At 37.6% G+C, this 144,179-nt stretch overlaps 2 protein-coding genes across 6 annotated transcripts; one reads left to right on the plus strand and one right to left on the minus strand.

The window, feature by feature from the left end:
• Positions 1–18,600: 18,600 nt before the first annotated feature.
• Positions 18,601–59,243, minus strand: FBXO8 (F-box protein 8). 2 transcript variants are annotated; one of them, XM_061132553.1, is made up of 6 exons: positions 59,004–59,243; positions 44,601–44,937; positions 42,889–43,015; positions 25,948–26,066; positions 23,686–23,882; positions 18,606–22,434 (listed from the first exon to the last, which is right to left on the minus strand). In XM_061132553.1, the coding sequence occupies exons 2-6, from the start codon at positions 44,927–44,929 to the stop codon at positions 22,247–22,249; spliced, it is 960 nt and encodes a 319-aa protein (XP_060988536.1). In that variant the 5' UTR covers positions 44,930–44,937; positions 59,004–59,243; the 3' UTR covers positions 18,606–22,246. The 2 variants fall into 2 exon arrangements, with proteins under 2 accessions (XP_060988537.1, XP_060988536.1); XM_061132554.1 differs by lacking the exon at positions 59,004–59,243 and having other exon boundaries at positions 18,601–22,434.
• Positions 59,244–59,424: 181 nt separating this feature from the next.
• Positions 59,425–79,923, plus strand: CEP44 (centrosomal protein 44). Of its 4 annotated transcripts, XM_061132549.1 has the most exons (13): positions 59,425–59,703; positions 60,893–61,001; positions 62,715–62,762; positions 67,457–67,595; positions 70,211–70,358; positions 71,516–71,662; positions 72,031–72,153; positions 74,116–74,277; positions 74,966–75,172; positions 75,626–75,701; positions 78,189–78,313; positions 78,566–78,603; positions 79,388–79,923. In XM_061132549.1, the coding sequence occupies exons 4-13, from the start codon at positions 67,507–67,509 to the stop codon at positions 79,428–79,430; spliced, it is 1,158 nt and encodes a 385-aa protein (XP_060988532.1). In that variant the 5' UTR covers positions 59,425–59,703; positions 60,893–61,001; positions 62,715–62,762; positions 67,457–67,506; the 3' UTR covers positions 79,431–79,923. The 4 variants fall into 4 exon arrangements, with proteins under 4 accessions (XP_060988532.1, XP_060988535.1, XP_060988534.1 ...); XM_061132552.1 differs by lacking the exon at positions 72,031–72,153; XM_061132551.1 differs by lacking the exon at positions 62,715–62,762.
• Positions 79,924–144,179: the final 64,256 nt, after the last annotated feature.

Consider the following 144,179-nt stretch of genomic DNA (forward strand, 5'->3'; position numbering starts at 1 on the left):
TTTATATATATACACCCCATGGCACCCCTCCAAGGTCCATGGGTCTCAGGACTGTGTGTGTGTTTGCGTGTACACTGTCTCTACTGCACGTTGCAAGGTCGAGACACAAGGAGCAGCTGCATCTTCTTTCTGCAGGTAAGAGCTCTCTCTTCCTCACAATCTACTGTCCATCACATTTAGAAGCCAAACCCACACCCAAACACCCTTTGAAAACTCTCAGTGCTACCTAGGATGCTGACAGAGATGCTTTGCTGATTTACCCAGTCCTTTGATGATGATTAAAATCAAGCCCTGATCCCCACTGCTGTTTGGTATTCAGCTCTGTCCAGGGAGGGAGCCCTGCTGGTCACTCATAATGCAGCCTCCCAGTCTTCATCTGTTTGTGAAGGACCTATGGAAGGCAGGATGCTAACAGGCCGACTCTTCCTTTTCTAAAGCCCTGTTGACACAAGTTGTTGTTTAGTTTCTAAGCCCTGTCTGACTCTTTTGCAACCCCAAGGACTGTAGCCCTCCAGGCTCCTCTGTCCATGGGATTTCCCAGGCAGGAATACTGGAGTGGGTTGTCGTTTCCTTCTCCAAGGGATCTTCCTGACCCAGGGATCAAACCCAAGTGTCCTGCGTTGGCAGACAGATTCTTTACTACAGGGCCATTAGGGAAGCCCATGTTTACACAAATTACTTCTTCCTTTTAATGAGCAACCAGGATTTCTTTTCTCTTTGTATCAACCACACACACACACACATTCAGTGCTGGAGAACCAGTGAACATTAGTGTTCTTATTTTATTCCTAATGAAGCAGGTTCAAATCAAACAGCAAAGTCTGAGAAAATAATCAAAAAGCTCATGGAAGGCTTTTTGCCTTTGTGTTTGTTCTAGTTTTCCTCCACTGATCATTTTCAACTCTCTTCTTCATCAAGGGCAATTAAGTAGGTGTCTTGCCCCCAGGGCAGGTGGTAGCCCCAGGTTCAGGCAAAAATCACTGAGACCCTGACAGCTACCGTGTCTTGGTACTCAATGGGTAACTTCCCCAGGGGAGGCTTTCAGTGGAGAAACAGAGACACTTGAGAGACCTTTCTGCAAAACCGGATATTACCTGGAAACCCAGCCAGTTCTGGCTGTTGTTGAGAAGATGCTCAGCCTTCCCCAGGCAACACTTCTGTCCCCAGAAAGGAGAGGGCAGTGAGATCCCAGGTAGGTAAAGTGAGAAAACGCCCTCTGTCCCTGAGAGATGTGACCTGCTCTTTGTCTTGAATTTGGCCTGGTGTCAATGAAGATCCATGGGGCCGAGATCCCATAAATGACACTAAGTATACTGAATTGTTGACTCCATGGCTTGAATCAAGACCAACACTAGTTTGAGAGGGGTTTGGAGAGCCCTTCACCCACCACCACACAGATGGAAACGGTGTGAGCCAGGCGAAAAGGATGGAGGGTGCTGCTATCTGCTTTGTATCGAAGCAGGTACCTGGTAGAAAGACGGGGGAAAGAAAGGCAGTGTAATTTGATTTATTATGTAATAGGATTGTACACAATAAAGAAACCTCTTAGGTGACAAGGAGAGAGGTCTCAACCAGATGGCTAGGACTGTACCTTATGCTTCTATTAAAAATCACATCCTCTGTGTGTCCAGCCCAAAGTGAGTCCTAATATAAAGCTGACACTCCCTGCTAGAGTAAAAGCTCTAGAAAAGGAATTTTGTTGTTGTTTTGATTTTTAATTGTGTGTCCCCATCACCAGGCATTCAGTACATATTTACTCACTGACAGATATAACTTTCCATGCCCTCCTCCCTCCCCATCCCCATGAAACAATGGGATTTATAAACCAAACCCAGTGAAAAGGGAGATGCTGGTAGAAAGAAATGCTTTCTAACCAGTTTGCAGAAGAACTGGCCACCCAGGAAGATAAGTTCTGACTCAACACCATCTTCACCTACTCTTTATGAATAAGGGAAGCAAAATCACACCTGTGTTGGGGACCTTGGAGTGGGGAGGAGCCTGAGCACTCCTAACGACCTTTCCTGAGATTCTTGGAGTAAAGAGATCCTCGGTACTGGGGATGATGGGTACAGATGAAAGATGGCATAAACATCAAACGCATAAATGCAAAACTGCAGAACTTGCAGACTGCTACGTAAAGGAAATGTATTCATTCAAAATACCGGTAACTGGAAAACGGGTTTTGGAAATGGCTCTAGGTTTTTGGGTTTTTTTAAGTGTTGATCTTGGAGCTTCTGGTTTAGACTCTTTCTCTGCTTCCTTCTTGTGGGTCCTTACGGAAAGAGGATGCTCCATGGCCGACACCAGCGTCCCCTTCGCTGCTCAGGGACCAGGTGATGCCAGGTTTGGTTCTGGCCCCCAACTCCCCTTGTCACAGCTCCCCTCCACCCCCCCACCCCCAGCTACTGACCGAGGCCTCGAGCAGCTGCCATACTGTGTATAAAAGAACCTCTCCCAGACATTGGTTTCCTCTGTTCTTGGAATGTTTTTGGTAGATTCCCCCCGTTTTCCGGGTCTCTTGGGAGTCTAAACACACATTTTCTTTACTTCAGACTAGATTACAAAGTGTTCACTACATTGCACGCACACTACCCCTCTCCCCCTCCCAGCCGTGCGCTCGTCCCTGCCAGCCCCGGGCGCGCGGGGACTCGAGGGCGTGAGCCCTGGCAGACCCAGCCTTTTGCAACTTCGAGTGCAGAATCTGATTCAGAGTCAGGACGATTCAAACTGCTATATGCCGCCGGAAGACTGAAGGGCCCCGTGCGGCCAAACGAGAGCTGCTGCAGACCCAGCGCAGCGGTCCCCGGAGCGACCAGGCTCCACATCGCCCCCCGCTTTCCAGACGCACGCGTTTCAGAAAGCTGTTCATTGAAATACATCCTTCAGACCTGTGGGGAGAGGAGCGGGTGGAGCAAAGCCCGCACGCGAAATAGGCTTCTGCTGGCCTTGGATCATTCGGCTTTGATACTGAGCTGCGGCTATGTGGGGTGGTTTCGGTCCCGGCTCTCACTGGCTCTAGATCCTGGAGCTAGTTACAGCCGTTCCACTGGTACGCGGGTGGGGCAATTCATTAGGCAAGAAGCGGATTAGTTGTTTATTATCTATAAACATTCCAACCACAACAACCAATCATAAAACCGTGGAAGGGCCTGTAAAGCAAGCCTTGGTGTGAGCGATGCGGGCTCAGTGACCGTTCCTGGAGATGAAGGGTCCTTGAGAGAGAGAAAGAAGGAGAGAGAGAGAGGGAAGCGGTTTGGGGTGGCGTGGAGTCAACAACAAAGCCATTTGTCGGAAAATCATTTACTAGATTTTTGAGAATAACGATTTTTTTTTAAAAAAAATGGAACAGGGTAGCAGAAAAATTAGGCAGCTTAAAGTCATCAGTGGGGTTGTTGATGCCAGCAATAAAAGCTATTGGTTAAATGGGAAGAACAATTTAGTCTTTGGTTCTTGGTGAAATACAAAGTGACCAATCATGAAAGGAACCTAACAATAATTTATGGAGGGAAAACATGTTTCAAACTGCCTTCTTTTTAGTGACAGAAATTAACTTTTGAGTATGGCTGAGACCCTTTTTAAAATTCTCCTTTGGGATAAAACATTTTCGAATAGGAGTTAGTATCAAACAATTAAATACCGTTTTAAAGTATGAAGTCTCGTTGTTGTTGTTTTTAACCAAATAGCTATTTTATTTCTTTAGGTATTTTCTTAGACAAGATTTAAATTCTCAGTGCTCATTTGATATTTTACTATATTAGAAAGCTATCCAACTTTTATACTGGTTTTCTAATAACTAATTCATGCGCATTGTTCTCAGTCTGATTCAGAACCTATTACTGAGAAACCAAGTTATTGGTAAATTTCTTATATATAGTTTAACAAATATATTGGTTTGGAAATTCATTAGAAATAGATTTTAGGAGATCTAGTGACATACACACATACCAGAGGTTTCCTATTTTTTAGATTTTTTTAAAGCTTTTAATTGAAGTATAACAACGCAAAAAGAGCCACAAATCATACACTAAACGCTCAATAAATTATTAAAAACAGTACATCTCCTGTAACTACCTAGATCAAGAAAAAACATTACCAACATCCAAGAAGTCCTCCTCATTTAAAAGTAAAATAGGTTTGCTTTTGATTTGGAGATAGGCTTTTTAAAATAGTTGCTCATCACATGCTCAGATTTCTTTTTAGTATCAGTATTGTGGATTTTTTTTTTTTTCAGGGGATTATCTTCTGGTAAATAAAAATAAAATGCTCTGAGTTTTCCTGTGTTGAAAGGGAATAAAAAGTCTCCAAATTCATTCCCCCCTTGGCAACCCACACCCCTTCCCAGCTTTCCCGAGTCCACACCGGGAGACATAACAAACAAACGATTACATGTTGAAAAACACAGCTGAAAACAGAAAGGTCACATTACCCCTGAGTCCTGGGGAACATTAATCTCGTGTTTGGAAAACAGTTGACAGTTGAAGGTTGGGGTTTCTCTCTCTTCTACAGTAGGACTAAAACGGGCGGGGAAGGGGGAGGGGAGGAGGAGAGGGGGAGAGAGTCATTTGAGAATAAAAGGGAAGAGATCATCTCTGTGGCCTCTTATAGAAATAAATGCTTTGGGGGACCACCAACTTCCAACCCAGATTTAAGTGAATGAGTGAATGCATGCATGATTGGGGGGAAAAAAAGAATGCCACCGGGAGAAAAAAGAGAATCCGAAATGGCTTGCCTTTACTCAAAGAGTGCAGAGGTGTGCGTGAGCTTTCCTAGAATAATTAATGTGAATAGTGAGCAATAGTAAGATAGCGTCAAGCCCAGAACGCCTAAGGGCAGAGTTTGCTGGACGAAAACCAGTCCCTTCTCTAATAGTTTATGGGAAGGTGAAAGCTGATTGCCTAACCACTCGCCTGGATCGGCATTTCCCCGAGCCTGCGCCTACCCCAGGTCCCCCACCCCTCCAGTTCTCTGACTGCTCGGAATTCCTCCTCCTGACTTGGATGAGTGCCCAGAATCCACTGCCGGGTGGGGGTGGGGGTGGGGGTCAAAGTGTCGGGGGAGGTGGATTGGGTGTCTAGCACCCTGATATCTAAGATCGCACGAGATTCTGAGTATCTGAACTTATGAGGTAGAATGAGGAAAGATCTGAAGTACGTTTCTGGGACGATAACTAGAAATATCAGGCCGAAAATTATACTGGTCCATTGCAAATTCAGCATATAGTGATTTCCCCTTTTTTAGCATCCTTACATCCTGACATCTCTAAAACAATGAACTTGAGAGGCAGGACGATGGAGGGGTCAGGCAGTGATAGCGAGAACCAAGGGACTTCGGGTCAAGCAGAAGTTTTCCAAGAGCTTTAAATGACCTTGAGAATGTCACTTTAACCTTAATGGACTCAGGGATCCCCGTGCACAAAATGCGATCTGATGATGATGCGCTCTCGACCTCTCTGACTGCAGGTCAGTAATCAGGCCCTGGCAAGAAGAGGCGATAGGTGGCTAGAACCATCTCCCTGGCTCCCTCTGCGCGTCCGAGAAAGTGCAAGCTCGCGTCTGAAGCCCAGGAGATCTGGGTGGGAAAATTAGCAGGCAATTCGCTCTGAGCCGGGACAGTTAATCTGCCTAGAGCCCGCGTGGCCAGGACGAGCGAGCTTTCTCTCTGCCTGCTCTGTCCGGCTGACAGTGATTTATGCGCCGGTGACACAAGCCGGCCGTGAACCTGGATGGTTGGACGGTTCTTGGGGGCTGCACGGAGTTAAAACAGGACCTCTCAGCGCGGCGCAACCTGCACGCCTCTCGCGGGTGCTCGTAGTTGCAGCGCGCGGATGCGGCAGATTTTCCCGCTCAGTTGGATTCAACGTCAACATTCTCGGTTAAGCGAAGGCATTTCCACTCCTGGGTGTGTGGCCCTCGAGCCCCGGGCTCCGGACCGAACTCGAGGTGCAGGTCTCGCGCCGACGGTGGGAACCACTCGTCCTAGAGTTCAAGCCAGCTGCCTTCGGGGGGAGGGGGGCGGGGTGGCCGCTTTGCCTCGGGAAAGAACTGTCCCTGGTCATTTATTTTAAGACGCGAACTCCTCCAGATCCGGAGCCCAGCCTCCCTGCGGCTATAGCCCGCGCGCCAGGCAAGCGGCCACACCGCGCTCTCTGTGAAGCAGCGAGACTGCATCAATCCGGTTGCAAATATGGTTGTTTGTTTGTTTGTTTGTTTTACAGCCGCCGGCCACGGCCGCACTTCCCTCGCGGTTCAAAGTCCACAGCAGCTGCCTTCCCCGAGGCTGGAGGCCGCCTCCCGGGACCGCAGAGCGAGCGCCTCCGCCCGGCAGGCCGCGGGCGGGGCCGCGGGACTCCTGAGGTGTTGGGGGAGGCTGGCTCGACTCTCCGCGGTTCCTTTGTCGACCCAGGGGTTCAAACATTCATTTTATAATCGTCCCCGAAGAACTACGCTCGACTAACGAAGACTGCCAAGAATTAAACTGAAGTCAGGCACCCACGTTTCGGGGAGATTTTTTTCCCTTGAGCTTGGGACACGGGGGCTGTGCCCCTTTACGATTCATTCACCCTCTTTCTTCCAGCTCTCAGTTCTGCTTGGTTACGAGGAGCGACGTGGACCCGGTGTGAAACCAGGCGGGCGGAAGGTGGGGGTCCTCTCCCCGGCTCAGGTGCGTCATCTCCAACCCACTGCCATCCCCAGCCCACCCCGCCCTGGATGCAGGGACGCGGGAGAAACAAGCATCTCTGGGCACCCGTGGGAAGAAGGTCAGGCCTTAATGCTCTGCAAGGGTGAGGTGTGGCGATCTCTAGGGAGTTGGGCCTTGCTTCCCTGCTGCTCCTCTCCTTCATATCTCCCACCTCCTCCCCGAGACACACACACCTGGAGGGAGGGGAAATGGACGGAGAGGAGGCTGGAGAGACGCTCCCACCCACCAGGAGATCAGACTCTTCTAAGGCCGCGCGATTTGCCCGGTTCTGGTGGAGGTCACAGAAGGTGCTAAGACCTGCTAAGATGATGCTAAGAAGATACTAAGATGAGAAGACACAGGAATGGTCCAACGCAACGAAGCTCAGAAGGAGACAACCCTCTCTCATTCATAAATATCACTGCAAATGTATTAGAGACCTCAAGTGATTTTTTATTCCGTTTGCAGTCTCCGCTGAAAAGGATCTGGTACTGTTTGTGCTAGTCAAGCGCCAGAACACTGTTAAAGTGAAAGGGAAAAGGGAACTAAGAATGTTTAAAAAGACACACGTAACATTTTAAGATAACCACATACAAAATGCTCACATAACTTTTATGAGGCCAGTTACAGTTAAGAAAATACATTTTCTAATTTAATAAAATTTAGTTCCTTTGGTTGTTTCAACAGACTTTCAAAATTGATGACATTTGATTATAAAACTTGACTTTGCAGAAAAATTAGTACCTTTGGCTTTTTAAACATACATAGGTATTTTGAAACAAAATGTTTTTAACTATCTGGCACAAACACAAAATATAAAACATATTTTAGGAATTATCATAATACCTCCTCCTCTATGAGATCAGAATTTGACCTATTTAAACCAAGAATAAATAGCTAACTCTTTGGTTTCAACAATTTTTTCTTCTTAGTTCCTAGATGTTGATTGAAAAGTAATAAGTGACTGTTTTTAACAAATCATTAAAAAGCAAGATTAAAAACTGTATAATCTTCATAGATTATAAAACATAATAAAACATAAACATACTAGAAAACAAAATTTACATAAATTTCACCTCTGTATGAAACTGTCATTTACAAATTTTATACTCTTATGAAACATAATTCACTTATGTATTTTGTAACAAAATGGGAGCCTCATTGTATTACTATTTTCCTTTATCTTTAAAAAACCCCTCTCCCCAATGAAAGATCTTTTTCTTTAAGCAGCAGATTATGTCAAAATATAAAATCTAAAGGAACTGGCTATTTTAAAGTTTTTTGACAACTTCGTAGATTATGTGTTGGTATTTTTTTCTCTTTCTCTCTAATTTCCATAATTTCCATATGTGAATATGTGTTTGTGTAACTTTCACTATCTTTCCCCATGTAAGTCATGTATATCAGGCAGGAAAAGTTAATTTTGAGACTTATATTTAATTTTAATAATGTTACACATTGTATGTATGAGGCAAGTAAACTAAATTTAGAATATTTTTTCACAATGATAGAGCAAGTGTAAGGAATAAGAGAGAAAACCTCTCAGCCTGTGAAAATCAATGACCTGTCTTCTCTTGATTAAAAAAAAAAGTACATTGAATTCTTTGGTTAGGCTCTGTATATATTAAAATATGTCCTCAATAGTTTTGATCTCCAGTATTAATGTTGAGATTATAGAGCTAACTTTATACCAATTAAAGAGAATTTCTGAGCAACATAAACATAAAAGGGAAAAGACATCTTCCCACATATCCACACCCCAAACTTCTATCCCCGATGCAGTAAGAATAATCTTTTTATTCCATTAAAATGGTCACTAACCTTATAATGATAAAAGAATGTTTCCATCTCTTACCTGAAAGGAGGCTTGTCAATATACCAGGAACTGAAATTGGGACTGTTCTGTGCTGTCTATTACAGTACAAGGCTCTGCGCTGTTTTGCCTCTTTGAAGGCTGAAGTAACAATGTATGACTCTTGCCTCCTGGGACCCTATGAAAATGAGATAGCTGGTTCCAATAAAAGCTATAGACCTTGACGCTGGGACAGAGTTGAGGAAAACCAATTATTTCACATACATGAAAAAATAATTAACATGTTATTCTAAACTTATTTTTCTTGAATGTTTTTGTATGTTCATATGAATGTTATCCTCATTCACACAAATATGAAAGAAATGATTTTACTGACACAAATACTACTTAAACCTTTTGTTTGCAGAGGGGCAAAAACCACCTTAGAAAGCAGTTGCTTAAAGCCTTTGAAATTTGAATATTATAATTTATAACTTATATCCTTATCATCTTAAAAAATGTTAGGCTTCTTCAAAGCTGGCACTTTAAAATTTTCTGTGGTTTGGTGGGCTAGGTATGTAGGCTTGCCTTTCCCATTAACTCTGTCAAAATGCTTGGCATTTAACATTTATTTGGATGTGTGTGCAAATCTGTTTAAGACTATGAACTCGGGAGAGTTTTCATTCTATGCAACATAAATGAGTTTTACATAATGAATATATACGTTTCAGCTGAAAAAAAAACAGGCTTTGTATCTCGACAATATATTATTAAAACGTGTTAGGATATTGTCAGCCTAAGATCAACCTAATATAAAAAAATTAAGAGACTAAGTTCTTTTAATGAAATACTAGCCTATGTTATATGTATACCTATTTTGCTGATTTTAAAATGGAAACTGATTCTCCTGAGAAAGAAATTTGAGGTGATTACCTAATGAATTATTTTTAGCCTAATGTTAAGGTACTGAAACACAGTCATATATTTTGCTTTTTAAAATATTTTCAAAAGAAAGTCTTAAAAATCAAAAAATGTTAGAGGAATATTCAACTTAAAAGCTATCATTCTGCTCTTTAAAATTACCAATCTTTATGCCAGGAGAAATATGTTTAAGAGTCATTAACACTGTAGGCACATTGAAGGAGAAGCACAGAATATTATTTTTAAAATAATATATATATATATATATATATATATATTCATACATGTGCATATGTACTCTTTTTAAAAAGAGGCCTAGAGAGGTTTCATAATTTTTGGCAATAGAAAAAAGGAATAGCAAGTATCACAGACTAAACGAGAAGAAAGCCAGTCATGATTTTTTAAGTAAAGGAGAAAGATTATCTTCCAGGGTAAATTTAGCTTTATTTGGAGCAGTTGAGGTGAAGAAGAGGTAGGTGCTCACTCTCTAAATTAAGTCAACTGGATAATCTTTCTACACAGAGCAATGAAGACACCTCTTATTCTAATGAGCTATGTAGACATTTCTCTAACCTGAGAATATAGAGCACCATTCATTTACTTTTAAAATAATTTAGAACTTTTATTTCAGTTAAGAAACATATTTTGCCAACATCATTATTGTAACTGTATTTTCAATGACATTCTCCATAATAATAATCTTTAAATGGAGAGTACCTCCAATGGTAAGTCATCCTCCATTAAACAGCTCTATAGTGATGGTCTACTAAGCGCCAGGCACTGTAGCAGGAGCATCATCAATGAACAAAACAAATAAAATTCCTCCTACGTGGACGCAGAGCAATTCTTTCCCACGTGTATGGAAATTAATCATTAGGGGCGGGGGGAAGACTGTAGTTTTCGGATTGTCCACTAGGTGGCAAAATGTGAAAAACTGACCGCCTGCTGGGGAGCCAAATTTGGTGCGAAGAATAGCGTATTTCTTTGAAAATCTCGTTCATATTTTGCTTAAACCGTCTCTTTTTGAGCACTACAGTTAACAGCTAATGGTCGGATTACATCTTGTGTTTAGTTTATAAAGCATTGCCAGCTGCTTTTCCTGGAGTCCTGTCTGCAAGAATCCCAAAATTATTTTAAGACGTCTTTGTACGTTCCTTACCTTACTTCTCCGTGCCCTCAGGTGTGTAGGGTATAGACATCTGTCTAGGGATATGAATATCTGGCTTTGCATAGGGCCTCACGAAGGCTTGGGCCCATTTTATTCAGATTTACATAGAGAGATTTAATCATTAGACTTCAATTTGCTAATTTGAGGAGATATTGTCCCAAAACACTAACATCCTAGAGTAACTTTCATGCTGTGGAGTAGCCAAACACATTTGCTAATATATACATTCGTACAATCATGCATATATTTTGTATTCAGAGGTCCCTTAAGTAAGATCTTATACTTACATCGAACAAAGTGAAAGTGAAAGTTTTGGTTGCTCAGTTCTGTCTGACTCTTTGACACCTCATTGACTGTAGTCCAGCACGTTCCTCTGTCCATGGAATTCTCCAGGCAAGAATTCTGGAGTGGGTAGCCATTCCCTTCTCCAGGGTATCTTCCCAACCCAGAAGTCAAACCCAGGTCTCCCACACTGCAGGCAGACTTTTACTGTCTGAGCCACCAGGGAAACACCAAAGAAACAAAATGACTTCATTTAATCAGATCTCTCTGGGACAGAAGGAAGATATTAGTCCCAAACAAAATTGGGATCTGCATTTGTTTTTAGATCTAGTAAAGACATTTTAAAAGAATCTTCCCGTCCCAGAAAAAAAAAAAAAAAGGTTTATACATGATGTAAGAACAGTTGTAGAGGGGTTTAAATGAAGAATTTGAGATTTTTCTTTACTTGTGTACTGTGTGAATCTTTGTTTCTAGAAGAGTGTTCTTTCAATCTAAAGATGAAATGTTACAGAGAAACATTTCTATATGGAAAGATGTTCTCGTCAACCAATTTGTGTGTTCTTTTCCTAAGGACAGAATTAGTAGAATGCTCAGGTTTTAGTAAATGTTGCTGAAAATTTTTCTCCTTGCATTTTCACTTTGGCTTTGGTAGTTCATTTATTTGAAAAGCATGGATCACAGTAGAGTTTATCAGTTTGGTCATAGGATTAGATAATAGCTGTGAGTAAGAAAGGAAGGATGATTTTATACAGAAACTGGAAATGTGAGTAAGTTTTCTTGCAGATGTGGCTGTTCTTGAGTTTGTGGAGTTCTAGGGTCACTGTTGTTTGATAGAAAGTGAAAATATGTATATGAAGAAGGCACTGATTTATACCTGCCCTGTTTTGCTGGGGGCCCCACAGTAAGCTGAATTGTAACAACTTCATTATTGATAATGAGGATAATTTCATGCAGAAATCATTTGTATAAAATCCATTTGCAGGGGCTTCCCTCAGGGTCCTGTGGTGGAGGAAGTTCCTCATGTGAGGTATGCCCCCCCCCCTCCTCAAAAAAAAGTCCATTTGTAACTCTCAGTGTAGCAAAGCTAAAGGTGTGGTGTGAGTAATCTATTCTTAACATGCTTCTAAGGGTAACAGGGTTTACCACTGAAGAAAAGTGAGTGAAAGTGAAAATTGCTCAGTTGTGTCTGACTCTTTGCAACGCCCTGGACTATGCAGTCCATGGAATTCCTCCAGGCCAGAATACTGGAATGGGTAGCCTTTTCCTTCTCTAACCCAGGGATCAAACCCAGGTCTCCTGCATTGCAGGCAGATTCTTTACCAGCTGAGCCAGAAGGGAAGCCCAGAAGAAAAGAAGGGATAATTAAAAGGGGCTCAAGTATATGAAGTGCTTCTTTCTGAAGCTGGCAGTGCATTGTAATCCATTCCCGCCAAGACCAAAACAAGAAAAAGTGAAATATAGGGAAACTGAGGACTTTATGTTAGAAAACCATCATCAGGGGTTCTTCCATCCATCCATCCATTCATTCACACATTCCTTAAATATTTACTGACTTTTTCTTATGGTTCAGTGACATTTTTAGGTGCTTGGAATAGAAGAGTGAGTAAAGCAGTGTCTTCCTGAGACTTCCCTGGTGGTTCAGAGATTAAGACTCTGCTGTTCCAATGCAGGGGGCACAGGTTCCAACTCTGGTCAGGGAACTAAGATCCACATCCTGCACAGCACAGCTAAATTAAAAAACAAAACAAAAGTGATTCCTTCCTGAAGCTTTCATTCTATGGTACATGGACCAGCCCATGTACCAAAGACTGTTTTTGCCTCACAGTCTTTGTATTTGCTGTTTTCTCTGCTCTGGCATGGGCTTCCAAGTGGCGCTTAAGAACCCACCTGCCGATGCAGGAGACATAAGAGACATGGGTTCGATCCCTGGGTTGAGGAAATTCCCTGGAGAAGGACATGGCAACTCACTTCAGTATTCTTGCCTGGAGAATCCCATGGACAGAGGGGCCTTCAGGCTACAGTTCATAGGGTCACAAAGAGTTGGACACTAGTGAAGTGACTTAGCATGCATGCATGGTGCTTTGGCAGACTCTTCTCCAGATCTACTCAGGGGTGGATGCAATATTAGACAGATATGGATATACAAATATGTCAGTGTATGCAGGGCTCACAAGTCTATGACCTGTAAGTTAAGTCACATTTATGTTCTCCATGTGTACTTGTGAAGAGAAATAACATAAGAGAAATGTTATCTGTAATTTTGATTTTATCATCATTGCCAATTAAATATCTCCATAATCTTTCCAGAGGTTTCTGAGACTCAGTTCCTTAGGATTTTGACCAAACTACAAAACAAGCTCCTCTCCAGGGATTCTAAATTACCAAATGTGTTTCCAACAAGCTGAAACATTATTTCCTTCTGGAGCTTGAGCTCTGTTGTGCTGCCTGGTGCAAATAAGCCTGGCTTAATAGCATGTTTGTTTGTTTGTTTGTTTTATCATGGATGCTGACTGAAAAATAATTTAGAGATGTTTCTGATTGGAAACAAATTTGGACCCATCAGTGTGTTACATTCAAAATGTGCCCCCTGCAAAGTGTTTAAACTTTTATTAACACGTTTATCACATTGTATTATAGTCACGGGTAGGGCGACCAAACTTCCTAGTTGAGGCATGTTGTCTTGAAGTACCATCTGGTTTAGCATTTTAGCACTCTCAGAAGTATCCTGGTGTGGACAATAAAGTCTATAGACCCCCAGGTTATGAGGCAGGTGCCTGGCTGGAGAGGCTGAGGAGCACTGGGGTGGTCCTCAGCCGTGGGTGGGTCTGATGGAGAAATTGGTTAAGTCTGGTGACCCAGGGATGTCTGGTCGATTTGCACACAGAGCAGGGCTTTGAGGGGAAAATGAAACTCTGGAGGCTAAAGGCAGAGTCAGTGGAGGAGAGTCAAGAGGGCCTCAGAGATTGTGCTAAGCCCTGTGAGGAGTTTGCCTTCCCATTTCTGCTAAGAATACACCATATTCTAAGACAAGGAGACTGCAGAGAAGAGCATCATTTTGGCTTTTTTAGAGCTTAGTTACACGTGGATCAGGAACAGCATCCTGGTGAAGGATATGAGGGCAATAAGACATAATCCAAAGATACTTTGAAACTTTGAACTGCAGCATGACATGAAGGCAACTCACCTCGAGTTTCCAAGGACTCAGGAATAGTCAGGTTGGGTATCTTGGGTGTGGGGATGGGAGCAGTAGATTTGCATGGGTCTTAATCAGCAGTGCAAGATTTTATTTGGTTAATTTTCATTTTTAGCTTTGAGTATTCCAACTATAGGGTCAATTGGAGTTTCTCCAATTATTTAAAAAAAAAAAAAAGCTATTTTATAAATAGAGCCCTTGGGCTTCTCTGGTGGTTCAGACTGTAAAGAATCTGCCTGCAATGTGGGAGACCTGGCCTCAATCCCTAGGTTGGAAATATCCCCTGGAAGAGGGCATGGCAACCCACTCAAGTATTCTTGTCTTGGAAATCCCATGGACAGAGGAGCCTGGTGGGCTACAGTCCATGGGATTGCAAAGAGTCAGACATGACTGAACAACTAAGCACATTCATATACTGGCAAAGACATGGATGGTCAAGAGGAAACACTTTTCTGAACAGATCAACCTCAGTTATTTGGTTTTTAAATTGGGTTGTGAAAGGTTCTTTCAAATGTAACAGGGTGCTTTTTTCCCTCTCTATCCAAGGCATGTTATTAAAATACTTTAAGATTTTTGGATATTTGAGAACACTCATCAATATCAACTTGCTCATTTAACCACCAAGTATAGTACAAAATGATCTTGACAACCTTAACACATGTATCTATTCTTTTTCTTCTATCTTATTTGTGCAGAGGACTCTCTCAAAATGTAATCTTAGCTTTTATCTCCAATCCTTGCATTAGATTACATTTCAAACTAACTGCTGAATTCCTTCGCATAATTGTCCTCTCTGCACTTAAGGAAATGGCAACCCACTCCAGTATTCTTGCCTGGGAAATCCCATGGAGAGAGGAGTCCATGGGGTTGCAAAGAGTCAGACATGACTGAGTGGCTAACATACACACACACAAAGAGAACTTATCCTCTCTCTCCTCAGTGCCTTACTTCCAACCCAAATAAACTTGTTGGTCACTTGGGTTTTCTCTGTTTATAGCAGCAACACCTTCTTCAGATCATGCAGAATCATTTTTAACTCCTTCATCTTTATGGCCAACGTTCAGTCTTGTACCAGGAGGGTTTACTTCTTTCAAATCTTTCTTCTATCATTTCCCTTCCAATAGCCATGCTAAAGTTCAGATTTGAACCAAATTTCACTGCCAGAATTCCAGAAGCATTTTCACTAGTTTTCTTATAAAACATTCTAGTGTGTTTTTGTTTAACATTTTATATTGGCTTTAAAAAGAGCTTCCTAAATCAGAGATCAGAAATGACATCTGTGTTCATGAATATATCCAATTGCCTACAAAAAGTCCCAACTGTCGCTTGTAGCATTATCTCTGTCCAATCTGTATTTTCCAGCCTTTTCTTCCACTAAATCACTGCTGAAAACTTGCCCTCCAATTCCAGCAAATTGTTCACTGTTTCATGACCTCAGACACTTGCATATTTCCAAGCTTTTGGTCAGGCTATTGCCCCATCCAGCAGTATACCTGCTGATATCACATTCCTTCCTTCATACTTGGCTGTGCATTCAGTCGCTCAGTCATGTCCAACTCTTGCGACCCCATAGACTGTAGCCTGCCAGGTTCCTCTGTCCCTGGGATTCTTCAGGCAAGAATACTAGAGTGGGTTGCCGTTTCCTTCTCCCGGGGATCTTCCCGACCCAGGAAACGAACCCCGGGTCTCCTGCACTGCAGGCAAATTTTTTACTGACTGAGCTATGAGGTAAGCCAGTACTAATAGCTCACTCTTCTCTTTAAAAAATCATAGGGCCTTTTCTCCCCCCATAAAATTGAGGTGGGAAAAAAAGACATAGTGTTTTTATTAACTAACTCCATAACAAACTTCTACTTTTCCCCCTATATTTTTAATTTTTTAAATTTTATTGTTGGACAATTATTACTGTATGATGTTGTTACTTTCTGCTGTAAAACAGCTTGAATCAGGTATAAGCATACATGTATCCCCTCCTTCTTGAGCCCCCCTCATACCCCCACCATCTCACCCCTCTTGGTCATCACAGAGTACCAAGCTGAGCTTCCTGTGCTATATAGCATGTCCCCACTAGCTATCTATTTTACATACAGTAGCGTGTATATTCAATCCTAATCTCCCAGTTTGTCTCACCCTGCCCTTCCCTCCCTGTGTCTACGTCTGTCCTCTGTGTCTGGGTCTCTGTTCCTACCCTGCAGATAGGTTCATCTGAACCCTTTCTCTAGAGCCCACATATATGCAATAACATATATTTATTTTTTCTTTTCCTGACTTACTTCACGCTGTGTGACAGACTCTAGGTTCATCCACATCACTACAAATGATCCAATTTGTTCCTTTTTATGGCCGAGTGATACTCCATCATATATGTGTACCACATCTTCTTTATCCATTTGTCTATTGATGGGCATTTATGTTGCTTCCATTGTCCTGGCTATGGTAAATGGTGCTGCTATGAATGCTGGGGTGCATGTGTTTTTCTGAATTAAGATTTTCTTAGGGTATATGCTCAGGAGTGCGATTTCTGGGTCATATGGTAGTTTTACTTTTTTAAGGTGGCTTTTTTTTTTTTTTTTTAAAAAGCTTTTTTAACACATCTTTCAAAGTTTTTTATGGTTAGTAATATACAAAATGTACTCGGGATCTGCCTCTCCTGATCCCTATAAATGGTCACATGAACCTCCAAAACTCACATAACATCTCCAGACCCCTGCAAAGTTGCAGTGGTAGATATAAAGTATTCTAGAATTGTATGTGATTATGGTTGTCTTCCTCCCAGCTAAGCCCTCGATGGCAGGGCGTAGATTTTTTTGTTTTCATTTTTGCTTTCTTTTGCAGCACGTGGTTAATTCCTTCCTTGCACAAAATGAGCCATCTTTAAATGCTTACTTAAATATTTAAATGAAAATTTCACTGTCACGTAAAATGTACTGCTGTAAACTCATGTCATATTATACATATTGGGGAGCTATAGTGATCCTGAATATATGAGAAATGAAATTCTCCTTGAATAGAAAAGCAAAAAAATGCATCAGAATAACTTTAGGAGAGCAAACCATGCCCAAGTGATTAGCTACAGTAAAGTTTTAAATAACTTGATGTAATAATCATGAGAGTATTAGAAACATTCTGAGTCAACAAAAAGAGAAACTGCTGAGAAGGGAAAATTATTGTTCCACTTAGCATAACATAAAGAGAAACAAGCAGCAAATACTGGTAATATCTGGTGGAAAGTGACTTTAGTTAGCAAAACTTATTTATGTATTAATATTTATGGGATGTCCCTGGTGGTCCAGTGGCTAAGATCCCATGCTCCCAAATAGTGGGCCTGGGTTCGATCCCTGGTCAGGGAACTAAGATCACACATACTGCTTTTTACTGTTCTCTTAGTAAGAGCAACAGCCTTGATCAACTGCTCAACGCATTTCCACTTCTCTGTGCCTTCCTCAGCTTTCCTACTGTGGGAATGAAGCTGACAGTCACTGGAAGCCTGGCTCTGGCTGAGAATTTTTTCCTTAGATTGTCTACAGGCACACAGTTCAGAAGAGATCACCATCTTGATATTGTGAATAGGAAAGCACTCTTTGCTAATTTTTTGCTTTGATAAAAATTGGCAAGTAGACATTATGTTATTTCTAAAGAAGAGAGTTCAACATTAGTATTGTTTCCTTATGTGGTTAATTAAGCAACAAAGCAAAAACACATATTGCATTTACCCCATAATAACTAGCCACATTCATCAACTTTGTTTTAGCTAGTCATATCACTGACTATTTAAAAATAAAAGTACACAAGTAAAAGAGGAGTGCACTATGTCAGATCATAAATTTATAGCTTATTTTAAAAACTTGATGTGAAAATTTGGTCATGCTAATGGTTAAAAACAGCATTTTCAAAAGTGAAAAATCATTTCACCTTTTTTTTTTAAAAAAAACTCCACCTTACTTCTTTAAGTTAAAAAAAAAAGAAAAACAAAAAGTGACCCAAGATCACAGGATTCCTTGTTTGTTGAATTTTTTAAATAATTTAGGGAAAAGGGATATATTAGTAAAGATTTTGTCTTTAAACAGTTTCCTTTGGAAAACATCAACACTTAAATATTTAAAAAGCGATTAACCACTTGCAAGAGACTGAAAACATCCCAGGTATGTGTGTTCCCAAAACATACATTTTCCAATTGAGACTTTTAAACTGTCAATGCCTGAGAGACAATGCCATTGATGTGTACCTGGCACTAGTTCTGCCAGTTAATTTTTTCCCCAGAGAGTGGTTTTGGGCGACAGAGTGGCGTCCTGGCTTCCCAGGTTGTTGCATTGACAAACTGCAGTGGGGTAAAGTCAAGAAGCCTGACAAAATCTCATTAATCATTTTAAATTAAATCCAACCCTCCTGTCCGACCAGGCCAAGAAGAAAGTCATTTTTTTTTTTTTAAACAAATGAAAATTTCCTCCGTAAAGATTTGGTATCTTTCTCTTGTTGGTCTTTAATTTGATGAGACAAAAATAAAACAAAACAATCCACTTTTCTAAGCTTGAAAGCAAAACATTTATCCAGATATGATTTAACAGATCAACCAAGTGTCTTTTAAAAATAAAACAAGTTTTGAATAAAAATGCATGGAAACATTATGAAGGGAAACTCTACTAGCCAAATTAGGAACACTCTATCATTTTCTGAATACTTTAAAGAATTTATTTTGTTCTGTCTAAAATACATGACCATTAAGAACATTTGAAAGAAGAAATTTTAAAAATTTCATTATCCATACTATTTTGGTATATTGTGTGCCAATCTGTTCTTTTCAGTCATAGGCTTTTGCTTTGTTTTACATAGTAATTGTAATGTGTGTGTTTATATGTAATTCAATATCCTTTTAAATATTTACCATAATTTACAACTGCTAACACATTATTAACATCATGGCATCATAGTTATGAGGATGTGTTCTTTTTTTTTTTTTGAGGATGTGTTCTGGTCTACTTGACCAGTCCTTAGTTTCTGGTGTCTAGTATAAACTTAAATATTTATTATTTGTTAGAACAGCCACAAGTTTGGGGCATTCCAATTGTTACTTTTCCTTTTGTATTAAAACAATGATGTGACAAAGACTGTACCTACTGCTCTTCCTCTATTTTGGATTATTTCCTTAGGATGCTTTCCTAAAGTAGACATATTCACTTACAATGCTTGAAAAGAAACCATAGCCAGTTCATTACATGATTAATAGTAATATTTAAGAAAATGTTCACTAGAACAGTATACTGGTTGGATCTGCATTATTTTAACTCTAATACATCCTGATTTGTAAAATGGGTACACCTGAAAAGTCTGGATGCATTTTTTTGAAATGCAAACAGTAAAGCCATCTTTCTGTATACTTAGATAGAAACTAAACCAGGGCTAGAATAATACACTTTTGGGTTTATTGAGAAACTGCTTCCAGGCCAAGGTCTATGTTAGGTATTGAGGGAGATCTAAGAATACAATTCCCACCTGCAAGAATTGAGAAAGCTGCCCTGGAGGCAAAAAGTATGAGGGGACTTTGAAGGGCAATTAACATCTCAACAGGTAAATAGTGAGGGATTACAAGCTTTCCAGAGAGAAAGTAGAACAGATGAGATTAGAGATTGTTAGCTTGGACAGAATAATGTTAGAAAAAAACCCTGTTGATGGAGGTAAATTTGGACGGCTCTGAAAGTTTTCAAGCATATTCTCCCTTTGCTTTTCTTAATATAGCTCGTACTGCATGTTAAAGTGTAAGTGGTGATGGTGTATAGGAGGGAGGCACGGGCAGCGCATAGTTGGTATGGTGTATTCTGGGCTTGAAACAGCAGAGCCCTTACTGGGAAGGAAAGTGTAGACAGGTCTGAGTTGCAGAGGACCATAAGTACTGTTACTGGTTTCAGCAGAGTTCAGATTACACACTGAACAAGGAGGTATTTGGCCAGAGACAATATAAAAGCCATTAGCACTACCATTATTTTCTAGTCTCAAAGAACTCAGCCCCAAGTGGAGAAGGTATACTCAAAAAAGGCCTAGGTGTAAATGGAAAAACAAATCTACTTGGGCTGCAGCACATGCAAAGCTCAGCATCCTTCTTGAATCCCTAGCTCTTGGGATTCCATTATTCCCTGGTCTTTCTACAGTTTTTACAAACCTTTGTTTTCGGACTTCATGCTTCACCTTGTATGCTGCTGCTGCTGCTGCTAAGTCGCGTCAGTCGTGTCCGACTCTGTGCGACCCCATAGATGGCAGCCCACCAGGCTACCCTGTCCCTGGGATTCTCCAGGCAAGAACACTGGAGTGGGTTGCCATTTCCTTCTCCAATGCATGAAAGTGAAAAGTGAAAGTGAAGTCGCTCAGTCGTGTCCGACTCTTAGCGACCCCATGGACTGGGGCCTACCAGGCTCCTCCGTCCATGGGATTTTCCAGGCAAGAGTACTGGGTAGCATACTCCAAATTCTAATTACCCTCAAACTTACATATCTAGTCTTATTCTTTAGCTTCAATGTTCTATTGATACTTTCAAATTCAAGACATCCCCAAATTAGAATCATTATCTTTTCCACTTCATTCCACTCGTTGCTTTTCCTACTAGTTACCTTTGATAATGGAATAAGCAGATCCTCATATTAGAAACTTATCTTCCAAATCACTAAATCCTATCAATTTTCAGTTGTGTGTTTTTAAAAACTTTTTCTTCCTCACTAAGTCCTTTACCACTTGCTTAGTTCAAGCCTTAGAACAGAATCTAACAGAATAGACAGACTAGCAGTAATCCTTGACATTAGTAAGACTACAGTTTGATAAAGAAGTTGGACATGTAGAAAATTAATTAACACCAGTGGTATATATTATATGATAGAGACAGTCTTTTATAGCTTTGACCAAGAAATTATATTTGAAGTGGATCTTAGATGATAGTAGGGGGACCTTAGATACAAAAAACGGTAAAGGATATCACAGAAAGAACAGCTTGTAAAAAGACAGATATGGGTTTGGTTTACATGGATGAGGCATTTATAAAGACATTTATTGGAATTATTTTGTCGTGGAATTCAAACTTACATACGTGTGAAACATAATTAGATATTTGCTTTGGAATCTTAGAAATTGTGTGTGTGTGTGTGCTCAGTCGTGCTCCTGTGATTCCATGGACTATAGCCCGCCAGGCTCCTCTGTCCATGGGATTTTCCAGGCAAGAATACTGGAGTGGGTTCCCATTTCCTTCCCTAGGAGATCTTCTTGACTCAGGGATCAAACCCAAGTCTCCTGCATTGGCAGGTTCTTAACCATTGTACTACCTGGGAAGACCCTAGAAATTGTTTGCTACCAGCCTAAAAGTCCCTTAGCACATGGAAGGCCTTGATAAATATTTACTGAATGAGCGAATAAAGACAGTTTCTATCATTCACAAGATTCCTTTCCCAGCTGATTCTGAGCTGAAATCATCACAATTAGAAGAATAGTAAGGTCTGACTAATTACTTTGGATATAAGTTCTAACAGCATTTTGTTCTTATGTGTGGAAACCTTAGATTTTAATGTGTTTTGCTACGGTTTAAAGGACTTCAGACTTAACTAAGGCAGAAATTTTAAAAATGAAGTCAGGTGATGAATTTATGTTGTAAAAATAAGTGCTTGTTTTGCATAGAGACAAATATACTCTTCAAAGACTGGAAAGAGAAGCTGGTATCGGTTTCTATCCAGGTTAGATGCAAGTTTTATGAAGACAGTCATACTTTCTTATCAAATAAATTTCAGAACTCAGTTTGAGAGAAAAAGGAAAGGCTTTAGTCAAAATCTTTACAATAAAATAATTATGATTATAAATTTTTAGTTAAATATGTACATATTACATGGTATTTTAAAAAAGAATGGAAATGAATAAAGTTTCAGGCAAAATCTAATGCACAAATATCCCATCTTTTTTAGAGTATAACGTCAGTTTAACATTCTTAAACAGCTGTGTCAGACAATGGCTCTGCTTTGTGCAAAACATGATAAGCAAAATTAAGAAAAATTCTGCAAAATTCTTTAGTTCCCCAAAGAAGTCACTAAAAAGAAAAGAGTAAAAGGAAAAAGGTTGTACACTCAAGCTTGATTGTATACAGAGGCTAGAATGACCAGCACTAATGTCACTCCCATATCTGCTAAATAGGTCCTTGGGTAGCTTTAGTTTGCAGTTAAAAGCTGAAGTCCCAGCAATTGTGCTTTTATGCAGCCACATGGCCAATAAGGTAGATGTTGTCATAAAGGTGCCCCACGAAATCTTCACTAATGTTTTGAGCAGCACGCCGGGTGTTTCGAATAAATTCTCTTTTTGACATTTTATTCTTCACATGAGGGCTAGTGAGGTCAATGGAAAGTAGAATCAAAGAGTAGCACAGTACATAGACAGCATCTGGAAGGAAAAAGAAACACCTCCAATTATTAGATGGTTATTAAACAGTGGTCCCAAAGGAAAAAGTGTTCATAATTCCAAAAGATTAGATTAAAATTAAAGAGAACTGCCTGGGCCTTTTCTAATTTGGTGATGAAAGCCTTGTGTCCTAGAAAACTTGTCTCCTGGGCCAACAGGGATGTCAATTATCCAAACACCAATTCATTGAGCATTTTCTTCAAATAATTTAGGAATTTTTAGTGAAAAGTCATTCTAAATTTAAAAATTTCAGAATTGGTTTTATTTTCCTCTTGCTTTCAAATGTGAAATTCCCATTCAACTACCCGTAAAACATATTTGTACTCTGTTTATCCTATTAAAACAAAGTAAGATATTTATTTACATATGCTTTTACAGAAACCTAATTTAATTTGGAAGCATTGTATATAACAAGAAAATGTATTAACTTGGTACTAGAAAATAAAATGTAAACACTTCATAAAATTATTCTTCTTCTAATTTAGATACGTATAAAAGGTTTAAAAAAATTCTATGGAATTTACGTATTAATCTCAAACGTGAATCTTTAGATTGCTAAACATGAGCCCATGCAGCAAAAAATTTTTCTTCTCTATATATTTTCAGGGCAATAGTTGATGCTTATTGTTATCCTCATGATACTTGCCACAACTACTTACTACTGCTACTATGGTGTTTATTTTTCAGAATCTTGAAAGTCTTTATAAAGACTGCCTTGCACAAGCATGTTCAACAAATTTCTTATGCTAGGAAAAGGTTTGGTAATCTCTGTAATAAGATATGAAAAACATGCAGAAATAAAGCTGCATCACATGAAAAAATACATAGGTGACTCAGGCTACATCATGCACATATATACATACACACAAACAGTGAAAACTAGTTATATAAAAAATACACATTAGTAGAAAAATTCTAGGTGTTACCTATGTAATATGTGTATTATGAAAAGCTTTAAAAATAATTTCTCAAGATTTTGATTAGACTAGTATAAAATTTCCAATGCTTAAGTAAGAATTAACATACCTAAGTATAACTTTCCTCCTAAAACAGTATATTTACTACATGTAAATAATAGCTTTGACAAACTAGTCACTGCTAGAAGCAATGAAACAAGTATTTGTAATTATGGGAAGCATTTTTCCCCAGAGTGAGGAAAATGTCTCATTTACTACTATTTTTACCCGGAGATGGGAATGGGAGAAGGAAGGAATTCACTATACATACTCTTACCAGGACTAAGGCCAAGTTCTCTCATTAAATCAGGGTTACAAGCACAGAATCTATGTGAGAACTTTGTTATAAGTGTTTCAAGATACTCCCCACGCTCTTCAGGGGCATGGATGTGACGAAAAAATTCTCTCAGTGCATTGGGCAAGAATTGATTTCTAAAGTTATGCAGCGTTACAAGGTCATCCAAGACATCTCTCCTAGTAGGAAAAAAAAAAAAAATACAGATTTAGTTAACTTTTCTCTATTTAAAAAAGATGGGAAAAATCATAGATTATTTACATTTTGGATGAAAATACTTTACTATTTATTACCAGTCTTATAAAGCATATATGTCTTAAAAGTTAAAAAAAAAAAAAAGTATGATTATCAAGTTAAACAATTAAAAAAAAATCTTTCATGAATAGAACAAAAAACAAGGTGAAACTAGAAATTTTAATTCTGAAATGAAAAAATGAATTTTTCATAATTAAAAATAGTAACTTCTTTTCAAGAATCTTCTTGGTTAAATCCATATGATCAACAAAATTCTTTACCTTTTTAATTCTGAAAATAAGGAGAATCTATACTTTCCATATCAATCCACATTGCCAGAGGTAACAACTGCTGATGTGAAGCTTTTTAAAGCGTCTATCTATACCCTATATTGTTCTAGAATCTGCTTTTGCTTATTTCATATAGTATAATATGAACAGCATTCTGTGTTTTTGCACATGGATCTAACTCATTCATTCTAATGGCTCCACAGTATCCCATCTTAAGGACATAATTCTAATGAAACACATTTAGGTTGTTTACAATTTGTGTACATATGTGCATATATACTTATTATCAATAGCATTCCAATAATAATGCTTTGGGGTTCCCTGGTGGCTCAAATGATAAAGAATCTGCCTGCAATGCAGGAGACCTGGGTTCAGTCCTTTGGTTGGGAAGATCCCCTGGAGGAGGGCATGGCAACCCACTCCAGTATTCTTGCCTGGAGAATCCCCACGGACAGAGGAGCCCGGCGGGCTACAGTCCATGGGGACGCAAAGAGTCAGACACGACTGACTAAGCACAGCACAGTGCGTTGTTACACTATGCTTCAATCCTTACTAAACTCAACAACGATTATATGATCATAATCTTAATTTCTACCAGCTGCTTACGGCAGGGACATGCAAACTACAGCTAGTGGGCCAAATACTACAGAGGCCCATGGGTGGTTGTTATAAATAAAGCTTTCTTAGAACACAGATTTTCTCATTTGTTAACTTATTGTCCATGTCTGCTTTGATGATACAATGGCATAGTTATAAGTAGCTGCAACAGAGATCATATGTCCTTCAAAGTCTAAAATATTTACAGAAAAATCAGATTTTTCACCAAAAAAACCTGCCAATTCATAGGTACCTAGCACTTCAGGACAAAAAGAGTTAATTATACCATCTTTATGTAAGAAATTTTTTTCAGTGACCAATATGCTGAACTGTGTACCCCTCAAGGCTAGGGATTATGTTTTAATCAATTGCATATTGCAAATTCTAGCAAAGTTCCTGGCATATAATAAATATAAATTGTTGGAAAATCCTGAGAAATTAAAAAAAAATGAGAATCACAATGAAAAGGCAAACCCATTTTTGAAACATTCCTTAGATTACTATGAGATCTATAATTTTTAAAATCATAGTTTATGGTGATATCACATCAAAATATTTCCACAATATTTTTATGTCCTTGATACCCAGAATTCAAGAGTACAAATGGATAACTATCAAGTCAGGACAGCATATCAGACACTATCTCTGGAAAGCACACTATTAAATCATACTTCTCAAATTTTCAAACTTTAGATGACACTTTTCATGTACTGTATCACAAATATATACATCTTATACTTCTAGGATTTGTGTTTATGAGTACAATTTGTCTACTTGATTTTTATATGGGCAATTTCAAAATTCAGAACTTTTAGCTACCAAACACTTCTTAGGGCTAGTTATTAAGGAAAAGAGGCTTCGACCTCAAAAATATTTGGTTTTGGTTAGCTATCACAAAGATGTTGGACTTCTTGGGCCTTTTTTTTTTTTTTTTTTTAATTTTACAACAGTAAACTCACACACAAGTTCAAGTTCACAAGAGTAATGATTTGCAAGGTACAGGAATCTTTTCCCTGTCTTCACTCAATTTTACAACTAGATGACTATAATTTTTAAAGTAAAACTTAACTAATTAAAAGCATTCCTCAACTCATTTCTCATGAAAAATTAATTTTTTTTTTACCTTTCATCAAGATAAATTCTCAGTTTTTTCCAATTTAGTGTCCTTGTACAGAAGATAAACTTTGCTATTTCCTTTGGTGAATCATCAAGGATGCCCTTGGACATAAAGTAGTTCACTCCCTAAGACAGAAAGACAAGTCTACATAAATAAAATCAGTCTTCATTTATAAATTTAACAATTAGGCAATAGCAAAACAATAGCTATAGAGTCTTTCCAGCATCAACAGACTGTTTATAGCTTTCACATGCAAAATACAAGCTAGAACTTGAACTGACACTATTATTTATGGTTGATAGTTTACATGCAATGAAAAGTAGGAAATTCAAAGTTAAGACTTCTAAAGTAAGTCTGATTCAATTTTCTGACTCATGTCAATTAAAAAAAGTATCCAGAAATATCACCTAAACTGGGTTATGGTTAGGGGTAATGAATAACTATTACATAGACTTTAAAAATAAGCCTTATAATGAAAACTTCAATTGCCTAATTGAAAACATGAAAGTGCAGATATACATTCTAACACACTTTTCAAGGAAACAGATTCTTGAGAAAAAAGGATTCTCCAAATCACAGACTAGCATTTTTTTGGGGGGGTGGCTGGAGAAGAATAATAATTAAGTTATTTAACTTAAAGTAAAATGGGAAGAATTATAGACTGGTTTATGGGCTGTATATAGTTTGGCTTTAAGTATTGCTATGTTCTATAAGAATTTGGCTCCAATACACACTGAGGCAAAACACAGTAAGACAAAACAATTTCAATGTTTTTCATAGGGTTTATCTTTGAATTTCCTTTTCTCTGCATGCAAAGTTTTCCAGAGAAGCATTATCTATAAGGTTGTGCCCTACTTTAGATTTAAACCAACAACAACAATACAGCAACAACAAAAAAATCAAACACTGAAACCAATGTTTTCTCATGTATATGAAGGTCACATTCAAATAAATGTCTTATGTGGATTTGAATGTGCACTTATTGAAATAAAAGGCAGGTGTGTTTATTTCAACTCACAGTTATCCAGATACATGCATTTCCATGAATGCTCATGTCTGGATAATAGCACAATGTGTGCAGTTAATTGGTAGAGAAAATGACATATTATATACACGTAACATACTGTTTTCACACACAAATTCCTTCAGCATTTCTTCCCTTTACAAACAATGACACAGTACTCAGAAACACTGCATATATTAGGAATTCTCAGAGTTGGAAGAATTTTTATAAAAACTCCCATAAAAATTTGCTATTACATTTTTAGAGCAATTTGGTACCATGAGGTTATGCTTTTGAAAGGTTATAATTATCTATAGAATGTAATTCAAAAAGATAAGATTTTTATACAAAATTAATTTTATGAGCCATCAAGATAATAGGATATTAGCAATGTTATCAAATTTTCATGAGAATTTTAAAAGTGTAAAAACAATCCTAAAGCATTGATTTTAAAAAGCACTGACTTTAAAAAGAACAAAATGTGAGAACATGTGACTCTGTCAACTCAGTGGGAAGCCATCTTTCAGACTGCACTATACCCGGATAGGAGGCTAGAGAACATAATATGGTCAAGATGGAAAGGAAAGCCAAGGACCTTGTTTGCAGTAAGGCTCTCAGCAATAGCCTGAGGGGGTAGGAACCAGGGAAATAGGAATGAGTTTTCCATCCTTCCCTCCATTCGTTTGAACAATCGAGAGTTGACTGTATATTTAATTGATCTACTTAGCAAGATTAAGTCAGGTTTTATTTCTTTTCCAAAATTCATCCATTTAAAAAGTGTAACAAAATATTAGAAGTATTTCCAGTGTTTAATTTTAATCCAAGTGATTCAAAGACAAAGGAATGTCAGTTAAATAGTTATGAACAGGTTCTTTATTCACGCTTACTTGTAAATCAGTATTTAAGAGATACAAAACTAATTCTAATTTACTTTCTAAAAGTTTACAAAATATAAAAAAACTAATGTGATCTATTAAATAGTATATAATTCTCTAATTATATGATATATGCCATTTTTAATATTGCTTGATGCTCCTCACTTATAAACAAACACTGGCATTTGCCTTATGCAAGCATCATAAAGTTGTTGGTCATTTCCTTTTTCTATGGACTACATGTTTGAAAATTTAACATATAATCTCGAGTTCTCCAAAATCAATTAAATGCAGAGGAGGAAGCAGACGGTTTTAAACACAATCCTGAAAACCAGCAACACAAACTTGAAATCAGCTAGCACTGTTGGTTCTGAGGATAGACGGCCTCAATTTCAAGCCTGGGATTCCTCTGGAAAGGAAGATTACTTCAGAAGGGCTATCAGAGTGAAGGGTTAAGAGATGACACAACAGAAAAAGGCACAGGACCAGATTACAATTGTCTTCAATAAGCAAGCTGGCAACCATCCAAAACTATCTTGTTTTGTAAGCAGTAAATACAAAAGAAACTACAGCATGAACTGTTGAATAACTATATATTTGTTTAATACATGTATAAGTATTGTTGATTTTTAAATAAAGTTTTAGAAGAATGTTACAGAAGAATCCCTAGACCATTTTGGAGGTGTTGTCTAGTCACTAAGTTGCGACCCCATGAGCTGCAGCACGCAGACTTCCCTATCCTTCACTATCTCCCAGAGTTTGCTCAGACTCATGTCTATTGAGTTGGTGGTTGCTATCCAATCATCTCATTCTCTGTTGCCCCCTTTTCCTCTTGCCCTCAATCTTTTCCAGCATTAGAATCTTTTCCAGTGAGTCAGCTCTTCGCATCAGGTGGCCAAAGAATTGGAGCTTCAGCTTCAGAATGGTGCTGAAATCACTCAAAAGGGTTGATTTCCTTTAGGATTGACTGGTTTGGTCTCCTTGCTGTCCAAAGGACGCCACCACCAAGCATCTTCTCCAGCACCACAGTTCAGAAGCATCAATTATTTGGTACTCAGCTGTCTTTATAGTCCAACTCTCACAACCGTACATGACTACTGCAAAAACCATTGCTTTGACTAGACGGACCTTTGCTGGCAAAGTAATGTCTCTGCTTTTTAATATGCTATCTAGGTTTGTCATAACAATTCTTCCAAGGAGCAAGAGTCTTTTAATTTTGTGGCTGTAGTCACCATCCGCAGTGATTTTGGAGCCCAAGAAAATGAAATCTGACATTGTTTCCACATTTTCATCTATTTGCCATGAAGTTATGGGACTGGATGCCATGATCTTCATTTTTTGAATGCTGAGTTCTAAGCCAGCTTTTTCACTCGTCTCTTTCACCTTCATCAAGAGGCTCTTTAGTTCCTCTTAGCTTTCTGCCATAAGAGTGGTGTCATCTGTGTATCTGAGGTTATTGATATTTCTCCCAGCACTCTTGATTCCAGCTTGTGCTTCATCCAGCCCGGCATTTAACAGGATGTACTCTGCATATAAGTTAAACAAGCAGGGTGACAATATACAGACTTGATGTTCTCCTTTCCCAATTTTGAACCAGTCTGTTGTTCCATGTCAGCAACCAATCTGTTGCTTCCTGAATACAGGTTTCTCAGATAGCAGGTAATGTGGAGAATTCCATGGACAGATGAATATGCTAGACCCTATAGCATTAATGATAGTTATTAATCAGGACTAGAACTCTCAGCAGTATAGATATGTGCTTCTGTGTGTGTGTGTCTTATAGGTAGCAAGGAAATCATGACCCAATACTAGTCTAAATTAACACAGTTTCCAGAAAAAGGAAGGGTGTAGCTCATTATCATCTACATGATATAGTAAAATAAGTGTCCCATTCTGGATGTTGCATTTTATGGGACATATTGACAAACTAGAACCATCTGAATAAAGGAAACCAGGGTCTGAGTGTGTTGTTGGAAGGTTAGACTTTATGTTATATAAGGCAGAACCAAGGGAGATAGAGATATTAGGTCTAAAGATGAAGCTATTTAGGAAAGAAGAAAAGATTAAGACATTGAGACATCTAAAGAGGTTAAGACTTGTGACATCTGTGTCAGAAAGAAAATAAACACTGTGTGGTTTGAGTGAAGACTTTAAACTGATGAAACTTAGAACTTCTTGCCCCCCAAAATGCATACTGCCAGGTTTTCAGTGATAGAAATTAACAAGTATCAGAGTTTGAGTCTAAGAATATATAAAAATAGTGACTTTCAAGGGGTCCCTTTTCACATAGTAATGGGAAAAGTAGAAAACTAAGGCATGAGCAAGGTGAGAAAGCTGAATACAAATCTACTACTTAGTGTATTAGTACGTGTGTGTGTGTGTGTGTGTGTGTGTGTGTGTGTGTGTGTGTGTGTGTGTTAGCCACTCAGTCATATCCAGCCCTTTGTGACCCCATGGATTACAGCGCATCAGGCTCCTCTGTCTATGCAATTCTCCAGATAAGAATACTGGAGTGGGTTACCATAGGAGAAAAAAATGGCAAAATTAATGGCAAAAAAGTAAGAGAACATAATTGGAGCTGCAAGTAGAGGAGAACGGGGGAAGGATCAAAAATACAGGTGGGGTCTAAGACACTTCCTCAGCCTGGAGGACAGGATGGCTGTACTGGTTCAGAGACAGATGTTTGGAGAAAGCGTTAAAAGACAAAAACAGAGTGCACGTTGGTTTTCTTTTTAGGGAAGATAAGCCATCCAGAAAGAGTTGGACAAGAGCAAACTCTTGGCTCCTCGAGCAAAATGATAAAGATTTCTATCAACAGTGGTGGAGGGTATAACAGGAAATCCATTAGGAATAAACAAAAGGAATGGTAAGCATCAATGAAAACCCAAGAGAAGTTAAGGTGAATTCATCTCATCTCATGTCAAAGCTTTAAATAGAATACATACTTTCAGTGATTCAAAGATTAAAAAAAAAAAATCAAGAAATTCTGTAAAGCATTCTCCATGGAGTATGTCACTAAAATTTATTATGCAAATGACAGCACCAAGACTTAATCTAATTAGAGTGGTAAGTTGTTTAGACATAAGATTTATTTAGGTGGCAAACACAAACAAGTCAAGAAAACATATACAAATAGCTAAAACCAATATTAAGAAGGAATTCGGAGTGAAGAATGACATGTTGAAGCTCAGTCCCCTACACAATGCATCTCCCCATTTTCTTATAAGAATGTCTCTTTCACACAGCAATTTCTATTTAAGATATACATCCTTTGTTTTTCTTCTATTGTACTAAACTCATGTTTTTGTCTCCTATTTTTAAAAATCAAATCATTATTACCCATAGTGTACTTCAAAGGCAAAAATCTACTATATCTATGTTCAGAACCAAAAAATATATATTTGGGGACAGTGAATTCTAGGAAACTAGACATGTAAAGTACTGACTTCTGCTGTGAATCTAAAACTGCTCTAAATGATAAAGTCTTAATATATATATATATTTTTAAGTGCTGAATACTAGTACTGAAAGTATTGGCAATTGGCTCAGACACTTGGCAGAAACACTGTGTAACAGTTGGTATCAATAGAAAAAAATCACTGATAAAACAAAACTGACATACTAGGGAGTATCTTTAATGTGTTTTCCTAAAGAACAACTTAGGAAAGAAATTTAGTGAAAAAAGTTGCTTTAACTAGTTTTGTTCAAACTTACTGTTGTATAAAACGTAAAAACCAAGTATTACAACTACTACTTTTCAGGTAATAAATCTGTCCTTTGAGCCTTACACAACAGAAAGCAAACTGGACTCTGCATTTAATTTCCTTTTTAAAAGGACATTTGAAAACTTTTAGAATAACAATCCTTAAATTTTAACAATAAATATTTATAAAATGAAATACTTCAATCTAGATTTCTAATTTTTGTTTCAATATGGAACTGATCTATTAATAGTCAAGTGTACATTTTAACCACAGGGGAATGAGCAATTGAAATGTAACATTTTCATACTAAAAAAAATAAAAATAAGATACTATATTGTAAAAGCTTTAATTTTAAAATTTTAATTATTTCTAAAAAAAAATTAGCACATCAGGGGTAGCCCTCCACAGGTCAGAGTATTCCCATTGTCTTATTTGAAAACAGCAGCAGCAGTGGGTAAGATGACAGCTCTGATACTGTTTCTCCTTTTTCTAGTGCTATCATAATTGCTAATAAATACGTAAAATGTATTAATATTAGCCAGCCCAGAATTTCTCATTCTTCCTATTTATTTAGAGAACATGGGCACTATAGTTAATGGAAAAAACACATCTAGAAATTCTTCTAGGGATATATACTCTGCAAATTAAAATATCAACACTTCATTTTTTAGCTGAAGTAAAATAAAGATTATATTACTTAAAGGGCAAGTTTTAAAACTAGGTATCCATGTTTTTATGCTGTCATTTCATTTCATTCTACCCACTAAGTTTAGCTATTCCATTCTCTTGTGTATAACACTGTCCTTCAGCATGTAACTTCAGAAATGTCACACAATACTTTTACTCATGGCAATTTTATTCATGGTAATTTAATTATGGTTAATCTAATCAATAGATTGAAAAGACTAAAGGAAAAGCTCTGACCAAATTTTTAAAGTTATCTAACTGGAATTGGTCAGAACCCCATATTCTGTTTGGAGGATGATGAAAAGTCATGAGTATGGAATACGGACTGAAGTCAGCTTATTCATGGACCTGTTTCAGTTGGCAAGGATTTCAGTCTCCAAAAACAATTTATGGAGGGATTTTGGTACATGAAAGTACACAATGCTGAGGAATTGCCAAGAACAGTCACACCTATGCCCTAAATTATTTGTAGCTATTAGAAAATGTCAACAGGAAACTCAGGAAAAGCAGGGATAGTTCAAAGAAAATAAAAAGAAAAATGGAAAATCACCTCTAATGGAGTCCAGGAAAAATGGAGGAGAGGTGGAGGACAGATCTTTCTGTTTCTTTTTCACAGGAGAGAAAGCAATGCCATCAGACAAAAATAACATGAACTTCATTGTCTAAGGTTTCAAATAACACTACAAAGTTCCTATTCATTGGTTCTAATAGCCTCAAACAGAAAGCAAGCTGTATCTGTGAGTTCTAAGACTCCCCAGGAGTCACATCCATCACTGGGACAGACCTCTGCATGAAGATGATGTTACTTCCAAAGTGATAAGTTACTCAGTTCACTTCAGTTCAGTTGCTCAGTCATGTCTGACTCTTTGCGACCCCATGAACTGCAGCATGCCAGGCCTCCCTGTCCATCACCAACTCCCGGAGTTTACGCAAACTGATGTCCGTTGATTTAGTGATGCCATCCAACCATCTCATTCTCTGTCGTCCCCATCTCCTCTGCCTTCAATCTTTTCCAGCATCAGGGTCTTTTCAAATGAGTCAGTTCTTTGCATCAGGTGGCCAAAGTATTGGAGTTTCAGCTTCAACATCAGTCCTTTCAACAAATATTCAGACTGATTTCCTTTAGGATGGACTGGCTGGATCTCCTTGCTGTCCAAGGGACTCTCAAGTCTTCTCCAACACACAGTTCAAAAGCATCAATTCTTTGGTCCTCAGCTTTCTTTATAGTCCAACTCTCACATCCATACATGACTACTGGAAAAACCACAGCCTTGACTAGACAGACTTTTGTTGGCAAAGGAATGTCTCTGCTTTTTAATATGCTGTCTAGGTTGGTCATAACTCTTCCTCCAAGGACTAAGTGTCTTTTAATTTCATGGCTGCAGTCACCATCTGCAGTGATTTTGGAGCCCAAAAAAATAAAGTCTGTCACTGTTTCCCCATTTATTTGCCACGAAGTGATGGGACCAGATGCCATGATCTTAGTTTTCTGAATGTTGAGCTTTAAGCCAACTTTTTCACTTTCACCTTTCACTTTGATCAAGAAGCTCTTTAGTTCTTCTTCGCTTTCTGCCATACGAGGAGTTAAATTACTACTAAAAGTTAAATATAGCAATCATTATTGTAATTATATTGACAAAATTGCTGGTAGGCTATGTAAGCTTCTAGAAAAAGTACTATCTCTAATCTGTCTGTAAATTAGAAAAAGATAGTATTAATCAAAATATGGAGATAAATCTCTATTAGGTTAAGGTATGGTTACTAACACTTCAAACTAATGACAAAGTGACACATTTAAGCACTAATGTTATGTCTAGAATTCCTGCTTTATAAAAATCACAAATATTTCACTTGCAATATGTGCATTTATAGAAATACACATACACACATACATATATAGCTATTTAAATGACAGACTTTGACAAATAAAACTTATAATTTTATATTATCTGGAATGTACATTTATAAATATATTTTAACAGCGCTGAAGCAATTTTCCAATAAAGAAGACTTTAAATATTTTCCTGACTGAGAACAAATGAATACTTTTAAAAGGACATTAAAATTAAAAAAAAAAGATTTTTCAAAAACCCAAATCTTATTAATAGAGAAGTTGGGGTTTAAATAGTAGTTTTGCTGCCATCACATGTGCATACTTTTTCATGTAACTGAAGTCTCTGTTCATCCTACCACTATTTCAGCCCAAACATGTTTAAATTTGAGCATAATGTTGTATGTACCTCGATTTATTGCTTAAAATTTCTTTTAAAAGATTAAACCAAGCCCTACCACTGAACCAAAAAGTTACTGGTTAATAACACTATTATTAAAATATGCAAAAACTGCTCATCACATGTCAGAAAACAAAATTAAAGGCAAAGTTTATCACTATCTAAAGCTAGAAGATGCTGGTGTTTCTGATACATACTTGATGAAGGACCATTACTCAGGTGTCAAATATTTATCTGCTACAATCCAAAAGTTCCAGGAGACAAAGAACCCCTAAGCCTAGAGCAGTACCTGCTGCTGACACTATGGTGTGTGCAGTTGTGCTTGTAGTATAAAATAAAGCTACAGTTTGGTGAGCACTAAGCATTTAACACATACTATTTCATTAAATCTTGAAACCACCATGATATACATACTATTATTATCCCCATTTTGGGTTGGGGAAATTGAAGCACAGAAGTAGGGCAAATAATTTGCCTGAGGTCAAAGTCATATACCTAGAAAGTGGAGAGATACTTAATAAGTATCTGTTGAATGAAAGCACAACTCTTTCTATATAAAGCTTCCAGGTGACTTTCAAGAGAAGCTGTAAACTTGTAAGGATTATATAATTCAAACAGGGGGGAGAAAAGATGACCGTAACATAAAAAAGAAAAAATAATGTATCTAAAACCTATGAGTTGGACAAGTACACCATAAATACCTCAAATTATAAACTCATAAAGGTTGAAATCACTATTCCAAAAATAAAAAGCGGCATGTCATTCTAATGATATATTTAACTGCTAATAAGTGGTTCAGAAAGATCTTAAGACTTTTATTATATAGATGGTATCTCTAAAAATCTTATAAAATGGAAAAACATTACATAATCTTATGGATAAATGTACACTACAACTAGCTGGTTGAAAATGCATAGTGTTTCTTTTATACTTCCACATTTCAAAGCTGCAATTAAATTGATAGATCGTGTGCAACTGATGAAATCCAATAATTGAGGAAACACTGTCTTTTCAATTTCTGATAAAGCAGTCATACTTGAATGACATCTACTGTGACACTGGTAGCAACAATTTCAAATTCAGGAAAGACATACAGGGAGACAACTACCTCCGATGGTAAAGCTGAGAATTTAAATCTAGCAAGTGATGTCAAGTTTCACTGAAACTGTGGTTACATCAGATAAAGAACACTGGAGAGGTGTCAAGGTGGTCAGAGAGGGTATAATAAGGAAATAAAAGACAAAGAGAATTTTCTTGGAAATGTACTTAGATATTAATACAGTACTGCAAAGTTTCTAGGAACATATATCTAAATTGGTAGCAAAATTCATACAAAGAAAAAATCTCCCTGATTTTTAGCATTTCCTATTTTAAAATATGTAGTATGACTGCTGTGGTGTCAAAAATATTATAATTAAAATATACTAATTTTATTCTTTCCTGCAGTTCTTAGTCCTCAGTACACTGTGCATTAATTTCAGTATGCTTTTACTCCAGTAACAAATGAGTATATCCTATAACACACAGAGGAAAACAAAAGCAAAGCCCATCAGGTGGTTTGGGTGATGAATAAATTATGGAATACTCTAGTCCTGAATCTTTTTCAATTAGATACAGACTAGAAAGGGGCCTGGGAAACTGATTTTCTCTGAAGTTTCTGAAAGGTTTATGCCAAGTCTACAAACATCCTTCTGTGGACTGATTCTAAACCACGTGAGGGAATGACTTGGGGATGAGGGAGGGTAAGGGAGGATGGTCAAAGATACAGTGTGGTCAGGGAAAAGTGTAAAATAAAGTTGATCTAGTAGACACCAGACAAAACCAACACATGATAGATCAGATTGAAACAGGCAGAAACATACATACATATGCACATACCGACACATACATCATGTTGCCCTTAAGAGAGTTAATGTTTAGTATGACTAAACGTTTAGTTATGTATGGCTAATTTTAGTTTAGTATGACCTGACTAGCTGTACCAGGTAGAAGGTTATTAACTTAACTAGACAGAGGTTAACTAATATTCAGTGTCTGAGAGGCAGAGTTTTTTTGTATTTTGACTCTAACGATGATCAAGGTAAAGGGATTTTGCTAATAAACGAGAGCATTTTAGGTCTTTTGAGTATATATGTTTTTTTTATAGAGGGGAAGGTATATTTGGTAAGGGAGTCCTCTCATTGTCAACAAGCTCTTTTTGCTCTAAATAAATTCTCATCAGCAAACTGGAGACAAAATTAATTTGCTAATGAGAACTAGCAATGTCTATTTTTTTGAAAAACTTGGTTCAGAATTACATGTCAAACTCCTAAGAGTTTGGGTAACAGCAGTGATGATGATTATGTAGCATTAGTATGTTTTAACTGCAAACAGCAGGAACCTCAATTCAAAAAATGTCCAGCGATTTATTGCCTTGTATAAGAAGTCCCAAATTACTAAGGCTCTAGGATTTTTAGGCTCACACATGGACCATGGACCCAATTGTTCCTTTCCAGTGTGTCTTTCTTGTTGTGTTAACAACCTACATGGCTGCAAGGTGGTCACAAGTGTTCCTATCACTACATCCCTGTACACCCATGTCCAGAGGTACACATGAGCACATAGAGCATACAGAACTCTTTCTTCCAATCTCACAGGTTGGCACTGGATTACATGGATGTCATGGAAGCCAAAGGGAATGAAAGCAACATGATTAGCTTGGGATAATCTATACTCAACTCCTGAGGAATGGAGCTGGGCTCTCAGCTGTTGAAGGTCTTTATCTAGTGAGGTGTCTATAAGTGACGGGATTTAAATCCTGCCCATATAGGACTACAAGGATTTAAAAAAAAAATAACTTGCACAATAGAATATAGTGGAATTGGAAGGAACACTAGACATCTCCTGAGTTCCACTTATATTCTTTTGTTTTTCCACACTGTGTAGCAGTAACTATTGCCTTCTAGATTAGGTTTAGTCACTTCAGCCACAGAATAATTATCTACGCTTGTACCTTTTTTCCCTCCCTTTAGGTCTATTTGCTCAGTGGCAGGAGGACCTAAAACAGCGAAAGGGTGGTCTCTGCAAGCAATTTGAATTGTTGTGCCTCTGGTGACAATACTCATGCCTTGACTATTAATGTCTCTAAACCAGCAGAGTCCCGGAACAAAGGAAGCGGAATCACACATTTTTTGAGTGGCTCACTAGTGAAAACAGTGCTGCAGACTCTTGGAAGCTTGCTCAAAGGCTCATTCACTCTTTCACTGCTTCCAACTCAGCCACAGTTGCTAAATCATGCTAAGTCTAAGCCAATCGCATAACCCTTTCTCTTAAGTTCTCCACTGGTCTAGAGGTGTTCCCATGATTCAGTTTGGGTCATAAGAAATGAAGCATACTGAAGCATACAGAAGCATACTGAAGGCTCCAGAAAAGAATTTTTTTCTCCTTAATCAGCATAAGGAATTTGAGGAGTTTGCTGCCAATCTTTGTGCTGAGGGTACTTTCATATAAGAATGTGATACCTTGAGTAGTGGTAGCCAGTCAACACATTGAGCTCCCACTGTATCACTGAAACAACTTTGGGATACCCATTTTGGGTGTCTTCTGAAGCAAATAAATTTATATGGCTTAAACCATTATTAGGTTCTTTGTTCTTTCAAGCCAAAAACACCTAGATGAACCATACAGGGCAAGTGGGTACTACAGGTACATCATAAAATGTGGAACTGAGTGGAGCAGCACAGTAAAGGGGAGTGAGGACCCAATCATTCCTAGACATATTTTAGTTTGTGACATTAGCTAAGAGCTTAGGCATTCTTGCTCTGTTATGAGGCACTGTTTAAAGTACACCCATTTGACTGTCAACCTGGCTCAGGTTCTACTATATGGCTTATGTTTACTCCTGAGAGACTGATCTAATTTCAGTGGAAAGATAAAGTCAAACTTCAAGGCCTGCAGAGCTGGGATAAAACCCCCAAAAGCGGTACAATTGCCAAACTAAAAAGTATCTGTTGTGGCCTGTCAATCTTCCCTGGGAATACCCCTGTTGCAGGAGATTTAATAGAGTTAGTGTAGAGAATGAGACACCAAGGATATGATGATGAATGATCTGTTCCAAGTTATTGACAAAAATACTTAATCAGTGTCTACAGGTAGTTATTTGAATACAATATTGCTATCAGGTTTGATGTCCTACCCTTATTTTCCACACTTAACATGTTTGACTACAATCAAAATATAGAACATGAATAAAGAAAGCTCTTGGTTGTCTAGACTCAACTTGGTTTTATTATTTGTTGGTTTTTTTTTTGTTTGTTTTTTGTTTTTTTGTAACTAATACTATCAGACCAAAGGAAAGAGAACAAAGAATTATAGATCCATAGACTTTAAATAGGAAAGGAGATTATAGGTAAAATAAACTTCTTATAGCTGTCAGTGAATAATAAGGTATTTCCACCATTTAATCCAGGTTTATTTAATTCATTTAGAAACACATACTCATTCACACAGGGTAAGACTACAGATAATCTATCCTAGCATACCTCAGAATCTGTTCCCCAGAATGTTACTTTATACCCTTCCACCCCACCTCGCCAAAAAGAGACTATGACAAATAAACTCACTTACAACACTTTCCTCTTAGATATTCACAATGGGCATCAGTATATTATAAAGGCTTTGAAAAGTTATTCTTTAAATAAGTCAACTAATTGTAACTTATCATGATCAAATTTATTAGACTTGGGAAATACTTTGACTATGTCCATTATTTTGTGGAATAATTACTCCAAAGAATACATTTGGGAAATGTGTATTTTCTGATGATATCAGAGTTTCAACCTCCAGGAAAAAAGTTACTGTTCATCATTGTTTCTATGGTATGAAGTCATGGCAATGAACATTTTGGTGCTGTATATTGGAACAAAAAACTAAGATTTTATATATGAGACAATGTAAAAATTGAGTATAAACACCCAAGTCCTTTTCTATAATGAAGAATTCCTCCAAATTTCCTGTTTGTATTTTAGCTGGTCCAACAACAAAAAGAAGATGATCCCTTAAAAATAACTGGCTTACACATTTCCATCTAAAATATATGCTTAGGTAAAATTTAAAATGTTTCTCATAATAGATTTTATCCCAGATCTGTCTAATAAAATACACATAATTGTATGCATGTGGCTCTTTTTACATGAACACAGGAAAAATGTGCTTACATAGTGTTTAAAAAGACTTCTTTTACCTGACCCCAATGAGGATATTGGTGCTTCCCTGATGGCTCAGACAGTAAAGCGTCTGCCTGCAATGCGGGAGACCCAGGTTTGATCCCTGGGTCAGGAAGATTCCCCTGGAGAAGGAAATGGCAATCCACTCCAGTACTCTTGCCTGGAAAATTCCATGGACAGAGAAGCCTGGTGGGCTACAGTCCATGGGGTCGCAAAGAGTCGGACATGACTGAGCGATTTCACTTTAATGAGGATATTATTTTAAAAATTTATAAACATATATAGAAACAAAAATGAGCCTATAATATAAACTATGTTCACTACCAATTTCAGCCTCTAAATTTACAAATAACTATGTCAAGAAAACATTTATTACTCAATGGAATAAGTTACTGGTTGATAAGTAAAATTACTTTATTATAATAATGCTGGGGAATAAAATCACACACATAACTCGGACATGCAGGGGAAATATGGCCTAATGTAAACAGATGATTTTTAGCACATTCCTTTACTAGAATGTGGTCACCTGCCACAAGGTACACAAGCTCATGCACAAGATCACGACTTCACATACAGCTGAGATCACACCGTCATGCATGTAACAGCAGCGTGCCAGACAATCATACCACAGACTGTGCAGAAGTCCTCCCCCACCCCATGAGCCACTGCCAGCAGCTGCTGTGGAGTTTGGTTACCCATATCCGTGACATGAACGATGTCCTTTGGAGAATCTTGCTCCCTGTGGCTGTAAGTATTCTTATTTTTATAATATTTTAATGATGCTTGCTATCAAAATGTTAGGTACAGAACTAGAAATTATGGAAAAGTAGATTTATTACAATACTGAACAGTTATATACATCTTATCTCAGGTACTTAAAATAAACACCACTTACATTTAAACATAACATCAAACGTAATTAATTTACTTCTCAGCCTTAAATAAACCCAAATAACACATCTGATGACAGTGCTCCAGTGAGGGGGAAAAATAATCAACCTCCATAGGTACTTTCTGATTGCTAGAACTAAAAAATCATGGCAAGAGTCATTCTAAGACCTGGCTGAAGTATGACTCATATAGGTGAGTTCTGTATAAAAACATCTACTAAGATGATCTTTTGATTATATTTTGGCTGGTTAAGCAACCAAACTGACATTGATTGTTTATCAGTCAATGAAAGCAAGTGTGGAATATTAATTAAAATACTTCTCCTCATTTCCCTGCACCTACAAGTGTACTTCAATGTCCTTCCATGCCTACTTATGTCCTAAGGGTACTCTGGTAAAGATAGAATTCTATTTTGTTATTAGGCAACAGCTGCTTGCTGAGAGCCTGGGTGACGTTAAATAAAAGCAGAGAAGCAGAATTCTGGAACCAAAAGTCACTTTGAATGGTTTAGTTCCATGCTGCCTGACAACAGTATGTGCCCCTTTCAGAACAGTGAATTCAATACTTCTGGAATGCTCCAGGATATCTTTGAATCAGGCCAGGGAGTAAAAGAAAGAAAATACAGCCAACTCTCAATAACAATGGGAGGTAGGATGGATAAGTAAAAATCTGAAGATCTAAAAATCTTATTTTTAATTAGTAACTTGAATCCCCTTTTTAAGCAAACATTTGACTTTTATAGTTTATTGTCAGTTAAAGAGGATTTTAATCTTACCTCTTTTCTCTGCCCCCCCTCCAAACACTCTAGAGGAGGTACAAAAGAACTCTATAGTCTGATATATGTAGCTGCAAAGATGGAAACACATTTTGACATCTAACTTTTCCAATTTAGATATTTAAAACTAATATAATATTCTAGTATATAAGGGCCTATCTATAGTTTCATTTTTGCATAAAAAGATGCTTTATAATTTATTTTAAAAATGGTACTGTTTCAGCAAGGAATGACTACTTACCATAATCAATATGAGCAGTTACATCCAACTTTTCTGACTTCGAAAAGCTACAACTTAGTACTTACCAAGTTACACTTTCCTTAGAATGTAATATTTGCAACTGATATGAATTGGGGATGACAGTTCTGCTCAACATTGGCATAATCCATGACTGGAGCCAGTGTGACTTGGTAAATTAGCCCTAATAAGACAGGCCTGTAATAGCTGCCTTTCCTGATTCCCACATATCTGGAGTAAAACACCACACCCCTCTGCTTCAATTTTCTAGTAATCATCATTCAATTAACTCAAGACACTAATGCAAAATATTTATGGTAACACTAGTCATATGACCTGTTTAAACTGGTAACATCAATATTATACTGGTTTTAAATGTATACTTTGAACTTTAACTTCTTATAAGTCATTCTACTTTCATTAAAAGTATGTCTTCTATTCATTGAAAATAAAAGTGGTGAAAGAAGAGAACAAATATAACATATCTGTTCTTTATAACATATTTGCTTTATAACATATATACTTTGCTGTATATGTGGGGCTAAGACTTAAATGATCCACCCAAAAGTTGTAGTTCTGAGTGTTACATAATTTCTATTAGATTTATAAGAATAAGAAACATTTCTAAAAATCTGAACCTTTCTAGAATATATTGAAATAAGAATAGGGGAGAATGGGAGCCAGTGACAGAACTGTCTTCACATTTTGATTACTCATATGTTAAGAAAGGATTAAATAATTAATTCATTTCAAGCAGTTCTTTTTGATTCTCCCACTCTCCCTCTTCTTTATTTGTGTTTGCTTATTATCTTAAGAAAAAAAAGAATCAGATAATTAATGCAAAATTATGCAATTTTATAACAATCTATAAGTTGTTTCTATGTTATCATGGGATTAAGATTTTTAAAGGCATTATTTAAAGACATTTTGATGCATCACAAACTAGAAAAATATCCTTTGTATCCTCTGATAATCATAACTAAGTGGAAATGAGGAAATGAAGAAAATGCTGCAGATAAAGTCTGATGAATATATTTTGTGCTCTCAACTGATAATGTAGTGGTATCTCAACCAAATGCAGGCGATGGCTGCATGTGTGTCATGGAAGCTGCCATGAGCAGTGAGCAGATAGCAGATAGCAAGTGAGCAGATAGCAAGATTAGTACTTGACATCATAAGGAAGACAGAAATGACTAAGTCATACAGCAATAAGTCCAAATACTGGACTTCACAGTGATTCAAAAGTCATGTTCAGGGACTTATAACTTTACTTGCAAATTTATTATGTTGGAACAATTAAGTTCAACAGTTACAAATGTTCAAATTCTTCACTTACCTCATCTGGGTTGGCATTAAAGGTGAGACTGCCTTCATCCAGCTGCATGTACAACTTTCTGAAAGAAAATCCTAGAGGTGGGTTCTTGTTGTAAATGGAACAGTGACCCCAAGTGGATTTACACAGCCTGTAAGTATGATAAAAATCAGATGAGAAAACATGACCAGATTGAATCTTCTAAGTTAAAGACGTATATACATGATAAAATAGTGATATGAAATGATATAAAATTGGATTTTACAGCTCTGAAGTATAAACTGCTTAATTTTATGCTTGTTTTATTTATTTACTAGAGTAAAACAGACAAACGCCTTCAATTTAGTAACTCTGACAACACTTGATAAATGTGAATTACAAAGATTAGTAATATTCGAGTCCCACTGAAGTTAAACATAAATGATGACAACGATAACAGCTAACATTTACCAAGTGCTTAACAGATGCCAGGCACTATTTAAAGCATTTTAATAGTATTAATTTGCTTAATCTTTACAACCATCCTATGATTTGGCACTACAGATAAAGAAACACAGACACCATAAAAAAGCTGCCCATGGTCACACAGCTAATTTGTGTAGAGGCAGGATCTGAATCAAAGGAACTTACTCTTGAGCTTGCAGTCCTAACCAAGAGTCTAAACAGAATTAAACAACTATGTGCTCCATTGTGAAATATAGTTGAGTGGGGGATGGGGGAACTGCTGGGTAGAGGGAGAAACTGTAATGCTGTAACTTTAATACTTAAATGAAAAGTTGCAACATTAAGATTAGTATATGTTAGGATATTGCTTTAAAACACTGGTTCTTTATTATCAGAGCTAACCATGACTTTTTACAACATCTGTAATACTTAAAATACCTCAAAACACACTGCTTCTATTAATACACATTGGGACACTTGTTTCCAATTTTGTTTAGGGGCATTAGCTACTGGTTATTATTTGAAAGCTAACCTTTCATCTTGTTACAATTCCTAGAAATTCTGGATGGATACCATAGTTTCACTTTCTGATATTCATTATTGATTTTTGACTCAAACTTCCAAATTTCCTTCTTTTCTCTCTCTTCTACACACACACACACACATACACACACACACACACAGAGCTTACAGGAAAATAAGAAAGTTACTGTCTCAGCCTGTAACATCAAAATTTCTGAGGAAAGTGGGTAGAATATTCACTTTTACATGGGAATATCTTCTTCATAGTTAATTTATATCATTGCATTTTTTCCCCCAGCCAAATGAGATGATTCTGTAGCAGGGAGTCTGGTAACTTGTTTAGAAAATTATCAATATTTTAGCAGCCTTTTTAGTCTAGTCCCATAGCTTTTGACTTTTATTACTAAGCTATGTAAAAGCAACAGAACCTCCCCTAAATTAAAAAACAAAAACTAAGCCAGCCTTTAATTTATCAAAGAAAAAAAAATCCAAGAGTCAGAGATATAGGCATAAAGGAAGCATTTCTCTTAGAAACGAACAATCCAGATTAAAATCCCAAATGAAAACTATATTCTGATTGAGTTCTGATAAGCATAGAAATAAACTTTTTTAACAAAGTTCAAATACAGGACCATAAATTAAGTTTGATGGGAATATTAAAAAGGAAAAAAGCAGCACTCCATCCTTCAAAAAAAAAAAAAAAAAAGAAAAGCATTTAGGCAAGGTTATACTTAGAGATATCTGGGTCAAATATGGTGAGTTGAACTTACCCTTGCCAGAGAAGTTCATCATTGGCCAGGTCCTGCCAAACGCAGGAAGCTAAGCAGAGGTCGGTTGCATTCAGGTAGGACAAGATGGTAAAGCTTAGTTCGGGAGGCAGCATTTCCAAATTAATGAATCCTTCCTGTTCTTTAGACTTTCTTGTCTTCAGAAGATGATATATGTCAATGCCCCCCTGGACGTGTTTGCGATGACTGGTGTGAGACATGTTGCTGGCAGCCACCCTCCTGCTCTGCTCTCTGCTGAGGTAGCCTTGCTCACCGTAGCCTTCCTGCTGTAGCTGCTGGTTTCTGGCCACTCTCCACAGCCCCTGACCCATCTGCAAGCCTGGGAGAAATGCCAGAATGAAGTAAGGCTCCATTAAGAAAGTAATCCACCTTTCCCTGCGGTACGACAAGTCTACATGAAGCATTCGTTTATCAGAATTAACATGCCTCATTAAAACATATTAAATGGAATAGCAAATTACAAAGAACAGTCGGAACATTGTAAGTATGAAACTTGGATATGGAGAACTACTTGGTTTGATTATCACCTTTATCTCGGTTTGCTAACTGCTTTTAAAATCCACAGGTGACATAATCATTTTTCACAAGGTAAGATTTAAAAGTTACTGACGTCCTAAAGACTCTTACAAAATTATAATTATGTGGACTTATGGGCCAGTATTAAATACAACTCTGATCAGAGCACAGGACTTCATTTAAAAGGTCCCCACACACTGCTTTTTATCACAACCCAGGCTAAGCTAAGCTAGCCCCTTTTAACCAAATTCCCAGATGCATAACAGCTGTGAAACAGGCTTTTCGTTTAATTCTTGCCAGTCTGCTCTTAAGTTGTAGGCTGTAATAAAATGTAACATAGGCCCTGAAGTCTAATTCAGAAACCTTATAAATTAGACACCTAGAACTCCATGATAAAGAGCTCAGTGATGACTATTTGATTCTGTTGCTGCTTTAAATACAAATCTTGAAATCAATTTTCCAGTTCTTCTCCACATAGTCCTATGGACTCCTCAGAGGTCCCTGGGAAAAGGCAGGAGAAGGGGAGGAGGTGCTCCAGTCTCTCTTGCCTCCACTCCACCTCCCACCAGAGCAGCTCTACATTTATCTGTTACAAATACCAGACTTCTTCATATGCAAATATTTAGAAGGCTACTGGTCTAGCCTTTCCATTTCATTTGGTTTTGCAAATAAGTAACTTTTCCTGGGCAAATAAATTCATTGAGAAAAATGAAACCAGGAAGTGCTTTTAACTAACATAAAAAATTATTTCCAAGATCTTTTACAAATAAAATATTCCTGTTTTAAAAACCCAATTTTTCTACTAATATGTATGAGTTTTAAAAATTTGGAGGAAGAAACCAGTTTTTGTTCAAAATCATTAAATTTCATTGCATAACCTAACCTTAAAATATGGTTTTGTTTTAATTGGCTGTTTACAATAAAGAGTAGTAATCAAAATATAAAAAAGCAACCCCTCCCCCAGACTATTGGTGACCAGAAATTCTGAAAATTATCAGGAATAATTTTTGAAAATTGAAATATTTCAAATAAATTTGAAAACTGAGTGGAATTTGAAAGAATATCAAAGGCTATTTTTTTCAAAAAAGCATGTATATTTACTGAATTGTTGGTTATTATTTAGATAATGACTATTTGTTGATTAAAACAGGAAAAACAGTCCAGGATAATTTTTCACTCTTCGTCCTCGGAAATCCAAAAGCTTAAGCTACAAAGAGATCGGGTGGGGGTTGGGGGAAGGGGTAGGTATAGAGAGAAGGAACATATTAATAATTTTTAAATGTAGGAAAATTTGTTTTTGCAAAGAAACCACAATAGGTAGTAACTTTTCCTCCTTATAACACATATTACCAATATGGTAGCAGTTCCTAAAGTAGTACTTAAGCTATAATAATTAAATTCTTATTTTCTATTAGAATGATTGAGATCCCAAACTGACAACACCAAATATTGGAAAGATGTGGAAATTCAAAACAATACAGTCACTTTGGAAGACAGTTTGACAGTTTCTTACAAAAATAAACATGCTTTTACCATATGCTTCAGCATTCATGCTCCTTGGTATCTACCCAAATAAGTGGAGAACTCATGTCCATACAAAAACCTGCACGTGGACCTGAAGCTTTAGTCATAATTACCAAAACTTGTAAGCAAACAAATTGTCCTTGAGTAGGTGAATGGATAAGTTTACTGTGATATATCCAGACAAAGGAATATTTAATGCTAGATAGAAATGAGGTATGAAAAGACACGGAAGAAACTTAAATATATATTACTAAGTAAGAGCAGCTGATCTGAAAAGGCTACATCATGTGTGTGATTTCAATTATAAGACATTCTGGAAAAAGCAAAACCATGGACAATAAATCAACAATGAAAAAAGAACAGAATATCAACAAAAAATTTGGAAAGAACTTTAAGTTTCCTAAAGGTTTAAATATGCTGTCTTACTACAACGTAAGTACAGCTTAATTTTGACACAAGACTCATAAACATTTAAAAAATTTTATCATAGCCATTTCTCTGCTGATCTTAGCAAGAACATATCTAGAAATTGAATTGATTTCTAAGCTCATCCACAGTATATCTGTTGTCATTTTAGATAATTATATTTATTCTTCTCTTTTGCACTTGCACCCCAAAGGTAAATAATCAAATATGATGACTATGATGTCTGAAGTCTCGAGATTTAAGGCACCTAATGTCAATTTGTATGTACTTCCCTACCTCTTTATGGTGGCATATGGTTAGGCAGCTGTTATTCTTCTCAGGGATGTTGCTAGGGAACGCAGAATCAGGGTGATTTCCCTAGGCTCCAGACTTAAATGGGATCATTTAAATACAGCACTGGATAAAGGGACTCAGAAAGCATCTAGCAGGTAGAAAAGAGGTAAAGCCAGCAGATGGTTCTTAGTATTAAAAAAGAAAAAAAAGTTAATGGGGAGGGTGGAGGTTTGAGGCACATAAACACATGCATTTTCTATCCTTCTACAGATAAAATATTGCAAATTACCCTTGTGGGATGTCTTTTTCCCTTTAAAGCAGTTTTGGATTTGGGCGAAGAATGCAGCATGATAAATCACTTCAGAAGAATCAATATCATAAATTTCTCCTTTGGAGAAAGGCAAGGGTGTCCACAGTTGTTCCATCCTACTCCCAGTCTTCCTTAGGGTAACAGGTGTGTGGCATGTGGATGGAACTGTCAGAAAAGTGATTAAACTCAAAAAGACATGAGATCCATTGCAGAAGTTGTGAAGCAAATCACAGAGGGAGCATGGTGTTGAGGACTCTGACGCTGAGCAGACACTTGAATTCAAGTCCTGACTCCACTGGTCAGCACTTACAGGACTCTGGGGAATTTACTTCCCCTGTGGCTCAGATGGTAAAGAGCCTGCCCACAATGCAGGAGACTTGGGTTTGATCCCTGGGTTGGGAAGATCCCCTGGAGAAGGAAATGGCAACCCACTCCACTCCAACCCACTCCAGAAGGAAATCCCATGGGTTCGCAAAGAGTCAGACATGACTGAGTGACTAACACACACATAGTCTAAGCTCTGGTTTTGTCACATTTAAGGTGATAATTTGCATATAATATAATAGTAATACACACAGTTCAAAGGGCTTGAGTATTAAATATTACATATAGAGTTCACTTCACAGATAATAATAAAATGTTAGCTCGTTTGTTTTGACAAAACCATATTTTTTGCAGAGCGAAAATGATGAGCCCTTTAGTAATAAGTAGCTCTCTATATAATAAACAATAATAAATAGCTCCCTGATAGCTCAGTTGGTAAAGAATCTACCTGCAATGCAGGAGACCCTGGTTCAATTCCTGGGTCAGTAAGATCTGCTGGAGAAGGGACAGGCTACCCACTCCAGTATTCTTGGACTTCCTTGTGGCTCAGCTGGTAAAGAACCCGCCTACAATGTGGGAGACCTGAGACTTGGGTTCGATCCCTGGGTTGGGAAGATCCCCTGGAGAAGTGGTTACCCACTCCAGTATTTTGGCCTGGAGAATTCCACGGACCGCATAGTCCATGGGATCACAGAGTCGGATACTACTGAACAACTTTCACTTTAGTAATAAAACTTATAGAATGATACTCCAATTATCACATAAGGAAGAATCCATGAGTGAGTCTGCACTGATGATTAATAAACACATAAAGAAGAAAGGAAAGCTATTCCTTTTAGTAAAATTCTGAATAATAAGGAGTTAGAAAAATTATCATTTTACAATCATCATAGAAAAAATAATTCAGGCAAGTATTATCAATGAGTGCTGAATCTGGAGTTTGATAAAGAATGGAAAGTTTACAGAGTCTCAAAGTAACTCCCCCTATACATTACTCATTAATTGCAAAAAGAAATTAAGAAATCAGATAGTATTTAACCAAGTGTTCAAACTTAAATTTTATCTATAAGAGACAAATGGACATACGTGCCTCTGAACATATGTGCCTCTGGACCCTGAGAAGGACATAACAGTTAGACAGTATTTTGGCCAAAATGTATAACCTTTATCTAATCATGAGGAATATCAGAGAAACCTGAGTCTACAATCTTTTTTGTTTCCCTTCAAAATTGCCAATGCCATGAAGCTAAAGAAAGGAATCATTCCAGATTAAAGGAGACTGAAAAACATGACATCTAAATGCAATGTGTGGACTGGATCATATACTGAAAAAAGAAGTGCTATAAAGGACATTATTGGACTAACTAAAAAACTAGATACACAGCCTAAGATTGGGTAAAAATACTTACATCAATGTTAACTTTAATGAATTTGATAACTGTGCAGTGACTTTGCCAGAATATTGGGTTGGCCAAAAAGTTCATAACGTTAGATGTTAAAGAAAAACCCAAATGAACTTTTTAATATATTCTTGTTCTTAGGAAAAATACTGAATTGTTAAGGCATAATGTATACAACCTAGTCTCAAATGGTTCAGAAAAACAGTAATGTCAATCTCCACACAGAGAGAATGTTAAAGTATGTTGCAAAATGTTTAAAATTTGTGAATCTGGGTAATAGATGAAAAGTGTTAGTCTTGCAGTCCTGTCTGACTCTTTGTGACCCCAAGGTCTGTAGCCCGCCATGCTCCTCTGTTCATGGAATTCTCCAGGCAAGAATACGGGAATGGGTTGCCATTCCTTCTCCAGGTGACCTTTCCGACCCAGGGATCGAACTCAGGTCACCTGCATTGCAGGCAGGTTCTTTACTGTCTGAGCTGCCAGGATAAAAGGTATGCACCAATTATTTTTATTAATCTCAGAAATCTTCTGATTGAGGAATCCAAGCATGTGAAACTGGAAAATAAGTGAGTTTGATGTGCACTAAGTTTAAGAAGTACTGTTCTTTGAGCTTAGTGTCATACAGACTGAAAACCATCACTAAGGAGATAAAGTTCAGCATCAAGGTTTAAGGGTAGTAAGTGACCCTTGTCAAGGCAAACATCAAAACAGTAAGAATTATTTTTGCCATTTGTGATAAAATTTTTTATTTAACGGACGAAGAAATGTTTCTTAAAGAAAGTAGAGGGAGAAACCCTTTAATTTTGTGTGTGCAGATTTAAGGCTTGGGATTACTGGCTGCATTCCCTCCTTTTGTGTATAATATTATGTACACAATACTTTAAATATATTTAATAACAAATATTAAACAATAATATTGTTTTTGTACTATAAACCACAATTTATTTAATACTCTGTGCCAAGTACTGTGGAAGTTTTAATTACATTATGCCATTTTTGTCCTCAAAACAACCTTAACAGGTAGATATTAGATATTATTCTACCTATTTTATAGTTGAGGAAATACTGACTCAGAGAGGTTAAGCAACTTTGCCCAAAATCTCAGAGCTGACAAGTGGAAAACTAAAGATTCAAATTCAGGTCTGAGTCCAAAGTTTTTATTCCTAATCACTGAGCCCTATGCACAGAACTGGCAAAGACAATTTACCATCTGTTTCTTCATCACTAACTCTCATCCCTTTTACCTCTGCAGCTGCTTATTACCTCCACCGTTGCTTCCAGCTGCAGTTTCTCTTTCAAGCTACTATTCTTATGGAAAGCACATAGGCTTTGATGTGAAAAAATATCTATTTCAAACTCCTACACAGAATCTGATTAGACTATAGTTTACTTTCCTCATCAGGAAAACAGTGAATAACTCTTACTCCAAAGAACTTAGAGGGGTTAAGAGAACCTAACACACAAGTAATTTACCATCACAGGTAGTTCTGTAGTCACCATTCAACCCCTTTTAAAAGATAACTCTTATTTTGGTTCTTCCATTTCAGAGTATACCTGATTATTCTGGACATAATGATCTGAACAGTTACAATCCTGGTTTTAAATTTCATTAACTTAGGATCTGTGAATTTGGAGATGCCATTTACTTTTGCTAGGAGAAAGAAAAATAACATCTAGTAAATATATAAAGTTAGAAGAAACTAACTTTGCTTAGATTGACACAGTTTGGCAAATAAAGTCAAGTATCCAGTCATCAGTCAGTGATAACAGACCATTTTGGCAGTTCAGTATCAGTACTATCATCATCTTTAATCACTACAGATATATTTCTAGAAATGGTAACTTTATGACTTCATGGGAGGATTCAATGTATCAAAAGTCCTTTTTGCAGTATCACAAACTAAATTAACAGTAAATTTCTACTATAGATCTTTATGACATTTTCACATCCCTAGGAACCTGAATTATAAAGAACTTTATGTATAGAATGCTAATTTCTTAGAGCTCTGAAATCAATTTACAACTGTTGAGAGCTGTATTTTTAAGCATATTTCTTGATTATAAAATATGAATTACTCAAACATATGTTCCTTAAGACAACAATAATTTTGGAACTCACCTATCATATTGTGCTTTATTACTGTCAGAAATACAAATTAAAATATATATACAGGTAGTCCTTGTACAGGACCATGCTAACCACTGGATAACAGTTCTATGGGACTTTGCACAGCAAGGCCATGGTTCTAAAAAGCACACATTTCAGTTTACATGGTACCATGCAGAATAAGAACTGCCTGTAAGTACTAAGATGGGGGAATGATTCAACACAATAGGCAACAAGGAAAAATCCAGTACCAAACATAGTGCCTTGGACCTACAAAGCACTCAGCAATATTTGTTGACTGAATGAATCTTTAAATGGTAAACAACAAGCAAAACTGAATTACATCAACCTTATCTAAATTTCACATCTTTCAAAAAATCATCAGAATAGATCATAGACTTAAATGCAAAACATAAAAGAATACAGCTTTTAGAAAAACACAGAGAAGGAGATCTTAGGGGTCTACATCTAGGCAAAGAGTTCATCAAAAGTACCATCTATAAAAGTAAAAGTTGGTAAAGTCAACCTCATCGATATTAAAAACTTTTGCTCTTTGAAATGTCCGTATGAAAACAACAAAAGCACAAGCTACAGATGGAGAGAAAATATCTCAAACATAACAGCAAAAAAAAAAAAAAAAATCAAGCAATTCAATTAAAAAAAAACACAAGACATGAACAGATACTTTGCCAAAGAGGATATATAAATGGTACATAATTACATGATAGACATTCAAAATCACTACCCAGAAGGGAAGTGGCTGTAGTTTTAAATGGCAGCACCAGGGATCCCAGTGGTGTTTGAACTGTTCCGTATCTTGACAGTGGTACTGGATATGAGAATCTGCTCAGAATCTCATACATGCACATACACATGTGAGCAAATATAAACTGAAGAATTCTGAATAATATAGGTGAGATATGTTAATTTCAATATCCTGGATATGATGGTATATTATGATTTTGTAATATGTCACACTACCCAGGGAAACTAAGCAAAAAGTACAAGATTATCTCTTGCTATATTTCTCACAACTGCATGTGTATCTACAATTAACTAAAAAAGGTGGGAGGCAGAGTACTGTACACTTAAAACAAGTGAATTTTATAGTATATAAACGATGCCACAATAAAGTTCTTTAAACAACTAGACACTAATAAACACTCTAAAGAGGGTGACCAAGGACATAGCAAGTCTAGTGACATTTGACAAATAGTAACTATTTTAAGGAAATCCAACTAATTATTAAAAATCTATGACCTCTGAATCACCTCTGACTTTGTGGAACACACTATACAGATCAAAAGAAGAGAGAATCAAGGAATACAAATCTTTAAGCATACAAGTTATAATAATGTGTAGACTATTTACTTAGGATATATCAATAATCAAGTAGAGGTATAAATACAAAAGAATTGATGTGGGCCTATTCCTGGGCCTAATAAAGAAACAGCATAAATGCAAGCTACATTAAAAGTGGCTTAATTACTCATTAAAAATCAAAGTAAAGGAAATAATGTGATTTAATTTTGATTGCTGGAGATAATTTTATAATATTAAAATAGTTACAATATAATAATTTTATAATATTTCAAATTTGTGAGAATAATGATCTAATTTGCTTAAAATATTTTTAAAATGTTGAAAAAACCATCAGTTGTTTAATCTCCTAACTACTTATATATCCTTATTTCTATTAAAATAACAGTGACATGATTCATATCAATGTATGACAAAACCCACTGGAAAAAAAAAAAAAAAAAGAATCAAAAAAAAAAAAAATAAAAAAATAAAATAACAGTGACAATAACAACAGTACTTTTTTTTTTACACATTGACCAAATAATTTAGAAGAGCTGGGTTTTTTTTTAATCTAAATATTTAGGCCTTCTGGTTTTTAAAATTAATGTCTAGTTTTATTACGCTGAGACTAGAGAATGTGGCCTATATGAGGTCTGCATGAGAGAACTGTGTAGGTTTTCTTGACACAGCTATTCTGGAGAGTGAATTTAAAGTTGGAGTTCCAATTACACAATATGCTGTGTGACCTTAGATATTTCAAACAAGGTCTGATCTTTGGTTTCCTATAAAATGGAGGAAATCACTCCTATCTGTATTACAGGATTGTTATGAGTCTTAATGGAGATAATATACTGAATATATAAAGGCATCTTTTAATTGTAAAGCAGTGTATATATCCTGACTCATTCCCTTTTCTCTAATGCAAAAATCTGAGAAACTTTTCTGACATATTTTAGATATAATTTTCATTTTTTAATATAAGAGATACAGTGGCAGTCTAAATGTAACTGTTGGAACAGCACAAAGGCACTTCCACTTAGAAAGCAGCATAGATTATATTAATTACCAAAAGCTCTATCAAGTTAATTATTAACATTTATGAGAATAATACTTTTCTGTTATTGTAATATCTTGTTCTCTTTTCAAAAAAGTAGAACTTTTCCACAAAAGAATGCTAAAGATTGCTTTATTAATACCTGCTGGTATATCTAATATAAAATTATCTGTAAAGTATATTAAGCATCTTTAATCAAAACATCCCTATGTAACAAGTTAAACATCAAATAAAGTATTATTCTAAAGGAACACACTGCTCTACTGCTTTCAGTAATTCTATGGCACTAAGGATTTAAATAGCACATGCTGTGGAAACAACTATATGTGATAAAGAATGGTTCATACACCATTTAGATGGATGGATGACACACAGGGGAAGATGGGAAGAACACAAAGGAGTCTGGAGGTCTCAAAAAAGCATTCTGCTTTAAACACTTTCATTTGAAGCAAAGGAGATTCTATGAAGTGTCTTCCTGAGTAAGCAGTGTTAAATCACCAGTCTGTGGTGAGTGACATGAATGAGCTACTTTAAATACTCATTATAAATTATTAGTTTTCAATATTTCTTAAATGTCTAAATAGTTGGATTTACAAATAAGAAATTTCCTATCTCAGATAAAGATCTAAAACTCTGTGTACCAAAAGAGTTATCTTTAACACACATCTAAGACTTAAAGATGAGGAAATTCACTCCTTTATATTGCCTTAGAAATTTTCAATTTTTTTTCCAACTAGGAAGTCACTAGATTTTTAGTTACTTTCTAAGTGTTATCATGTGATTGCATAAGAACATGGGAGATTCTGTGAGAAAATATTTTCCACATTTATAACCAAATTGGCAGCCCCGGCATTTATTTCTCTTTTTCCAAAAGAACAGACCACCAAGGTAGTTTAAAACAGACTGAGGAAAGGGGGAAAAGAGAAAAGGAAAAAAAACCTGATAACCAAGCACACTTCTAACTTTGAAAGGCAACAACTGTGGAGAAATGAAGGAGGGTAAGTCCACAAGGAGGTCCTTCTAAGGAGAAAAGGGAAATAGCAAAGTACTAAGAGGTCACAGGGTACATTAAACACATAAAAAAAAAAAAAAACCCACTCATTAAATTTAAAGATCTGGTCCTGCAAGAGCAGTTTTTGTTAGCAAAAGGCATACCATTTGTAGTTCTTTTAAATTCAAAAAAGATTTACAATATCACTTTGTTTTCTGAAAGTTTTTTTTCCCTGTTCTTTAATTTGATTCTGTAATGAATGTTACCAAATGGTATCTAAACAAGTGTAAAAATTAAGATATGTCACTTAAAATGTAACCAAAAAGCAGGGAATTGGGGGCTTATTCAATTTCACTTATTTTTTCAGCTTCTTTTGCAGAGAGATGTTCCACTGTCTGTTTTAACTTTCAAGTAAAATAAATTTATTGAATTTCTCACCAGCATTATTTTTTAGTTGCACTGATTGTTTAACTGTGCTCTTTATTCAACCCAATTGTATCAGCAGTGGTCATGGCAGCACATTCCCAACCCTCAGGGCACAGCAGACTCCATGCCCACTAACCACAAGGCCACTCTTATCAGAGCTGTGGAATTAAAAAAATAAAACAAAAACTGTCACTGTCACTGACATACTTTTATACAAATAAAGACAAAGTATCAAAATAAAATAAATATATTTTAAATTTTATTTTTGGCCACTGCATGCAGCATGTGGGATCTTTGTTCCCCAACCAGATATCCAACCTGTGACCCCTGCATTGGGTGCATAAAGTCTTAACCACTGCAGGGCCAGGGAAGTCCCTAAAATAAAATAAATACTGACAGCAGCCAATAGAAAAGTCGGAAGTGAGATGAGAAAACATCTAACAGTGAAAACAGACTAACACAAAATACGTGCTTTATTCAGGCTCCTTCAACTTGTTGTGACTACAGGGCATAATACTCAAAGTTTCACTTTCCTCACCTATAAAGAGAGTTTTGAACTTAATGATCTCTAAGTTCCCTTTTAGCTATAAAATTCTGTGATCCTCTAAAGATGAGAAAATCCGAAAAATTAAAACAAAATGAAGAGGTGATAGAGATGGATGTGTGTGTGCCTGTATGTGTGTTTAGCATCTGTCCTTTCTGTCTCTTTCCCCTGTGTTTGTGACTTCTACAAATTACTGCTCAGCATAAGCAAATAGTTCTTCAAGCATGGCTCACTTGCTAAAATCGTGTTCCTTCTTTCAAATAGCTTATGAAATTCTCTGCAACCTGTTCTTGCAGAATACACAAACTGCTGATCACAGACCTAAACCAAACCTGCTGCCTAAACTTGAAACCAAATGTCTTTTCTCATCTCTCCATCATAAAAACATTTGTCCTAAATAGAATATAAACTCATTCAAGTTTTACCATAGAATCTATGTCAATAAATATCAGAAAAACAAAACCATGAGAAAAAAAAATAAGCGGGAAACATAAATTTCTAGAAGCGGATATAATTCACTAAAGTTGTTGTAAAATAATCAATGAAAATGTAACATGAGTTAGACAAATAATTCACAGACTTCATATTAATGATTTTGACATGTTATCATATCAGTAAATGGATTACCCTCAATTTTCAAATCTGAATACAAATGTAGGGGAAAAAATAGACTTGTATATAGCCATTGGTTAAGTAAGTAATGAATGATAAATTTGTAAATTTCAATGACTAACTTCAATGCTCTATGATCAAAGAAAAGATAATTTCTTGGTAATTCATTCCTTTTACACTGTGAAGTAAGGAAAATAACTATTTTTAACCTACTCAAAAGCACAACAAACACAAAAAACATTCCCTAGTAAACTGATCACAGGTATAATAAATTATGAGGCATGGTTTAGCTTACCTAGTTATTACCATAAAATAGTTTTGTGAATGAAGCATTTCAACTGTATTATTTTTGCAAGCACCTGTTTAAAATTTGGCAGATATCTAAGGGCCTAAAAGTACATTAGTTAATTGGCTATATCCTAGTATAAATGAAGTATATTAACCTGATAGTGAGCACCATTTTATTTTTATTTTTCCATTTATTTTTATTAGTTGGAGGCTAATTACTTTACAATATTGTAGTGGTTTTTGTCATACATTGACATGAATCAGCCCTGGGAGCACCATTTTAAAAGCCAAATCTACAATTTGAAAATTTACACTGGCTAGTGTTAAGCACCTGAAAGTTAAAAGATAAACTTGAACAATACTTTACTAAGGATTGACAACGTCTTTCAAATCTGGAAGAAGCATAGGCAATTTTACAGTGGGTCAAAGCCAAAATAATAAACCCTGAAGCCTATACCTTTCATGTCTAATAAGCTTATTTGGTTCACTGACAAAAACTGTGCTGGTGATGTGCGTCCAGTAGGGCTGAAAGAATGTAACCTGACATCTAATAATGCTTAAAAACAAACACACAAACGCGTTTCTGTTCTCAGACACACCTCTCCTATCCCTATTTGCTCTCATACCAACATAGACTGCCACATTCTTTCTACACTAGAAAGGCTTACCTCTAGCCTTTCCTAATTTCTTTCCACCTTAAAAACTATCTTTGCCCATGTTTATTTTGAAATCATTTCAACCATGAAAAATGGCAATCGGTAAGGAATACACAATCTCCAGTTATGAGGTACTCTGCTCATGTATATCCTTGAAACACAAACCTTTCTCTCACACATGCCATTTCTCAAGCAGTTTTCCAAGAGGAAAAGAAAAAAAGCCTTTCTTTATGTAATCAGTAGGAAAAAAGACCCCCTACTTAACTCCCCCCCACCTCTGAAAAAAACTTTTCAAGAAGGAAAATCCTTGTTTAAGTTGGCCTGTTTCATTACAACCAGGCATTTCTCTTGGATAAAATTTTGCTCAGTTATGCCTATTAACTCCTAAAAGTTATCAGCCAGTGTAACTGTGTTAAGCTGCCTCTAAGATGGCTCCTAAAGACCCTTGCATCCTGAGATTTATGCCCTTGTGTAATCCTTTTCGCAATGACTGAGTTGGATTTATTGACTCACTTCTAACAAAAGAATATGGCAGTTGGCAGTAGTGATGAGAGGCAACTTCTGATACTAGGTTATAAAAGACTAGAGAGAGTTTTGGGCACTCTCTCTCTTAGATTGCTCACTTGAGGGAAAGCCAGGTGCCATATTGTGTACAATACCTCAGACAAACTGTCAAGTTATCTGGATAGAAATTGCAAGCTTCCTACTCAACCTGAAAATAGAATAAAACTTATTTCTCATTCTGATATCTTCTCAATTTTGTAAACCATTTTCTTAGGTGGTAAAAATCCCTCCTATCCCAGAAATATGGTCTCCAACTCCAAACTTTAAAAAAAAAAAAAAAAGGAAAGCTGAAATGGAAAACTAAATTAGCTTCACTTTGCAGTAATAAAGTTCATGATCTATTGATATGGAGGCAAACATCTGGGATCCCTGAATATAAAACCTCAAGTTGTTAGAAGAAGTAGATTCAAAGATTAAATTGCTAAATGTACACAAAACCTAAAGTAAAACCCTTAATTGACTGAGGATTGGATCCATTTGTGATTTCATCCACTTTTAATAATATTTAATTGAGCAGCCACCATATAAGAAACTAGAGCCCAGTCACAGAGAAACAAACGAGACGATAAATTAATAATTTGCCTAGTTTATAGCCAAAGTTTAACTGCTAAAGCAACTAGCAGTCCATCGTGACATGAACTGTATGTTAGTGTTTGCATTCATGTTACTGGAAAGTATGTAAAAAATCGAAAACTGTGCTTATGAACTCTCCCAAAACCCACTCTACTTAAAAGCTACATCTGGGGTAGAAGAGTAACCTCTGCTTTTTCCTGGCTTTATTCAGAGTGAAGTCGGGTCCTACCTGGGGTCCCAAGTTGACCTACACCCCAGTGACCTAGGAACACAAGAACACACCTACTCCCGCCTCCTGACACGGATTCCTTATTTTAATTAGCCAGCAACGCTGTCACTCAAGATGTTTTGCACTGTCATTGGCCCCGAAGTCTTACAGGGTGGCAAGTTTCTGCCAACTGGCAAGTGTCGGTTGTCATTATTTCCGAGAAGAAAAGTAGGGGTGTACAGGGAAGGGACGCAAGAGCTATGAAATATCTCGGGTGACGCCCTTACCTGAGCGACCTGCGATCCCACCGCCGCCGCGACGAATCGGCCTCTGGGCGGGGGCCTCAGCCAAAAAGAAAACGACTCAGCCGGGAACGGGCGCCCAGGCCATGGAGAAGCCGGTTCAAACTTCACTTGTTCACACCGGTGGAGGTGAGGAGGGGGTGAATCCCAGAAACGTACCGGATCCTTCCGAACTCAGAGCCTCAAGCTGCAGCCCCCTCAGCGGCCGAGTTTTGACGTTTCCTATTGTTGCCGGAAGTGACGTCAGAGTTCAGCGGCTTCAGAAAGTATTTTCATCTCCATGGTCTACGATTCGCCACAGGGTCTCGGCTCCTCACTTCCCAGTTCGAGCCCTTCTGAGCCTCAGAACTGGGTAGACTTCCAATCTGCACCTTAGGATCTGACTAAATGTAGAAAAACCTCTCGGCAGAACGAGTCTTCCCAGGGCTCTGGATAGACATCCCGTGGAATCTGCGGCGGAGAATCCGGGGACATGGGGGAGCCAACAGCTTTGAAGGTCCTGCAGCGGTGCTACGAATACAAACGGTCGGCGCGAGAAGCGCGCCCCGGCACAGCCGTCGGGCCGCAGGGACTCGTTGCTGGAGGCTGGGCTCCCGGGTTCTCGGGTTGCATATGCTACCACCTCCTTTGCCCGTTGTGCGGGGCTAGAAGCCTTCGGAACCCTTTCTTTGCTGGGCCGTTCTGGGTGAGCGCGGGGGAGCCGACGGGGCTGCGCCCGGGATTTGGCGGGGGTCGCCTCTCTTCGTTGCCCTAACCGAAGCCCTGGGAGAGGTGGAAGTAAACAGCTCTGCCTTATCTTTTTAAATTAAGTGGGAGGAGAAGAGCCCTAGATGTGCCTTGCCCATGAACCCGAGTGGGGTATCCTTTTGATAACGACCAAGTGGGAAGACTCATCCTCACAGATAGTTTATGACTTAGGGTCCTGGACCGACCGATTCCTCTTACTGGAGCCTCTGAGCTGAGCAATCCAGCTCCTCGGAAATACTGATGAGAGGGAAGAGCTGAGGATAGTTGATGTTTTCCTTGCTTTACCTTTCCCGAGTATTTAAGGGGGGGAAGAAAAAGTACTTCACTTTCCTACAGGACTGGATTTTTCCGTTACTGGGGGAAAAAATACTGAAATTTGGATTCCGGAATCAGGGCTGTAGTAGACTTTTTCTAAAATTGTCCACAAACCTTTTCACGGTTTTATATATGAACGCAGCTATCCCTCAGATATGCTTGACCCTTACTCCCCGTTTCCCCGTTTTCTCCTCTATTATTTTTAATAGATAATATCAGTAGCTGTCACAAATTCTTAGTCATCAACCATAGTCCTTACACCAGTCGGTTTAATTGCTTCATTCTGAACAAAAATCACTGAGTTCATTGGCATTCCATTGGGAGGCAACATTTAATGACCTTTAATGGCAGTGAGACTAAATTAGATTAAACGTCTTAAACTGCTATTTTATACCATTTTCACAGTACCTCCTGTAATACAGTGGGGCAGATTGACTCGTAGCAGAGAACTCTGGAGGAAGCTAGGAAGCAATACTGAGACCATTTTAGTAGTTGAATCTGTGCTACGAGCTCAGTGGTATATGCCTTTGTCTTTTAATTTCTTTTTATAAGTGTTGTAAAGTGAAAATGTTAAGTGACTTCTTAAAAAGTTATTTTTCATGTCTGAAACTACTGTGTTAAAATGTGCACAATTCCTAGATTGGCTTTTGTTAATGTCTTAATTTTTAGTGTTTTTTCAGTTTTATAATAAACTGTAGAGCCTTCCATGAAAATGCAGAGCAGTAGCTGTAAATTTTTCCTGTAATACTCAATGTTTTTAATCCTGAAATTTTTTTCTTTCCTATTTTATCACTTATCTTCCTCACCTACAGATCCCAGCTGTACTTTTATCATACTCTTCTTCAGAATATTTATTCTGCTGGTACAGAAGAGGATGTGTTCCAGGGACATACTTTGTTGTCCGAAATTCCATAACCAGAGGTAGAAATAATGAGACATTAATATATGTTACAGGACTTAAGAGAAAGGAAAGATACCATAAAGTGTTAAATAAAACAAAATTTCATGTATCACAGAGATTGAATATACCTCAAAAAGGGTTTAAAGAAGTCTGTGGAAAGAGATAAAATTTATATTAAAGTAATAGAATGTCTTAGGAGAAAAGGTGGAGAAGGTAATGGCAACCCACTCCAGTACTCTTGCCTGGGAAATCCCAAGGACAGAGGAGCCTGGTAGGCTACAGTCCATGGGGTCCTGAAGAGTCGGACACAACTGAGTGACTTCACTTTCACTTTTCACTTTCATGCACTGGAGAAAGAAATGGCAACCCACTCCAGTATTCTTGCCTGGAGAATCCCAGGGATGGGAGCCTGGTGGGCTGCCATCTATGGGGTCTCACAGAGTTGGACACGACTGATGTGACTTAGCAGCAGCAGCAGCAGGAGAAAAGGTGCCCCTAGAAGAATTGTATTAAGGTACATGGGTCTGGAGGCTTCCCAGGTGGCACTAGCAGTAAAGAACCCACCTGCTAATACAGGAGAAGGTAAGAGACTCAGGTTCTATTCCTGGGTGGGGAGGATTCCCTGGAGGAAGGCATGGCAACTCACTCCAGTATTCTTGCCTGGAGAATCCCAGGGATAGAGGAGCCTGGCAGACTACACCTCATGGAGTTGCAAAGAGTTGGAGGTGATTGAAGCAACTTAGCACACGCACATGAGTCTGGAACTTGACAAACTAAGACCTACTATATTGGCCAGTGACAACACCCAAAAATATATATATATTTTGCAGTCAACAGCCAGATTAGTTCGCACTTCATCTTTTCCAGGAAAATTAAGGCTGGTCTTGGGAAGTCATCCTTAACCGCTTCCCTATGCACATATATTCCGCCAGTTATCCTGAAAGATTTTAAATAAGGTTGACCTTTCTTGGCCAATACATTGTTGAAAGTGATTTTTAGAATCACTTCCTTTTTTTATCTAATTTTCTTGCATTTGAAATTTCCTCTGCTTAAAAATGTAAATGCTTAGTTGAAGTGGTTGATTGGCTGAAAAAATATTGACTAAAACTCACATATGAGCATTTAAAAGTATATTCTATAATGTGTTCTTTACCATGTGGATAAAGGCGGGGAGATTTGGAACAGGAAGTGAAAGTGAAAGTTGCGCTGGACTCTGCGACTCCATGGACTTAAACAGTCAATGGAATTCACCAGGTCAGAATACTGGAGTGGGTAGCCTTTGCCTTCTCCAGGGGATCTTCCCAACCCAGGGATCGAACCCAGGTCTCCTGCATTGCAGGCAGCTTATTTTCCAGCTGAGCCACAAGGGAAGCCCAAGAATACTGAGTGTGTAACCTATCCCTTCTCCAGGGGATCTTCCTGATCCAGGAATCTAACCTGGGTATTCTGCATTGCAGACCAATTCTTTACCAGCTGAGCTATAAGGAAAAAGATACAGAGGAGGAAAGGGTACAGAATTGCATGGCCAGTGGCTTAATATGGAAAGCTTACTAAATTTAGGATTTTGCACATTTGTACCCCATCTCAGGTTATATACATATATATACAGGGAAGGTGTGTGAGAAGGTGATTTGTACCCTAGGCAACTGCTGGGATGTTGACCAGGGGGACATGGTCATGCTTAATCTAGTTCCCCTGATTTATGGATTATTCTGTTTTGTTTTTAATGTCAGTGGCTTCATTTGAGAGGAGCAGCATTCCCAGAGAATTTAATACTCAAGGTATTGTTATATTTTTGGACAGTTATAAATACTAGATATTTTGAAGTGTGTGACTGAGCTTTGCCTCCTTGGTTACAGTTTGGAAGCCCTTTGTCTTTTTCTTGCAAAAGTTTTTAACCATTTGTTTACCTGTTTAGGTACCTCCCTTGGGAATAACCTCCTTTAGTCTAAAGAAAGCCCTGCCCCATGCAATAAAATGAGTCATTTAAAAATGTAATTCCATGGTATTATTTTGAGATTTAAAAAATGAACCATTTAAAATCTCAAATATCGTTCATATCTTTTGGTGCACATAAAAGTACACACATATTCTGTTATTTGTATCCATTGGCCTCATACTCCTGTTTCATGGACCCTGAGTTTGTTAGTAGATATCACTAATAAGTTTCCCAAAGTCATTATACTCATTTATACTTTTCACAGCATTGTGCTCTGTTTCAGATACTTTGCAACCTTGCCTTTGGGTTTACTTTGTAATTTCCTAATGATTAATAAGGTTGCATATCTTTTCACATTTTTGTTGTTTTCATGTTTGCTTTTCTGTAAAGTTCCTGTTCAGATCTCTTTCCTGTTTTTCTATTGAGTTGTCTTTCTTATTACTTGTAGGATTTTTTTTTTAATCGTTTTGTTGGTTATGTATATTGACAGTATCAACTTCCCCTCAATGACTTATCTTTCCATTCTCTTAATGGTATCTTTTGATGAACAGAAGATAGAAAGTTTATTGTGGCTCATTTTATCAGTCTTAAGACAAGAAATCTTTTTCTACCTGAAGAATCATGTATTCTATAATCTCCAAGAAGCCTGTCTGTCTTATATTTCACATTTAGATCTTTGACAAACCTGTAATTGATTGTAATGGATATAAAGTCCCCTTTACATTAAGGGGGTCAAGATTTATTAATCCCATCTGGGTATTCAGTTGACACAGTACAATTTATTGAAAAAGACCATCCATTCTCCAGGGCTATTCTCCATCAACTTTGTCTTAAGTCTAGTGTTGATATATGCATGGTCTATTTCTGTGCATTATTCCATTCCATTGTGATGGTAGATATTTTCAGTAATTCTAAATTCAACTTTATAATGACTCTCCATATCCAATGGTTGAATTTTCCAATTTTGATCATCTTCACCACGGTGTTATTTCCCATTTATCTTTTGCATATCTATGCACATTTTAGAATCAGCTTGTGAATTTCCACCTTTAAAAAACTACAGTGTGTTTTGGTGGAGCATGGGATGGAGGGAATACATTGAATTATGGGATCAACTTATTGAGTCTTTAAATCCTTGACCCGAATGTAGACATCTTTTTTAGGGCTTTACATTAACAAAGTTTTCTGTTTTTTTGTTTTGTTTTGTTTGAGGTCTTACAGATCTGTTTTAGGTTTATTCACACATTTATGATACTTGAGGCTAGTGAATTATTTGTACATATATTTTAAAACATATTTTCTAAATTATTTGAGAAATACAGAGAAATAAAATCGATATTTGTATATTGACCTTCAGTCCAGCAACCGTGCTAAATTCCTTTTATTTATTTTGAATTTTTTCAAATATAGTTATGTTGTCTGTGAGTAGTAACATTTTTATTTTCTTCCTTTTTAGTTTTTCTTTTTCTTGTATTTTTGTACTAAGACCCATAGTACAGTATTGAACAGAAATGGTAACAGTGAGTAAACTTGCCTTTTCCCAATCTCAGGAAGAAAGCTTTCAATATTTCACCTTTACATATGATGTTTACAGTAAATTTTTTGTAAATATCCTGTAGATGATGGCAAGCAGTTCCCTTCTATTCCTAAGTATTGTAAATGTTGAATTTTATCAAATGCTTATTTTACATATATTGAAATAATTATAAGACTTTTTTTCTTTATTTGTTCACATTTGAGTTATACTGATTTTTTGTTGTTGTTCAGATAGTTTCAGCTTTGATCTCTGGAAGCTGTTTCATTCCCTATGACATACTCCTATCAGTGTGGGATTGGTTTCTTTGTTTTGTGTGTACTTTTTTACTTTCTAGAATGATACAATAATAAAACGAGTCTCAGGCTCATCTTGTATATTTCCTGCCTCAGTCCGAGAATTGGCCATTTCTCCAGGGAGCCAGCATTGCACATATTTCTGTATCTATATTAAGCTAAACATGAGTTCATACTGATATGTTTAACTAATCCACAAAGCAGGCTGATTCCAGTCGCTTCCCTTTGCTTCTCTGTAAACTCCCACTTCAGCAGTGAGAATCATACCTTCTACTATTCAGCCATCCGTTTACCTAATTGTTCATTTCCAGCGTATATGTGTAGAAGCATCATAACTCATATGTACATGGGAAACAACTTGATAACTGGAGTACAGTGTTTTTGTGCTGTTCATTTTTCCTTAATCTTATAGATGCCTCTCATTTCCAAAGTTAACGTAGCTTGCGGCTTTTTCACCCGCCCCTTTTGTGAGGTTGCTTTGCACATTAACTGTTTGTGATCTTTCTTCTTACTTCTGAATCCTTGCAGCCATAATCTCTAGTTTTGCAGTCTTTACAGTTTTGCCTTTTCCAGAATGTCGTAAAATGGAAAACAAACAATATGTAATCTTTTCAAACTTGTTTCTTTTACTTAGCAAGATGCATTAAGGTTCATTTCTGTCTTGGTTGCCTTTCTTGTTAATATACTGTTATATAGATATATTAGTAATTCATTTGCCTATTGAAGGACATCCTAATATCTTTTGGTTTTGGATGATTAAGAGGAAAGCTACTATAAACATTTCCATGCAGAATCTTGTATGTGCATTTAAAATTTTAAATCAGTTGAGTAAATACTTACTAGCACAACTGCTGATTGTGTGACATTTAGCTTTGTAAGAGTCTGCCAGACTATCTTCCAAAATGACTATGCAGTTTGCATTCCCACCCACCAAAAATGAGAGTTCCTGTTGCTATTCTCATAGGCATTTGGTACTGTCAGTTTTTTGGATTCTAACCATTATAAGAAGATATGCAGTGGTGTCATTTTTTAATTTATAATTACATAATGACATTTGATGTTGAGCATCTTACGTGCTTATTTGCCATCTTTATCTTCTTTGGGGCTTTCCAGGTGGCTCAGTGGTAAAGAATCTGCCTGCCAAATAGGAAATGGGAGTTCGATACCTAGGTCAGGAAGATCCCCTGCAGGTGGAAATGGCAACCTACTCCAGTGTTCTTGCCTGGGAAATCCCATGGACAGAGGAGCCTGGCAGGCTACAGTCCATGAGTTCGCAAAGAGTCGGACATACTTAAACCGCCACCACCACATTCTTTAATGAGACTTTCGGATACTAGGTCCATTTTTAAATAGGGTTGTTTTCTTATTCTAACAGTTAAGAATTCTTTGTGTACTTTGGAAATAAGTCTTTTATCCAGTATTTTATAAATGTTCTGTCTGTGACCCATATGTTCATTCTCTAACAGTGTATTTTGTAGAAGTTTTAAATCTTAATGAATTCCAACTCAGTATTTTGTGGGTTGTGCTGATTTTTCTAAAAACTCATTGTTAAACCTGGGGATCAGAGGTGGTTGCTCCTGGAGCAGGTTATATATGGAGAGAGGGAGTGGAAGCAGAGGGACAGTAAATCTCTAGGGTTTATTCGCTTTTTATGTTGACCTTCAAATAATCATTCTTATTTCAAGCCCCTGGCTGTACCCCTCAGGAAAATCAAGGACCCTCGTTTCTGAACCTGTCTTGCTGTTGTTGGTTTCCCCCTAAATAGGAGGATGGGATTGACTTGTCTTTGCTCTGCTAGGTTGGTTGTTAACTCATCATCTGTTTTCCATCTTCCAAAATTTTGTCATGTGGAATCCCCTCTGGTTTTCTTTTTCCTGATGAGTATATATGGTTTCTAACCATTTACTTTCACTTTACTGGAGTTTAGAAAAGGGAATAAAGGTAACATACATTTTAGTCTGCCATATGTAATTAGCCAAATCCTGAATTTTTTAAAACTCATCTATTTTTTATTTTTTAAGCAAGCCATCTGATTTACAGCTGTGTAAGTTCATGGCCCTGAGAATACTGACTAAACCTGTGCTTAATTTCTTTGTCTCCATTTCCTACTGATTTTATTATGTACCCTTTATAAGTAGCCAAAATAGTCATTGATGGAAATTATTTTAGGGTGTTATGTCTTCCCAAATGGTACTTTGTTGTACCGTAGTTAAGTATTTGTGAGAGTGTTATGTAATATCAGTGGTAAAGAATCTGTGTGCCAATGCAGAAGGCACAAGGGATGTGTGTTCAATCCCTGAGTTGGGAAGCTCCCCTGGAGGAGGAAATGCAACCTACTCCAGTATTCTTGCCTGGAAAATGCTATGGACAGAGGAGCCTCATGGGCTACAGTCCATGGGATCACAAAGAGTCAGACATGACTGGGAACGCACCCATGTAATATCAGACTCATTGTAAGAAGATGAACATCTGGCAAGCTTATTTTTTTTTTTTAATGAAAAAATGCTGAAGGGAAAAGTGCACCTGACATTCAGGAATATATAGAGGATACCAGACAGTACCAGACCAACAGGGAAGATAAATTGGGGAGAAATAGCTAAAATAAGTACAGTAAGTGTGTATGAGCTATGAACAAAAGAGATTAAATAAACTTCAGAGATAAAAAGAGTTAAATAATGTCTCATGGATTTATTATTTTTTTTTTAGGTGAAAAATTAGATAATTTGCAAAGCTGGAGTTGAATCAAACGTTAAATAATGGCAACAGGTGACTTAAAAAGAAGCTTACGGAACTTAGAACAAGTGCTTCGCTCGCTAAATTATCCTAGAGAGGTGGATTGTGTAGGGTAAGCTGCAATATCAAACTTGTTTGTATTATCTTCACTAATGATGTGAGGTAACACATGGGAGGAGTATCTAAATAAAAATACAGATTTTATATAGGTCCTTTAATTTTTTTCATCAAAGTGACTGAGATATTTTAGAAAGCAGTTAGGAGTTTGTTTCTAAGTAGGAATTAATGAAAAATTCCAAGAGATTTGAAACAGCTTTTAGAAGTCAAAACACAATATTGTAAGTATAAGGTATGGCCTCTGTACAACTTTTAATCTCATGGAAGTATAATGGATTTCATTAATTCTGTAGTTTACCAGCCTCCTACATTTAGTTGGGTGGTATTCCGTTTTGATTTGGAAGATTCTAGTTAACAGATTTCTTATGACAACTTATGTCATACTTGAAGATTGTTATTAAGCTGTCTCAATAGCCCCACTTTGAACCATTTGCTTTAGTTTCCACTGTCCAAATATGACTGACTTGCCTTTGTAAAACATAGCAACATACATTTCTTCTCTAATTCTGCTAGTCTAATATACACTCCTATCATTCTTTAGCCTTTGATACCTCTTTTCCTTCATATGTGGGATTGCTGACTGATTAAATATTTTTCCCAGTAGAATGCAGCTTGACATCTGGTGCTTTTGTTCAATTCACTGCAGTCTCCCCCTTTCTAGAACTGCATGGAACATCTTAGAAACTAATTAGACATTTATTCTATGAATGTGTTGAGGGACAAGTTCATAATTAGGTATGTGTTCAAGTAGTGAGTGAACATGAGTTAAACCAACTACTCAGTAGCATCCTAGATATTCTCATTGTGAACCAGGGAAGATTAACTAAGAGAACGCTGCTATTGAAAGGGTAGTGAAGAGACTAAGGAAAGTTTAGCGAAGATGACTGTTACTACGACCATCATTTGTGAGAAGCAGAAGGTTATTTCCTAATCTGCTCCCATACTGTGTACTGGTCATATATTGGTTTCTCAAAACAGGGATCTCTCTACTATCCAGACTTGCAGGGACTAATCAGTTTGAGTAACCACATTTTCTTCTTCCCACTTTTAAGCATTAGCATTTTAAAAGGCATTTTGGATAGAAATAGTTCTGAAATATACTGATTATTCTCCTGTCTTCTGAGTATAGCATTCAAGCATTTGATTTTCTTATTGACCTAAGCTTATCATTAAGAAAAAGTTTAGATTATTTTATAATGTAGTAATGTCTGCAGGGTTTATTGACACAGGGTTGGGGGAGGTAACACTGTCTTGCTGCTTCAGATTGCTCTCCTTGACCACACACACACACACACACACACACACACACACATTGCTCTCCTTGACCTCACACACACACAGCCTCCATGTATTTTGGGTTCTTTACACTTTTTCCCTTTTTAAAGTTTTATCCTGACATCTGCTGTTTTTTGTGTTGGCTTGCCAATTTATAGTATCTGTTTTTCTTACTGTTTCTAGTCTAAGTCCATGGAAACTGGATAACCAAGATTTTTGAGATTGTTTAGCAAAAGAGGTATTCATTGCAGACTGACTGTTTTCTATTATAATGTTCATAAAATAGACAGATTTTTCTGTAAAAAAGTACTTTTTCATGTTCTGTTTTGAACTGTCTTACAGAGAGACAGAGTTGCCAGAGCAGTTTTCTCATTGAGTAAATTATAATTGTACCCATAAAGGTAAAAGAGAAACAATTTATATTTGTCTTGAAAAAACAAAATGTAATGTTATCATATTTGTTCTCTTCCTTATTTTAAAATTTGGGGCAGGATGGGGAGATTTATGTACATGTTTAAATTTTGTGGAAAACAGTCATTTTGAGTAAGTGCATTGTTACATCAGTTGAACAAATACTTGCTGTGCTTTGTTGAGAGAGAATCAGTGAAGGCACTTCTTGGTGAGAAAGATCCGTGTGTGGAGACAGTTAGATAACAGTACGAGACAAGGGCATGAGACATCAGATCCTGAACACCTGGGGAGTTGTTCTAGAGAGATCCTTGTGGGTCAGAAAGGTGGCTTCATGGAAGAAGGCTTGAGATTGGATGGATTATTCAAACAGAATGAATGACACATAACTGAAGAGAAAGACATACTTTTCTAGGCTAGAAGAATTAGCATAATCTAACAAGTTAGATTCCAAATGAGCCTGATGTCAGGGGAAGATTGTAAACTGGTCAACCTTGTCAGCAGTGATGCCTTTTCCAGCCCTGGTATCCTCATCTGTAACTTAGAATTCATAATATTTTTCTCTTGGAGGTTTATGATAAAGAGTAAGTGAGGTAATATGAGAATGTTTGCAAAACTACATAAAGCCTATTTGTATACTGTAAGGAGGTACCTATGCTATATCGGTAGGAGAAAAGAAACTAGATCGAGTAAGGCCAGTCTTTGGAAAATCAATGAATACTGTGGTAAACAGACTGTTGGTATTGATGCCGAAGAGTTCTTGTTTCATAGTAGTTTGGCTGCACTGGTTTAGAATAGGGGGTGGAATCTGAAGGGTCTCGTGCATCACCTAATTATTATCACTGTTGTGTTAAATTATGAGTTTTTAACAGCATTTAGTTGTGGAATTAAGCATATTAAAAATCTTTTTTCTTTTTTTCCATATAGTTTGGTAAAGGGAGATACAGCAGCCTCTCTGCCCATCATCAGCTATTCCCTTACCTCATACTCACCCTATGTAGCAGAACTGCTGGTCGACTCCAATGTTGAGCTCCTAGCAAAGAATGACTTGCGCTTCATAGATACTGTCTATAAGGTATTTTGAGTTTATGAAACAACAATTCCTATAGAAGTCATCGAATGGTTTTTTTAAATCAATATTTTTATAACTCCTTATATATATAGTTGACAGTATTTTCATATGTATTTATCTTCTGTAAATGCAGTCTCTTCCATTCAAGATGCAATTTGTTTGCTTTTATGTTTTGTACTCTAATAAATATGATGACTGGTAAACATTTATCATTGGTTATCATTTGTCTATTTCATGTCTATTTTTAGTAAAATTTGGTATACTGGCAGAAGTTAGAGTGAATGTGGTTTTATTAAGTAAAATTTGTGGTTCATAGAATTGTGAGTTAATTTGTTAATTTAGTTGTTCATAAGAAAGAACTGCAAGTTATGTTAGAACAACTTGTGTTCCTTGAGATCTGAAACCATGTCTTATTATCTACTCTGGCATCTATACTTGTACTGCATGTATCCTGAACTTAATCTCTGTTTGATTTTTCAAAACCCTACTTTGTATCATTAATTTTATTTACGTACTATGGTTTATGTAACCTTAAAAAAATAGTAAAAGTCAATTTATCAAATCAAATCTGTTTTTTTTTTTTCCTTTTGTAAGTAAAGAATTTGATGAGATGGTAGCTTTTATATGTAGTCTCTGTTTAATCTTCCCTTTCTTTGCCTCTTACCTCAGAAAGCATCCATGGAAGCCTAAAAAGGACTTCTAGGAAATCTGAGGTTACACAGAAGAGATTTTGGAAATTACTGTTTTAATCTGTTTCTTTCATTTTACACACGAGAAATCAAAACTGAGTAGCCTACTGACTTGTCTAAAAATTGTCATAATTTCTATAAACAAATAGAACTATGGTTTTCTGATATTTGGTATTAGCAAGCAAAGGAGTTTTTCTAGTTCCTATGAGAATATTTGAAGTTTTTGATGATTATCTTTTCCATCTTCCTGGATAGCTATCTGGTACATTCCTAGCTGCCTGTTTTCTACCTATTTCCTACTTGATCAGATCTCATAGCACCCCTACAAGTCTCTCTAGTGCCCTTTCTATAGTGTCTTAATCTTCCCCCATCTCTCAAAAATGGTAGTATATCCCTGGTCACTTACCATTTTGGATTTTTGAAAGAAATTGCTCCAAACCTTTATGCTGGTCTGTTATTTCCTCTTTACAGCTTCTTCGTGATCAATTTAATTATAAACCAATCTTGACAAAAAAACAGTTTATTCAGTGTGGATTTGCAGAATGGAAAATCCAAATTATATGTGATATTTTGAATTGTGTGATGAAAAAGCACAAGGAGTTGAGTAGTCTTGAGAAGGTAATTTTATTAATAGATTTTTAACTTATGTATATTTTAATGTATAAAGTCAATACCTAGTCAGGAAATTAAAGCACAGTTTTAATTACCATGCTACTCACAGATCTGAGTGGCCTTACAATGCCTGATGTTTGCTTAAATATACATCACTTGTTTTGACACATTTGTGACTTGGAACTACTAGTCCTAAACTAATATAACAATATAACACATTTTCATCATTTTGTAGTTTTCAAAAGACATATGGTCTCATTAGACTTGCAATATTTGGCAGTCACATTTCATAAAAATTTAAATGATGGAGGAATTTAATATATACATGCCACCTTCCCACATAGTTTATGACGTCTTAATACCTTTTTTTTTAGACTCCATCACAACAAAGAAAAAAAACCAGTTCTGCTAAGTCAGAACCTTGTTCAAGTGCTGAGAAGACATCTACTGAACCTGTGGGCATTGATGTCACTGGCAGATTTATGACTTCAGGAAAGGTGGGGCAGTGCAAAGACAGTGTGTCGCATTAGTGTTAAGAATTACCTGCCTAACTGATCCAACACACAATGTTCACTTTTCTGACTAGCATCTAGAAAAACATTCTACTCAGACATTAGAGTGTAAGGATTTTTCACAATACATATCATGTATTATCTGGGAACATTGGTAAAGTTAGAAGAGGGTAGAAATGTACAATTGAACACGTTTTCTCTTTATATTTCTAATCCCTAATTCTACCTCTTGTGATTGTGAACATTTACTCTTAATTATGTATCTAATCTTCCTAAAGGCCCCCGCTTTAGTTCTAGGTCTTGATTTATATACATTCATATTTCTGTACCAGGAATGTGGGTTATCCAATGGTTGATAGTCCTTAAATCTATAATCTGGTTTGGGGATGGTGTTTTGAATGTTTTCTGTTTGTTGGAAGATACCTTCCCTGCCCTTGTCTGCTTCAAGAAGCTGTGGCTGAATGAGTTCTATGCATTCAGGGATAGTTTTTCTATCTCCAAGGGAAAATGAAGCCATAATATTAGTTTATAATGGTAAATATGCTTTCAGCTGTCTTCCACTTGGGGCAAACCCATCGAGACTGAAGGATAGACTATCAGACAAACAATCAATGTGTCATTAGATACAGGATTTGAGTATATTTTAGCTGAAGTAAGATTCAGGGAATTATTTTTCCCCAATTCATAATATGAGTTATAAAAACAGAACCTGTGAATTTATTTATACTTTACTCCATTATAAAATGTAGTGACACTTAACTATAAGAAAAAGGCTCCTATGTCAGTAACTTAAAAAGAAAACTCTGCCTGTTCTGTCTCAGGTAATGAGGGCCCTGTGAAAACAAATGTAACTGTCCTGAGTCCTTTCCCAACTAGAATTTATCTAAACAAGGAATTTCTTATCCCAGATTTTTCAAATCTTCATTGTGCTTTTTTAGCACAGTATTAGGTACACTGTAAGGACTTAATGAATCTGAGTTGATACAACTGAATATGTTTTTCAGTCTTCTATTTCAGTGTGGGGCTGAGGAATGATCTAAATTATCTTAACAAAAAGATACAAAACTTTAAGACATTAGACTTGTTTTTAATTTTCTTAAAATTTCCGTTGTTATCCATCAAAGTTTTATCAATTATATCAAAATTATCACAAATTTGTGTAGGTATTAAAATTCTTCCAATTTAGAGAAGTTGGAGTCAGTAAGTACACTGGCTTACATGAAAAGTTGAGTCAGTGCTGAAGCAAATTGTCTCCTTCTGCCACGCTTTTCTGGGGCGCTGGTTGTGACTTCTGTGTCCTGTGTGCTGAGTTTTCCTTGCACATGTGCGGATTGTAGAGAAAGGAAGTAGGCAGGAGAGTCCGCATAAGTGCAGTTTCACCTAAAGCCTTCCTCTCAATGCTTTCCCTTTCTAACTGTTATTGAGGGTCTGATGTTTTGTGGTTTATTTAATAGAAAAAAACATTGTAATGAGTTCTACTCATAAAGCCAGCTCAATTATCTATATACATGAATAGTGTGTTAACCTTTTAAAAACAACTTCCTCTTATGGATCATCTCAAAATTTACCAAAGTATTCATTCAGAGTTTCAGCAATTTGTCAACTCTTTGCTAATCTTCTTTTATCTTAATTGTGATCACTTCTCTCAACATCTTCCCCCCCAAATTGAAACCTTTTTGAAACAAGTCACAGACATCATTGACTAGATTATTTCAATATTTTGTAAAATATAAAAATGCTTTTTAAAAATCATGACCACAACTTTATCATCACATATAAAATATTAATAAATTTGTAACATTTGGTATATGCATATATGGTAATTTATACTTCTATAAATCTTAAATGGAAAATAGGATGTTTGTTTTGAAAAATTACTATGTGTGTGTTTAGAATAATTGTGGAAGAGAACATGGAAGCATCTCTGATGTATTTTTCTCTATGCAGAAGAAAGCTGTGGTGATCCGACACCTGTACAATGAAGATGGTGCTAACATTCCTGAAGATACAGAAACAGATGTTAACGAAGCATTTGATGTTTGTGACTTAAAGGCTGCTGAAATAACAATTCCTGAATTACAGGTTTCTGACATTAACTGTGAGCAACAAGTAAGAATTTGGGGCTTCTTGAACAGATGCCAGTATTTCTTGCTTTGATGTACATGATTATTTAAGCATCTAACCTTTGTAACATTTCTAGTCTTTTAAACTATTGATCATGACCTGTTACCATTACTTAAGAATCACTAAGTCTTACTGAATATAATTAAAAAGATATTATTTGCTCCTCATGTTTAGAGTACTAGGAGAGATGATGCAGAGATGAATAAGACATAGGACTTCTTAAATCAAGCTTCACAATCTAGTGAGAGACATAGACTGCTTTGTAGGGAAGGTTCTTTCCCACCTCCTCCCTATATTGATGAATGGAGGAGAATGGTGCACTGCGGCCCGTTTGTTTTCCTTCTGGGGCCCCGCTGTCCCTTGTGCCCTCTCCCTCTCTCTGTGAATATCGTTTCTGTTACTTTGTGGTCACAGACCCTGTTACAGTGTCTGGTCATTACTGCTTCTGTTAAAACTCCTTTTTCTGTCTTTTATGCCTTGTGACTTGCATCTTGGTATACAGTTGCCATTTAAAAGCCACCAGATATCCATTAGGCTTATTTCCTGTTTATAGCAAAGGGAACAATCTCAGTGTACTTTCATTTCTTGGTCATTTCCTCTTAGCTTTCCTAATTATAAGAAGCGAGTTAGTTATAGTTTTATTTTCCTAACTGATACTGTTTTATCATTTTAGGATATAAAAGTCAATCCTGAGGTTACTGCATTACAGTCTATGCTTGCTGAATGCCAAGAAAAGCTTAAGAAACTGACTTGCATAGAAAGTAGATTAGAATCTTTGGAAGAAAAAATGAAAGGGAAAGTGATGGTGAATGAAAAAACCTGGGCCAATCTTCTGAGTCGTGTCACTCTTCTCGAAACAGAAATGCTTTTATCTAAAAAGGTATTTTCTTTCCTTCGCTTCTACAGAGTATCTCAGATATAATAAAGTACTTCTATTCATTATTATGTGTATATTCTTTGGGATGCTAAATAAGAGCCTGTTTTGGGTCTTGGGAAGTGTTTAGTTGGAATGAAGTCCTAGTTGGACACAGCCCGTTTGGTGGTGCCTGTTGGGACTCTTGCTTTTTCCTTCATCCAGTAAGATAATCTGATAAACTTGTATCAATTTCTGGTCCTTGTCTATCTTTCCTTCTTAAAAAGTAGATTAAAGGTTTCTATCTCCTTCCACATTTGAAAGATCATTTTTTATATATAGAGATGTTTATGTTTTGCTTGTAAATAAAATAAAAGTATCTAAGCATTTTTATATCATCTATATATGTTATGCAGTAAGAATATAAATTGAGAACATATCTTTTCATTTTATTCTAAATACTAAAGTGTGTTATTTCAGAATGATGAATATGTAGAGTTTAATGAGATGAGTGAAGACTATGCTTCCAGTAGTGACATGGACAGTCTCAATCCAGGTGAGCTCTTGGTGTCTTGGAATTGGTGATATGATTAGGAGATTTCACAAAAATGTTTTTATAGTATTTGATTATTTTAATCCCCGAAACCTTATTTTTTTTAGAAATTGCAAAACTCCTAAGAAGAAAAAAAATACTGAACTTATAGATAAGTCAAGAGTTGCTAGAAAAGCCAACTTACATATAGTAGTGGAATAAATTCCAATCTATAAAATTGCAAACTTTTAGAGGCGTTTTACTTTTTTATTTGCAAAGTGCTTTAGAATAATAAATGGGCCTCCGTAATTTCTCATTTAAACTTAAGTAATAACTTTCACCAGGAATGGCTTCCCTGGTGGCTCAGATGGTAAAGAATCTGCCTGCAAAGCAGGAGACCTGGGTTTAATCCCTGGGTCAGAAGATCCCCTGGAGAAGGGCATGGCAACCCACTGTAGTATTCTTGCCTGGAAAATCCCATGGACAGAGGAGCTTGGCAGCTACAGTCCATGGGGTTACAAAGAGTTGGACATGACTGAGTGCCTAATACATAATAACTTTCACATATGTGAATAATATATGTAAAAGAAAAAAAAACACATTTGTCAGTAACCTGTAATGTGTTACAACCTCTTATATTTCAGCAGTTCACCAGTGATGATAGAATGTAAAGGACCTAAAATTAGGGCAAATCTCTATGTCCCTTAACTTCTTTGGCTACTGGCATTTCCATTGTGGCTGAACAGCAGGGATAAGATTTCTAAGCTGCTTTTCGGTGATAGCTTTTTTTTTTTTATTATTCTTACACTTTTTGAAAAGACAAAGGTCTAAATTTTGTCTCATGTTATAATCATATTTGCAGAAGAGATAATTTTCCAACTGAGAATTCATAATGAAGCTATAGTAATAAAAATTTAATTCTCAAAACAAGTGCTTTATTATCTATATTTTACAGATGAGGAAGAGAGGTTAAATATTAAACTGCCAAAAGCCACATAGCTACTGAATGATGGGACATGTTTGAATTGAGGCAAATTAGCTTTGACATTTTCTTTTCAGCAGTACATACTTAGTGTACATACCAGTTTCATTGCACAGAGAACAATTTCAATGTTTAGGTTATTAGGTACAATTATTAGAGATGCTGTTTCTGGCACTAAATTTATTATAGACTACAAGTTTCAGATTTGGTAAAAGTTGACTTTTTTTCTCTTTATCATTCATTACTCAACAAATTTCTAAGCTCAGTTCCAAGACCCTTGAGAGCAAGAACTTTATCTTATGGTCTGTCCAGCATAATGTCTGTATTTCTGTCCCCAGTAAATATTTATGGTAGAAATCAAGTTTTCATGCACTGCAAGAATACTGAATGCCTGCTATTTGCAAACATTGTCTTTGCCAAGTTCGATATTGCCTATTTGGGCTTAAACTTTTTAAATAACATATTGCAGCACATACTATTAACCCGTTAGTTAAACACATAACCGAGTTTAAGACCTGCGCTGGGACTCTGAGTGATGAGCAGACAGACCACTGTCTGACATGAATTATAGATTAGGAATGAGGTGAATACTTGTCTCAAAAAATTTTTAGTCTGACCCTGGTCAATTAAGAGTCAAATTTATGAAGCTTATACATTATATCTAACCTATACATGCTACCTGGAAGAAGAGGGTTTGACTTCTTTTGATGCTGAGAGCAGCAGTTTACCAATCTGATCTTAGAATTATGTTGGGTTGGGGGTGGTTTATTTGAAGTTCATGCTGATGAGTGAGTAGAGGAGTGGAGCAAACAGGCAAGAGGCTGTGGCTTGGTGGGAGACTAAAGTCCTCATGTGGTAATACTGTGTTCCACAATACAAAGATTGTCTGTGTAGGCTTATGGTAAACTGTAAAATAGTTTAAATGGGTACCTGATTTTTTTTTTTTTTTGGCCTTGTTTTTGCAAATGTACCATGACTAAAAATGCAGGGCTCATGGAATTGATTGGACAGAGACTTGTCTTTTCTATGGTGTTCCATAATTGATTCAGTTGTAGGAAAGACTTGCCATCATTTTGCTGAATGAATAATATCAGGATACTGGAAAAGGAAAGTTATTCAGTTATATAGAGAAATAAATCTGAACCCTGAATTTTAAGCAATTTTTTCCATAAATATCAACTCAGGGTAAAATGTTTCTTGATTTTTAGGAAGTATATACAGTCAGTTTAAGAAAAGAATATTCATGCGTCAGTAGCCTATATTTAAAAATACATTAACCTGTATATTCAGTTGATTGCTATCATGATAAAGATAATATTACTTTTCTTGATTTTTATTGGCCAATTTTTAACATCTAGATCTTCATGTGCAGGTCATTATCCTAAAAGAATATTAAGGACTCATCTAGACCTATACCAGTAGCCATTTTATATTGAGATGTTTATTTTCCTTCCCTCTATACATAAAATTTTAGATATTTGACTCCCCCGTGAAAGGAAAAGGTAATCTAAAAATTAATTTCTCCACAGATAGAAAAAGCAAAGAGGAAAGGCATGCAAATATTCCTTTGTCCTCTGGTTATAGTACGGTGTCATCAGATTCAACTCCCAGAACCTCAACTGTTAATTACTGTGGTTTGAAAGAGTTCTCAGAGGTAAGAAGAATCTGGCAACCACTTACATGATTTCCTTTGTAATGTCAGAAAAAGTAAGCATTAGATTTAGTTATAGATGCCATTGGCAAGAAAAATAGTGAAACTATAAATCTTAATCTCATAAAAATTCTTTGTGATAAATAAACAGTACTTAATGCAGTGTTTTAGACTGTGTTTTATATGTTCACGGTCCATCTTGGATTATGGTTTACTTTGAGAAATTGCCTAAATTTGTTGCTTTTTAAATTAAAGGAAACAACAATGCAGAAAATGGAAAGGATGAAAAAAATGTAAGTAACCAAAAAGGGCAACAGAGATTCATTTCTCTATAGGGAATTGTGTTGGATTACAGTATATAAAGAATGTACATGTGTGTTTCAAACCTTGAAGGTCTCTCAATCAGGTGTGGAATTTACTTCAAGACTCTAGTGAATAATAAATCTACCTACAGTTATGTGTTTGTGAGATGAGTCACTGTTTTTGTTTCCAACAAGCGATGTAAAACATTGTTAATGAAATTAATTGCAGACTATAGAGTGCAGTGATATTTTTGGTTGATATTAATAGTTAATCCAGAAATTATCTATTTTTGATAACTACTTTATCAAACTATTAAATTATGTATGTAGATGAATGGTTTGGGGACATACAAGTATTGTTAAAGTGTTGCTAATCTTTTTCAGAAAGTTGTTGGTATGATAATACTGAATATGATACTTTCATCTAATACAAATATAAATTATGTGTATTTTTTAAAGAGAAGTTGAAATAAAATGTGAAATGAAATTGTGTAATATTATCATGGAGCCTACTACTTTAAAAAACTATAATTTTTTTTTTTTTAATTTGAAATGTGCTGAAATAACTTATGTTCCGCGATTTAAAGACTTAAAATTGACTCTAGTTGTTTTACCTTCCCTTCTGACCACAGTATACTTATTAACAGTACTTGTACCTATAAATGGGCACTGAAGTTTATTTAAGGCTCAAAAGCATAATTTCAGCAACCTAAATCCTACACCTCACTATGGATTAGTTATTTACTTAATATATTATTTATTTATTATATTTCAGGTTTGAAGAAACTGCAGAGTTACTGAAATGCCCAAATCACTAATTATAGAATTGTCTGCATGAACTTCTCTAGGACTTTGGCTACTGTACATGTTGTATATTTTAAAGAGTTCTCTATGCAATTTTAATACACTGGAATGTTCTTATTAGAATTTGAATTCCATTTGGTATATTCGCTTTTTGGTTCCATATTGAATAAATACTTAAATATTTTTGCGCTTTGATTATACTGCTTTACTGTTTTGCTATTCTTAGGACAGCTAAGGTGCCAGTACACTTCTTTTAAAGTGTGAAGTCATTCCAGCACTGTATTTTTGTGTCGACATTTGTTGGCAGTGTGCTAAATAATGTGTTTTTTAAAGTACAGGCTTGAGGACCATGGTTTACATCCTGTTGGAAACGCTTCACCGGGGACTTGCATGTCGTCCCCAGGAGGCTCTCATACATACCATCTTGCCATCTGTACTGACGAATATGTTGTAATGAAAAGTTGAAAATACTCATTGAAATTTAAATAAAACAAAGATACAACTGTTTCATGTGCAGTCAAAAGGCAGCAACACATTTTCAATTAATGTTGAGGAAGTCACGGCATGATTCTCCTTTTGTGTTTGGAAGCAAGTTGGACAGTTGTGAAAATGTGTTGAGTGTTTTAGTACTCTATTCTGTAACACATTTTAAGACCAGCAGCTCAGACACAGATGGTGGCCATTCTGTATTACAAGATACACAATGAGTATTTTTGTTTGTTTGTTTTTTAAATGATGAGAAGTTATGTTCTTTTTGAGAGAGAAAAAAATCTTAGATGAACTTAAATTAGAGAAAACTGGAATTCATTTTAAATAACTAGATGAATTATTTTATTTACTCATGTATTTATATAATGTAAGTCTATATTTGCCACATGTGAAACATTAATAGTAAGTTAAAATTCTAAGTATAAGTAACCTAAAAAATACTTTTATTATTCTAATACAGGAACATGTGTAGTCATCATATGTTTAAATTATGAACTTTTGAAGTTAGCATACAACTTTGAATTTAGTAGTTTCAGTAAATATTTCTAGAATTAATGAATCCATTTAGCTTTATTTTTTCAATTGCACAAAGTTATAAACCAAGAGATTATGAGAAACCACTTTATCAATGAAACTTCTAAAAATTTAGTATCTGTAGGCATGGAATTGTAGCACCACCTTGTGGTTTATATGCTGGTATTTTACCTTTTGTTAAGATAGGTGGTTTCCTATGAAACATAGGACCTTATTTTCCCTTTGAAAAATCGAATTCCAGTCTTAAAAAGAAATGTTTTGGAATCTTCTTTTTTGCACAAAAGAGAAGTTGTCTTCTCATGGTCTTTTTTTCCCCCTCTTTCCTTTATGTAGTATACATATATACCAGTTGTTGTTGTTTAGTCTCTCAAGTTGTGTCCACTCTGCGACCTCATGGACTGTAACTCGCCAAGCTCCTCCGTCCATGGAATTCCCAGGCAAGAATATTGTAGTGGGTTGCCATTTCCTTCTCTAGGGGATCTTCCTGACCCAGGGATAGAACATGCACCTCCTGCATTAGCAGGCATATTCTTTACCACTGAGCCACCAGGGAAGCCCTGAATACCAATGAAAAGATTTAAACATTTTAAATTTCCTAATATACATTAAGTGTGCTAAATATAAATTTCTACTGAAAATATAATAAAAGATGTCATATTATCTAGTGGAATTTGGAATCCAAATTTTTTCATACTTTTATCCAACAAACTTACACAGGAATTAATGAAAACAACTCATAAGAACACCATGTGTTTATACTTAAAAAGAATCTTACTACTTTTGACGATGTAATTTTTGGGGGAAAAGAAAGCAAATTTGACTTCATTGAAGTTATTGAAGAGAGAGCAATTATTTATTCTTCTTCTAACTCTCCTGCAAATAGTAGAAAATTTTTTCCTCTTAGGTAAATTGGTGAGTAGCTTGATACCGTAAACCAGCCATTTGAAGTTCTTAAGAAAGTAAGGAAGGGGACTCCTGGTGAGATTATTTGGAACTACATAATTAAACCCGCAGTTAACTAGAGTTTTCACGAACTCCATCCCCTTAATTCTCCCCTAAGTGGGATGAAAGGTATTTATTATACTGCCCACAGAGGCGTCAGCAGCTGGTGTGGCCCTACCTATACTGTGCTCTGAATACATCTAGATAGAGATCAGATAGAAACACTGAGAATTCATAAGGTGAAATAAGAAGTAATGGCAATTCTATGAAAATTGTAGGCATAACTCAGGACTATTAAGTTGGAAAAAGTGGCTCTACATTTGTTTGTTTGTCTCACTCTAACACTTTGTAATGTCATGTTTTAACATGTAATACATTCCCTGAAAAATAAAACTTCAAGACTTTGGAGGCTGCATTTCATGCTACTCATTCCTACAACTTTACATCGTTGACAGGCACTTGGGGAGGCATTAAAGTGTAAATGAACCTTGTCAATTTTACAAACTACAACACTTTTTGAGATCCAATAACATTATAGGTTTAATTTTTACTTTTTAACAATTCCCAAGTTCATCTAGTGTAAATGTCAGGTTTCTTACCCTACTCACTCAAAGAGTGATAAAAGACAGCAGTAGTGACACAGAGAACATGAGATTTATTGGGGTGGGAGGGGATCTTTCAAAATCCATACTCATTTGATTATGGTTTTTACATCTAATACTTGTAGGAATGGGGACTGTACAGTATGTATGTCTTATTTATCTCTGAAGTTCACAAATCACAAAAATTATTTGATTTAAAAAATGTTTTAATATGAAATATTCAACTCAACATTTTAAAATTAAGAATAGAGCACTTAGATTTCCCTGATGGCTCTGGTAAAGAATCCACCTGCCGTTGCAGGAGACATGGCTTCGATCCCTGACCTGGGAAGATCCCACATGCTGCGGAGCAACTAAAGCCTGTACGCCACAGCTGCTGAGCCTGCGCTCTATAGCCTGGCAGCCACAGCTACTGAAATCACATGGCTTAACTACTGAAGTCTGAGCCCCTAGAGCCTCTCCTCTGCAGTAAGCCACTACAGTGAGAAGCTGTCACGCCACAGCTAGAGAGTAGCCCCTGCTTACCTCAGCTAGAGAAAAGCCCATGGCAGCAACAAAGACCCAGTATAGCCCCCCAAAAAGCATTTATTCAATAAGTTTCCCAAATGCATAAATTCTTTGAATTATATATTATGGATGGGTGTTAAGATAAAGGAGGGCATCATAATTACTGATTTCTGAATCTGACATCTTAATTTCACTTTAACATCAGTCATTTAGATGTTATGTCATATTGCTCTATCTGGTAATGTATTTAAGCGTGGAAAATAATATGTAGCATGAATTTATAAGTTGATAATTTTTAACATAATTTCCCATACTTAAAGCATTAATATTTCTGAGCCTTATTGCAGTAAGTTTCTCCCAATAAAAAAAGGTGAGCAATTTTTAGAAACTACCATATTTTTAAAAGCTTGCACAAAACTATCTAGGTCTAATTTAAAGCACTAGAAGCCAGAGAATTTTTACTAAAAAAAAAAAAATTTCTGCTTGCTGCTGCAAGCAGCAATATGACAGACAAGATATTAAAAGAATTTTTTTTAAACTCCTGCAAGAAACCATCAGACATTCTGGAGGAAATGCACTAAATATTTATCACAAGAAATCGAAAGAAATTCTTAAGGACCTAAAGAAGAGGAAGCAAAAATCCAGAGGGCTTGCAGCTGACTTGGGGTAGTTTGTTGACGGTAGGACCCTAAGGCCTTGAGGGTTTTTCCTTCTTGTTTTCTCATCAGCCTGATTGTGGAATAATTTACATATAATAAAACTTCCTTGGTGGTCCAGTGGTTGAGAATCTGGCTGCCAATGCAGGGGACAAGAGTTCCATTCCTGGTCCAGAAGTTCAGGGCAGCTAAGTCAGAGTACCACAACTACTGAAGTTCATGCTTTGGAGTCCATGCTCTGCAATAAGAGAAGCTGCCACAATGAAAAGTCCATGTATTGAAACTAGAGAAAGCCTGTGCACAGCAAAGAAGACCCAGCACAGCCAAAAATAAGTTAAAAAATTTTAATTACATACAAATGTTTTAAATTAATTCACCAGTTAACAGAATTCAGTGAGTTTTTACGTTCATGTAATTACCTCCCTGATCAAGATCTAGAACATGCCCCTCTGTACCCAGTCCTCCACCTCCACCCTTTTCTTAACAACCACTGGTTTGCATTCAGTTATTTTAATGTTGCCATTTCTAAAATTTCACATAAATGTAATCATACAGTATTTTCCTTTTGAGGTTCACTCATGTTGTATTAGTTCTTTCCCGTATATCATTGAGCCATATTTCATTGTGTGGAAATACCACAGTTTCTAGATGACTTATCAGTTGATGGACATTGGGTTATTTCTGGTTTGGGAATGTTATGAAGAAAGCTGCTGTGGACATTAGGATGCAAGTCTATTTAAAAATACACTTTTGCTTCTCTTGGGTAAATACCTAGCAATGGAATGGCTGGGTCATGTGATAGGTTATGTTTAACTTCTATGAGAAACTGCTACACTGTTTTCCAAAGTGGCTGTGCCCTGTTACTTTTCCCACCAGCAGTCTGAGAGTTCCACTTGCTCTACATCCTCACCAACACTTGGTTTTGTCAGTCTCTTGGTGGGTGTGTGACCCCGGCTGGTCACTTTCGAAGTGCAGCCCTCACATGGCCCCACTTGGCCTGCAGCATTCTTCTCCCACAGGTGGTGAGCACACTTAACTTAGAAACTGTTAAGAGATCTCACCTGTCCTGAGATCAGGCATCTCCATCACCCTAAGGTAGGACGCTCTTCCTCACCAGTGATTAGTAAACAGGAGGTGACAGTGTGGTACCTCATGGTGTTTTTTTTTTTTTTTTTTTAACAATTTTATTTATTTATTTGGTTTTGGCTGTATTGGACTGTCATTGCCGTTCCGGCTTTTCTCTAGTTGTGGTGAGTGGGAGCTGCTCTCTAGATGCAGTGCGCAGGCTTCTCGTGGTGGTTTATCTTGTTGCAGAGCATGGGCTATAGGGCAAGTGAGCTTAGTAGCTGCAGCTCCCAGGCTCTAGAGCACAGGCTCAATAGCTGTGGCGCACGGGCTTGGTTGCTCCGTGGCATGTGGGATCTTCCCAGATCAGGGATTGAACCTGTCTCTTGAATTGGCAGGCAGATTCTCTAGCACTAAGCCACCAGGAAGTCCCCCTCATGGTGGTTTTAGTGTGTATTTCTGTGAGATGTTGAGTATCATGTCTTTATTTGCTATCTGTGTATATTCTTTGGTGAAAGTTTCTTCAATTCTTTTCCCTATTTTTTTATATTGGGTGGTTTGTCTTCCTACTGAGTTGTAAGAGTCCCTTGTTGAATACCTGTTTTGCAAAGATTCTTCTCCTACTCTCTGACTTCTCAAATTCATTTCCCTTAACTAGGTACTTTTAAAGAGCAGAAGTTTTAAATTTTAATGACATCCAGTTGATCAGTTTATTAGTTGTTGAAACAGAAATGTTGAAATCTCCAATTATAACTGTAGTTGAAGGCTGCAAAAAATTCTCATTTCTTTCAGTTCTGTCCTGTATTTTGAATCTGTTGTTACATAGATTCATAAACACTTTGGATTGTTATTTCCTCATGAAAAATTTATTCTTCTATCACTATGAAATGGCCCTCTTTATCTTGAGTAGTATTCTCTCATATGGAAATCTACTTTGTCTGATTTAATATATACACTCCAACTTTATTTTAGAAAGTATTATTATGGTATTACTCCCCATCTTTTTACTTTCAATGTATCTGCATCTGTATTTGAAGTGGGTTTCCTGAAGAGAATATATATGTTGTCCTTGCTCTTTCATGCAATCTGTAAATCTCTGGAGTGTTTAGATCGTTTACATTTAACTTGATTATGGACATGGTTAGGTTTAAATCTACCACCTTATTTGTTTTCTTTTTTCCCATTTGTTCTTAGTTCTTTTCTTAATCTCTTTTTATGCATTATTTTGCATTAGTTGAGTATTTTTTAATATTTCTATTTTATCTTGACTTATTAATTATATTTTATATTTATAATGTGTATAGTTGCTACAGGTTTGCAGTATACATCTTTAACTTACCACAGGCTACCTTCAAGTAATATTATACCACTTCAAGTATAGTATATGAACATTATAACTACATGTCCATTCATCCCTCAAGCCTTTTTTGTTTTGCATTTTACTTCCACATGTTTTAATTCCACAAAACATTGTCATTATTTTGGCTTTAAACATTTATTTATTATTTAATGAGGTCTCCTATAAGGTATTTGAAATTATTACAAAACTATTGTAATTATAACAGCAACTATGATTGCTAAGAGGTTATGGTATTGCAGGGCAGAAAAATAGGCTATTGCAATGAGCAGAGTACAGAGCTTCCTACCAGACTCTACATAGAATAAAGATGATGACAAACTGCATTACTGACTAGTGGGCAAAGGATGGACTATTCAGTGAATACAGGCTTCCCTGGTGGCTCAGTGGTAAATAATCTGCCTGCTGATGCAGGAGACAGGTTCGATCTCTTGGTTGGGAAGATCCTCTGGAGAAGGAAATGGCAACCCACTCCAGTATTCTTGCCTGGAGAATCCTATGCACAGAGAAGCCTGGAGAGCTACAGTCCATGAGGTTGCAGAGTCATACATGACTGAGCATGTGTTACACGTTCAGTGAATAGTTTTAGGAAGGCCTGGCTGTCAAGGGGTGGGGGAGATTAAATTAGAGCCTCAATTTATACCATTCAATCATTTAAAGGTAGATTAAAGACATAAATATGGAAATAGAAATGAAAGTGAGGTCTATGAGCAGCAACACCAGCATCACGTGTGAACTAAATCTGCATTTAAAAATATGCATATGAACGTTAGGGAAGCACTGGAAAAGATTATCTTTGTGGAAATAGTTCTTAACTCAAATTGCACAGGTCATAAAAGAAAATATAAACTTGACATATGGGAGTTGAATTACTGACTAGAAAGATGGTGGCTTCCTGGAGGGTTGGTGGTTCATGCTGAAGGTAGCCCTCCCTGCAAATGTGTCGGCTGGAAGGTACTTGCTGAGCACCCCAGCATCCTACACCTCCTGCACAAATGGCTTGGCTTTAACTAGCCAAAACAGGAAACGAAGTGATGGGTAAAGGGAACCATAGACATGGCAGAGCCCAGAAATCTCACTGAGAAGGAGGAAACAGCTCAGCAGGCATTCCAATCTGGAAGGGAATGAGAATCGGGCACTGGGACTCGGGCCAGTGTGGGCAGCCATAGTGTGCGTGCAGGAGAGGTGGTTGGGGCTCATGACTGCCCCGCTATCCCATCTCCACCCCCTGCCATCCCACAGGATGTCTGCCCACAAAGCCCAGGTATGTATACTGAGGGGCAACTGTCTGGACCTGTCTGTGGAAATGCTGTCAATGTTAAAGGGCTTTAACAGCTCCGAACCAACACCCTTTGTGCCTCTCAAGATGATAGAGATGTTCATATGGACAAAACACAGGATGAGTTCAAAGAGGTATGAGTTAGTGCTGGTGGCTCTGACTTGACTGTCAAGCCCAGGCTCCTCCACAGGGCTTGTTCAGCTGCTTCGTACCAACTGGAGATGCACCTGCAACCTGGAGCACCCCCTTCCATCTCAATGGCAAGAGACCTAACTGCGGGTCATGGAGAATGGCCAGATCATTACACATCTGTATTTTCTACTTTCTCCTTCTCCACCTCACCCACTCTGTGAGGCCTGATCTTCCCCAACAGAGTGTGCAAAGACAGTGGTTCCAGCACTCACATTTCTCCTTTGATGTCACATAAAATGTCCACAGTGGAGCCGATTGAGATTGCAGAGGTGAGCTGGCCACACAGATGCCATGGGTGGAAGGTCACTCTGGAGCAGCACTGGCTGAAGCCCTCGGTTTGCACACACCTGGGAGCCAAACTACAGGAGTGACCATGCTGGAGGAGGGCCATCCTCTGAGACCAAGGCCACTATGCAGGCATATTTCCCCATCATTTCCTTCCTGATAGCGGTGGTGGAGGAAGCCACCACCAGGGTTCTTGGGGCAAATACCTCAACCTCTGAGCTTGGTTTCTTCTCCTGTGAAGAGAAGTTTGCCCTAGGGTACTGGTTCTCAAACTGGGCACTGTGGAACCCGTGGAGGTTCCAGAAGTTCCTGGAGGACTTTGGTAGGAAGCACAGAAACCCTGAGCGGAGCCCCAGGAACTCTGAGCACTCGTCCCCCATGACTTCCAGCTGACGCCTTCCTCTCCATTTGTCAATTTTATTCTTATATGACTTATTACCATGTGATTTTACCACTGAAATAAAAATTTGAGAATCACTTAAAAATATTTCAATCTATCAAAAGAAGATGTGAGATGACAAAGCAGAATTTTTTTCAGTAGGAATAACCAACAAGTTAGTATTCAGCATGTAAAAAGAACATCCCTAAATAAATATTCCAATAGAATACAAAAGATGAGTTACCGAGAAAAGACATCCTGAATGAGCAATATACAATAAAAAAAAAATACAGTCAATGTGCAAAATTGTGCAATTTTACAGTCAATTGTGCAGAAGTACTAAGTTTTATTAAGGTTGTGGTCAACAAAGTCTTAAATAACTCTGATTGGAGTGTAGTCAGTACAATGACTTGGCAGGTAGTTTGGTGAAAAGCTTGTAAGATGTGCATGTCCTAAGAAGTAGCAATGCCACACCACAGCATATACCTTAGATAAATTCCCTCGTAAGTATTGACAGAATTTATAAGGATATTCATAGTATTTATAGTAGCATTTCATCAAATTGCCAATGAAAATAGTCACCACTGGTGACATCTGAGGCTGAAGAGGTAGAATCTTTTATATTATCCTAAGGAGCTTTACCTTGTGAAACAATGGGAAGCCATGAGGACTAGAATATTGTTTTAGGAAGATGGCCCTGGTGGTGTTGGAGGGGGAACAAGAAGAGGACAAAGCTGGAGGCTGGGGTACTAGTTAGAGAATGCTTACAGGGTCCAGGAGAGAAATGAGGCTGAAGGTAAAGAGCATTGGAGATGAAGGGACAGAAAAGAGAAATACTGACTGGATAAGGAAGAAAGGGTGTTTCTGCCTTGGATGAGTGATAATCACCCAAGAGCACTGACAGCAGTCCCATGGAGTCACTTCAAAGAGCCCTATCTCCAAATGGGTCCAACAGGATAAATAACATCCAACAGATAATTTCAGATAAATATTTGGATTTGTTGGCTGGGCTCCTTTATACTGGTTGATATCGATTTAGTATAATGTCCACCTCAAAAAATGATTTAGTTGCTTCATAATAGCAATCAGTTTTCTGGCAGTAGTGTTACAAAGTTCTCCTAAAAGACTCAACTACAGCCCTTATTCTTAGGACTGCTTAAAGATGGTCTCTGCTATGTCCTCGGACTGGCCCTGTTTCCTCTGTTCTCCCAGTGACATCAAAAGGCAACCTTTGTGCACGGATTCATCAACTGGGGCCTATCTTCAAGTCAAAAACAGATGACATTGTTCATTTTGATTTTGGAATTAAAGACCATAGAATTGGTTGGGATTTTTGTTGTTGTTTTTTGTCTTTTCATTTTGTTTGTTTTCTCTGAAAAGTGAAGAAGTATAATTATTAATGTGGAATAATCTACTTAATGGTGATGGGGATCGTAGACACATTAGCTGCCTGCTTTCATGCTTAGCTTTCTTTGGGGGATTTACCCAAATTTCCTGGTGGGTGACAATCCTTTCCCTTTCTGAGCCATGTTGCTGTTGTTTACTCACAAAGTCATGTTTGACTCTTGCGACCCTATGGACTGTAACTCGCCAGGATCCTCTATCCACGGGGTCTTCGAAGCAAGAATACTGGCATGGGTTGCCATTGCCTTCTCCAGGGGATATTCCTGACCTGCATCTCTTGTGTCTCCTGCATTAACAAGGTATTCTTTACCACAGAACCACCAGGGAAGCCCTAAGACAACTATAAGCCTCAAGCAAAATGACTTCAGGTATAAGCCCACTTGCCTTATAACTCATTCTACTGATTCCCAGGTGCTGATTGACAGATGAGCAGCCCACCCAACTGTAGGCAAAGAGCTCGGTCTTCTGGGGAAGACGAGTTTCCTTCCCTTGCCTCCATAACTACCAGAAAAGACCCTTAACTCTGTACAGTGTGATGTGAGGGTATAGCTCTGGAGTTGATATACTTGCTTGTGCCTCAGTGAAAAGCTGCCATGTGGAACCCACAGAGGAAGGTATGTGGTCACAGCATTTAAGATGCTGAAGGAAGCTACTTGCAAAGACAGGTCTCCTTGTGGATTTTCACTGCCATGAAACAGTACACTGCTATTATTAAGAGACCTTATGGGTATAATGATGTACCCAGAAAATTATGTGTAACTTTTGGGAAAAATCAACCTTATTTCTTTAACTATTTTCTCATGACAAGAACTATTTGATACATATGATTTCTTAACCCTAATACTTAGACACATGTAAAAGATATAAGTATACAACTCAAGCAAATTAGCTTCAACATAGAAGGTATCAATTGTTCTTAACTTTTCAGGTCCAAACCATCATTTAACAACAATAACAGAAAATTAAAATGGCTTCTAAAATCTGAAGTTTATGTAGAAAAATTTACAGTGAGCCTTTAATGTTTAAGATTAGGATGTAAAGAATTATTACAAATACGTTGTTGTTTAGTCACTAAATCATGTCTCTTTTGCAGCCCTATGAACTGTAACCCGCCTGGCTCCTCTGTCCATGGGATTTCCCAGGCAAGAATACTGGAGTGGGTTGCCATTTTCTTCTCCAGGGGAATCTTCCCGATCCAGGGATTGAATCTGTGTCTCCTCGATTTCAGGCAGATTCTTTACCACTGAGTCACTGGGGAAACCCTGTGACAACTATACTTTCCCATTTTATCAGGAAAGTGAATCAGGAGGAGTAGGAAAATACACAGGAAAGCACTTTGCTCAAACACACAAAAAATTACATTTTAAAAAGAGCTGGTCATAAGAATGTTCAGATAAGTTGCTACCTCTTCCCCTCTTAGTCCAGTTTTAGTTGGTTTTAAGTTGTAAAAGCTAAAGTTAAAGGAGACATGTGTTTTTAAATTGTTTTCAGTGTATCTTCAAAGTTATAAAGTAGTCAGTGTTAAAATATATCTGGTAGTTTAACAATAACATTTTGCTTCCAGGATAATGTTCTCACACTTTATAGCTTTAAGAATGTACTGTACTCATGGGAAAATGAAGGCTGTTATGAGAAACTGAAGGGAAAAGTTCAAAAGGTAGTCCATGACTTTTTGCCTTTTTTTTTTTTTTTTTTAGGTTTAGAGAAAGGATAAGACTGTTTGGATTATGTTGTTCTCTGACTTAGTAAAAAAATGCTAATGAATATATGTTAACCTTCAGGTTATCAACATTCTTGCTCAAGATAGATTTATAGTAAAAATAGACTACTGAACTGTCTTGTTAAATTTTAAAAGATGAGTTTGGATGAGTTACAAATAACATCCTCTACCCTAAGGTCAAAAAGAATATGCAAACTCAAATTTTTTAGATAAGAATATTTATTATAGTTTCAACTTTCATGCTTCTTATTAAAATGACTATGTAAGAAATACAATCTTTTATGGTTTTATTTTACTATATAGCACTCTCTGTTTTTAACATTTTCAAAGTACCACATGTTCATTTTATTCTGATTTTGAAAATTTTTAGAAGTACAAAAAGCACCTTAAACTTTGTTAATATTTTGGTGTTATCTTTTTTTATAGCTCTATGTGCACATTCATGTGACTTGTGTGACTTGTGCACATTCATGTGACTTCATTTTTTATTAAAAATGGAGATTATATTTCAGATATAATTTTAATTTTTTCATGGGACTAGTGATCATTTTCCATGTCATTATGTTTCTGAATGCAAAATATGGATTTTTCACACTATTCTGTCCTAGAAGTTTAACAATCATTTGGCCTTCTTCAATGTGCTGGGCATGATCCCATAATCTTTTAAATAATTTCTCTATTGCGCATTTTACTGGTTTATAAAGTTCCTAAATAGAAAAAGTGCCAATAATAAGTCTTCCTACATGTAAATTTTTGATGGTATATATTATTTCCTTGGGATAAGTTTTTAAGATATGCAATGGTTAAGGTAATTGGTGTCTATTTATGACTTTATGTCTACAAAAGTTATATCTTCTACAGGAGTTTTTAAGTATACACTTGCCATAATTGAATATATTCACTTTGTAGACCTCTACTAATTAGTATCAATACCTATATTATTATACTATTATATTATGATGTCATTGTATTTACTATTTTTTTTATTAGATTAAGACAATTGCTGAGGCTTCTTATCCCTACAGCTCTTCACCCAAGCCCCACTCCCCAGAGGAAAAAATCTTGACTATTTTAAGTCTTTCTCTGGTGTTTTAACTGTATTTGTAAATAATCTGGTTAGTTTTTGCTCATTTGGTCTACTTTTGACCTTATCTCTAGACCACCTATTATGGAATAGGAAGAACTAGCACTCTGAGTGCTATGTATCCATCCTGCTAATCTGTTTATACACTATTTTAATCTCTTGTGTTGTGTTTTCTGTTTCCTAGAACCTTCCCACTTGGAGTGTCCCATCCTCTTGTTCCCACCCTGGCCGGCTGCGTTCTAGGCCTCCTCCATCCAACTCGTCCTGGACTCTCCCGGGTCCCTCTCCCGGGTTGCCTCTTCATTTCTGGGACCCCATGTCTCCCTTCCCTTGCTGCACTCGGATGTTTTAGGGGAGCTCCTCCGCTAAACCCAGAGCCCCTTCTTCAGCAGCAAGTCTCTCAGTAGGTGGACCTTCACCCTCCGCTTTTCCTTCCTGCAGCATCACCCTTGTCCATCTGATTTCCATTTTCCACCAGCTCATGAAAACCCCTGCTGATGGCCCCTCACCCATATTCCTCATGTGGGTTTATAACTTACCTATACCTCTGTCGTGGTAAATGGAATGGAGGGCCCACGGGCAGGGAAATACATGCTTTCTTCGAATAGAAAACGTGCTTCATTCACTCAAATATTTTCATTGACTTTACCACACAAAAATACAAAATTAGGGCAAGATTACTAGAAAAATATTCAGATATGACAAAGCACCCATCCTTACTTTCCTCCCATCCTCAATTAAGTCCACACAAATGTAAAGGACTGTGTAACCAGAGTAGTGAAAGGGACAAACATGGGCTGAAGAGGTAGGAATTAAAATGTAGTTCAACAGTGAAAACTAGGAAAAAGCTGGTCAGGGCAAATGGGATAGTTCTGTAGGGTTGGTAAGGATTCCCAGGTGGCTCAGTGGTAAAGAACCCGCCTGCCAATGCAGGAGACGGAGGTTCAACCCCTGGGTTGAGAAGATCCCCTGGAGGAGGAAATGGCAACCCACTCCAGTATTGTTGCCTGGGAAATCCCATGGACAGAGGAGCCTGGTGGCTACAGTCCGTGGAGTCACAAAGAGTCGGACAAGACTGAGCCACTGAGCACACATGTAGGGTTGGTAGTGTTCACAGAAGCTAGGGCAACAGGGAGAAAACAGATTGAGTCCTTGTATCTAAGATTGCTCCTCCTGGGTTGATAATATAGTCTAAGCTGCACCATGGCACTCATTTCAGTGGAGTAGGAGAAAGCAGTGGCAAAGGAAAGAAGGGGAATATAATGGGGATACCATTTACTTAGCCTGAGAGCCCACAGCATTGGCAGCGCTAGATCCATTCTATTAATTGCATCACTCACATCTTGTAAACACATTTCCTTAGACCACATGTAATAGGCCTTGGCTCCATTCAGCCCATTTATTGACTCCTCAAATGCCTAAAGTATAATTTTTTTTCACATCATTCTCATCAAATAAAATTCACTTTCATTTTTATGACTATATTTAAAACAGAGAATATCTCCCCAAGTGGTCTTGGGTCTCAAAGTGGCAGAGATTTTATGTGCTGCACGTTTGAACTGCCAAAGATCTCCGGCGATGTATGCATTAACCACAACCACTTAGAGTTCTGGTTCAGATGTTTGCTCAAAGCATAGGGCTACCACCAGAAAGGGTCTCAGCCTAAAAAGAAAATTACTCCAGTTATGCAGATCCATAAATTCTGGCTCAAGCAATGTATTTTGGGGTTAATAAACACAATTTTGTTCCTAATTGGGGAGAAATAATACTTACGCTTGAACCTGTCGCCTTCCTGGAATTGAAGTCTATCCCACATGGAGACATTCCTCTGTAATGAACACTTTTGCTAGTAAAACCAGTCCACAAGGATATCCAGCCAACACTTCTTGCAGAGGGCAGAGTTCTCTGGAATTTACTGAAAATGGAAAATTGATTACATTGGACACAGAGGACATTTATATTTATACAAACACTTTAGACAAGGCTTTTAAAAGCCAGAAATCACTTTTAGCAAGATTTCAGAAAAATGTGGTAGTCATTTTTATTTTTAGTAGGTGTTAGAAGGGTTATTATATTGATATTGATAGAAATTAGGTGATTAATTGAAGAATTTGACTTGAAAGGATGAATTGCTCCAACATTGGTTTGTAATTTTTCTTTACTATATGCAGTTCAATTTTGTGGTTTGGCAAATGACCAACAGCCATTCATCTAGTACACATACCTTTCTACAGCTGGATTTTCAAATATGATTATAAAGTTCATATGACAGAAGTGTCCTGAAAATAAATATGTCAGTAGGCTTTGCTTTATTGTATGCATTTATTCTGGATTTAACATAACTTGATACAAACACAGACGACGTTCTAAGACATTTTGCCAGACCTGTTCAAGTACAGCATCGTTTGAGATGGTGGAAGGTGATTTAGAAACACCTGGGTTGAGTATTTCTATCCATGCCTTAAATCCTAAAAGCCTTGCAGTTTTTATAGTCCTTTCGGGGAAAGACAGGAACTACATTAACACTTGTTAGTATAACAGTTAATGCACTTCTGAGAAAGACTTTGTAAAAATTTTGAAAATTATGCAAAAAAAATTAAAGGGAAGATTTAAAAAGAATTAGTGTTTAATCAGCCTCTATAGTGGCTTCCCTGGTGGCTCAGTCAGTAAAGAATACACCTGCAATGCAGGAGACCAGGGTTATATCCCTGAGTTAGGAAGACCCCCTGGAGAAGGAAATGGCAAACCATTCGAATATCCTTCCCAGGGAAATCCCATGGATAGAGGAGCCTAGTGGGCTGCAGTGCCTAGGGTCACAAAGAGTCAGACATGACTGGAGCTCCTTAGCGTGCATGCATAAGCTGATAGACTAATAGGGAGAAGAAACATAAAGTTTCTTCCTCTCTTAAGCAACAACATATTTGCATTAAACAGCCATCTTCTGAAGTGCCTCCCCTTTCCTTGTCAGGAAGAGTAATTTTCAGCCAGTGTTATAGAAGGGCTACACCATAGCTCATAATGACATTTTTTCTCAAAGTGGGAAGTTTCATAGGCTATAACATTAGTCACATGAAGTGCCAGACTTTTGAAAAAGCTCCTTCCCCCACAAGATAAAGATTATGATAATAGCAATAGCTCTTATTGTGGCTAAGGTAGTTGAGTACTCTGGGCAGAGAGGATTACATGTATGATCTCATCTAAATTTCCCAAGAATACTCCAATTAAAAAGAAAAAAAAATATAACTCCCAAGAATAATGACTAATAAAGACCTACTGTACAGCACAGGGCATTCTAGCCAATACTCTGCAACTCTATTCCTTATATGGGAATAGAGTCTACAAGGGATATATGTGTATGTATAACCGACTCTGCCGTACTGCAGAAACTAACACAATATTATAAAATCAACTATACTCCAATAAAAAAGTTAATTAAAAAAATCTCCCAACAGTCCTATTAGGTAGATTCTTATGCTAGCCAATCTCACTGTGAGGTATCTCTATCAATTATGTGATTAACAAACCACCTCCAAAATTATCGGCTTATACTATCAACTCCAAATGTGATTCTGTAGATGGTGAACTGGACAGGGCTTCACTGCCCAGTTCTTGATCTTAAGTTGGTCTAGGTGATCTGGCAGAGACATGAACTTGTGATCACAAGTGAGTTTGAAGCTTCCTGGTCTAGAAAGGCCTTAGCTGAGACATCAGGGCTCTTCTTTAACCTGGTAACCCAGGTTTGTTCATGGAACCCCTTGAGTTCCAAAAACTGCAGAGTGGAAGCTTCAAGACCTCCTGGGGCCCAGGCTGGGAACTAGCTTAGCCTTATTTCTAGAGCTTTCTGTTGGGCAAGTCACAAGGCCCTCCAGGTTCCAAAGTTTGGGGGAAAGACCTCACTTCTTGGAGGGAGCTTCATGGCAACTGTTTTTGCATTGTTCTTGTACCACTGAGTCAGCGAGGTGTGGTGACTGACCAAAGATCACACAGTTAATAAGTAACTTGACTTTCATACACTGCAGGGTGGGAGTGGGGGTTTGTACAACCAAGTTGGAAAACAATTTGGCACTTTTTGAGTTGTGTATCTTCTTGTTATTAAATTGTAAGTGTTCTTTCTATATCCTGGTTACCAGTTTTTCCTCTGACATGTGTGTCATGACTATTTTTTTTTTCCTGTTTTTGGCTTTCCTTGATTTTCTTAGTGGTGTTTTTTTAAAACAAACAAATGCTTTTCATTTTAATGAAGTTCAATTTACCAATTATTTTCTTTCCATGTTTCGTGCCTTTGGTATTCTGTTTAAGAATGAATGAGTGAATGACAAGTGTAACCCTAGAGTCTAAGGATATAACTTGAAGTGGTCCAAGAGTTTTATTTAAAAATGAATTTTGAATTCTACCTAATACAATAATCTTACTTGCCTTCACATAAAAACAGTGCCTTAGATAAAAGAGAGTTTATCTAATGCTTCAGGATAAAAAAAAACCACATTTTCTCTGGGCACAGAACTGCTCTCCTTCAGAACATAAAAACTTTAGGTTGAGAATCAGAGACCTGAATGGCCACTTGCCTCAGAAACTAACAACATTATTATTCATAATTAGTTCTAGTATAAATAAAAGTCATGTTACAATTAAAAGGGAAAATTGCCAAGTATATTTATACATATGCACACACACACACACACACATATACAGTGAACTCTGCCTTAACTTTTTCTCATTGACTATATTATTAGCTTTCCATATAGATTCAACTGTTCAACTGCTTATATATATATCTAAGCTACTAAAAATCCTTCCTGAATGAATAGCAGATGAACAACTGAATATAAATGAAAACAGATGCTTCAAAGAAGAGGATCCAGAATTGTCATCAACTCTTCACAGTCACTACATGTTTTCCCTAACAAGCTCATATGCCCACAGCACATTGCCAAACCTTACTGACTTCTTCCAGCATTTCTGTATGAAGTTATGATTGTAACCTCATAGCACTCAGGACTGTTGGCTAAAGAGCATGCCTCCCCAGCATGTTCTGTTTTTCCAAAGAAGCTCTTTACCCCCTGGAGGGTGGGGAAGGGAGGTGCACACACATATTGGAGGATGTCCCTCACGTAAACCCTGCCGTCTGACCTCAGAATCTCCGAAGTTTGACTTCTTTCAAATCTGACAATCTGGAGGCACTCCAGATCTAGAGACACAAGGCAAGCAGAAAAGGAAAGCCACTGACCCTGTATTTGGCATCCACATTCTTGTGACTTTCAAGTATATATTTTCAAAGTTAACCTATGGAAATGTCATTATCCTTCTGAATATACACGTGTATTTTCACAGTACATACATTCATGATATAAAAGAAAAGATGGGTTCTTAACACATAAAATGCAACATAATATAAAACAACGGTTTCCGCTGTAGTAGTTAGACTCAATGTCTGTTTAAACATATGTATAAAGCATGTTTAAGACGTGCTAAGAGGTTAGATGGTCAATAACTAAATGTGGAAGCTTGAACTAAGGCACATTGCTGAGTTTCTATCCCTGCTGGACAAATCCTAGAAGACAGAAAATTCACTTTATACCTCATTTCTGTACACAATCAGATTTAACTGCTGAAAAAAATCTCATGGGTCTATTATCATGATTCCATCTATCTCTTTTTATTTCTTTCTTGACTCTTTTTCTAACAAAAACTGTTGATTTTTAGAGACAAAAACTGTTGATTTTTAGATTAAGAGAGGGAAGACGAATTCAGATGTGTGCACATGCAGATGGTGGGGGTGAGGGGTGCATGGGTTTGTGAGAAACATTTGTCATATATATATATATATATTTTTTTTTTGCATAGAAACAGATACACAAGTGTTAAATATATTCCTATTATAACATCTGCTAAAATTATGGTTCATTTTGACAGAAAGATGTCTAGCTCAAAATCTAATTTCAGGCAACTATTCAGCAAGCAGAATTGTAGTAACAATCTTCTCTGTGCTTTTTATGTGTATGTTTTTCTGATGGGTTGTGCTAGTTATAGTAAGCCTTTCCTAGCACTCTCCAGAATGTATCACAATGTGTGATTTAAATAAAAGCAAGTTATTGATACTTGAAACTTTAGAGCCCTCATCCCTTTGTTTACAATGATTTCTGGTTTCATCTTATTTATGCTGTTGGTTCTAGAATAAAGTACCTCACCAGATTTACAATAAAGTTATCCAAGTTTATGTATTATGTAAGAATATATTAACATTGCATAAAATCTTAAAGTGCTAGATTTCTTGGAAAAAGGCCCATGAATATAAAGCACTAGTTTTAAAATTATGTATATTTGGATATATCCTTAATTCTGAAAGGATGCACAGCATAAACTCCTAGATTTTTTTAAAGGATTAAAATTTCTTCTTTTTGTCTCAGTTTAAAATATAATACATAGTTCTACCTCCCAAAGACAACCTCTCTTACTACAAGTTGTTTCTAGGCTCTTTTTTTTTTTGGATACACTTTTACATAACTGGGACCATCCTCCCTATAGTTTCTATCCTGCATTTTAAACTTAAAATTAAACATAAGTTTTCCTATGATATTACCAAAATTTCCAGACATATAAATACAACAAGTAACTGTGCCATAATTACTTTAGTTGAATTCATAAGTTTCTAGATCATGTCCAGCTCTTTGGGACCCCATGGACTGTAGCTGCCCGCCAGACTCCTCTGTCCGTGAAATTCTCCAAGCAAGAATACTGGAGAGGATAGCTGTTCCCTTCTCCAGGGGATCTTACCGACCCAGGGATCAAACCTAGGGTCTCCTGCATTGCAGGCAAATTCTTTACCCTCTGAGCCACTAGGGCACACTTAAGTTTGCTATTATAAAAAAGCTCTCATGGTAACCTTAGTATGTGAAAGTTCTACAAATTTCAGATTATTTCTTTTATTGTATCAGCCAGGGCTTACCCTATGAAGCAGAAGCAGTAGGACATGTTTGCCAAGGGATTTATTGTAAGGATCTGGCTCACCCTGTGGAGGCCAGCCAGCCAGGTATGGAATTGTAGGTGAGAAATGGAAAATTTCCTTCCATTACCAGTAAACAAAGGATGTCACATTCATCAGCAATTATTAGCCACCATGGATGTTGAGCTGGTGAACCTTGAGAAAACTCAGGGTGTGAAAACACAAAGAAACTAGCACCAGAAAGCTGAGGTTCATATCATAGGAATGATTTCAGTAAGCCCAAACTCCTGCATGTTCCCATACATGGAAAAGTATTAAATTCCTTAACCTGGGTTTTCTTTAATTAACAATAACCTGCCCTTTGTTGCAAAACTTCTATTACTATATAACCTGGCTCCTCCCCTCACCTCCTTGGAGAAATTCTCTCAAGGTTACTTGAGATGCTGTCTTCTGGGCTCAAAGTCCTAAAAATCCCACCAAATAAAACATGTGAAGTATTTGTCATTCAGTCATGCCCTACTCGTTGTGACCCCATGGACTATCTAAGATGATCTCTTTTACTTGCAGTCAATTTATTTTTTTACTTTAATCACATCTTAAAAAAAAAAAACAAAACCAAACAAACAAAACCTTCATGGCAACACTTGGATAAGTATTTATGAATAACTGAGGACTGCAGCTTAGCAAAGCTGACTCATCAAAAGACCGTCAAGAACAACAACAACAAAAAAGACCATCAGGGCTAAAGTTTTTAGAAGTAGAATTACTGAGTTAAAGGAAATGGATTTTAAAAATAAATTCTGATGTGTGTTCTACTCTTTGCAACCCCATGGACTGTAGCCTACCAGGCTCCTCTGTCCATGGGATTTCCCAGGCAAGAATACTGAGTGGGTTTCCATTTCCTTCTTCAGGGGATCTTAGGGACCCAGGGGTCGAACTTACGTCTCTTGTATCTCATGCATTGGCAGGTGGATTTTTTACCACTGCACCACCTGGGAAGCACCCCCAAATTTGATATATATATATTTAAGTCCCTTTTCTAAAGGGTTGTCACAATTTTCTATGCTTTGCCACTCTATACCTGAATTTTCTTGGGATAGATACCAGACTACCTACCCTAAGAAAGTAGTGGGGTACCTACACCATGATGCATGCATGCTAAGTTGCTTCAGTCCTGTCTGACTCTTTGTGACCCTATGAACTATAGCCTGCCAGGCTTCTCTGTCCACAGAATTCTCCAGGCAAGAATACCGGAGTGGGTTGCCATGCCTTCCTCCAGGGAATCTTCCTGATGCGGGATCGAACCTGTCGCTTATGTCTCCTGCGGGATCTTTACCACTAGCGCCACCTATGAATCAACAGCATAGTTGAGAAGCCTCCTAAAATAAAAAAGCACTAGTGTTTCAAGATAAGCACAAGGTTTTCTGGCAGTGAATATTTAAAGATTTGCTTTCCCAAGATAGTTATTGTACCTCCTCCCTGAGCCCCATATGAGCCTCACTGAGCAATTGCCCAGATCTATTTACAGGTGGGAATATAGATTACTATTTATTATTTGCTATTTACAGGGAATGTGTTAGGCATTTCTGAGGGGAGATAAGAGTGTTAACCCTCTCCTCAAAAAGTTGCAAGTCAAGACTAATTTTCAAAAAAATATTGGATGTTATTATATCCATGTTAAAGTTCTTTTCCCTATATTTCTCTGGGAAACAGGACTAATCATGTCTTTAAACTCCACATAACTATAAATAAAAGGCAGTTCTTTCTGAAGTTCCTTGCTGTTTCAGTAGATCTACGTAAAATAAAAAACCACATTATTTTATCTTCAGAAAACTTATCATTAGGCAAAGGTTAGTGAAGTGATTAATTAGATGAATTTGGGGATGAGATTTTTTTACTTGAATTCTTACTTCTACTTTGAAATATTTTTTAAAACCTGGACAAATAATTTAATCTCCTTAAGCTTCAGTTTTCTCACTTATAAAATGGAGATAATACTCTCTCATGTGGTTGTAGGAAGTTTAAATGAGCCAATATATGTAAAAATGTGTGGTATATATGTGGCATATATGCTGGCATATGGTAAAAATGTGGTATATATGAAATGCATATTGTCCCTTTGTATTTTCTGCCTTTAAACAATTTAGAGGCAAGACAGAAAGTGCAACTGGCTTGCAAATCATTCTTTGGTTTCCTCAAAGGCTCAAACCTTCAGGGAAGTTAGGTTTAGGAGGAAGCAGGAAATGAGATGGGGGTGGGGTATAATCTGAAAACAGAAACAGAATGCCTAGGAAGAACATCAAGGAACACATGCTCCTCCAGAAGACACAGAGAGTCCCCAAGCTGAGGGAGAGGAGGATGGGGCTGTGGGTTCTGAGAGCAGAAAGGTCTGCATGCTTAGGGGTGGAGCCTGAAGAAAAGGAACAACAAAGAGGGCCTCACTGCCTCCGCTTCAGGGTTTGGAGGCTGTTTGGTGGCCTCTTTCCCTAAAATATAGCCCTCTCCCTGTTCTCAGATTTAATTTCTTAAGATGAACATTTGAGGGGAAAAAAAGAGGCAATTTTACTCCCGGTGTGAAAACAAATTAGTTTTCAAAAAATAGGAGCTGCGATTCACTATTTGCAGGCAAGCCAGGAGATAGCTTTGCCAATACTATTGATTCACTGCAAATGTCTCTGTGTTCTCAAAGCTTGACATTAAGCTCTTTAGTCAATGACTGTTTCAAAGCACCTAATTTAATTCAGTAGCTTAAAAACCTAATGTGGTTTCAGCTGGTAATTGAACTTTCACAGAGAGAATCATGTGCCTTGTTTCTGAGAAATGAAATTAAAGAGTTAAGTCCAAATAGATGACATCCATTATCAATAAAGTAGGTTGGAACCTTTTTTTGATGAGTATCTAGCAAAACAAAATAAACTAATAATTCTTGAGTGATTCTTTTATTTCATCATTGGGTATTAGATAGTCTTGATTACTTCCACAGATTCATTTTATAGGCAGTGTCAGAAACTACATCTGCAAAGCAAGAAGCAGAATGACTCCTTAAATGTCATCCTCATTCTCATTGAAAATGACAGATTTTTGACAAAACTCAGTGTTCTCTCTGAATTATTAGAGCAGTTTATTTTCCAACAGCAGGTCATTCCAAACTGACATGATGGTTAGTGTGGACGTTTAGTTCACGAGCTAAACCTTCAAACCCCTGACTCTTCGCGTTGGGGAAACCTCCAGGTCACCTGCCGTGATTTCTTACAGAAAAGAAATAGAACTCTGTTGCAATACTTTCAACTCTAGATAAGGGAGAGATGTAAAAGTGATGTGTTTCTAGTGTTCCATTTCAAGATAATAACAATGCATCTATTCTTAAAGAAACATAAAAACTGAAGCTATTGGAGTCATAGCATCTGTGAAGAGGGTGCCTTTGGAGACAGGTGGAAGTGCTGACGTGTTGCCCGTGTGTCTGGACCTGACGGGGTGGCCCCTGAGGCCGGATAGCACAGCACTTATTTCCCTGCAGACTCTGAAGCATTCTCATCCTTCTCTCAAAGGTAGACAGAACCTCATCCCACATGGGCCTCTTCACTTGCGTTCCTTGCCTCCCCCAATGGCCAGTTGTTGTTAACTGGGCTTTCATAAATGTGGCTTCTCTGAGCAGAGCCAAATGTTTGCCTCAAATTTTGCCTATTATGCTGATGCATCTAATATGACTATTCTGATGCAGGACAAGAATCAGCATCATTCTAAATTTTAAAAAATAGAGGTAAGGGCTGGACTAAGATTTCATGGGAAGGAAGGAGAGCACAGCTCCTCCTCTCCTGGAGAAACCTTGTCTCCTGGTTGTCTTTCCCAGCCTTGGAAAAGGTTCATCACAGTCAGTGATGAACAACATCAGCTCAGAATCCTTCTCTGATTCGTTTTCTCCCAGTCATGCTTTGGGAGGCCGCATTATGCAGACAAGGGCACACCCTAGGGAGAAGGCAGTGGTGCTCAGAGGAAGCTGAACTTGGCCACCTGTGCTGTGAAGTGGAAGCGAACGTTCTAATCAATAGCCTTGTCATTTTCTTAAATCACTCTGCGTCCCTTGCAATTTAGCCCAGAAAATCAGTTGAGGGTAAGAGAGCTCCTTGTGATTCTATAAGCATTGGGGTGGCCCAGGTGTTGTTTGGTGCTCTGTAGAAGGTAGAGAAAGTACATGTCCTCCTCTGATGAACAATCTCCCCATGAAGGAGACTTACTGGCAAGTTTTCACTGATGAGAAACCTGGAGTCAAAATCAAAGAAACTGGCAACAATTAAAAATGATAAACTAAGGGACTTCCCTGGTGGTCCAGTGGTTAAGACTCTAGCACTTCCACTGCAGGGGCTCAAGTTTCATTCCTTGTTGGGGAACTAAAATCCTTCAGGCCCAGTCATGCAGCTAAAAAAAAAATTAAGAAAGCAGGGTAGGGGGCACCTTAGGTAGATAATATTTTGACCTTTGTTTTAGAAAAAGTCACTCAGAGAAGTACCCATTCCTCTCCTGCACATCTGGTCAAAGATGGGAGTTGATTCTGATTGACAAATTCTTACCTGTTTCAGGGAGGATAAGGCTGATAGCTTAAATGAAGGGAAAAGTATGTGTATTTTTAGGACTTAAACCCCTTGTTCTTTAACTTGTTGATTTATTAATTCAATACATTTCAGTTACTCATCAGTTATGCTCCAGGTACTCTGGCTTGCAGCATGGATGCTCTTTCTAGAAAACCTGAGCATGATTTTAATAATCATAGGGATGAACTGGGCAGCTCACTTTACCTCTGAGTTACACATCCATCAAGGAAATTGTGAAAATAAATTACTCTAACCCAACCAACACAGTTTTTGTGGCTCTGGGAGCATATAACAGAGTATTAGAGAAAAACTTACCAAATAATGAGAGCTCACATCCCTTGCGGGTAAGTGGATAACACTTAATGAAACATGAATGAAACATTGTGAGATAGAAATCCTCCTCCATTTGGAGCTAGATGTTAATAACCCCAATTCAAGATTGACTCATTTTGATTCATTCAGTCCACAACTTTGGTTGAATATCAAGCCTCTAGAGGAAAATTGAGGAACTTCCTTTCGTAATTTCACTAAAATTGCATTTATACTTATTGCCTTATTCCAAAAATATTTTTTGAAAAACAATTGTGCTAGAAGAGTACAGTTTAATAGAGGAAGACGTCTGAACCAATCAGTGCACTACAATGTATAAATTCTGGAATAGAAAGTTTGAAGGCTATGTTTAGGATGAGGGCTTAATAGACATAATGAAAACCAAAAATTGTTCTAGTTAACTAGTGATATAATATTCTAACATTCCTTCAGCACTCCTTCTTCTTTCTTTCCCCTTTCTCAGAAAAAAGAAAAAAAAAGATAAAGAAGAAAAAAGAGAAATGAAATCATCAGATACCACCATGAATGGTTAGATATTTATAAGTCATATCTTAAACCTGATTTTCTTTTTCTTTTTTTTAATCCTGTTTAACTGCATAGTTTTATTTGACTCATATCTTTTTTTGTTTGTTTGTTTCATCTAGCAGCACGCAGAATCATAGTTCCCTGAGTAGGGACAGAACCTATGCCCCTGAAATGGAAGCGTGGAGTCCTAACCACTGGACCATCAAGGAATTCCCTTGACTGATATCGTAGACAGAAAGAAGGGCTTAATGAGATGCCTGGTTCCAGATAGAAGGGTTAAAGTAAATAACCTTGGGAAAAAAGAACTCCTGGGAAAATTCAAAACAACAATAAGGGGAAAATGAGATTGGCTGATTTATATGTGTCAAACTGCATTTCACAGCATTTTGCTAAAGTTTAATCCCAAATGATGTTGCTTCCAAATACTTCCATTCAAATATTTGTTCATCTTGTTTAAATCCTGGTTCCAGATAGTTCCAGAGCCATCTTGAGGAAATTTCCTAGCTTTTTATTGCTTTAGAGCTTTCATCTGTAAAGTGAGCATAAAGACACTTCACTATTTTGTGAAGGGGATCAGGACATGCCACCCCAAATTTGCTACTTTGGCATATTGATTTTTTTGAACTGAAAGCAACTGAGAAACAGCACATCCAAGAAAAGTCCTTTGCCCTCACCCTTCTACCTAAAAGCAGAGTATAAACTTACCCCCTGGTGCGCTAGTGGTAAAGAACTTGCCTGACAGTGTAGAAGACCCAAGAGACGTGGGTTTGATCCCTGGGTCAGGAAGATCTCCTGGAGGAGGAAGTGGCAACCCACTCACCAGAATGATTTCCCAGGATTCCTGCCTGGGAAATCCCATGGATAGAGAAGCCTGGAGGGCTACAGGCCATAGGGCTGCAAAGAGTTGGACATGACTGAGCACCACACACAAACTACTCCTTCCCAAAAACCTTGTACCAAGATGAGGATAGCAAATCTTATCATCAGAGTTGGAGAGCCGGCACCAAGATGAGTCCACCTAAAGAAAAACCTTACTAAAATAACATTTTGTTTCCATTAGTTCTGAAACTGAGTAGAACCTTATGGGGCTCCTGGGCTTGAAATTCTTTGTGTCCCCTGTTTCTTGAACTTCCTTGAGTTCTTGAGTTTCAAAGGGCAGGTTCAAACAGTTGCTAATCAGGGAGGGTGTGCAGAGACAAGGGAGGAGCAGTGGAGAAACAATTGTGCGACCGTGGGGCAAGGTCCTAGTTCCCCTTCAAGGGATTTTTTGTTCAGTCACTCAGTCGTGTCCGACTCTTTGTAACCTCATGGATTACAGCATGCCAGGCTTCTCTGTCCTTCACCATCTCCTGGAGCTTGCTCAAATTCACGTCCATTGAGTCTGTGATGCCATCCAACTATCTCATACTCTGTTGTCCCCTTCTCCTCCTGCCTTCAATCTTTCACAGCATCAGGGTCTTTTCTAATGAGTCAGCTCTTCACAACAGGTGGTCAAAATATTGGAGCTTCAGCTTCAGCATCAGTCCTTCTAATGAATATTCAGGATTGATTTCCTTTAGGATCGGCTGGTTTGATCTCTTTGCAGTCCACGGAACTCTAGAGAGTCTTCTCCAACACCACAGTTCAAAAGCATCAGTTCTCCTGTGCTCAGCTTTCTTTATGGTTCAACTCTCACATCCATACATGACTACTAGAAAAACCATAGCTTTGACTATACAGACCTTTGTTGGCAAAGTAATGTCTCTGTTTTTTAATGCACTGTCTAGGTTTGTCATAGCTTTTCTTGAAGGGATACACATAACAGTATCTTTGAGCTCAACTGCAGAAATAAAACCACCAACAAATGGAAGATGTTAACTGCTTGAGGAAGCATTCTTCATCCCAGAGAGAAGGTCAAAGTTTGAGAACCTCAGGAACCACAGCTCATCAGGAGACCACCTAAGGCCAGATTAAAGGAATCCAGTCCCTATCAATTGATCCTTATCAATAACCCTGCCCTTGAACCATTGCCCTGAAACACCTCACCAAATCCCTCCAGGTTGGGACAGACAATTTTTGAGGGCACAAGTCCACTGTGTCCCCCATTGCCTGGCAAAGCAATGAAGCTATTCTTTTCTACCTCACTCAAAACTCTATCTCTGAGATTTGGTTTAGCACTGGTGTACAGAGACCAAGTTTTTAGCATCAGTTTCTCTAATATATATATTTTTTCTCACATAATATATCAGCCTTAGAAAACCCAAATCCCTCTTCTTTTGTTTACTTACTTCTCCAGAATTTATTGTACATGTGCATACTCAATTGTGTGTGACTCCTTTGCAACACATGAACTGTAATCCACCAGGCTCCTCTGTCCATGGAATTATCCAAACAAGAATCCTGGAGTGGGTTGCCATTCCCTTCTCCAGGGGATTGTCTTGAGCCAGGCATCAAACCCACATCTTGCATTGGCAGATGGATTCTTTACCAACTGTGACACCCCCACAATTTATTGGCCTTTGTTAAAATGTTCCATAGGCCCCTTAATCTGACCACTTCTTGAGGTTTTTCAGTTTTCTGTGATGCCTCTGTGCATGTAACATTAACATCAATATAAATTTTACTTTTCTTTTTCTACTTAATGTGTCTCTTGCCTGTTTAATTTGCAAGTTCTTCGCACTGAGCCCAAAAGGATAGAGGAAAAGTTTCTCCATCCCTATACTTGCAAGGATTAAATGAGATCAACTGTTGAGGAGTCATTTGTTCCAGTCTAATGATTTTCAGGCGTGTGGTAGCTCCTCTCAGCCGCCGCCCCTGACCTCAGGCATGGGGTAGCTTCTTTTGGCCGCTGCCCCTGGCCTCAGAGGTGGGGTAGCTCCTCTGGGCCGCTCCTGCGCTGTTGCAGCCTGGCGCTCTCGGTCGCCGCCCCTGACCTTGGACGAGGGGTAGCTCCTCACGGCCACCCTTCTGCGCGCAACCCCACTTCCAAGGAGCTGCGGCTGCCCGGGCCCAGGAGGGCCGAGAGGAGCTCCTCCACATTCAAGGTCAGGAGGGGCGGCTGTGAGGAGATACCCCTCGTCCAAGGTAAGGAGCAGCGGCTGTGCTTTACTGGAGCAGCTGTAAAGAGATACCCCATGTCCAAGGTAAGACAAACCCAAGTAAGACGGTAGGTATTGCAAGAGGGTATCAGAGGGCAGACACAGTAAAACCATAATCACAGAAAACTAGCCAATCTGATCACAGGACCACAGTCTTGTCTAACTCAATAAAACTAAGCCATGCCGTATGGGGCCACCCAAGACGGACGGGTCATGGTGGAGAGGTCTGACAGAATGTGGTCCATTGGAGAAGGGAATGGCAAACCACTTCAGTATTCTTGCCTTGAGAACCCCATGAAAAGTATGAAAAGGCAAAATGATAGTATACTGAAAGAGGAACTCCCCAGGTTGGTAGGTGCCCAATATGCTACTGGAGATCAGTGGAGAAATAACTCCAGAAAGAATGAAGGGATGGAGCCAAAGCAAAAACAATACCAAGTTGTGGATGTGACTGGTGATAGAAGCAAGGTCTGATGCTGTAAAGGGCAATATTACATAGGAACCTGGAAGGTTAGGTTCATGAATCAGAGCAAATTGGAAGTGGTCAAACAGGAGATGGCAGGAGTGAAATGTCGACATTCTCGGAATCAGCGAACTAAAATGGACTGGAATGGGTGAATTTAACTCAGATGACCATTATATCTTCTACTGTGGGCAGGAATCCCTTAGAAGAAATGGAGTAGCCATCATGGTCAACAAAAGAGTCCGAAATGCAGTACTTGGAGATGCAATCTCAAAAATGACAGAATGATCTCTGTTTGTTTCCAAGGGAAACCATTCAATATCATGGTAATCCAAGCGTATGCCCCAACCAGTAATGCTGAAGAAGCTGAAGTTGAACGGTTCTATGAAGACCTACAAGACATTTTAGAACTAACACCCAAAAAAGATGTCCTATTCATTATAGGGGACTGGAATGCAAAAGTAGGAAGTCAAGAAACACCTGGAGTAACAGGCAAATTTGGCCTTGTAGTATGGAATGAAGCACGACAAAGGCTAATAGAGTTTTGCCAAGAGAACACACTGGTCATAGCAAACACCTTCTTCCAACAGCACAAGAGAAGACTCTACACATGGACATCATCAGATGGTCAACACTGAAATCAGATTGATTATATTCCTTGTAGCCAAAGATGGAGAAGCTCTACACAGTCAGCAAAAACAAGACCAGGAGCTGACTGTGGCTCAGATCATGAACTCCTTGTTGCCAAACTGAGACTTAAACTGGAGAAAGTAGGGAAAACCACTAGACCATTCAGGTATGACCTAAATCAAATACCTTGTGATTATACAGTGGAAATTAGCAATAGATTTAAGGGACTAGATCTGATAGCGTGCCTGATGAACTGTGGATGGAGGTTCGTGACATTGTACAGGAGACAGGGATCAAGACCATCCCCATGGAAAAGAAATGCCAAAAGGCAAGATGGTTGTCTGGGGAGGCCTTACAAATAGCTGTGAAAAGAAGAGAAGTGAAAAGCAAACAAGAAAAGGAAAGATATTCCCATTTGAATGCAGAGTTCCAAAGAATAGCAAGGAGAGATAAGAAAGCCTTCCTCAAAGATCAATGCGAAGAAATAGAAGAAAACAACAGAATGTGAAAGACTAGAGATCTTGTCAAGAAAATTAGAAATACCAAGGGAACATTTCATGCAAAGATGGGCTCAATAAAGGACAGAAATGGTATGAACCTAACAGAAGCAGAAGATATTAAGAAGAGATGGCAAGAATACACAGAAGAACTGTACAAAAAAAGATCTTCATGACCCAGATAATCATGATGGTGTGATCGCTCTCCTAGAGCCAGACATCCTGGAATGTGAAATCAAGTGGGCCTTAGGAAGCATCACTACGAACAAAGGTAGTGGAGGTGATGGCATTCCAGTTGAGCTATTTCAAATCCTGAAAATGATGCTGTGAAAGTGCTGCACTCAATATGCCAGCAAATTTGGAAAACTCAGCAGTGGCCACAGGACTGGAAAAGGTCAGTTTTCATTCCAATCCCAAAGAAAGGCAATGCCAAAGAATCAGACTACTGCACAATTGCACTCATCTCACACGCTAGTAAAGCAATGCTCAAAATTCTCCAAGCCAGGCTTCAGCAATACGTGAACCGTGAACTTCCAGATGTTCAAGCTGGTTTTAGAAAAGGCAGAGGAACCAGAGATCACATTGCCAACATTGGCTGGATCATTAAAAAAGCAAGAGAGTTCCAGAAAAACATCTATTTCTGCTTTATTGACTATGCCAATGCCTTTGACTGTGGATCACAACAAACTATGGAAAATTCTGAAAGAGATTGGCATACCAGACCACCTGACCTGCCTCTTGAGAAACCTGTATGCAGGTCAGGAAGCAACAGTTAGAACTGGGCATGGAACAACAGACTGATTCCAAATAGGAAAAGGAGTACGTCAAGGCTGTATATTGTCACCCTACTTATTTAACTTATATGCAGAGTACATCATGAGAAACTCTGGGCTGGAAGAAGCACAAGCTGGAATCAAGATTGCTGGGGGGAATATCAGTAACCTCAGATATGCAGACGACACAACCCTTATGGCAGAAAGTGAAGAATAACTAAAAAGCCTCTTGATGAAAGTGAAAGAGGAGAGTGAAAAAGTCGGCTTAAAGCTCAACATTCAGAAAACTAAGATCATGGCATCTGGTCCCATCACTTCATGGGAAATAGATGGGGAAACAGTGGAAACAGTGTTAGACTTTATTTTTGGGGGCTCCAAAATCACTGCAGATGGTGATTGCAGCCATGAAATTAAAAGACGCTTACTCCTTGGAAGGAGAGTTATGACCAACCTAGATAGCATATTAAAAAGCAGAGACATTACTTTGCCAACAAAGATCCATCTAGTCAAGGCTACAGTTTTTCCAGTGGTCATGTATGGACGTTGAGAGTTGGACTGTGAAGCAAGCTGAGCACTGAAAAATTGATGCTTTTAAAGGTGGTGTTGGAGAAGACTCTTGAGAGTCCCTTGGACTGCAAGGAGATCCAACCAGTCCATCCTAAAGGAAATCAGTCCTGGGTGTTCATTGGAAGGACTGATGCTGAAGCTGAAACTCCAATACTTTGGCCACCTGATGCGAAGAGTTGACTCATTGGAAAAGACCCTGATGCTGGGAGGCATTGGGGGCAGGAGGAGAAGGGGACAACAGAGGATGAGATGGCTGGATGGCATCACCGACTCGATGGACATGAGTTTGAGCAAACTCCGGGAGTTGGTGATGGGCAGGGAGGCCTGGCATGCTGCGATTCATGGGGTCGCAAAGAGTCAGACATAACTGAGCGACTGAACTGAACTGAACTGAATGATTTTCAGCATCATCACACCAGATTTCTTTCATTCAAATGTAGACATAACATAATGTGGTTAGAAAATATCAGCCTAACATTTGGGCCAGAATTCTTGTCTATGAGCTGCTTCTGCTTAGAAAACAAGTTCATAAATGCTGGGAAGGTTTCGGCTGGTGACTTCAGAGGACAGGGGAGCTGCTATGGGTGAGGTGAGAGGAGGAATGTATTGTTTTTTACCAGGGGAGGAGAGAGAGACAAGTTTTAGGAGAAGAGCGTACATAAGCCAGCAAAATAGAAGAACAGGTACTTCAGAGAAAAAGCCAGGAGAGAAACTTCTGGTCTTGAGTGGTAAAATGGACAAGGCAATACAATAAAAGATGTTGGGACTTCCCTTGTGGTCCAGTGGTTGAGACTTCCCTTTCCAATGCAGGGGTTATAGGTTTGATTCCTGGTCAGAGAGCTAAGACCCCACATTCCTCATGGCCAAAAACATAAAATACAAACACTACTCTAACACATTTAGAATTTTAAAAAATGGCCCACATGAAAAAAAGTCTTAAAAAAGAAATGATGTGTTTTTGTTCCCACCTTTCCAATTATCAGTAAAATCACACATATTTACAAATGCTTTAGTTCTAATTCATCATCTGAAGATGATGATACAGGAATAGTGTTTATATCCAGATCGATGAGAGGTGGCACCCAGTCAGTCTATGTGGAGCCCAGGCAGTAGAGGAAGCTGTGTGATAGTAAACTGTCTAGGTATTCACCAAGGGTCCTAGCATGGCTTTGAATTTCAGCAGCAAGTGGAAGTATGGGGTTCAATTCAGGTTTACCTTGCTCACCAAGGATCAGATGAGCTCCCATATGACACATGACTTATACCAATTTATAAAGACACCAGAAAAGAGTTCACATTGTTTCAAAGTTGGCTCCATGACTAGCCATTTATTTTTAACATAGAACGAAATTCTTTAGGTTAAATCCTTCTGTTTGCATCAATCATATTCCATATCCTCTTTGTTCACCTGTGCTACCTCAGCCTTGACTTTTCCTAAGCCAAATACATCCTTGTGCATCTATGACTCTTGCTTACGTGGTCGTCAGAACAGAAAAGTAGAATTGCTCTACCAAAGATCATAATGGCAAAGTGTGCTTTCAGTTTTGTTTCATTTTATTTATTTTTATTGAAGCATATTTTTTTTACAATGTTGTGTTAGTTTCTGCTGTACAATGAAACGTATCAGCTGTAAGTATACATATATCCCCTCCCTTTTGCACCTTCCTCCTACCCTACCACCCCATGTTTCTAGATCATCACAGAACACGGAACTGAGCTCCCTGTGCTATACAACAGCTTCCCACTAGCTAGCTATCATACACATGGTAGTATATATATATGTGTGTGTGTGTGTGCGCGTGTGTTCAGTCGTTCAGTTGTGTCTGACTCTTTGCAACCCCATGGACGGTAGCCCTCCAGGCTCCTCTGTCCATGGAATTTTCCAGGCAAGAATACTGGGGCAAGTTGCCATTTCCTCCTCCAGGGGGTCTTCCTGACCCAGGGATCAAACCCACATCTCTTGCATCTCCTGCACTGGCAGGAGGATTTTTTTCCACACACCACCTGAGGATCCAGTGTATGTATGTCAATGCTAGTCTCCCAGTTTGCCCCACCCTCAGGCCCCCTCCTCCCATGTACCTGTATCCATTCTTTACTTCTGTGTCTCCATTCCTGCCCTGCAAGTAGGTTTATTTGAACCATTTTTCTAGGTTTCACATATATGTGTTATTATACAATACTTGTTTTTCTCTTTCTGACTTACTTCATTCTGTATGACAGACTGTAGGTCCATTTACAGCTCTACAAATGACCCTATTTCGTTTCTTTTAGTAGCTGAATAATATTCCATTGTGTATATGTAGCACTATCTTTTTTATCCATATTCTTTAAATGGAGATGGATTATGAAACTATTTATGTACCGTTCTTCTCACACAGGTATGTTTAAAGTTATGCTTCATAGGTCTCTTCTTTGCAACTTCAACTACAAAGTCAAGTGTTGTCAATTTAAAATTTTTTCTTCAGAGAAACCTTTTCCTCCACCATCCAGTGACATTATATCTTTCATTTGGGCCATTTCCTCCCTTCTTCTCTGAGATGTCCACACTGAATTTTGCTCCAGTTTCCTATTCCTTCTCTGACAGTATTTGTAATTAGAATCGGAGGTGTGGGAGAAACTCGCATTCAGAGTAATTCCAGATGAAGCCAGGAGCAAGAGTGTAAGTCTTACTGACCCACGGAAATTTACCTGTGGACAGCCCTGGGCTTAGTCGCCTAGTCGTGTCTAACTCTGTGACCCCGTGGACTGTAGCCCGCCAGGCTCCTCTCTCCATGGGATTCTCCAGGCAAGAATACTGGAGTGGGTTGCCATGCCCTCTTCCAGGGGATTTTCCCAACCCAGGGATCGAACCCAGATCTCCGTCATTGCAGGCAGATTCTTTACCGTCTGAACCACCAGGGAGACCCTGGGATGCTATTGAAATAAAACACCCACAGTCCCTCAGTTGAAACTGGTCCTTCCTCTTGCTTTCTGAGCCCTCTTCAAAATGACCAAAACAAACAGTACCCCTTCACCTCACAGGGAAACCAGCTATCCTGGTCTTATTTCCTACATCCCTTCTAGCTCTGAGTTGGTTCGGGTAACACTTCCTTGGGTTCATGAACTACATTTAGGTGGCAAGAGAACAGAGAGACAGGCTGGTGCAAATCAAATGAAGCAAACATGTGGGCATTTCAGGTGACCAAAGCATTTCAGGATGGTTCAGGGTTTGCACTGCATCAGTGAGTGAATTCTCTTTCCTGCTCCCATTGGCAGAAATGGTTCAGCTTTAGTGAGCCATTCAGATCTTGGCTACACTACTGGGACTCTTATCTTTCTTGAAAAGACATGGACATGATCCTGAAAATAAATATATGGATGAATAAATAAATAACAGTGCTAAGACTTTCTGTCTTCAAAATGTTAGTCAACAAAGTAATCCATAGGGAAAAGTATAATGCTGTTATGATTAAAAAAAAAAAAAAGACTAGGATGGAGAGAGTGATGTTCTAAAATCAAGAGGAGACTGATTTCCAAGTTGCAGCTACTTATTTATCACATGAATATAAATAACTTTTCTTTTTCAGTCTAAACTTGCTAAGCCACTTGGGGTTTGTTCCAGCAACTGCTCCCCTGCACAGGCTGTGACTTTTCTGAGTCATCATGCTTCTCTGGGCAAGGGAGGTATTTGCTGTCACCAAAGTGGGCTGAATCAACAAGATGTCACTCTGTATTTGCTGAAAATTGGTGCCTTGTCAGGAGGCAGTGGTGATGTGGGCGGTGATCTGGCACACTCTAGGATGTGAACAGAGGTCCCAGGAACTTGCATACAAGCAACCTGTGCTACTTTTCTTTCAAAATAATGTTATTAAATATTAAATGCATACATATTCAGTTGTTTCAGTCATGTCTGACTCTTTGTGACCCTGTATGGACTGTAGCCCACCAGGCTTCTCTGTCCATGGCATTCTCCAGGCAAGAATACTGGAGTGGGTTACCATGTCCTCCTCCAGGGGATCTTCTGAACTCAGGGATTGAACTGGTGTATCCTGCATTGCAGATGGATTCTTTACCACTGAGCTACCGCGGAAGCCCAAATATTAAATACTTCACAATATTATTCTTTAAATATAATATTATTATATTATAGTAATATAGATATTTTAATATAAAGAATAATATTATGAAGTAGATAATTATCTTCATGAGAAATAAATAACTGTGATGCTTGAATGTACCATATGGAATTTTGTTTGTTGATGGTTAATTCTCATGTATGCTAATTGTTGACCAAAGCCTGTTATTCTTCTGTAGCTGAAGATTTCCTTAATCTCTGTTTCTTTCTCTTAGGATAGCTGAGAGATTTGATTTGCATGAGTTTTTGTGGTGTTGGCTCTGTCTTTAAAAGCTAGGTCAATAGAGTTGTTGGAGTTGAAATTATCCAGCCCTTTAACCACATTTGGGCTTGATGGATACTGAACCTGGTTAGTCTCATAAGCCTCTGGGAGCCACTTTCCTCCTTTTTATATTTTGAATGGCCTACTTTTGCTTGTGGACTGTAATATGCAAACTTGCATAGCAACTGCTTTTATAGCTTTTTAACTCTAGCAGCCAACACAGGACTTTCTGTACACATCAGGGCTCCAGAAACATTTGATGTTATTGATAATGGTCAATGATGATAATTAGTATTTTAGGAGTAGTCGTTATTAAAAGAGTAACTGACCATGGTGATACAATCTCCTGCTCACTTGTTCCCACTTTACAAGCAGGAAATGAACTTAGAGTACAGGACCTGCTTAAGGTTTAAGATGAATATAGCTCATCCTAACAAACAGATTTGACTTAAAGCTTTCGCTGTAATTATCAGGCTTTTTATGTTGAATCTGACTAGTGATAGCTGGCATTGACTGCATTTCTCATATGTGAAGTGTTTCATGTTTATTAACTCAGCCTCACAGCAACTCAAAGAGAGACATAAATTATTACTTATAGTTCAAGGATGACAAATGCAGAAATCAAAGTTTTAGTTGCTGGAGCTCCAAGGTCCTGTTGCTAGTAAAGGGCTCCTCCAGGATTTAAGCCATGGAAACCATTGTAAGGACCCACTTTCATCTGATGTGTTATATAGTTTTTCATTTAAAGTTAGGTTTGAATTCAGCTAGTGAGGTTAAGATTATATATATGAACCTGTTTCTCATCTTGAATAATTTTCTGTGTATTTCTAGTCAATAACATTTCATGTTATTGAGCTTTCATTTTCATTTTTATCAAATTATCTCTTTAAATTTTTTCTGTATTAGTTTCACCAAAGGATTGTGGTTGGGAGTCCTCATACAATGTATTTAACTATAAAGCAAAATAAAAATCCTATGTTATATACTGATTTTTGACAAAAGTGCAGAAGTAATTCCATGGAGGAAGCACAGTCTTTTCTGCAAGTGGTGCTGGAGCAATTGAACATACTAAAAAGTGAAGCTCACCCCAAACCTCATGTCTTATTCATAAGTAAAATCAAAATAAATCAGAGATTTAAATATACAGTGTAAGACTAGAAAACATTTGAAACAAAAACAGAGAGGAATATCTTTAGGAGGTAGGCCTGGGCAGAACTCTTGGACATGACATCAAAAGTGTGATAAAAGTGACATAAAATTTTTTTGTTAAACTAGATTTCATCAAAATAAAAAACTTTTTATATATATTTATGTATCACCCTTTTGATGTTTTATATATATATATATATATGTATGTGTGTATATATGTATAAAAATCACTTTAATATGAACTTGAAACTAACACAACATTGTAAATCAACTATATTTCAATAAAAAAATAAAAACTTTTGCTCCATGAAAGTTCCTGTTAATAATAGAATAAAAAGACAAGCTATATCCTGGTAGACAATGTTTTCAAACTGCTTATCTGACAAAAGAGTTATAACTAGAATTAGAACTGTCAAAAGTCAGCAGCAAAAAAAGAAAAATTGAAAATGGGCAAAAGGTACAAACAAGTATTTCCCAAAGAGAAGATATAGACAGCCTATAAGCATACGAAAAAAAATTCAGCATCTTTAGCCATTAGGGAAATAAACCTGAAAGCTGCAACAAGACATCTCTATATATGTGTCAGTATGTACAATAAGAAACAGTAGAAAGACCAAATGCTAACAAGGATGCTGAGAACCTAAATTTCTCACACAATTATAATGTGAATCTAAAATGGTACAACTACTCTGAAAAGAGTTTGGCACTTTTTCCATGGGAGTCTAGGTGATATTTTTTTAACTTCATGTGAATCTCTATTTTATAATAAGAAGTTAAAGAAGTCACATGTCCAACATGGTAAGATGGGAATGGGCCATCACTTCATTCATGATCTTGTTGTAATGATAAAAATGGTATTATCGATAATAGTGTACATATAATAGACATGCACAGTTTATTTAAAAAATTTTTATATCTAGTTGTTTCAGATTAAAATGTATAAAACATTCTAGCCATTTAAGAGAGAGAATCCTTTTAAAATTCTAGTCATGGTTTGCTGCACCAGAGGTTTTATTTGAAAAAATTCAGAGGCACCACTGGATGGCAGTAGAGGTTTGCTTTTTTGTTTACTTGGCACATGGGGAGGAGAGTGGGGCAGGGGAAGGCTGAGATAAGGGACACATTTGGTTCTGCTTTCAGAACCAAATAAGAAAAATAAATAAACATCTGTAGTGATAAATATTATTGGTAATTAGCGAGGTTTAAGCTGAAAATGCTATCATTAAAAAATAATCAGTATGGTGTAAGTTAAATAAACTTGCGAAAAATAACAAAGTGAAAGATCACAGGCAGAGTAAACTTTGTGAAATAAATCTTGAGATAACAGTCTGGATGAAAGCGAACAACTTCAGAGAAAAAAATTGGGCATTGATCTCTGTGATGGCAAGTGAGATTTTATGGTTCAAAATCTTAATGTCGTTCAGAAATTTTAAGCTATTCTTTTATTTCTGCCTCTTCCCACTAATGATTATACAAAGTTCAGCTGCTTGTCATTTCTTTTTAATTTATTTTTTAATTTTGTATTGGAGTATAGCTGATTTACAGTGTTGTATTAATTTCAGGTATACAGCAAACTTATCCAATTATGAAAAAGAAAAAATGAATTGAAAGTGTTAGTCCCTCAGTAGTGTTGGACTCTGTGACCCTATGGACTGGAGCCCACCAGGCTCCTCTCTGTCCATGAAATTTTCCAGGCTAGAATACTGGAGTAGGTAGTCATTCCCTTCTCCAGAAAATCTTCCTGACCCAGAGACTGAACCCAGGTCTCCTGCATTGCAGGCAGGTTCTTTACCATCTTAGCCACTATATCTATTCTTATTCAGATTTTTTTTTTCCCATTTAGGTTGTTACAGAATACTGAGTAGAGTTCCCTGTGCTATACAGTAGGTCCTTGTTTATTATCTCTTATATATATAGCAATGTATATATATTAATCCCAGACTCTTAATTTATCCTCCATCTCCACTCCATCATTTCTTAACTGGGAAAAAGTCTTCCCATTACAGATTAAAGCCATATAAAGCAGAGGAAAAAAAGTCTGCTGTTTTTGTGTTATCACATTTCAAAATACTCAGTATCTTTTCATCTTGAAAAAATCTCTATATCACTTGCTGGATTTTCTGTGAAATTTATTTGCTAGGGACGAATTGAAGCATTGACTTGATATTAAGGTTCAAGAGATGGGGGTTGCAATGGGGAAGTGAGGAAGTGGAGGTTGAGAGGCCCATGAGGGTTCCATCCTACTCTTTAATGAAAGGCTTTCTAGGTTAAAAAGAGAGAGAAAGAGATCCTATGCTTTTCTTCCTAGAGGTTAATTGATAAGGTTAACCCATTCATGCTTCTCACTCTAACTATATACTGTCATCAAGAATATTTCTGAGGCATTTATTTGCATAAGTTACTATTCCTCTGTGTCATCCTAATGTCAGACGAAATGAAACGATGAATATTATGTCTGGGGCTCTCTGTGTAGGAGAGACACATTGAAAATTTCAGTGGAAAATTCACAGAATTGTTGAAGCAAATTTCCACATGGGTCAGGTATCAGAACAATTTTTACAAACAAATGGTCCAACTTTTGGTCTGCCTTCTGCAATGCCATCTAAACCTTACGGATGCTAAATGTTGAAAGAGGAGTGAAATTACTATAATGAGACTTCAGTGGTGAGGCTGGGATGGTAACACAAAACAGCACCGTCCTGGAGTTTGAGGTGAAAGTGCCAGGAAAGAAAGAGCTGGCATTGGAACTTCTGTGGTGGTCCAGTAGTTAAGAATCGGCCTGCAAATGCAGGGGGCCAGGGTCTGATGATCCCTGGTCAGGAACTAACCTCGGGGCAACTAAGCCCACACGCTGACAACTAGAGAAGACTGTGCACCACGAGGAAGACTCAGCATAGCCAAACTAATAAAAAAGGAGGCGGAGCTGGTGTTGATCCCACCCCAGAGCAGGTGATCAGAAAATCCTATTGGCTGTGAACCTGGCTGAGATAAGAAGATGCTAATTCATGGTATTTTCTTGGCACAACAGACTTTAAAAATAAACAAGTATTCTTAATGCTTTAGTAGAGAGAAATATCTGATATTCTCTCATTTACTTTATCCACATCAGCAAACCTTAAGAAATCTGATTTTCATGACATAGTAGTACTTCTGTATATCCACCTTTGGTATAAATAGCAAAACAAGGTTTTCAAGGAATGTGGGTGTCTTTGTCTATTTTTTTTTACTGTTATCTCAAATTTAAACTTTCTATTTTATATTGAACAATTAATAATGTGATAGTTTCAGGTGGACAGGAAAGGGACTCAACCATACATATGCATGTATCCATTCCCCTTCAAACTCCCCTCCCATCCAGGCTGCCACATAACATTGAGCAGAGTTCTGTGTGCTATACAATAGGTCCTTATTGGTTATCCACTTTAAGTATAGCAGTCTGTACATGTCCATCCCAAACTCCCTAACTCTTTCCCCCAGCATGTAAGGTCTATTTTTTAGTAGAAGAATAAGATTGTTTACTTTCTCTATATTTCTGTAAGTGAGTAATAAAGATAGTTAATTCTTCTATACTATAATTTTGCTATAACTGATAATGAGATGAAGCAACTAAAATATTTTTCACTCCTTCAATATTTATCAGTTTTTTACTTTTGCTTTAGCTTTGATAACAAACAAAATCTTGGACTTTCAAATTAGACAGTTTCCTGAAGAAAATTCTCTGGGGCTTCTGAGGCTAACTCAGAGAGATCAATAATTAAAAGTGATTCCCTCAAATCCTCTGGGCTTTGTACTTTTGATCTTGTCTCCCCTCAGTTTCATTTTTCTCTAAAACCTGGCACAGGCTCAGGCACCTGATGATCTTGTGTAACGTGTATTTTTGCCTCTTCACTCTACTGTCTTCAATCCTTTCAACACCTGCATTTTTTTTTTTTTTTTTGCTGATGATGTTTCTCCTTGAAAAATCTACCCTTGATCCAAGTGAATCTTTTGGAGAATATATGTAATATAGATAGCGACAGACAGGCATTCAGAGAATATGGCTCTGGACCTCAGAATCCAGGTGTTATGTTTTAAGATGAATATATATCAAAACTGTCCTGTCAAGTTAAATACTGTCATATTCTGATAAAGCTTTGACCTTACCTATTTTGTTTCTTGAAGTTGGTCTCTAGAACCTCCTAGCAACAGTTTTTAAGAGTCTTATTTCTAGTACTTTTAGGAAAAGCACCAGGGGAATAGATGAATGTTTTACTGTAAGAGTTAATTTGATTCCTGTGCTCAGCATTGGCACCCAATAATTCACATTCCTGAAAAATTGCCTGAATCTTTGTAGGAAAGAAATTGTCCACTGAGTCATAAAGAAGAGACCTTTTGGAATAAATCTCACTGAAAATTTCAATACTTTATGCTTTAAAATAGTAATAAATAAGTCAGAGAGTTTCCGCCAAGCTTGCCCACAGCTGACCTGATTGGCATCCCTTGTCCTTTACATGGAAACTCTTTTTAAATGCTCAGATCGCGTCTTAAGCAGCATCATATGCAACCTCATCTCTGCCTTCTTAGCAAGGTAGCAAGAGGCAGTTACTCTGTTTTTAGTAGTGCCAACATTAAAGCAGAGAGTGAGAAGACACTGGGAAGATGGTTCCCAACACTTGAGGAGCATTTGGCTGTACCTATGAAAATGCAGTTTACTTCTGTGAGCAGGCAGTTAATCTGTGCTACCAAATTCACAACTGAGTGGAAATCAGGGCAGGTAGAAAGAAAAAAAGATCCAAAATTGTTTTGATGGGTTTTGTGCTAGGCACTATAAAGTTGCTTTTTATCATCAAATCTTTATAGCCCTAGGATGAAAATTTCTTTTTACATACAGGGAAACTAGAATTCAGAGAGGTGACATGACTTTCAATCACATAGCTTGAAAAAGGTAGAACACAGTTCTTACTGGTTTTTTTTTTTTAGATTTTTTTTTTAATTTTAATTTTTTTAACACCAAAAACATTTTGTGTTGGGGTATAGCTTATTAACAATGTTATGATAGTTTTAAGTATGATTGTTTAAGATAGCAAAGGGAATCTGTCATACATATACATACATCCATTGTCCCCCAAACTCCCCTCCCATCCAGGCTGCCACATACCATTAAGCAGAGTTCCCTGTGTTATGCAGTAGGGCCTTATTGATTATCCATTTTAAATATAGCAGTGTGTACATGTCGATCCCAAACTCCCTAACTGTCCCTTCCTCCCAGCCTTCCCCCTTGGCAAAAATGTCTACAAGTTCACAGATCATGGTTTTAAGCCCTGATTTGTCTACCTCAAGACCTAGTCCTTTTTGGAACACTTGTGCACTGTTGGTGGCATTGTAAATTGGTATAGCCATTATGGGAAGCAGTGTGGAAATACTTCAGAAAGTCAGAAATAGAACTAACCATGTAATCCAGCAATCCTTCTTTGGAGTACATACCCAGAGGAAATTAAATAAGTGTCTCAAAGCAGTATCTGCACTTCCAAATTCACAACAGCCAGTATATGAAAACAACTTAGATATCTGTTAACAGATGAATGAATAAATATAGTGTGACGTGAGAAAAGATATCTGAAGTACTTAGCATAGAACTCATCATGAAGCAAGTTACTGCCTTTTCTATAGTGCACTTGTTTTCAGGGATTTGTTGTTGTTGTTCAATCACTAAGTCATATTTGAGTCTTTGTGACCCCGTCGGCTGCAGCACACCAGGCTTCCCTGTCCTCCACTATCTCCCAGAGTTTGTTCAAATTCATTGAGTTAGTGATGCCATCTAACTAGTTCATCCTCTGCCACTCCTTCTCCTTTTTCCTTCAGTATTTACTAGCATCAGGGTCTTTTCCAATCAGTCAGCCTTCGCATCAGGTGGCCAAAGTATTGGAGCTTAAGCTTCACCATCAGTCTTTCCAATCAATATTCAGGGTTGATTTCCTTTAGGATTGACTGGTTTGATCTCCTTGCTGTCCAAGTGACTCTCAAGAGTCTTCACAAGAACCACAGTTCGAAAGCTTCAGTTCTTTAGTGCTCTTCCTACTTTATGGTCTAGCTCTCACATCCATACATGACTACTGAAAAAGCCATGGCTTTGACTCTGTAGACCTTTGTCAGCAAAGTGATGTCTCTGCAAAACCCAACTGAGCAATTTGAAGATCTAATTAGCTTTATTTAATGATTCGTGAATCAGGGAGCATCCCATTTAGCCGGCAGAAAGGGGTTCTGAGGAGCTGTCAAATGGAAGGGTTTTCTGGGCAGAAAGGGGTGGAAAAGGGAAGTTTCTAACAAAGAGTGGGTTGTTTCCAGCAAGGTCATATTTTGGGAGATGGGTGGGGTTCTATCCTGCAGGTGACCTCATTAGTACTGATCAGGTAATTCCAGATTAACTGGTTAAAGGTCACATTTCTGGGAGAGGCGGAAACTGTAATTAGGTTAGATATTAAATCTTGATTTGCTGTTATGTGAAGCAAGTGACCCCATTCTGGGTTTCTCTTTCCTTTTTTTTTTTTTTTTTAAACAATTCTCTGCTTTTGATTAGAGACTCAGCTTCATTGAAAAATGTAATCAAATTGCAAGGCATGAGGACCATTTCCAGCTCCCATTATGAAATTCTTGCAGTTTTTGTTGATCCTTGTGTGATAGTCATTGGTCATAATGTTTTTGTGACCTTAATTTCTCTGATATTCACATGCCACGACTTTAGGTTCACAATATTTAAGTCAGTTCTCTTTGTTCCTTTTTTTGATGTTTCAGTCTCAGAGAGATTATGTGCTTGGTGGTGAGTGGCTGTGGACAGGCATTGAAAACCCTTGAGAGTACAGAGCATGCCAGGAGACTCTGTAACTACTATCCACAGGATAATTCCCAGTGTCTGGATGGAGTTCATGTCAGAACTGTAGTCTCCAAGACCCAAACCAATCAAAATCAATAATCAAAGAAATAAATAACCAATAAATAAATAAATAAATAACCAAATGATAAATAAATAACCAATATTTACAAATAAATAAATAACCGAATAATAAATAACCAGAAAACCAATAAATCAAAGAAAGACTCCATTGATGGAGCCACCTTGGTAAGCCCAGTGCTTACTCAGTGATCTTATGTGACTAAGTTTCAACTTCCCTAGAAGTGTTAATTTGGGTGAAGCAGGTAGCCTTGGCCAGTGAAGTAGGACCTTACCAGAGGAAGCGAATGCTGAATCATGAATGGCTCCTGGGAATTCCTATTCGAATCAGAATGAAAAAAGTGACAGCCACGGATGCCAGTCTAATTTTAAGTGTCTGTAGACAACACAAGAAGTTTTATTCTGGTTACCCTTGTCTCATGTTCTTTTTCTTTTTTACAGAGCCTGGAAACAAAGTTCACTAATTCTGGGGTGTTAGCCAGAGACAGGAAATCAGACCAAACAAAAAAATGAGGAACAAGGAAAGGATTCATACCCACAGGGTCCTACTTGGTTTCAATCCCCCCTTTTCTTTGATACTCATCAGTCATGTGAAGAATAAGTGTTGGATGAGAAGGGGGATAATGGGTAGAGAGTTTAATCATAAACTCAGGAGAGGAGCTCAGTTTTAGGGGGACTCAGTTTCACAATGGGTCTGGATTTGGAAAGGAGGGAACAATGGAAAATTTAATTTTCTGTCTGGACTGTGCACTGCAGACAGACACCTGAAGGAGGACAGAGGGGAGCAGTAAAAGTTATGTCACTCAGTCTTTTGATTTAGGCACCGCAGTCTTTAATTTTTCACTAAACTTTTGCAATATTTTTTTTAAAATTGGTGTATAGTTGCCTTACAATGTTGTATTAGTTTCTGCTGTACAACAAAAAGAGCCGGCTATGTGTACACATGCACCCCCTCCCTCTTGGACCCCCTAGATTATTAGCCGTACAAAGGAACAAATTTGGATCATTCATAGATGAACCTAGAGACTGTCATACAAAGTGATGTAAGTCAGAAAGAGAAAAGCAAATACCACATATTAATGCATATAAATGGTACAGCTGAACCTATTTGCAGGGCAGGAATAGAAACACAGACATAGAGAATGGATTTCTGGACATGGGGCAAGGAAGGGAGGTGCAGTGATTTGGGAGATTAAGGTTGCCATTTATACATTACCATGTGCAACAAATTTTTACATGAAGCTATTTTGCAATTTTTAAGTCTTTGGAGGCTCCTGCATGCCAATTAAAATAGGTATTTCGGTATGTTTGATTTGGGAGTCCTTGCTTTTGACTTCATTTCTTAAGTAAATAGTCTTGTCCAGTTGGAATGTTTCTCATAATGGCCTGGGTTGTTTTTAGAAAGATTTTGTCGTCTTTGTGGATATCTACAGTTTCTGGGACCACAGTTCTTACACATAAAGTAAACAGGTGTGTCAGAAGGTGGTATGCTTCACTTTTTAGGATTTAAGGTTCTGTGCAAAACAAAAACAAACATAGGCACCTTAGCACACCAGTAGTTACCAGGAGATGTTACTGCAGATTGTCCAAGAGAAGGTCCTGTGTGCACCATCCGCAGGAGCAGGGGACTAGGGAAAGGGCTGAGCCAGAGGTTAGGACTGAAGATTGGTCTGGGTTTCCGAAAGAACTGGAGACCGGAAATCAATGAGGTAGGGAGCCCGACACAAAGATATTATCCTAGCTAGCCAGTGCAAAGGTTTGATGAGAACTCTTGTAAAATTAAAAATATACTTCCATGAGTTCAAAAATCCGGTGAATCTGATGGTCATCAATTGAATCAGTTGATTCAATTCTTGAAGCATCTTGGTTTACATTAAGTTTGCTCTGATAATAAGCTCAAGGGAGCCATCAGTTTTACAACAGAAGATTCAGTTTACATCCTATTTTTTAATCTGCACTAAAATACTAGAATTTCAATCTCTTAACGTGAAGCTTGGGTTTCCTGAATGACTCAACAGTTAAGAATCCACCTGCAATGCAGGAGATGCAGGAGACTCAAATTCCATCCCTGGGTCCGGAAGATCCCCTGCAGGAGGAAATGGCAACCCATCCAGTATTCTTGCCTGGGAAATCCTACTGACAGAAGAGTCTGGCAGGTTACAGTTCATGGGGTTGCAAAAGAGTTGGACACAACTGAGTGACTAAGCACAGCAGACAAAGTGAAGCTTGTTAATTAATGCTTATTTTTCATGATAGCATAATCAGACAGACATGTGGATGACTTTCCTTTCCTAGTCCAAGATGTAATACAGCTAAAAACTTGAGCTGCCCTCAAAGATGTGATTCTTGGATTGATTGTTCGTGTCTGATAGCCCAATCATTTATAATTAAAGTACTGATTTAGTCATTTTACCAAGAGGTCAGAAGTACATAAACAAGTTCCGTAAGGCCTTCCAACATAAGTAGGACTTTGTCTCATATTGCTTTGAAGCATAAAGTTTTTTATTTGTTTTTTTAAACATTTAATACTAGAAAGATAAGGAAGCCCATTTGCTGACCTGAGAAAAGGAACGTTTTTGGTGGGCTGAGGAAGTCTTAGGAAGTTTTTGAGCCCATGTTGGTTTATTGGTTGATTTACGTGTTGGCATTTACTTTTTTTCTGAGAAGCCAATTTGCAGTTTTTGTATTTTTAATTTTTATTCTTTTAATTTTATTATTATTATTTTGGCCTCTACATATGGCATAAAGGATCTTAATTCCCTAACTTGGGATCAAACTTGTGTCCCCTGCAGTGGAAGGTGAACTCTTAACCACTGGACCACTAGGGAAGTCCCAGCATTTTGATTGTGTGGATGTCAAGTTTCCTTTTTCTTTATAGCTATATTTTGTTTATAGCAAAGCATAAGTGCCATGGTGAAGAATGTTCTTTTTCAGTTCCTGTGTATTCTACCTGGATGCTATGCCATCACATCATAAAAGGAGATATCCTTTCACTATCCTACAGTGTACGTACTGTCCTTATCCCCACTTTTCAGATGAGTAAACCATAGCCTAGTGGTAATTACCATGTGAACCTGTGATTAAATGTTTTCCATGATAGAGGGTCATAAGCCAAACATTTAAATAGATCCAAGGAAGGTTCATATAGTTTAATTAATTGTTCTTTATCCAGTCTGAAGAGGATAGTAAGATAACCTGATATGGGGAGGAATATTTTATTTTTCCATATTTTATTCTCTCATGGACATCTTTAGATATCAAGGACAGAACATTTTGTCCTAATTAGTATGGCAATGAAAAATCTTAAAGAACCCTGTTTTGATTTAATTTAAACCCTGAATATGGAATGTGATTTTTTTCCTTTTTATTTTGATACAGTTTTAAAAAAAATTTTATCTTTGATTATCTTACTTAAAGGTAACTTACTTGCTCTCTGTGTAAACCTGGGTGGGCTACTTATGGGCTTTGAGCCTCAATTTCCTCATCTATAAAACAGGGAAAAATAATAATGTATACTTCTCAATATTGTTTTAATAAGTAATGGATTACTTTTCAAAAAGTGACTACAATGAGGCTTGGAACCTAGTGAAGGATATATGTTCAGAGAAATAAATCTATTTTTTCCTAGATAATGTCTAATGGACATTCTTATATTAGGAGAAATCAAAATATAAAATAGTGGCCCCTGAGTAGAAAAATCAGCATTTCCTTTTTCTGAAGTACTTTCAAGGGTTGATGTGTGCTCTACACTTGGCTTCCCTGGTGATTCAGTGGTAAAGAATCTGCCTGTTAATGCAGGAGACTTGGGTTCAATCCCTGGGTTGGGAAGATATGCCCCCAGAGAAGGAAATGGCAAACCACTCCAGCGGGTTGCCTCAAAAATTCCATGGACAGAGGAGCCTGGTGAGCCATAGTCCATGGGATCGCAATGAGTTGGACACATTAGCGACTAAAGAACAACAACTAAGGCTAGTAGTTCATTCTCTCTGGTCTGTAAACAAAGTATCAGTTATTCAAGGGTGGGAGGGATATCTTACTCATTTTTACTGTTAAGCACAACAAAAAGTCTTCCAGAACGTTGGTGTCCATGAGATATTGGTTGAATTAATGAGCATTTAATGTGTTCTCTTTTGGTAATTTTCCTGGAATTCCCAGCTTGGTCAAACACCCCCTCTTCCAGACATGCCTTGTTAGTCCGGGTCCCTATGACTGTGTCACATTGACCACAAGTTGCTGTGGTGGGGAAATTCTGACACAGCCGGGGGTGCCTGGAAGAGGCAGCATTTGTACAGAAACTGAGGCTGATAACTTCCAGAAACCTTACTGTCAAGTTCAGTATCCTCCTGTTAAATACTTTAAAACAGGTTTTGAAAAGAAGGCCAGGACTTTAGTGTCCTTTGGTTTGTATCACTGTGGGGAAGCATATAGTCAGAGTATCTTCATGCAAAAATAAAAAAAAAATTTTTGATCACGCCTGAAATTTTAAACCATGCTATCTGATGAAGAGAATAATTTTCAGAAAAGATAGCTTTAGGGAAACTCAATACCTTAAAAAAATTGTTTAGCAAAATGTTTATTGAACAATTAGGAAAATAAATGATCTTTTGTCTGTATTTAAACCATTTTCTAGAAGTTGTAGAAATGCCTTTAAATATTATCATTGTTGTTTACATACTTATTGATGTCTTGAATTCTCATGGAGAGAGTGTGTGAGTACATCAGTTTTAGTTGTCATCATTATTGCTGAATTTAACATCTTTTTTTTTTTTTTTTTTGCTGCACTTGCTGTTCTTTGTAGCATCTGGGCTTAGTTGCCTCTCGGGATGTGGGATTTTAGTTCCCCCACCAGGGATCTAACCTGTGTCACCTGCACTGGAAGACAGATTCTTAACTACTTGACTACAAGGGAAGTCTAAATTTAACATCTTTAATACCCTTCATTTCTCTCCCCCTCCCTACAATTCCCATCACTATCCACTTCCTTCTTGTTGTTCAGTCGCTAAGTCATGTCTGACTCTTTGCAACCCCATGGACTGCAGCACGCCAGGCTTGCCTGTCCTTCACTATCTCCCAGACTTTGCTCAAACCCATGTCTATTGAGTTCGTGATGCCATCCAGCCATCTCATCCTCTGTTGCTCCCTTTTCCTCTTTCCCTCAATCTTTCCCAGCATCAGGGTCTTTTCCAATGCTCTTCCAGTGGCCAAAGTACTGGAGCTTCAGCTTTAGCATCACTCCTTCCAATGAATATTCAGGTTTGATTTCCTTTAGGATTGACTAGCTTGATCTCCTTGCTGTTCAAGGGACTCTCAAGAGTCTTCCCCAGCACCACAATTCAAAAACATCAATTCCTCAGCGCTCAGCTTCCCTCCTAAACTTGATTATCATCCAGGAGGCAGGTTAAGAGCAGAGATAAAACTTCGGTTTGACATTTAGCTGTCTCATCGAAGCAATCTGAATTGCCTAGAAACTGTTTGCATGGGCATGTACCAAAATTTCCCCATCATTTGACTTTTCAGATTATTTTTTTTCCTTTGTTATCTCTCAGGATGAGAGTTTTTAAGGTCAGAGCAGTTAATAGAAAACAAAAAGTTTTTTTTCTTCTTCTTTTTTTGCACATCTGAATGGAGCATGAGTAAATTTGAAACTTCATATCAAGGTTAAGAATCTATTTTAACTAAAGGAAGCCAACTGAAATTGTTTTAAAGTATGGTTGAGGGAAAGGGAATGATTGATGTTTTGGATTTCAAAAATTCATTTCAGCCAATGTGAGTGCCCGAATGCTTAGTCTTCTCAGAGACTATCATAGTACTGAACATAAAACCTGATTGAAAAAGAAATCAGATGCCAATAAATCAAAGATTTTTGGAGACATTACTTTGTGAAATATCCCCGATGTTCACCTTAGTTACTGCAAGTAGTAAACCCTTTCTTCTCCAGATCTTTGACTTGCTTGTGTCTCTTGGCTCAATACCCACCAAGCAACAAACCTAATTTTCAATGAACCCAGCTTTTGTGTAATATAATATTCATTTCTGTGAAAGACTAATATGTTGATATAAATTTTTTCCTTAAAATTAATGTAATTAAATAGGATCAAGCCTTTACATTGTGCTGTGTGTAACCTTTGTTTTGTTATTTCTTTGTTTCAGTCATTTGTTTGACACATACAAAGTTGAATAAATTAAAAATATACTGTAAAAAACTAAAATATTTTTATTGTAATCCCTACAATATTTATCAGAGAAGGAAATGGCAATCCACTCCAGTATTCTTGCCTGGAAAATCCCATGGACAGAGGAACCTGTCAATTACAGTCCATGGGGTCACAAAATAGTCAGACACAACTGAGTGACTAAACAACAGCTGGGTTTGTATCTAGAGATTTTACCACTATCATGAGGTGCCAAGGTGATTGGGCTACCAATAAAATAATGTTAGAAGAAAGGTAAACCTTTTTTCCCATAAATGCCAAGTCATTTTGACATCAAACCACTATTTATTTCCAAGATGAAAATAGTTTTATTATTTTTCTTGATCATAAAAATATTTTATACTACAAAAACTTGAACTTTGGATATCAAGTCACTATTTTAAAAAAATCATTGTCTCTTCTCAGAGAATTACCTATTCCAAGAAATTGAAAAAATTGTGTCAATAGCAATAAATAGCTTACCACATGGATCAGAGTGTATCATTGTCTAAGGCCATGGACTTAAGGAAGTGAAAATCCATCAAAATAACTGTATACCAAGACATGTATAAACATTTTCCTTAGGCTAGAAGCCCCACTTTGTCTCAGGCTTGCTCAAATGTCCAATCCCACTGCTAATGACTGAGGCAGCTTATGAAGTTCTTTGGATTCACCTTTTCTGGATGGTGGGTAATTTGCAGTGATAAGGAGATTGGTCCTTGAATTAATTAGTAGCTGCTTGATATGACTACTCCCTCCGAGTACTTCCTTACTTGACTGTCTTGTAAATCTTTCCTTGGAAAAAGGCTGACATAAAGATTTTTCTTATAATTTTTGTTCTTAGTTATCAGTAAGCATTCTGTCATGTATTTATTGCAGAAAGAAAATTGAGGTTGCAACAGTTTTGAAGTGCTTATCCACCTTTAAGAAACAAAACTTGATTTTGGCTTGAATCCATCATTCCATGTTTTAAATGGATTGAAATCTAGTTGATTTCTTCTTTCTTTCTTTTTTTTTAATTATGCAGGTCATATATGAGTGAGATAGTCAAAATTGCCAATTCTTTCCTTTTTCTAATTAAAATATTGCAAACATAGCTATACATTTGTACATGGCATTAATATTTCTTTCAGATTAGTTGGGATGCTTTAATGAATCCAATTGTTTTCACAGATTTGCTCCTGTTGCCATTTTTCTGATCATGGAAAAGAGTGTGAGCATGCTAAGTCACTTCATTGAGACCCCATGGATTGTAATCTGTCAGGCTCTTTCTTCTGTCCATGGGATTTCCCAGGCAAGAATACTGGAGTGGGTTACCATTTCCTTCTCCAGGGCATCTTTCCAACCCAGGGATTGAATATGTTGTCTCCTGTGTCTCCTGCATTGGCAGGTGGATTCTTTACCACTGAGCCACCTGGGAAGCCAGTATGCATCTTCAAACCCCCAGCAGGACTAATTAGGTGTGCACAACCAGCTCTGTGAGGCAGTTCCATTTAGGAGGAGAGCCTGCTAAGAACCAATGACTCATTGAATCATAATATGTCTGAATCAACTGGGAAAGTAATAGGAAAGCTCAATTTGTGGACATTTATTGGAAAAAGAGATGATCATTTATGTAAAAAAAAATAACTTTAAATTCTGTATGTTGCAGTGAACTGTGATTAATTTTTTGGTGAGATCCTCAGTTGAATAACCATGAAACAATCAGTTATCAGCTTGTTTCTGGAGACTAACAATAAAACCCAAGGCAGGTGCACTACTGACTGAAATCCTGGAGAAAGATGTGATGGAGACCAGGACTGCAGAGCTCCTGTTCCCGCATCCCCTTTCCTAGGTGAAGAAAAGGGACCGAGAGGGAGAGAAAGAGGAGAGGGATGGGGTGGGGGGCACTGGGGGGTGGTGGGTGAGAGAAAGATAGGAAGATTGCTTTGGTTCTGCAAGTGCTCAAGTGGAGAATTTCTGGTTATTTCATTTTCTGACTATGTGTCCTTGACTCCTAGAGAATCAGTTGGAGGGAACAATTTAAAAAGTCAGCCCACTGTGCCATGAACTTTAGACAATGCATTTAAAGCCCGTCAGAGGGTAGAAGTGGTCCACTAGTAATTATAAGTGGACAGTGGAGGAATAAGATGCATGCATCCAGATTTGACTCTGATTACAAGTCAGAAAAATAGAGAAAATGAGCAGCCTAATTTAAAGGCAAGAGAGGTTTTATTTCTAGCTTCTGTTGCCAAAAATCTTCTCTGGTTTAAAACTACAGTAATGATTTTTAAGGCAAGTCAAAATGTTGACATTTACAATTTTCATTCATTTATTTAAAAGATACATTATGAAAAATATACAAATATATATATTTCAGTTTGTATATTTAATGTAGAGAATATTAATAGTATTCCAAACATATATACAAAGTAATATATAGAAAATAATATAATAGATATTCATGTCCAGATCATCCAACTTAAGGAAACAATACTTATCAGTACTGTGGTGGCTGTGCTTCTTCTCCATCTGCATTGGGAAATATATAAGTATTGCTAAAAATATGTAACAATTTTGCACATGTTTATATCAATACAATTGTACTGTATTTTTCCGCATTTTGGTATTATGTTTGTGAGAATCAACCATACTAATATCTGTAGGACTAGCTCATTTGTTTTACTGTTGAATGGGATCACATTCACCAAAATAAAATATATACATCCATTCATCTATCAATGGACATAGTTCCAACTCCTTGTTTTCAATTCTTTGCCATCACAACTACTGCCAATAGAAGATTTCATTGGTAGTATGTGGCATCACTGGATTCTTTTTAATGTGTGCCATTCTCCAACAGTAAAGAATCTGCCTGCAACACAGGAAACCCAGGTTCAATCCCTGGGTCGGGAAGACCCCCTGGAGAAGGGAATGGCAACCCACTCCAGTATTCTTGTCTGGAGAATTCCATGGACAAATGAGACTGGCAGGCTACCATCTATGCCACCACAAAGAGTAAATTTCACTCACTCATTGTAATGAATGTGAAATGATACAATAGTTTTAATTTGTACTTTTGATTTCTAAGTTAACATACTTTTTTTTTTTTTTTTAAGACTTTGTTTTAGGAACAGTGTTAGGTTCACAGCATAACTGAGCAAGGAGTGCTGAGATTTCCCATATATCCTCTACCTACACACATGTATAGCCTCCTCCATTTGCTACAGCTGATGACCCACACTGACAAAAAATAATCACTCAAAGTCCATAGTTTGCATTAAAGTCCATTCTTGGTGTTGTGCCATTTATGAGTTTAGACAAACGAAATCACCAGTATCACAGCCCTAAAAATCTTCTGTGCTCCAACCACTTATATTCTTGTGGGATATTAGTTCCCCAGTCAGGGATTGAACCTGTGCCCTCAGCAGTGACAGCACAGAGTCTGAACCACTGGACTAACAGGGAAGTCCCTGTTCATGATATGTTAAGCTTTAGCATTGGTATATCCCCATTTATATCCTTCCATACAGTATATATGATTAGAATTTACTAAAGTATTGATTCCAAATGGGTGTTTTGATGGGGAAGGGTCTCTGGGAGCCAGATGATGCACACCACCCCCCTGCCCCAGGATGGTTCTTCAGGATGCCCCCTCTGACCAAACCAGCTATTAACAAAAGTATAATTGTCACAGTACATCACTAACCTCCAAAGTGAGAGTGGGATTTCTCTACCAAATCTCAGATGTCCAGCCCTTGGGGGTTGCTTCTTGATTTTGATTATATATCACCCCAGAAAATAAAGATATTGATGCTCAAAGCACAGACAGATTCCAGATGGTGAGGAATTGTTGAAGTTCCAGATAGAGATATTTGGATTATAGCACAGAAAATAATTACCCAATACAAATTACAGAATGTCCCTTTATGCTGGGGTTGGCAAGACATGGTCTGTGGGTCAAATCTAACTGCTGCCTGTTTTTGAATGGCCTTGGAGCTAAGAATTGTTTATGTATATATATATTTTTTTCAGATAAAGTATTATAGGCTTATATTAAAACTTAATTCTCACCTTGAGTATGTAAAATACAAACTTCACAAAATGTTCATTTTTTTTTTTACTTTGTAGTTTACAAATATACAAAACAAAAGGCAAGGAATTATATAGAAAAAGTCATTTGTTCTGCTTAAAGCATACTTGGAAGTAAACCATTGTACAAATTACTACACATCTGAAACCACAGTGCATAACAGACTATAAAAAAAATGGTTAAAGTAAACCAGGTGTATTTATGTTTTTATACTTTTAAGTGGTCAAAATAAATCAAAGAAGAAGGATATTCCATGACACTTGAAAAGTATTTGAATTCAAGTCTATAAATCAAATTTGATTAGCACACAGCTTCACTCCTTCATTCACTTACTGTCTAGGGCTGCTCTTATAATAAGTGCACAGAGGTAAGCAGTTTAGATAGAGACTATGTAGCCCACAAAGCCTAGAATACTTACTATCTGGCTCTTTACAGAAACATAAACAATGATGTGCCCTATTGGATGCCATTGTCAGAGAGAATTTGGGGCCAGAGGTCACCATGGGTCAGGGCACATGGTTATCTCTTGTCTTTACATCTGCATAGTTCAGTTCAGTTGCTCAGTCATGTCCGACTCTTTTCGACCCCATGATCCACAGCATGCCAGGCCTCCCTGTTCATCACCAACTCCTGGAGTTTACCCAAACTCATGTCCATTGAGTCCGTGATGCCATCCAACCATCTCATCCTCGGTCATCCCCTTCTCCTCCTGCCCTCAATCTTTCCCAGCATCAGGGTCTTTTCAAATGAGTCAGCACTTTGCATCAGGTGGCCAAAGTATTGGAGTCTCAGCTTCAATATCAGTCCTTCCAAGGAACACCCAGGACTGAGGACCTTTAGGATGGACTATTTGGATCTCCTTGCAGTCCAAGGGACTCTCAAGAGTCTTCTCCAACACCACAGTTCCAAAGCATCAATTCTTTCGTGCTCAGCTTTATTTATAGTCCAACTCTCACATCCATACATGACTGCTGGAAAAACCATAGCCTTGACCAGATGGACCTTTGTTGATGTAATGTCTCTGCTTTTTGAAATGCTGTCCAAGTTGGTCATAACTTTCCTTCCAAGGAGTAAGTGTCTTTTAATTTCGTGGCTGCAATCACCATCTGTAGTGATTTTGGAGCCCCCCCCAAAATAAAGTCAGCCACTGTTTCCACTGTTTCCTCATCTATTTGCCAGGAAGTGATGGGACCAGATGCCATGATCTTAGTTTTCTGAATGTTGAGCCTTAAGCCAACTTTTTCGCTCCCCTCTTTCACTTTCAGTAAGAGGCTCTTTAGATCTTCTTCACTTTCTGCCGTAAGGATGGTGTCATCTGCATATCTGAGGTTATTGATATTTCTCCCGGCAATCTTGATTCCAGCTTGTCCCTCTTCCAGCCAAACGTTTCTCATGATGTACTCCGCATATAAGTTAAAGAAGCAGGGTGACAATATACAGCCTTGACGTACTCCTTTTCCTATTTGGAACCAGTCTGCTGTTCCATGTCCAGTTCTAACTGTTTCTTCCTGACCTGCATACAGGTTTCTCAAGAGGCAGGTCAGGTGGTATTCCCATCTCTTTCAGAATTTTCCACAGTTTATTGTGATCCACAGAGTCAAAGCCTTTGGCATAGTCAATAAAGCAGAAATAGATGTTTTTCTGGAACTCTCTTGCTTTTTCGATGATCCAGTGGATGTTGGCCTTTTAATCTCTAGTTCCTCTGGCTTTTCTAAATCCAGCTTGAACATCTGGAAGGTCATGGCTCACATACTGTTGAATCCTGGCTTAGAGAATTTTGATCATTACTTTACTAGCATGTGAGATGAGTGCATTTGTGCGGTAGTTCATTCTTTGGCATTGCCTTTCTTAGGGATTGGAATGAAAACAGACCTTTTCCAGTCCTGTGGCCACTGCTGAGCTTTCCAAATTTGCTGACATATTGAGTGCAGCACTTTCACAGCATCATCTTTTAGGATTTGAAATAGCTCAACTGGAATTCCATCACCTCCACTACCTTTGTTCGTAGTGATGCTTCCCAAGGTCCATTTGACTTTACAGTCTAGGATGTCTGGCTCTAGGTGAATGATCACACCATGGTGATTATCGGGTCGTGAAGATCTTTTTTGTATAGTTCTTCTTTATATTCTTACCACCTCTTCTTAATATCTTCTGCTTCTGTTAGGTCTATACCATTTCTGTCCTTTATTGAGCCCATCTTTGCATGAAGTGTTCCCTTGGTATCTCTAATTTTCTTGACAAGATCTCTAGTCTTTCCCATTCTATTGTTTTCCTCTATTTCTTTGCATTGATTGCTGAGGAAGGCTTTTTTATCTCTCCTTGCTATTCTTTGAACTCTGCATTCAAATGGGAACATCTTTCCTTTTCTCCTTTCCTTTTTGCTTCTCTTCTTTTCACAGCTATTTGTAAGGCCTGCTCAGACAGCCATTTTGCTTTTATGCATTTCTTTTTCTTGGGGATGGTCTTGCTCCCTGTCTCCTGTACAATGTCATGAACCTCCATCCACAGTTCATCAGGCACTCTGTCTATCAGATCTAGTCCCTTAAATCTATTGCTTATTTCCACTGTATAATCACAAGGTATTTGATTTAGGTCATATCTGAATGGTCTAGTGGTTTTCCCCAGTTTCGTCAATTTAAGTCTGAATTTGGCAATAAGGCGTTCATGATCTGTGCCACAGTCAGCTCCTGGTTTTGTTTTTGCTGACTGTATAGAGCTTCTCCATCTTTGGCTGCAATGAATATAATCAGTCTGATTTCAGTGTTGGCCATCTGTTGATGTCCATGTGTAGAGTCTTTTCTTGTGTTGTTGGAAGAGGGTATTTGCTATGACCAGTGTGTTCTCTTGGCAAAACTCTATTAACCTTTGCCCTGCTTCATTCTGTACTTCAAGGCCAAATTTGCCTGTTACTCCAGGTGTTTCTTGACTTCCTAGTTTTGCATTCTATCTGTATAAAATGCATATAAATGATCTTCCCTCTGGTGTCTATATAGACAAGAACATAGCTTGATTAACCATCTACAATGTTGTCTATATTTGAGGTAAGAAAAAGTCAGGGAGAGTTCCCCTAGAGCCGTCTCATCTGTTACCACTTGTATGTAGACAGACTGAAGAATTAAGAAGCTCCTTTTGTCAGGGAAATGCACTGAGTCATCATGAATATGTGGCCAGCTCTGTGGACTTCCTGTTGCTGTTGTGCTTGTCTTCAGTTGTGTCTGATTTTTTGTGACCCCTGGACTGTAGCCTGCTTCCTATTTGGCTCTGATTTCTTTCATTTTTTCTGTTCTTCAAATGTGTGTGTGTGTGTGTGTGTGTGTGTGTTAGTTGCTTATTCATGTCTGGCTCTTTGTAATCCCATGGACTGTAGCCCCCCAGATGTCTCTGTCCATGAGATTCTCCAGGCAAGAATACTGGAACGGATTACCATTCCCTTTTCCAAGCTATGTTCCTAACTCAGGGTTCGAACCTGGGTCTCCCGAATTGCAGACAGATTCCTTACCATCTAAGCCATAGATGGGTTATAGTTGGGAATGTTTAGAAGCCAGGTAGACTATAATTTTTCTGTGGCTTATTCCCATGAGGGAGGGTGGAAATTGCATGCCTTTAAGACTATCTAAGGAATTTCACTGGAGACAGGAACGTCCAAAGTTGAGAAAGGTTGTGGTGGAGCTAGGATGCCTGCTGTTCCTCTGGCATTACATTCTGGAGGACTGGAAATCTGTCTTGCTATACCTAGTGCTTTGTGAAACTATGGATACTTGCTTCTGTTTCTTTCAGCAGCAAAGACTATGATCAATATTCTGTGATTAATATTCCACCAACCTAAGAGTGAGAGGGAGAGACTTCAGATCCATTTCTGCTTGCAACTAATTTTGTAGCTTTAGCTCCTCATTAAAAACTGGGTACCAGTTTTTTAAATTACAAACCAGTACAATTTGACTGGATGACCTTGATGGCTGCCTGACCTTGAAAGAATGATTCCAAAGCTTGATTCTTTTATTTTAACTTTGACTGAGGACTGCCTCTTCTCCCACTGAATTTGACTCTGAATACCTAGATTTTTTTTTCTTTAAAACATTAATTTTATGCACATTTATTTCCAATTTAAATACCAAGCTCAGTTCCAATTTTTTTTTGCTTTTTAATTAGAAAATTGAAGCTTAAAAGCTTAGCACTTTGAAATAAATGCTTGCTGTGCTCCACTGTGACAAGATATTAATAATCTCTTTTTAAAAACAGCTGTTGTCTTTCTCCCAGTTATTTCTCACTCTAGTAAGGTTTCCTAAAATGCACTGAGGTTCTCAAATTTATGGAAAGAGGCACTGTTGTACTGTCTTTTTAAGAAACCACTGTATTCTATTATCTATTTTTGTCTTTTCTAGGTTTTCTGTCTTTTTTAAATCCCCAGTTTCTTTCTGAATTTTCTTTTCCTTCAACTTCAGGGTGAGGGAATTTTCATCACAAGCTGTCCAGTTGCTGATGATTCATGAAAGATTGCTTGTTGGGGTCTTCTTCGCTATGTTTAAGAAGAGCATCTTCAGGAACAGGTTATGTAGCCACTCCAGTTTCATAAGATGACGTTGAATACTTAGATTTTTATTTATGTTACATATTTGTGATCTATCTGAAATTTGGTGGAATTTGTTTTGCTTTTAAGATAAACTATTGTGATGAAAAGATGTAAATAAAATATTGCAGTGAAATATTTTCCACTTAATTTAAAGCAAGTCATCAGTATTAGGCATTAGTTAATTATTATATGAAAGTGCAAAAATACTGGGCCTTCCCTGACAGTCCAGTGTTTAAGACACCAATCTTCCAGTGCAGGGGATGAGGGTTGGATCCCTGGCTGGGCAGCTGAGATCACACATGACACATGGAGCAGCCAAAAAAAAAAAAAAAAAGAACTAATAAAATAAGTTATATAAGATAACTAGGTCTCACTATAGAAGATGAGAACATTCTGATGGTGAGGATGTGAAAGAGTAGAAAAAAAAGTCTCTGAGCATTTTTTTAAAAACAAAACCCCAAACAATCTTCCTCCATCCATCAGAAACAAACAAACAAACAAAAAAAACTACACACACACAAACAATTTCCCAAACTCCCATCTTCCATGTCAGCTTATTTCAGGGTCAAATTGGGTTTTGGTATTTGATGACTATTAAAGACACAACAATTGTCAGTTCAACCTTCTTCATACTTGGTCAGTAACAAAAAAGGAAGAAGGGTGAAAAGAGAAGAGATAGAAAGTGTCTAAGATGAGAGGAATGAAGGAGGAAAATGTGTACACATTTCAAGTGGATGACATTTCAAGACCAGCTGCAAACTTCTATTTTATTGTTTAGAAAACAATCTTTGAACTCAAGAAATGCCTAGTGAATTTATTTTGTTCTTCCTGACTCAACCCAGGAACAGAAAAATGAATTTGACAGTGACCACAAATGCCTGATATATTAGAGTTTAATTTGAGGTTTACAGTGACAGAACACACTTCATCTTGAAGGCATATTTTGATGGTAAGTTTAGATAGCCCATTGTTTCAAATAATTTCCTGATGAACAGACAGGTATTTGAAGATAATTGCTGTTTTCAACAGCTTGAAGATTGAATCAGAAAAAGTGGCACAATATCTTAGCCTTGAAAGTGAATGTTTTAAACCAGATCACTTGGAGATGATCTGTTATGTAATAATCAGGTTATTTATAATGTCTTCTTACTCCTCTTTCTTCATTTAAATACTTACTCCAGACAAGCATCACTTTGGCATGTCACATTTAGAAGATTTCTCCTCCACCCCAAATAGGCTTCTCCTTTTTGATGAAAAAGTTGTGATTTTATGAATATTCATTAAGTCACTTTGATAGTGTGCTGTCTGTACCTGAAATATTCTTAGTGTTCTCTCACTTGCCAGTTGAGACAATTTTGAGTGCATAGAATCAACATTTTATTTTTGAAAGAAGTCTGATTCATGAACTAATACTACATAGAACCAATAATAAACAGAACAATTCACCAATCTGTCTCGGTGCCCTAACCTAAATTGAGGGCAGTGGATGCAGTTTAGTATGTTCAGCTCTACCGTTCTATGAAAGCGAAGTCGTGTCTGACTCTCTGCAACCTCGTGGACTGTGGCCTGCCAGGCTCCTCTGTCCATGGAATTCTCCAGGCAAAGCTGGAGTGGGTAGCCATTCCCTTCTCCAGGGGAATCTGCCCAACCCAGGGATTGAACCTGGGTCTCCTGAATTGCAGGCAGACTCCGTACCATCTGAACCACTATGATTAGAGTAAAAATAAGAGAGAAATTAGGTGATGCTTGAGAAAAATTATTACACTAAAATCCTCTGGAACAGATTCTCAAGACACATAAGAGTGAAACTATTCATGATTGTCAGCTGTTTGATGGCACATTGTTGCCACATGAGATTAGCAAAGGCTACCAACTTATTTGACTTCTGTGAACCAGGATAAGCATCAGTTGTTAAGGATACAAAAACAAATCACATCCTTGTTTCTCAACATGTGTGGCCAATGTTTGTAGATGAATACATAACATGAGTTCAACAGTTATATAGCAGCAAATGAAACTTGTATTCAAAGAAAAGGATTTGGGGATTTAAAATATTTGCTGATTATATTAGTTTCTTACTATTGTTCTAACAAATGACCACCAACTTTTGGATTAAAACATCACAAGTAAATATTTTACAGTTCCAAAATTGATATGTTGGAAGGGCTATGGTCCTTTCTGGAGGTTAGGAGAGAATATTTTCTTGCCTTTTCCAGTGTTGGGAGCTGCCTGCATTCCCTGGCTCATGGGTGTGTCCATCTTCAAAGCCAGCATTGGCCAGACAAGTCTTTGTCACATCACATTGCACTGACACTCACTCTTCCCACTCCTTCCTACACTTGGAAGGACCCTTATTATTACCTTGGGCTAACCCAGATAATCTAGGATGGCCTCTCATCTCAAAGTCAATTGCAACCTTAATTCCATCTGCAACCTTAATTCCCCCCCTTGCCCTGTAATGTAACATAATCATGGGATCCAGTGTTTAGGATATGGACATTTTTGGGAAGACATTGTTCTGCATACACCACTGATGGAATTATGAATATTGACTTTCCATTTAGTTTTCCTGAGCAATTCCAGTTACTCTTACTCATGCTGCAATCACCGAAGAGCATGCATAACTTTGAAATCCTCCACAAGTCTGACATGAGTCTTTGAAAATTAATCCAGACACAAGGAGAACTGAGTTAAAACATCTCTGGCATTGCTTTTCTTGGAGCTGTGAACCCATATTCTCATTGCTCATTTTTAATTCCAGTTCATTCTGACCATGTGTTGCTTCAGGGTGTACAACTCCTAGGAAATGATGTTTTATTAGTATCATTTGTTTATTACAGAGCATGAGTCACAAATTGGCTCCCAGGGCCACAAGGCTTTAGATAGTGTAATGCTAATTTGTAGATCTTTAATGGTATTCTACAAAGAAGGCTGAATTTCTTTTGTTTAACCAAGACAGCACTGCATTTAAAACTGATTCATGTACTCATTCATGCATTTAAAACTCATTCATGTGCTCATTCATAATATTACTGTAATATTAAATATAATTCTCTCCAAATAAGATGGCACTAAGAAATGACAACAACTGTTTATTTCACATTGTTCTGGGATGTGGGCCCTGATCAAAGAATTTCTAAATTATTATCCTAGATTCTTACTTTCTCCAATTAGTTCTAAAATATTGGACAAAATAAAGTCCAATATTTTAGAACTAATTGGAACTGAGGGCAAAGAATACAGTCACAGTATGCATTGTGGGCCTCACCACATCATCCTAAAGAAAGACAATAAGAGTGAATTGTTAGGGTGCTAGATATGAGATTACTCAGTTCTTGTCAAATAAGAAAGAATCATGGCCCCAGATGTTGACTTCAGTCATAGGAATGCTGAGACTAGATGCCAAGAATCCTGACTCCTTGATTCTTTAATTGTTTTCAATTAGATCTGCAGAGTAGATTCTGCCCTAAAGGCTTATTAAGATTGAACACATAGTAAAAACCCATATAAAACTTCTTTATTTTGAAAATAACACTTTCTGTCTTTTTGATGATAAAGGGAATACTTGTTAAATTATAGTCTGTCAAAACAATTATAAAATTTAATGAAGAATTAAAATCATCCATGATTCTTTGCTCATAGTTAAGTTTTTCTTATATTTCTCTCTAGTTGTTGATAATCTCTTCTTGGATGATATGAAAGGAATTGGCATTTCTTAGCATCCTGCTCCCCTCCACCCCCATCCTTTCTAATTCCGCCAGCCTTATTTTACCAAACTGCTTACAAATCTTCCATGTGGTTCTGCACAGCCTAAGAAGAAGAAGCTGTCAAAAGTACCTTGCTTATAGAAGTTCAGAAATTAAATCTGTGTCAGCATCAGCTTTCCACTATTCTAAAGTTCCAGGGCCACTACATGGCATTGCTTTTAAAAGAAGGAAGGACAAAGAAAGGAAAACGGAGCAAGGCATTTGAGTATTTACTTTGTGCAAATGTTGTATTGTGAGCAACCAAAGAGATATAAAACATGGTTTTGTCTTCACAGAGCTTGTTGTATGGTTGTATAGGTCAAATATATTCCCCTAGAAATTATTTCAAATACAAGGAAGCAAACTGTCAAGGACCAATAAGGGCAACACACAGACCTTGCAGAGAACTTCAGCAGAGCTCATTTTGGTCTACAGTAAAAAGGCAGTAGGGAAAGCTTTCGTGAAGGAGGTAGGATTTAAGCTGTTCCCTTAGAGAAGATGTGTATGTTTGTTAGTCGCTTAGTGGTGTCTGACTCTTTGTGAGCCCATGAACTGTGCCCACTGGGATCCTCTGTCAATGGGATTCTCCAGGCAAGAATACTGGAGTGGGCCAGCCATTTCCTTTTCCAGGGGATCTCCCCAACCCAGGGATTGAACCTGATCTCTCACACTGCAGGCAGATTCTTTATTATCTGAGACATCAGGGAAGCCCTTTAGAAAAGATAGGGACTCATTCATTCATTTTACCTCTCTTCATTTTCTTTTCAAATATTTATTGGTTATTTACTGGACATAGTGCAGACCACATAGTTTGGTCTGGGTTTGAAAATGGGTAGAATGACTATTTAGACATAGTTTAGTTGCCTTTACTTCAAACTTCTCTGTATTAGCAAAGAAGCAAGGTAAGTATTGGGTGTGAAGCTGAGAATAAATGTGAGCAGACATTAGTGGTTGAGGCTTCCTTATGCCTTCTTAGTTCCTCCAGAGAGGTTGCTGATTTTCAGCTCACAGAAAATGAGAACTCCACCAAGTCAGGTGAGCACTTCTTGAAGCGTTGTGGGTTATAACGATCCCCACTGGCATTCCATGGGCCACTCCATCATGGAGTAAGGAAATCAGTGCTGTGCCCGGTTACATTTTCCCATGCCTTACTTCCCTGTGGTTTGGGCCCACACAAGATTTCAAGGCAGAGGGTCATTAGCAAACTAAGGATGCTTAGTGCTATGTAAAGGGGCACAGGATTGATGCAGTCTCTGTCCTTAAGGAGTTTACATTCTGTGTGAGGTTAAATGAAACAGACAGTGGGAAGGAACATCCAGGATAAAATTGATGTGTACAATGGTGTAGAAGTGTAGATGGTTTATGAGCTAAAAATGAATATTCGATGAGTATCTCTAGAGAAAAATCAAACAGAAATGATGGTGGGGATGTTGTTTAGTCACTCAGTTGTGTCTGACTCTTTGCAACCCCATGGACTGCAGCACACCAGGCTTCCCTATCCTTCACTATCACCCAGATCTTGCTCAAACTCATGCCCATCGAGTCGATGATGCCATCCAACAAGCTCATCCTCTGTTGTCCCCCTCTCCTCCTGCCTTCAATTTTTCCCAGCATCAGGGTCTTTTCTAATGAGTTGGCTCTTCACATCAGATGGCCAAAGTATTGGAGTTTCAGCTTCAGCATCAGTCCTTCCAATGAATATTCAGTGTTGATTTTGAAAAGTTGCTGCTGAGAGCCATGTGTTATGCCTGGATTTGTGACCTCCAGAGGACAGGATTTCGATCCAGGGTCAGAGATGAGGCTTGACTCCTTGGAGCTTTTTGTGTAGCAAAGTTTTATTATTAAGTTATAACAGTATTTATTAAAGTATAGCAGAGATAGGGAAAGCTTCTGACGTAGACATTAGAAGGGGACAGAAAGAGTTCTCCTTTGCTAGTTTTTTAGCAAGGTGTTTTATGTCTGTTAGAAAGCTATTAATCAGATAAAAGAGACACCTCAAGGCTGGGGGAGTTTCACCAGGCCCCTCTCCCACAATATAAATTTTTGATATAGGATGGCATGAGGTGTGTCATACCCTGGCCATGAAACAGTTGACAGAAATACTGGTTTGTTGAGCCATAATCACCCTCAAGGTTTGAGAAAAGAAAAAAGTTAGTTTTAGGTGGAACTATTTTGAAGAAAGGCAAATTCCAAAGCAAATACATAGCTTCATTAATATAGCTTAAGAAAAACACATTGGTTAGCTCAAGGCAGAACTAGGTGTTGTCAACACAGAATTAAAAGCCTCTTTTAATTTTGTGTAGAGAAGGGGGGAAATAAAAACCAACACATCTGCTACTTGCAGTTTATTTCCTCCTGCTGCTTGGAGACCTCTGCCTTCTTACCTGTTACCCTCTCCATTTCCTTTAGGATAGATTGGTTGGATCTCCTTGCAGTCCAAGGGACTCTCAAGAGTCTTCTCCAACACCACATTTCAAAAGCATCAATTCTTCAGTCCTCAGCTTTCTTTATGGTCCAACTCTCACATCCATACATGCCTACTGGAAAAAACCATAGCTTGGAATATACGGATCTTTGTTGGCAAAGTGATGTCCTGCTTTTTAATATGCTGTCTAGGTTGGTCATATCTTTTCTTCCAAGCAGCAGGTGTATTTTAATTTCATGGCTGCAGTCACCATCTGCAGTGCTTTTGGAGCCCAAAAAATAAAGTCTGTCACTGTTTTCATTGTTTCCTCATCTACTTGCCATGAAGTGATGGGACTGGATGCTGTGATCTTAGTTTTTTGAGTGTTGAGTTTTAAGCCAGCTTTTTCACACTCCTCTTTCACTTTCATCAAGAGGC

This window comes from Dama dama, chromosome 29, assembly GCF_033118175.1.
Source record: "Dama dama isolate Ldn47 chromosome 29, ASM3311817v1, whole genome shotgun sequence".
NCBI classification, from domain to species: Eukaryota; Metazoa; Chordata; class Mammalia; order Artiodactyla; family Cervidae; genus Dama; species Dama dama.

What these genes read in the sequence shown, in the direction of transcription:
- CEP44 (XM_061132549.1), top strand. Translation starts at nt 67,507, where the DNA reads ATGGCAACAGGTGACTTAAAAAGAAGCTTACGGAACTTAGAACAAGTG. An exon ending in GATTTATGACTTCAGGAAAG is followed by an intron (nt 72,154 to 74,115) that starts GTGGGGCAGTGC and finishes TTCTCTATGCAG; the next exon opens with AAGAAAGCTGTGGTGATCCG. An exon ending in GTTTGAAAGAGTTCTCAGAG is followed by an intron (nt 78,314 to 78,565) that starts GTAAGAAGAATC and finishes TTTAAATTAAAG; the next exon opens with GAAACAACAATGCAGAAAAT.
- FBXO8 (XM_061132554.1), bottom strand. Translation starts at nt 44,929, where the DNA reads ATGGGTCAGGGGCTGTGGAGAGTGGCCAGAAACCAGCAGCTACAGCAG. An exon ending in GATGAACTTCTCTGGCAAGG is followed by an intron (nt 43,016 to 44,600) that starts GTAAGTTCAACT and finishes TCATACTTACAG; the next exon opens with GCTGTGTAAATCCACTTGGG. An exon ending in TTAATGCCAACCCAGATGAG is followed by an intron (nt 26,067 to 42,888) that starts GTAAGTGAAGAA and finishes TTTCTGTCTTAG; the next exon opens with GGAGTGAACTACTTTATGTC.